At 41.4% G+C, this 144179-nt stretch overlaps 2 protein-coding genes across 17 annotated transcripts; one reads left to right on the plus strand and one right to left on the minus strand.

Annotated features, from left to right (window-relative positions):
• Positions 1-1968: 1968 nt before the first annotated feature.
• TGS1 (trimethylguanosine synthase 1) lies at positions 1969-42434 on the minus strand. 3 transcript variants are annotated; one of them, XM_040487768.1, is made up of 13 exons: positions 42100-42434; positions 36862-36926; positions 34373-34533; positions 32992-33814; positions 30540-30657; positions 28980-29066; positions 26720-26894; positions 24305-24611; positions 21836-21988; positions 20110-20253; positions 15758-15974; positions 14755-14833; positions 1969-2403 (listed from the first exon to the last, which is right to left on the minus strand). In XM_040487768.1, the coding sequence occupies exons 1-13, from the start codon at positions 42201-42203 to the stop codon at positions 2281-2283; spliced, it is 2556 nt and encodes an 851-aa protein (XP_040343702.1). In that variant the 5' UTR covers positions 42204-42434; the 3' UTR covers positions 1969-2280. The 3 variants fall into 3 exon arrangements, with proteins under 3 accessions (XP_040343702.1, XP_040343704.1, XP_040343703.1); XM_040487769.1 differs by lacking the exon at positions 1969-2403 and adding an exon at positions 12992-13620; XM_040487770.1 differs by lacking the exons at positions 1969-2403; positions 14755-14833 and adding an exon at positions 6451-6463 and having other exon boundaries at positions 15893-15974.
• Positions 42435-42477: 43 nt separating this feature from the next.
• Positions 42478-104550, plus strand: TMEM68 (transmembrane protein 68). 14 transcript variants are annotated; one of them, XR_005794264.1, is made up of 9 exons: positions 42480-42759; positions 51828-51872; positions 53166-53559; positions 63289-63456; positions 65766-65959; positions 70904-70964; positions 72872-73011; positions 73135-73330; positions 84620-84727. XR_005794264.1 is itself a non-coding variant. In XM_040487776.1 (9 exons), exons 3-9 carry the CDS (start codon positions 53315-53317, stop codon positions 84734-84736), a joined length of 834 nt encoding a protein of 277 aa, XP_040343710.1. In that variant the 5' UTR covers positions 42483-42759; positions 51828-51872; positions 53166-53314; the 3' UTR covers positions 84737-85961. The 14 variants fall into 14 exon arrangements, 10 of the variants coding, with proteins under 10 accessions (XP_040343712.1, XP_040343713.1, XP_040343711.1 ...); XM_040487776.1 differs by lacking the exon at positions 73135-73330 and having other exon boundaries at positions 42483-42759; positions 53166-53368; positions 53460-53559; positions 84620-85961; XM_040487774.1 differs by lacking the exons at positions 73135-73330; positions 84620-84727 and adding an exon at positions 103058-104550.
• The last annotated feature ends 39629 nt before the right edge of the window (positions 104551-144179 follow it).

Below are 144179 nucleotides of genomic sequence, written 5' to 3' on the forward strand. Positions count from 1 at the left end.
TAAGGGACACAAACTAAAAAACACTTGGTGATTTCGGAAATCTGCTTTTACTCCTCTAACTCCTACCTCAGTGGCTGAGTACGGTCATGTTCTAGTTCTAGAGGCCCCGTGGTTATGACCAAGGGTGCCATTATTTTAAAAACGATGGCAGACTTATGATACATACACTGATGTTCTGTGATGAGGAAGTATAAAAACAAAGAATGTTGACAGATTTTGATGCTGCGAATCAATAAACAATTCATCCTTCGTGACCAGCTCTATTGCCACAGGACAACTGGGAACACACTGGAAAGTTTCAAGAGACAAAAATTAGCATTGCGTCTCCATTCCCCGACAAAGTTGTTTTATTTAACAGTTATTCTCCCAGTACTTACTGGAAATTCCAGTTTATTTCAATTCCCCTAGCTCCATCCCAGCCAAAGCCATGTTTTGTCTAATGTTTAACATGTCCACATTATTAAAAGATAAAGGTCCCAGATCCCTGACAGAGTCCTACGGTCCTATCTTTTTACCTACTTGTTAAAATGACTAAACGCAGTTTTTATTTATTTTTTAAATTTTTAAAAAATGTTTTATTTTTGAAAGAGAGCGTGAGCAGGGGAGGGCAGAGAGAGAGGAAGACACAGAATCGGAAGCAGGCGCCAGGCACCGAGTGTGTCTGCACAGAGCCCGACGCGGGGCTCGAACCCATGAACCGTGAGATCGTGACCGGAGCCGAAGCCGGATGCTCAACCAACTGAGCCACCCAGGCGCCCCCTAAATACACTTTTTAGATGAATAATTACGCAACACACATTCCTCCTTTCATTGCCATTTTAATAGAAAAAGAATATAAACCCCATTTTACAAAATATACTTACTATTTTTGCAATGGAAATTTAAAACACATTAATTTTATAAAATCAGAGAATGTTAAAAAGCAAATTCTAGACAGAGCAAAGACACAAACACAGTAAAATTCTAGAAAAAAAAAAAAGCTTAGATCAATGTATGTATTTTCTGGGAATGGAAAAATGTCTTTTAAGAAAAACAAACCCAGAAGCAACAAAAAAAAAGACCGATAGGTCTGACTACATAAAAATTAAAAACTCATGTATGGCAAAAACAAAAACAAAAAAGCTACAGAACAAGCAAAGGGCAATAACAAACTGGAAAAACATATCTGCAATACCTACTGAAGGCAAAGGGCTCTTTAATTTATGAAGAAGTCATGTATATTAATAAGAAAAAGACAACAATCCCTCCCAAACTGATAAAATATAGGAACAGTAAGTTTAAAAGGGGAAAAACTATTAAGACCAAAACATATGAAAATATGCTCAAATCTCATTCATAATTAAGGAATACATACAAACAATAAGATACTATTTTTCTGACACATAAGATAACAAAATTAAAATGCTTGATGACACCTGCAACAGTTGACAGTTGCAAAAAACTGAAAACAGTCCAGGTGTCCATCAACAGGGACCAGTTAAATTAATACAACATGATGGAATATAGGATAGCCATGAAAAGGAATGAGGTAGAGCTCCATGTACGTAAGGATATGGGAAAGGTCTTCAAGATACATCAATGAAATGTACATAGTTTAAAAAAACATACGTTACATAAAAAACGGGGGAGTACTGAACAGTGCATCAATGAGAGGGAAAAAAGTGTATTAAAGTATACTGCAATTCCTTTTCTGTCTTCCAAAGGAATTATAAAATACTGTTAGCTGTCGTTATCTTTAGATAAATGAATAATGGATAGGGGAAGGGGTAGGAGAGTTCTACTTTTCATTTTGTACCCTTCTGTACTGTTTATGTTTCCACCCTTAAAGGCTTAATATTATTTATCTCAGCAGGGGTCTGATGGGCAGACTACAGCTCATTCACTGTTTTTTTATATCGCTGTATTAGAAGAAACACGGTGATTGTTTTTTATACCCACGTACACACAAAGATGTTAAACCAAAACATGTGCGACTCAAAAATATATATAGACACACACACATACATATATACACACTGTCTGACATCAAGCACAGGGGAAAGCCTACCTTTTCCATTTCAGATACTATCCTCATGTATACTGCACACAGTTAATATTATCCAAAGGTGTCCAAGTACCTCATTAATGTTCATGAATCTACTGTAAGCTCCTGTGTCATACGGTGATGTAAGATCGTGGGTACAAAATATTAGTGAATGCAGAAAGAAATTCAAGGGTCTCATCTGAATAACGTTCTGACCACACATGATCCATTTGTCTGTCCTTATACCACCTTCACAGTTACGATTCAGAGGCTGATCTTCGAATCAGGTCCCCAAAATAAGCAGTGATTGTCTTCAATTTATTATTAAGAAAGTTTTGTTCTATTTCCACTTGCCCTCCAGGCCCGGCTAAGGATGCCACCTAAAAAAAGGAATGGGAAAAAGCCACACATAACAGAAGCATGATTTCAAAATAAATCCTTCATTTAAATGCTTTATCAAATAATAAGACTCTGGCTTTTCAATTAAGTCTTTCAAATAACAAGGCATCTCAAATGTTCATCGTTACCTTCCAGGCAGTTATTAATGTAGTATTTGGTGGCAGAGATACTTGTTTCAAACACGTTTGATCATATGGGTAAGACCATGTGCTGTGTTTCTTGGGCAGAACCCAATCTCTCCAACGGCAGAAGCTCACGCCCTCAGAGGGAGAGAAAGTGAACGGACCCTTCCCAAATATCAGGTTTATTTATTAAATAGAAACTTAAAAAAAGAACTCCCTTCCCTGACCGCTTTCGGTCCTGTTCACCTCACCTTCTTCGACTTGCCCTTTCACACATTCAACAATATTCATCGAGCACCTGCTCCCTGGTGCTGGAATACACCAGACAGCAAGACAGAAATGATCCCATGCTCCTGTCAGAGTTCTGGTCTCTGCTGTATGCTTTTTCCTTCTCTTGTGCTGTTATCCTGACCAGGACCACTTCCTCCACCTGCTGCTCTTGTGTATTTTTTTAAGTGTTTCTTTAATTTTGAGACAAAGCACGAGCAGGGGAGGGGCAGAGAGAGTGGGGGCCAGAGGATCCAAAGTATGCTCTGCACTGAGAGCAGTGAGCCTGATGAGGGGCTCGAACGCACAGTGAGATGGTGACTTGAGCTGAAGGTGTATGCTCCACTGACTCTGAGCCACCCAGGCGCCCCTCGTGTGTATATTTTTAAGACCCCCTACTTTTTGAGGTCTATGAGGAAACAGTGACCAACCTTTTTATTAGGAAGCTAAAAAAGCATCACCTCCTCTCCACCTCCACAGAGTTAACATCAAAAGGATGGTTCAAACTAGCAATGCTGTCCCCAAAGGTCTACAGATAAAATTTTGATTCATTCCAACAACTTTTCATTCTCACGTCTATCAACTAGCAAATATATTACCTTCTAAACCCACGATTCCATTACCAGAATCTTTATCAAGATAGCAGCGAGAATGATCAGGGGGAAGGGTATTGCAAGGGGAAAGTCCTGGGGGTCTGATAACTGAAGGCACTGATATTTGGGGATACCCAAAATATCAGGGGCAGGTTCCAACGAAAGGAGACCTGTAGTTTCCGTAATCCCTTCCGTGATCCTAATCGGCAGAGTATTTTGCAGGGCTGCAGCTGGTTTCGTTTGGCATGGAGGTTGAGAGAACTAACCTCAGCGGCATTATATGTGCTACACCAGCATCTGGCAGAAGGGAAGATTTTTTGTGCATCACCAATGAGTGTGTATTTTAAAAAAGCATTTCAACTTCCTCTTAGAAAAAAAGTTACAGCTACAGAAATAGGGAAGAAACCACAGGTCATTCTAAAAGAAGCTGTCCCACTAAAAAAGTTAATATCAACATCAATGCCCACCTGCAAAAAAAACAAAACAAAAAAACAAACAGAACCCCCCCCCAAAAAAAACAACAACAAAAATACCACACACCAAAGAGATGGCTGTGTTTTTATCAGTAGGAATAGCTGACAACCCAAGTCAAACACAGTATCTGTCATAACAATAAAAAGCACATGTGTATCCCACTATTTACTAATAAAGAGTACATTAAAGTAAAACTTTAGAAATTAAAAGTAGCCGACTAGTCTTTAAGCGGCAATTATAGGAATAATTGTTTCTTTATGCCAGTCTGATTTTTCTTTATTCATTTCATTTCTTTTTTTTTTTTTTTTTAAGTAGGCTCCACACCCAACAGGGGGCTTGAACTTACTTACAACCCTGAGACCAAGAGTCACACGCTCCACCGACTGAGCCAGCCAGGTGCCCGTTAGTCTGATTTTTCATAAGGGCAAAATGACAAATTTTGTCTTTAAACAATAAAAGGAATTCTCACTAGTATATCTAAAATATAATTATTTCATGGTAAGTTTTCCAGGAGTTAGACATAATTCAGGTGCAGTATTTCTCCTGTTCCTTTAAACCAGTGATTTGCTCAAGAGGAAGTGACGAATTGGCAAGCTGAAGTTTTCTCGAGGGAGGCGGGGGTTGGAGGTGGTGACTGGGGAGGAGAGAGGAGGACAAGGCAGGGGGAGAGGAGAGGGCAGGTTAAGAGAACTAGAGTTGAGACCACAGCAAAAGTCTACTAGGAGAGGTCTAGCAGAAAACCAAGAGCAAAGTCAGAGGCAAATCTGAATACCAGTTCCACCATCAATTTATTTATTTATTTATTTTTTTATTAATTTTTTTTTCAACGTTTTTTTAATTTATTTTTGGGACAGAGAGAGACAGAGCATGAACGGGGGAGGGGCAGAGAGAGAGGGAGACACAGAATCGGAAACAGGCTCCAGGCTCTCAGCCATCAGCCCAGAGCCTGACGCGGGGCTCGAACTCACGGACCACGAGATCCTGACCTGGCTGAAGTTGGACGCTTAACCGACTGCGCCACCCAGGCGCCCCTATCAATTTAGAAGGATCTGAAAAACAGCACTACCTATGTCCCTGAAAAGTGCGTTTTGTGAGCCATAAATAGAATTATATTAAAACAAATCTCTGAGGGGCTCCTGGGTGGTTTAGTCAGTTAGGTGTCTGACTTGGGCTCAGATCATGATCTTGAGGTTCGTGAGTTCGAGCCCCGCATTGGGCTTTCTGCTGTCAGCACAGAGCTCACTTCAGATCCTGTCCCCACCCCCTCACCCTCTCTGCCGCTCCCCTGCTCGTGCTCTCTCTCAAAAATAAATAAACTTAAGAAAAACCCAACAAATCCCTGAGAAAGTGGGGTACTTTTTTCTGGATAGAAAAAAGAATGGAGATGCGCTCACCGCGTGAGAGTTTTCTCGGCTCTGTTGCAAAATGCTTAATTATTTTATTCAAAAACTATTTACTGAATGCGTGGAGGTTTCTGTTCCAGGTAGTGGAGTGTAGCAAAAACACACACACAAAATCTCAACCCTCTTGAAGGCTGGGAGAGGCAGATGACAGACAAAAAAACAAGCGTGCACTTTTCCGGATACTGAGGAAAAGGTGGGTCTATGTCAAAATATAATGAGAAAACTCTATCTATTCAGTGTTTAGAAACTTAAAGCGTTACTTTCACATGTTCTAATTAAAACCAATTTCTAACTTTAGTGTTTTTGTACATTTTCCTTGTTTTTAAAACCATATATATTTTATTTTTAAAGTTCTTTTAAATGTTTGTTTATTTAACTATTAGAGACACACACACACACACACACACACACACACAGCTGGGAAGGGGCAGAGAGAAAGGGAGAGAGAGAATTCCAAGCAGGCTCTGCACTGGCACCCCAGAGTTTGATTCAGGGGCTCAAATTCACACACCATGAGATCATGATCTGAGCCAAAAACAAGAGTCAGAGGCTTAACTGACTGAGCCACCCAGGCCCCCAACTATATAAAGGTTAGGATTCTGGAGCTGAAAAGGCTATAAAGACTGTGTAGTTCAAACCAGTAACACTTTGTTTCCATCAAACTTAATGCCATTGATTTCCGGTCGGCTTTATTTTTCACTAGCAGGTTTAACTGAAAAAGGCTACTTGATTCCTTCCTTTTTTCTTAAATTTTAATAAATTGAGAGAGAGAAAAGGAAGAAAGGAGGGAGGCAAGACAGGAAAGGGAGAGTAAAGGGCAGGTAGGTAAACAGATAAAGGTTATTACCTCTGGATTACATAGTACGTTTCTGGCATATTACCCAAGGATACTAGACTTACCGAAAGAAATCCCAATTAGTTTGGACTGAACTAGAACTAAGGCTTGTAACCCTCATCAACTAGATGTTAAAATGGTTGTTCCTTGGGGACTGGGAAAGGAGAAATGGGTAAAGATCGTGGTAAAGGTGGTAACTGTAATAAAAACGGAAGATTTAAGAGTCAACTAAACATTCAAAAGTGCATTTCCTTCCTCCCTTCCTCTCTTTCTTTCTAAGTAAACTATGCCCAATGTGGGGCTTGAACTCACGACCCAGAGAGATCAAGAGTCTCACGCTCTACCGACTGAGTTGGTGAGGCACCCCTGCATTTGTTTTTCAAAAGCAAACTGATTTGAAGTAAATAGGTACGGCAGCTGAACAGATCAAAGAAAATAACCACTAAACTGGATCCTAATGGAAAAATATATAATCAATACTAAGGGCAGGAACTTTAGTATAAGATGCAGAAAAATCAGAGCACTGGAAATAAGTCTTTTTATTACACTGCAGAAGTGATTATATCTGCAATATGCAAAAACTTGCTTAGATGCAAATTACATCTGGTGAAAACGAGGAGTATTTTTTATGAGGCCTACAGATTTCTGCCATTTATTTGTTTGTTTATTTATTTGTATGTACGTATGTATGTATGTATGTTTATTCATTTTTGAGAGACTGAGAAAGACAAGTGTGAGCAGGGGTGGGGCAGAGAGAGAGGGAGACACAGATTCCGAAGCACGTTCCAGGCTCCGAGCTGTCAGCACAGAGCCCGATGTGGGGCTCGAACTCACGAACTGTGAGATCATGACCTGAGCCCAAGTCGGCCGCTTAACCGACTGAGCCACCCAGGCGCCCCCGCGTTTCTGCCAAGTAGCGACAGGAGAAGCAAGCATCTGAAGTATTATTGGCTGTGACTGGAAACAAGTGCCTTATCTATGGTTCCTCTGCCCTTGTGTTTTGTGACAGCCAATTAATAACTGCACACAAATGAAAGTAAGCTGGATAAAATATTTCTGATGAACAGTTCTCTGGGAGATAAAAGGAAGTATTTTTTATCAGCAGAAAACCAGGGAATACTCACAACTTAAGTTGAGTTCCATTTACCTGCACATGATAAACAGGAAGGAGATTTCTATGCTGGAGTGAATGAATCTTAATTTTTTTTGCTAAAAGTTTTTCAGATAACTTAAAGATTACCTCAAGCTCCCACAAGTATCATTTCTTGTTTTTTTTTTCAAATATTGACTTGGTGATTAAAATAAATATGATTTTTAAGAGCCACCACTGTCAACAGGAGCACAGTGGTGACAGGTCAAAAAAACCCTGCTGAGCACCAAAAGCTTTCCTACATTAGTTTCTCAGAAGAAGGCTACCAAAAATCAGTTCGCTGAGCTTTGCTCCTTACCTGTTCTCAGAGCTGGATACCAGAAACCCGAAGACTGCTCTTAAATCCAGCTAGTTACATACAGCACAACGGACCAGAGAATCCAGAGGCCCCGGCTGCCTGCACAGGACTTGTTCGTAGCACCGTGTGGTATGCTTCTACTTTTTATCTACATCATTCACTGAAAAAAGTTACCCAAAGGAGCAAAAGAAACGTAAGCTTCTGTCCAGGATCTAATCTGCCTTTCCAGCTGCACTTATGGGGCCAGGTGCATGGCCCGTCTGGAGAATGAGAATATGTGCAGCACAAGAACGAACAACACTGCTCTTCTGGCCAGCAGCAAACTCCCCAGGGAAAAGCCAGCTACCGAAGCTGGTCGAACATATCTTTAACCGCACTGTATGTACTAGGCAGTGGGTTTCACTAGGGATAGAAGTGGTCTAGACGCCTGGTACCAGTTCCTAGAAGAGACAAGAGGATCCTCGCGGAGACGAAGCTCAGCAGCGAGTGCCTTTCAGTTTGCGGTGAAGTTCCAGCCCTCTTTTTTCTCACTAATCGGGAATGAAACAGAACTGACGCAGCCGAAGTTCTTTACAGCTCCCCTGCTTCTCTCGCACCAACTTCTGTTCACTGCTTCCAGTTTGAGGGTGGGCTAACTCACTGACAGCAGATGGACCTGTTCCTCTTGGTAGTGAATCCCCTGTCAGTGGGAGGCAGCAAGGCCCTGCCACTGCGAGACAGAAGGAGCAGTCAAGTCACCGAACTCCTCCAGTCCTCGCATCGCCAACTTCAGGCTGAGAACCTGACTTGCCTGCTCTGGAGCCACTGAGATAATCCAACGAAACGCGCAGGGAAAGCCTCGAGCTCTAAGGATGCCAACCGGCAAGAAACGTGTATTCAGCAGGGACATAACTAGAAGCTGTTTGTGTCGTATACAAATGCAGGATGAGGGCACTTTTGAGCGCTCGGAGTCTCAGGGGCTGGCTACTTTCAGGTTCAACGGCTTTAGAGGTTACTATTCCTACATGTAGCAGATCCAATCCAGTTCCTGATCCTCCCTCTACTCTCTCCTGCTTCTGGTTATCTACCCCCAGACTACGGGCCCTCCACCTGTCGGGACGACTTCATCATACTGACCACGTGGATTCGGTTTTGGCTATACGACCGTGCTGCCATTATGCCAGATTTCTACTACGGAAATTTCTTTTGGAAGAACCTGACACAAATTTCTTATCACAGAAACCGGCAAGGCCCTGATTTTTCATTTCTCATATAAACAGATACTATAACCGCTTGGAACTAATATTTGCAAAGAAATCGGTGGTAGGTTTTCACTGCACTCAGCTAAAAACAAACACTAAAAACGCCAATGAACTGAATTATATTTAAAATATTTAACATTATATTTAAAGTAATCTTTTTCCAAATAACATTGTCTCAAGTTTCCATATTCAGGCTCACTGTTCTTCCATGTGGTCTTAGAAATGTCACCTGTAAGTCCTCCTTTCCTGCCTGCCCGCCCACCTGACACAGTAAGCTGCTGGAAGCGTGAGGACTGCTGTTAAGCAGGAGTTCTCCCCTTCCCAGACACCATGTACTGGCTCCAGCGGGAGCCTCAAGCACTCGGCCCACTGGGAAGAAGGGCTCTCATGATTCAATCTCACAGCTTTTAGGCCTGGGGCTGCAACGTAAACAATCACAGGTTCAGTTTTACCTGTGGTACTAAGCTCACAAACCTGGTCCTGCTTCCTTGGGAAATAAAACAGTTGGGGACTGGCCTGCTTGTCACCACGGTGTGTGCGGGGGAGGTCACCGAAGGGCAGAGCACGTCTGCCAGCCCAGTGCCCGGACTGACACGAAGCACGGCTGCCTCCCGGTTCATTTTTCAACACAATCCTCAGGGATGCTGCTCAACGCTGCCCTTTCTGTACCGGTACGCACAAACTGTCAAGAAGAGTCCTTTAAAGAGAAGGCTAGACATTTCAGGAGACAAAGATAAGGAGGTGCTGTATCCCAGCAGCCAGCAGCCGCCCTTCTCAGCACCCCAACGTCTGTCCAGCAGACGGGTTCCTCCACGTTGGAGCTGCCGCCCAAAGGGACTTCATACCGACCTTCCGCTCTGCTCAGACATCTCGATCCATACTGTGTACGTGCACTTTTTAAAACAGAAGTTTCCCGTATTTGGAATGTCTGGTGGAACCAAAGCTAGTATTGGCTGAACTCTGATTGTCAAAGGAAGATTATCATCCAGTAGATAAATACATATATCCTGGGCCCTCCAAACTGAATCTAATCAGTTCCAAAGTTTCAACCGTGACTTCCCTCCAAAGAGCCTGTCGCAAAAAGACTTTCTAAATTATTCAGTTCTTGAGTTGGACAGTGAGAGTGTGGATAACAAGGGAATACGTGTCCTGGAATAACACCCACACAGAAAAGGGGAGTAAGAGACTGAGGTAATAGGAGACCTAGAAAAATGTGTTACTAGACACAGAAAACAACTAGCCTCGTCTCCCATGTGGAAAGACTACAGGACAAGCTGTATCTGTGCTGAGTCCATACTCACTTTAGTTACCCCAAATACAAATACCATGAGTACAAATCTCCCTGCATGGGAAATTAACTGTTCTTAACAGACATTTCTGTGGGAAAAATGCGGCCTGAGTTTCAAACAGCCAACTCATGAACTTGGGGAACCCAGCCCATGTGGAAGTTCAGGTTGCTGTGACATTCTAAATGTTCCTTAGCAAAAAAGTGGACTTCTCTGTAATGCTGCCCTCTCTCATTCTTGCAGAACTGTCTTGTCTCCCATTGTAAAAATACTACATATGGATAGATTTTTTTCATTTTAAAAAGTTGACTCCCTACTGTACTTTGATCCAAATTTAATACCAAACAATATAATAACACTTGAAATCTCATTTCCTTTTTGACTTTTATTATTTTTTAGTGTCGTTACTCCCTCTACAGGTAGAAAATGTCAATGAACTAATTCTGGCAGGTTTCTGAACTAAACCAAAAACGCAAGTTAAAGAGAAAAAAATTAACTTCCTCCTTGGGAAAATGTTAACTAGAAAAAACACTGTAACTTTTGCAATAAACAGTGAGTTTCCTATTGCCATTCAAGTACCCCAAGAAGCCCATCAAATATTTAATAGAAGGATCACATAACCACTTATGAGACTAGCAATATGGAGCATAATATTTATGTGAGCAAATAAGAATTATGGAATCAACAGGCTCAACTTTACTTGGGAGCACAGGATGCAGATGAGAGTCACGTGAGTAGGAGATACAGTTTAATATGAGATTTGATATTAAAAAATGCATGAAGCAAGGGGACAGTGCTTTTTCTTGTAACGGTACAGCACACAGTGTTTGGGAGGTCTAATATTCAAACACTGTGGCTCATAAACAGATGACAGGTGACAAGATCTAATTTCACCTCCTCTAACCCACAGAGTAAGAGCTCTGGCTCATTCAGATCATTTACCCTTCTGTTATCCCAGAGAATCTCAACTCCGACAGCATACTACAATCATTTGGGGACTCTTCAACTGGTAGTTTTAAAAAGCTACTTGCTAAAATCATAAAACTCTCAGAAGAAAATACAGGAAGAGTTTCATGACATTAGCTTTGGTAACAATTTCTTGACTATGACACCAAAAGCACCGGCAATACACAGGAAAAAGAGCCAAACTGAACTTCATCAAAATTACAAACTTTGTACAGCAAAGAACACTATCAAGAGTAAAAAAGGCAACCCACAGGATGGGGAAAAATACGGGCAAAGTATATACTGAGAGGGGACTAATACCCAGAAGATACACACGTGAACAGATGGTCCTCAACATCATGAGTCATTAGGGAAGTGCAAATCAAAACTACAATGAGATACCATTTCATACCCATTAGGGCGGCTATTATCATAACAAAACAACCACCAACAGCAAAAACAAGTGTTGGTGAGAATGTGGAGAAACTGAACTCCTGATGAATTGCTGGTAGGAATGTAAACTGGTTCAGCTGCCAGGGAGTAATCACAGGGGGGGGTCCTCAAAAAACTAAACAGAATTGCTCTATGATCTGGCAATTTTGCTTCTGGGTATATACCCAAAAGAACTCAAAGCAGGGAAAGATACAGGGCACCCGCAGCAGCATTACTCACATCGGCCAAAAGGTGAAAGTGGCTCAAAATGTCCACTGATGGATGGATAAACGGTATGTGGTATGTCCACACAATGGAATACCGTTCGGCCTTAAAAAGGAAGGAAGTTCCGGCACGTGCTGAAGCGTGGATGACTTCAGGACATTATACTCCGTGAAACAGGCCAGATACAAAGGGACAAATACTGTATGACTCCACTTATTTGGGGTACCCAGGTCAGTGAAATTCACGGACACAGAGAGGAGAATGGTGGCTGCCAGGGGCAGGTGGTGAGTCAGTGTTTCACAGTACAGAGTTTCAGTTTGGGAAGGTGTAAAAGTTCTGAGGCGGATGGCGGGATGGTTGCACGACAGTGCGAACGTGTCTGACGTTCACAGATGGTTTATGGTAAGTTTTGTTGTGTGCATCTTACCACAATAAAAAAACAAAAGCCACTCGGCCGATTCCAATTAGCAGCCAGAGCTGAGAGCCAGTGTTGCAAAGACCAAGGAAATACGTCATGATCCCGAGAGTGTGCCCAACTGACACAAGGGTATGTCTGTTCAGAGTGTATGTTTCTGATGAGAGGATGAGAAAAACAGGTGATCGGGGAGGTGTGTTTATAAATTACGTTCTATCATTTCACAAATACAGGAGCTTCTACTCTGTCCTCTAGGGAAAACATATCCTCTCTCCATACCGGTCCTCTTCAAGGTGTTAGGAGCATTTACATTCTCCTCACAACAACTTTGCGATAAGTCACAGACACAGGACGTTATCGAAGGTTTGTGGGCTAGAGGTACCGTGTTAAACGCGGAACCCCCAGACTCGTCTACGCCTCGGAACCGCCGCCAAACAGCTGGTGAGTGGCAGGGCCGAGACTAAACCCGGTCCGTTTGATTTGCTCCCTCTCTCTGAGCCCATTAACTGAACACTACCTACACATTCCCCCTGCTGTGTCTTTGGCGCTCTGGCCACCTTCTGCTCAACTCCCACCATCGAAGCTTCTTGGACTCCGAAGTCCAGTTTACGTGCTACCTCATCGGAGCGTTTCCTGAAGTCATCCAACCAGAGAGCCAGCGCGTTCGAGCTCCACCTTTCTCGTGAGAAGGTTGCACCGTCGTTATTTACGTCCCCGCGGCGAAAGCCCTGGGACGGTGCCGGGCTAGGAGGCCTGTTGGCTACCGCAAGCCAGCACCGGACGAAGACACTACAAAGGGAGGCCGCCAAACGAACGAGACCTCCGGAGACCCGGGACGGTCTGAACGTGTGTGCGCAGGACGGAGGGCAACGGGCCTACGGGAAGCCGGCACAGGAAGAAGGAGAACAAGAACTCGCAAGTGCCGCTCCGGCTGCTCCCTCGGCCAATTGCCCTGTATTTGGCATACTCGGCCTCACTTCCAGAAACCGGGAACTCTGGTCAACGTTCAGTCGTTAGGGCAGTCTGAAAAGAAATCCCGCGTGACGAGCTGAGAGGAACAGGTGGCCACGAGTCCCTGACAGCCACCGTCTCACTCCTCCCTCTCCACACCCGCGAGCTGATGAATGACACTCGGGGATGAAAGAGCCCGTGAATCCGCTTCGGTCCAGCCCCTCCCCAAGAGCGAGGAGTTGCCTCCTGACGTGGTGTTTGGTGACAATGAACTGCGGTCTTGTGGTTCCTGGGCTGGCAACCCCACAGCTCACCTGACACTCTGGTCCCCTGAGGTTATCACCGGGGCTAACGTAGCGGTGAGCAGCGCTAGGCTGCCCGGGCTCCACCTTAGAATGATCTGGCAGCTTTACGAACCTGGTTAGATCAGTTTCTGAGGTGGGGCTTACACAGCCACAGTTTTTCTAAGGGTCCCCAGTGACCCCAGGGCACAGCCAGAGTCGACGCTAGTTTCTAGCCTGGCCTGTCTCCTCCACGTTACTTGAGAACAGTCAATGCACGCTAAGACATTTGAGGACCGCCAGTATTTCATGGAAGAAAAACAAAATGGATTCTAAATTACATGAAATGCAGAAAGGACAGACCAGATTAAGAATTTAAACTTATAATAACAGGAAGAGATATTATTACAGTATAAAAGAAAACAAAAACAGTACAGAAATTTTAAGTATAAAGAACACGATACTTGAACTAAAAAAACACAAGGAATACACTCTCAGGAATGAACTAGTTGGAAGCCCAGATCTCCCAGAAGAAAAAGGAAGAGAAAAAGCGCCAGAAAATAGAATTATAAAAGACTAACACACGCGTAAGTGATGTCCCAGGAAAAAAAAACCAAGGTGGTGTGAAATTTAATTGAATAGGTAATGGGAGATAATTTCTCCAGAATCAGATGTCAAGGCTGAGCACGACAGGGTCAGCTCTCAGAGTATCAAATAGGAGAGAAAGGAAAACTCCAGACCCAGTTATACTAGTAAAATCAAAACATGAAAGACAAAAGATTTTCAACAGAACGCTCACCACACAGTAAATACGTAGTGTTTATAAAAAGCAAATCAACAAAAACATGAAATAAAGCCACCATCAAATCCTCACAAGGCAGTTGTACCAAATCCAATTCTACCAGAGAAAAAATAACATTACTAAAATAAGTGTTTATGGTAAGAATGGAATGAGGACATTTAACTGTTAGTCTAGCTTCCCACACTCCAAGACTATGGTTAAAACTGTTTCTGGCCAAATTAAGGTTTCATCTGTCTATGTATTTCTATGTAGGGTCCTCTTCTGAGGAATACCTAAAAACTCGATTCTCAAGGTAGGCTTCAGTAAAGACAGATCTTGCCTAGTTTCGGTATGCACATTTGAAACACAACACATCCGGTCATCCTTCCAGAACATATTAAAAGCCCCGAGTATTCTATTTATGTATATGTACGCCAGGAGCTGTGGAGATGAAGTGCATTAAACAGGCAAGGATTTAACTACCAAACACCTCCAGTTTTCTACTATTAGCATAAAAGCCAGACACTTTTCATAAATATGTTCTCAAAGAAATGCCTTGTATTTTTTTCTGCCCATTTTTCCTAATAGTTATGCCACAGGCTCAGAGAAGTTCTGCAGTAGTGGCTTACTTACCTGGTCAATATCAGCATTTCTTGGAAGGAAATAAACAATATTATTAGTGATCTTCTGGGAACGCCTGAAAATTTCAAAGGTGGACAGCAGTTAAGGAATGGTAACAAAAGGAGCAGTTCATTTCTGAGCAGAGATATGTTCTTGCATCATATCCCAAATATATTTTGATAAGTAACAATAAGACACACATTTAGATCCTCTAATGGAACCTAAAAGAGAATTAAGTAGGAGATTTTGTAATTCAGATGGGTCAAAGATTAGCAGTTAAAACTGTTCATTCGATTATCCTTGTGGAAGGCAGCCAGGGGTCAGAAATACACTGTCTTTCTACCATTTCCTAATTACTGTGAGAGTAGAAAGAAGAGGAAAGCACAATACCACCTCTTTCCAGTAAAGAATAAAAGACAAGTACATCTGGTCATTGTGGTTTACATCCTAAATTTTAATTAGCAGTTTAGAAACACGCTTCCTATTAGAGTCAAAGAGGTGATTCCTCTGGGGAGGAGAGATAAAGAAAGGGACAAATAATAAATATTACCATGAAAGAAAAATTTGCTTCGGTGTCTTGGAAAAGTGAGAGGAAACACTGGAAGAGACAAAGAGAATCAGCTCAAGCCAGTGTTAAGTTGAAGAAAAGTTAAAGGATGGTCACCCAGACTCGTAAGGACAGGTCTTGAGGAATCTCCCAATGTCCAGGACCATAATTTCAAGCAATTAATACTTCCTACTTCTTGTTTTATGATGATATAATTGGACAGTAACCAAAGGAAATGTAACTTCACATTGGCCATTACTCTTGGCAATCAACCAGCACTTAATGTTTACATACTGGCTTTTTATGCAAAATAAACCGGAACCTATCAGGTGCTACTAGTGAGTATCTCCCCCCTTCACTAACCTCTCTCTCCCTGAAACACACACACAAACACACACACTCATTCATATGTACGCCCTTCTCTCTACAACCGCTGTTTGAGTAAACTGCCAGCCTTGCAAAGGATATCCATCTGGAGACATCATGGTCCTAATGTCAAAGGTCTCTGCGGTAGCGTAGTCTGGTCCTCCCCAAGGGGGGCTAAGAAACACAACATCAGCCTTTAAGTGAGAAGCCAGCAGGAGGAAATCTCCACAGATGAACTCTATCTTGTCTGCTATTCCATAAACTTCTGCATTATTGCGAGCAAGATCGATCTTAACAGGATCAATATCAATGGCAATCACTGAAAGTGGGAAAAGAAGAGGAGTTAAATGACACCGACTGTTACATAGAACAGTTCATCTTCTGAGCAGTCTCCTTTCTTCTCTTTACAAGAACTTTTTTTAAAGACTAAGGGAGTTTGGTTCATGTACCAGGGATAAAAACTTAATTAGTATATGTGCTGCCGAAGCGAGCACGATAAAAACTTAATTAAAAAATTTAACCTAAAGTAGAAAGATGCACTTGTGTAGTACCAAGAAAATGGGACTAAATGGCCTGGCTTTCAAAGCTGTGTCACTCAGCCAGCTTTTCCAAAGCAAGTAGTGACAGGAGTCACACAGTACCTACTGAGAGGTAATGTGTTCAGCACTGTGGCCTGAACGCCCTGAGCAGCAAACACTTGGAAAGGTCGCTGACTGCATGTCAAGCCTGTAACCACACTAGGATTTCAGAAAAGACCCATTTCCTAAAATGAGACACGGCCTCCAAAGACAAATTTGACAACTTCTACAGAAGAGCAAATTGAAACACATTTGACAAACCTATAGAGCCAACTTATGAACAAGAAATGTAAAAACATCTGCTGATAACGTTTAATGAATGAGACATCTTAGGGGGGAGGGAACTGACAACGTTATGTTTTCACCGAGAGGGCTTTCATTTAATTTACTGCAATTTCATAATTAGCAATGCAAACATAAGTTGATTTGAGCTCACTCATGATGTCTTACAGCAAATAACTCAAGTGCACCTGTACGTGCACCAGTGTGCTCGTGGCAATATTTTATATTTGCAAGGTCTAAGTGGAACCCTAATGCATACACCATGGTTGTCATGGAAACACAGTTGTTTTCTACAAAGTGCTGGTTTCAAAATTTGTTAACACTTTTGAGAAATAATGCACTAAATAATCACTTGAACAATGTATACGAGCTCCAATTACATGTTGAAAATTATGCATTTACAATGCTATTTTTCTGTTCTAAATAAGCTAACGTTCGTAACAAAAACGATGAAAATGTCCTTTTTAGCTGTTCAATCTGCTCCACTTGTAGTATAGAGACAGATGGAAAGATATGCCGACAACATCAAAAACTCAATGGGGAAAAATGATTTTCAACATCAAATATACTCAGTCAATTCTCACGTTTTCATCTACATTCTCCTAGAGGCTGTTTTATTTTTAGGCCTAACAGAATGTAAGCACTCAATCTATTATGTAAATGAAATGCCGACAAACGTTGGATGACATTATATAGAACTGCACTGTCCAATAATGGTAGCCACCAGCCATATGTGGCTATTACCTTTAAATTGATTAAAATGGGGGCGCCTGGGTGGCGCAGTCGGTTGAGCGTCCGACTTCAGCCAGGTCACGATCTCGCGGTCCGTGAGTTCAGGCCCCGCGTCAGACTCTGGGCTGATGGCTCAGAGCCTGGAGCTTGTTTCCGATTCTGTGTCTCCCTCTCTCTCTGCCCCTCCCCCATTCATGCTGTGTCTCTCTCTGTCCCAAAAATAAATAAAAATGTTGAAAAAAAAATTTAATAAATTGATTAAAATGAAATAAAGAATTCAGATCCTCAGTCACCCTGCCACATTTTAAATGCTCAATAGCCACATGTGGCTAGTGGCTATCATACCTAGACAATGCAGATACAGAACACTGCCATCATCACAGAAAATTCTATTGAATAGCAAGGATACTGAAGTAGATAGAGAGGGAAAAAATCTTTTAACGGCAAAATGCAAAACCTTGTGGATTCTCTAACACTCAGGTGAGTAGATGCATAGACCACAACCATCTGAGTGGAAGGAAGCAATGGCACAAAGGGATCATGTCAGTCATACACAACGCTATTTTCTCATGTGTATGGGCACGTACACGTATGTATGTGGATTCATATATATTCAGCTGAAGAATGATTACGTGCATATGTGTGTGTGTGTGTGTGTATATATATATATATATATATATACATCAACACACATAGAGATATGTAAGCACACAATCAATTATACTTCAAATGTTTTGAATCCCCTAGCACGGAGCAGTACCTATAACTAACATTAGAGCATCTGCGAGCTGTTGCTGCTTGTTTGGGAAACAGGTCACAGGACACCACTATGCTGAACAGGCTTGAGGGGTCCTAGGCTTTCCATTCCAGATGCTGCAAAGACAGAAGCCAGGTCATGACAGTACCAGAGAGGCATGGTGTTCGCTATCTGCTTCCCTTTCCTCCCAGAAGCTGGCTACCTGTAAGCGTGAGTGATTAAAAGACCCTAAGGCGCCTTGATGAAAGCTGGATCTGGGAGAACATGCCAGAAATAGACTTCCTTTAGCGTGGGACCCACATTGGACATTTTCCTTTACCAAATGTGTACTAAGCTGCAGAAAGCCTTGGCTACGGACCTATATTCAAAGAAATACAAATCTACAATATGGACAGTTTCCATAGTATTTGAAAAAATATCCAGATCTATTTGCTGCTTTATTGGAGAGAGGGTATTTTATTTTATTTTTTTAAACGTTTATTTATTTTTGAGAGAGAGACAGAGCATGAACGGGGGAGGGGCAGAGAGAGAGGGAGACACAGAATTGGAAGCAGGCTCCAGGCTCTGAGCCATCAGCCCAGAGCCCAACGCGGGGCTCAAACTCACGGACCGTGAGATCGTGACCTGAGCTGAAGTCGGACGCTTAACCGACTGAGCCACCCTGGCGCCCCGGAGGGCGGATATTTTAATTGTCATGTTATGATGCAATATCAAAATGAAGACCAAGTTGACAACCTGAGACCAAGTTGACAATGATTTTGAAAAATCATTTTCATGCAATGTACACTGATTTGAGCTCACAGGAATGGTTTATCTGGCAAGTGAAGAGAAGAAATTGCAGAGTAAATAATGAATTCAAGGAAAACAAGAAAATAATTCCTATTCCAGTAACTCTGAAAACAACTTTCATTCAGGCTATTGGGAGACCATATAAGGTGGGTAATGCCATGCCCTGGAGCATGATTAAATAAGGGTCACAGTTCATCAGCATGGGTCTTAAAATCAATGTTAAGTTTTCCTTCATGATTTTTAGCTTCTATATTAGGCTTCCAGAATCATGCTTTCCTAGTCAACATTAAGAACTTCATATAAATTAATGAGACTTAACCTTAATTCACTGAAATGGAAACTGCATGTATCATAGAAAGATGTCGGGGAAAAAAGAGCATCTTCAGAGTATGACTCAACAATTGATGTCTTTGATACTACGCTTTCAAAAGAATTTAGAAAGAACAGGGATACCAGAAAAAAAACCTTGGCTTCATGACTCAGCTATGCCAATTTGGGCAGATTGTTCAATTTTATAAAGCTTTCTTTTCCCTGGGAAACAGCACACGTACTACCTACTTGACAAATTTCTTGGTAGATATACAGCAATAGAGGTTTTCTTTCCCGGGATTCCAAAGTCAAACATGAGGAGGACCTAACACTTGAAAGATTTTTAGAGTCTTATGATGTTAAAGCTGAAAGGTACTACAGACGTTATCTCAATTTAAGGTCTCCTTTAAACTGAGGTTAAATGATGTCCAAAGTCACAGAGGTGGCAAAGCAGGTACTCTCTGTCCACTCTTCTTCTAAAGAAGGCCTTCCCATTTCAGAATTGTTGGTTTTCTATAATGTTATTAATCTTGGCTTCACCAAGCTGTGTCTGTGTAATCCTGGGCAAATTATTTCATCTCTATTTTTCTGTTTATCTGTGAAACACAGATAGTAAAAGATATACCTCACAAGACTGCTGACTAACAAATGTATACATATTAAGCACTTATACTAGTCCGTGATACAGGGTGTATGGCTTGATATATGCTGTTGTTATTATTATTATTATTATTATGTATTTTTAAAAAATGTTTATTTACTTATTCTGTGCTGTTAGCACAGAGCCCAATGAGGGGCTCGATTTCATTGTGAGACCCTGACCTGAGCCGAACTAAAGAGTCAGATGCTTAACTGACTGAGCCACCCAGGCGCCCTGCTATTATTATTTTGGATATTTGGGGTTATGTTACTAATTATATACAACATACATAGGCTAAAGCAAAATGAAACTTTTTAACTCAAACAAACGGAAAATAAATCGCTTTCTTCCATTGTCGGCTAATTACCTCTCTTTCCTGTTAAGGCAAACTGAATGGTATTTCCTCCGACTCCACAAAATGCATCTACTACAATGTCACACTTGAAGGACTGGCTGACCCGGCCAGCAATGTGTTCAGCAATCTTCTCAGGGGTCACGGAAAACCAGCCCTCTGCAGAGGAAGAGCATCCGGATGAAGATGGTTCAATTTCAAGAAGCCAACCCGAGCACAAACATCACAGCAACATTACTATATATGCTATACCCGAACAAGATCTAGTTTCTCTTTTCAAGAACTTATAAATTGCTTCGTTTTTTTTACAGAAAGTTCAGTAGAGCTTGTTATAAAAAGCAGTACCATTCCCATTCCCGATTTGCACGGAAGCAACCATCTCAATTCTTGCCTGTTGCTTTTATAATATACTTCTAATAACTGAATGCAACTTTAGTTTTTCTGTTTGAAGTATTAATGACTATTAAGGAAAATGGAAAGTTGCTCTATTCAACTGGCCAACTCCCCAGACCCCACTGAGTTTCCGGATTACTTTATTTCTAACAGGGAACTATCGAGCCAGATTTGTACTTGACACTTCGGAAAAATGTGTACATTTCAAAAGGGTCAGGAAAAGCAAGAAGCTGACAGCAAAAGGATGCAAAGCTGTAGGAATAGACCCCTCTTCGTTTTCAGAAATGGGGTCCTATGCCCACTCCAGAAGAAAGAGGACACGGACTTCCTTTCCCAGTAGAAAAAATTAACATTTTTTTTCAGAAATGTATTTCTCTGGAACAAAATCATGCACCAATTTTCCTGTTCTCTTTCCTTACCAAGACTTTAAATGGCTCCTCATTGTTGGAAGAATACAAATATAAATTCCTTTTATAGAATTAGAAAGCTTTTTTATCCAGCCTCATTTCTCCAAACAAACTCCTATGTACTCTCTTTGATACACAACAAACACAACATTTTGTAAATTATTAGAAGAGGTTCACAGAACCCAAAATTCTACCCAGATCAAGTCTCCTGATTTTGACAGTCAATAAGGACCAATGTTTAGGGAGCCCCGATATGAAAATAAGCATCAATTTGCAGAAATGAATGAAGGAAGGTGTTCCAGACATAGCAGTAACACTCACAGAAGAACTCCGCTTCCAGAGTTAATTCATTAAATTACACCTTCTGCACTAGGTATTTCTTCATCAGATGTTGACTTTTTGCTATTCATCCTAAAATGCCACAAATCCAGATTAAACCTGAATGTGAAGTTTTAAAAATACATATATACTCAAACTAAGAGACACTGTAGAAAATAATTGGCCACTTTTCTTTGGAAAATGTCAGAGTCAAGAAAGACAAAAAGGCTGAGGGACTATTCCAGATGAAAGGAAAAGAAAACAACATGAAAACTAAATGCAATACGTGGTCCTCAACTGGAAGAAAAAACGCCATAAAGGACATGATTAGGGTAACAGATGAAACTGCAGTCTGGACTGCAGAATAGAATATTGCAGCAAAGTTCAATTTGTAATTTTATCACCATTACATAAAGTATCTTTGTTCTTAGAAAACACACACGCAAGTATTAAGGGGTAGGAGCGATTGGATATACAGAATGATAAAGCAAATGTGGCAAAGTGTTACCAAGCAGTCAGATATGGGTGAAGGGCATTATGAAATTTTTACTATTCCTGCCACGTTTCTGTAACTTTGAAATTATTTCAAAATAGTGTCAAAAAACCCCCCACATATATTTTACCTTTGTCCAATTTAATCCCATCATCAAAACGGGAGAAGAGCCTGTATCTCTGGGCCCAGTACTTTGCCAGCTCAGGAACAGCAGCTATCTCGGGAGGCAGGCCAATTACCTTTTTGTTCCTGTTTTTCTTTGTCTTCTTCTTTTTACTTTCAGCTAAAATAAAAGAATATAAAAAATACAGATGCTCACTAAGAAAAAAAGGAAATCGTAGATGAATTTATCTAAAAGTATACCCACATTCAATATTTACAATTTGGGAATGCACTCCAGAACATGTGTGCAACGGCACCCCTGGAGAAGCAGGAGGGCCTGATGCACATAGCACTGACTTTACATGACAGCTTCTGTTTTGCTGTTTATAACTTGCCTGGGCTTGGTAAATAAAGAAACCCAGGCTCACTAAGATCCAATTTTTAATTCCTCAAAAGGAATGAATGAATAGTATTTTATCTACTTACTTCTCAAGATTGTTAGGGGATGTGTACAGATACTACATAGGTATAAAAGTTATTACTTCTGTTAGATAAGGTACTACTTTAGTCGGTCAATTATAGAAATCCAAACATTGTTCTTCCCTTCTTTAAAATAAAACCTCCCAAGGACTGACTGAGTCCTAACTTGGTCAATCCTCTGAACACAGACATGACCTGAAGATCCTATGACCTAAAGGAAATTAAAATAGGTCATGGCTTTAATGTTAACAGAAAAGGATCTCATTCATTCAAAGATGGACTTTTTCTTTTTCTTCTTTTTTTTAAATGTTTTATTTATTTTTGGGAGAGCAAGAGACAGAGTGTGAGCAGGGGAGGAGAGGGAGACGCAGAATCTTAAGCAGGCTCCAGGCTCTGAGCTGTCAGCACAGAACACGACTGTGAGATCATGACCTGAGCCAAAGTGAGATGCTTAACCGACTGGGCCACCCAGGCACCCTGCGACGGACTTTTTTCTTAAACAATTTTTATTAATTTGGTTATCTTGTCTCAGTTCTGAGATCAGAAATAGCAACTTAGAGCATTATCACAGCTAGACATAATGAGAAAAATTGATGATGACAAATAAAACTACTGCTTCAATGATTCTCAAGGATAGAACTATGTCTTAATACGTCATCCGGTCATTGCAAATAGCATAAGGTGTCATCAACACTAACATTTTGAACGAACAATTCATTATTGTGCAAGATCATCCTATACACGACAGAAGGTTAACCCCAAGTACTAAATGCCCCTACCTCCAGGTCATTCTAACAGCCAACACCTTCCAAATGCCCCTGAGGTGGGTGGTATGGGCCCAGGTGAGAACTACCAGCACTGTGACATGAGGTAATCAGGGAAGTAGGGAAGCGGTAGGGGGGAAATGGGACTGAGGAATCAGACAACCTGGTACTGAGTCCTAGCTATGCCACCTACTAGCTGTGTGATCTCAGGCAAATTTCTTAGTTTCTCTGGGCTTTACCTTCTGTATTTATAGAATAGGGATAATTCCATCTACCTATTTTATAGATTAAATGAAAATAAGGCACATGAAATCTGCAAGTACCGTATGAACATCAGTTGTACATGACAATAAAAAAAATTTAAACTACCTTTAGTATGCTTTTTAGAAAGGCAAAGGAGTATGTGATACAAAGAATACAGCTCTCTACACACATACACACACACACACAAATCAAGATTCAAATGAGGTATTTTCCTCAATATTAAAAAAAAGATTTATTTTAATCCTTATTTAGTTTTGAGAGAGAGAGAGAGAAAGAAAGAGCGTGAGCAGGGGAGGGGCAGAGAGAGAAGGAGACACAGAATCTGAAGCAGGCTCCCGGCTCTGAGCTGTCAGCATGGAGCCTGATGCTGGGCTCAAACTCACGAACTGCGAGATCACGAACTGAGCCAAAGTTGGACGCTTAACCGACTGAGCTAGCCAGGCGCCCCAAAATAAAAAGAATTATTAAAAGGAACACCAGAGCAATACCAAATTTCAAGAGGGATAAAAGGGACTGCCAGTCACTTTTAGCCCAGGGAGCAGAGGGTAGTGGCAGAGACCAATCTTAGTGGAACAGAGACACTCAGTTTTCCCACATGTGCGCCCTTTTATCTCATCACGCTTGCTCAGCCAAGAGTGTAGTCTTCTGGTGCCAAACCATAGCCACTAGCACATTTACACTTACTGTGCATCCTCTCTACTTGAAAATGAATGGCGGTGAGAGGCGCCTGGGTGGCTCAGTTAGTTGTCTGACTCTTGATTTCGGCTCAGGTCATGATCCTAGGGTTGTGGGATCGAGCCCCACATTCTCTCTCTGCCCCTCCCCGTGTGTGCACACGTGCTCTACCCCCACCTCAAAATAAGATAAAATGAAATGAAATGAAATACAATAAAGTAAAATAGTGGTGCATCCTTACGTATAGACGGTTAACAAGTGACAGCTAGGGAAGCACATTATCCAAATTCATCAGCAAGTTGAAGCAGTCTTACCTTCAGTGTCGACCTGTAGAGAGTCTGGTGTAATCTGAGTAACACAATCTTCCTGATGTGTAATAGCTGTTACTGTGCTGTCTCCTTCATTTTTTTCTGTTTCCAGTTCACCAGCTGAAGACACGGCGTGACACCTTCCAGGTTCTTGACTGCTCGTCTCAAGTGGGTCATCGCCTTTTTTAACAGACATTTCTTGCTCCTCTGAATCACTGCTTGTGCACGTGTCTTGCACGTTGTCATGAGAAACTGACTCCTGTGATGCTTCCTCATCCATTGGTTCATTAACCCATTTTAGAAATTTTTCTACCTGAAATTGTCAGTCATCACAAGCACGAATTAATTCCAAATTGCACAGAATAGTCCTACCTGCTTTGACCATTTGGACTTCACTGAGAAGCTGAGTCATAATTATTAGCTCCAATAAGTACACTGTATCATACAAGCTAATTATGCAAAAAGTAATTCTGAGCTAACTGCACAATTTTCTTATCTTTCTTTAAAAGGAAGAAGATATCAGCTTAAACACAAGGTGGTGACTTTCCTGTAATCAATTAGCACTAAGAGGATAAAGCTGAACTGTTCCAGTAGCTTTCCATAGAGGCTTCTGACAATATAACCATACTATGTGATATTGCCATCACACACGTACCTACTTATTACTGTCATTAATGTTATCTTTTCCAATCATATAGGCTTTACTTCAATGGCTGAGGCTATAGTCTATGTTAAATTGTACTCAGCATCAAAGATAAACTCTAAAAAGATTTAGTGCCCATCTGAAGAAACGGAGTGAAGCCTGTAAAAAGGATTCCTAAAAAGTAGGTTTCTTAGAAATGTTAATAAGGTCAGGTAACTTCCTTGCAAACTTCTGTAACAAGAATATTCTTTTAAACAAAAAATTTTTTAAGCTTATTTATTTTGAGAGGGGGAGGGGCAGAGAGAGAGAGAGAGAGGGGGAGAGAGAATCCCAAGCAGGTTCTGCACTGTCAGTGCAAAGCCCAATGTAGGGCTCAAACCCACAAACCATGAGATTATGTCCTAAGCTGAAATGAAGAGTCAGATGCTTAACCAACTGAGCCACCCAGATGCCCCTACAAGAATATTCTTCATAACAGAGTTCATGACCCTCCTAAGAGTTAGGAAATTGGAAGATGAGCATAGACAAACCCAGAATCTTCAAGGGGACTGTGCCTATGTATCAAACAGATACCTAAGGACACAACAGCCGTATTTCTTTTTTTCCTTGTCAATACATAGCAGGTATGTTTCTGCTTTGTCTACAGATGGATGTATAGGGGCAATCACATCCAACAAATAAAAAGTTCTATAGGACTGACTGACCTGAAGTGGGAAATGTGTTCCAGACATAACCAGGGCCACTAAAATATTAAAATATCACTAGCAACCAACCAATCTAAAATGAAAAGGAAAACATGAAGGCAGCAACATAAGTCTGTTGCATGTTTTGGAAGAATGCTGAAGTTAGGAAGGATAGTGTAACTTAAGGGTAAAACAAAGTCATTACAGGATCTGAGATTTTGTTCTGTTGTCCAAAGGAGTTGCTGGAGAAGTGACTAATACAATGATACAAAGGTTTCACTCATGAGAAGGTGTCCTCCCTGCTCACCACCCCCCAACAGAAAAGTATCACTCATCAAACCAAGCAAAAACTATTCTAATTACTTTTGTTTTTCAGGTGCTGGCACAGCAGGTATAGCAGAGTCCAAGAGAGGGGACACGAATATTCTAGTGAACACTCCAGTTAACAGTGTAAATCACTAAATTCGCAGGAGACCATTAGGATGAACTGGTTAGTGCAATGTTTAAATTGTTTTTTTTAACATTTTTTATTTATTTTTGATAGAGGGAGAGACAGAGCACAAGTGGAGGAGGAGCAGAGAGAGAGGGAGACACAGAATCCGAAGCAGGCTCCAGGCTCCGAGCTGTCAGCCCAGAGCCCGATGTGGGGCTCGAACTCACAAACTGCAAGATCATGACCTGAGCAGAAGTTGGACGCTTGACCAACTGAGCCACCCAGGCGCCCCATAGTGCAATGTTTAACTGATCGCCTCTGGATGATCTCGTAATTAAGACTTACAATAAAAGCTGTACTAGAAATTGACTTCCAGGATCCTACTTAGCCTGAAGCAGATGAGAAAGTCTCACTGTTACTACATATACAAGGCAATTTTATCTATCTTCCCAGATACTTTATAGCTTTCAAAACGTAACATTACTACCAACTTATTCTTTTTCAAATTTAGTTCACATGCTATATGCTTTTAGGAAGCAAGGGGAAGAGAATTTTAGGCACCTTTATATCTGCTAGAAGCAGGATTTCCATTTGAATACCATTTGAGTCAAGCTCACAAAATGAGATTCTATCTGTAAATATAGAACAAAATTTATACAGACCTTAGTCAAAGCTTTGCTTTTCTTGAAAAATGTTTTATCTGACTCTTCAGTAAAGAAGATGTGTTTGTTTTTCATATTTATTTGTCTTCTCATGTCCAGGAACTTTGACTTATACTTCACATTCTTCTGCAAGTATCTGACCCGCCGATGACTGAAATTTGAAATTCCACCATATCTGTGACCAAACCAAAGGAAGATGACTCAAACCTTAAGTTCTGTGAGTTTGTTTTCTTATATGAAAAGAGAATAAAATGGACAATTTTCACTATTTTTCGATTAGCAGCCACCATTTTAATTTCTTTTCTAAATTATAAAAATTATGAAATAAAGTTCAAATGCATAGGAGTTGTATGTTAATTTTGAGTAAATCTGAAACATCAGTTGGGAGTATCAACATACCTTATATATAGCAGAAAGCAGGTATTACATAGTAAAATGTAATAAAGAAATCGCAGAAACATGTAACCCCGTTGCACACCAGGGAAATATAATCTTTTCTCATGGTGAGATGATACCAAAGCTCTTTCATACATACATACCTGGACTTCAATTATTTTAAAAGTGGTCACTGACTTCTTAACCTAAATTAATCTGAGCTTACCCAAGAAGCAAACCCATATTAACAAAATAACTAGAAAATATCTGCTGATCTAACCATCTGAATTTTTCTAGTCTTAAAAGATCAAGATCTGCTACAAAGACTTCTATGACTATATCAAGCCTTATTTAAGTACTTCTCCCACAGACTATAAGAAACTTAAAGTGTAATATACAATTTAGCACTTACAAACTCCTGAACAGTTTAGTGTTAAATATCAGGTGTTATCTTCTAGCCATATTATAAACTTTATAAAAAAGTCCATTTTATCCTTTTCTTCTTCTTCTTCTTTTTAAAGAGTGGGAGCACACAAGCAGAAGAGGGGCAGAGCAAGAGGGAGAATCTTAAGCAAGCTCCATGCCCAGCGTGAAGCCCAACGCGATCTCATGACCATGAGATCGTGACCCGATCTCAAGAGTTGGGAAATCAAGAGTTGGAACACTTAACCAATTGAGCCACTCAGGTCCCCCTTATCCTTTTCTTCTAAGTAGAACTGGGAATCCTAAACAGAAGAATAGTTAAGTTAAATCCCAGGTCACAGAATAAATCTCCAGGGATGTATCCTAGCAAGAGCCACTCAAGTAATTTCTCAATAAAATTACATGTGGGTAGAAATAAATTCTGTCAGGAATTTAAACATGGCACTATCAAGAAGACATTTTATATTACTCATCTTTGTGATCTTTAACCTTAAATAATTATACCAACGGCAACTGCCTTCAAGTACCGTAAGGGAGAGATAATTGATAATTAAAAAAATTATTTATAGTATTATGAGCATGTAATCCTTAACCGATTTGGATTCAATTTATAAGTCAACTTTGAGATCTGTGTCCTTTCCTTGCTGACTTCACAATATGTAGGTATCAGCTAAAACTGCACAACTAACAAAGTAAGTCTCAACCCTTAGAAACATCAAAGACCTTAATCTTGGTTTAAATCACTGGTGCATGTTGACATAAATGGTAGGTCTTTAATGTGCCTTAAATACTCAGTTTGGTCTTCATGGTATATGCAATAAGCCCTTCACTTTTCTCATATTTAATGCCTGGACATTTAATACCAGAGAAAACTTACACCTTCTGTATATAAATGTTCACAGCAGTTTATTTGTAATAGCCAAATACCATACATAGTCCAAATGTCCTTTAATAGATGAATGGTTAAAGAAACTATGGTACATCCATACAACGGAATACTACTCAGCAGTATGAAGGAATGAACTATTGGTACACACAATAACTTGGGAAGAACCTCAAAGGAACACGCCTAAATCTTAGGAAGAACCCAGAAGTACATACAGGGTAATCAATTAAACACACAAGGATTAGATAATTGTGTGAGCACTGATAAGTCAGGGTTGCTTAGAAGTCTCAAAACCTTGCCCTGTATCCTCTCCCTAGGAAATGATATGATCCCAACCAAGTCACTGCTTTATCTATGAAACTGTAATAACGATATTGGATTGTATGAAGTGCAACTGAGTAAACGATGTATGTGAATATAGCAAATGTGTGGTGATCTCTCCACAAGAGAGGTTAGTGTTTTAACTATATTATCTCAAATGCTATCAAATCTATAACTATCATTAGCTATCAGAGAACGTTAAGACAGCTGAAGTGTTACAATTTTGGGAAAACAACAGTATTTATACGTAATTACTTTTGTCCTGAGCCATGCTTGAATCCCAGAAGGGAACCATTGTCATCAAAGTCTGAATCTGGGTTTTCATCGACGTCCAGCTCGTGGCTAAACAAACAAAAGGTAAAACAGTGATAAACCATTATATCTAGAGGCCACCAGTTAATGAAAATATCAAAAGGTACACAGAGTCAATCTACACACACTTTCTAATCACAACAGTCAACCACAGCTCCAGCTCACAGATCCACGAAGACAGGAAAGAGTACTTTAATCAGATTTTCCAAATAAGATAAAGTACCCAGCAGTATTTGGAACACAGCAAAAAGCACTCAGATCCTAAACTTTGTCAAGTAACTCTCTCTACCCTTGAACATGGCACGAATACAGATCTCTCCATCTGCCTTTGGAAGAACACCTGTAAAAACTACAGCCTTCAACTAAGCTCCTAGAATGTTACCTTTAGAAGTTTTCCTCAAAAACAAAGAAGAAAACATTTGAGAAGTATCAATCCAACCAAAAACTTTAAAAAATATATGAAGAATAAGGTTGTGATTCAAGTGTGTTATCAAGTAACCCATGATCACTGATCTAATGGGGATACCTCCCAGTGACCCCTATGACGTACGTGACAGTACTAAGAGAAAATGGGGAGAAATAATTCTTACAAATTAAATTAAGCTCACTGAACATTTATGGTGGACCTACTACATCCCAGAAATGTAAGAACACACAGAGTCTCTGCTTCCGGGCACTTAGGGAGGAATTAACAAGCACTGCGAACCATGTAGAAGGAACACAATGGAGGCATGCTTTTATGAAAGTACTAGGTTACTGGGCCCCCAAAGTTTGCATATTATTTTTTCTAGAAGCTGTATGTTAACATAAAAGTCATATGTGGAACACTTCACATCCTGTCACAGAAATAAAATGTTTTTAGCTGACATCTAAGTTCTGTAACATCCGTCTTTTCCTTGTATCTTACAGAATTAGCATTTGACTGTATCCAACCTGTGTTACTTGTCACTCTATTTTACATATCAATAGTATACTAGAAGAGCACTGCCTCCAGAAGAGTTGGTCTGGGCATCAGCCTTGGAACTGCCATTGTTTTGCTGTGTAACTCTGGGCAAAAGCACTTACCCTCATTTTGTCTTAATATTCCCATGTACAGATTAAGAGCATTAGATACTTGAGGTCTTTTAGCATAAAATTTTGTGATAACATATACTTAGATTTTTGAAGAAAAAACCAGAACGTCCTTGAGAGAAACCATATCTACGGATACATTATTAAAAGCTGTCACCTACTGACACTCCCATCAGATATATTACATGCTAGTTCTAGTCTTCCTAACGATCTCATTAAAAAAAGCATTGGTTCCATTTTATAGACAACAAACTGTGGGATTTGACTGCTGGGATTTGACCGTGTTCCAAGGCTAGTACGTCTCATCTTTTCTCCTTTTCTCCAGGACTAACAGTAAGTACTGTAATATAACAAATGCTTTACAGCCACCCCCTCATGGACACAAGTGCTTCTGCTACCCCACTGTGGAGACGGAGGTAATGTGTTACTTGCCTCCTCTTGAGTTTGCTTGGCTTATGTTCAGGTGGATCTTCTTCACTCTCGTCTCCATCAATACTGTTGGAGTGTGGTCTTTCTCTGATTGCGTTTGCTTCGGAAGAGTCCTGTGAATCTAAAGAGGCAGAGATATTGCAGTGGAGTTCTCTCCTTGGTTTGACAATTCCTCTGCCTTTTGCAAAGGCGATCAAATACTTTACTGCCTTTCTTGCAATGACCTGTATGCGCATGTCAGGCACAGCGCCAGATCGAATCGACCTATTTTGTGTATCCACATGCAGAGTCTGAGCGTAAAATTGTAGCTATGCCTATCTATTAAAGTTTCCATGATCTAACTACTTAGAAAGCAAACGAAAACTTTTTCCTCATAGCTGTCCAAATCTACATAAATTAATCCAGTTACTTTTATGAAAGCTTTCTAATCACACACACTAACAGCTATCACATTTGACCGAATTTTAACTTACATGACTCTGAATACAGTGTTTTCAGAAAAATGATTTCTCCTTATTAAGAAGCAAATACATTGGTCTCTAATATAGCCCTTAAATTGACAATGCAAGTAACAGAAAGGTAAGCACCATCATTTAAAAAGAATGCTTTTAAACTTGTGGCAGCTCTGACTGAGGCACCTGTCTTTGTTCTGTATTTCTTCAGACTGGCACAGAGTGAGTAGGGGGAACTAGAAATGGAGAGTTGTCTGTAGTGTAGGCAATGGGATACTTTGATTGTGTAGGCACAGACTATTTCATATTTCAGGAGAATACGCAACCACAAACAATAGAAAACATATACGCTTACATAGAAAACATGCAACATATACCTTGTGTTGTGATCTCAAGGGAGGATCCAAAACAAATTAAAACCTCAAATTCTCAGATTGATCCTGATGGCACTCACCCCGGGACTAATTAAAGAAATGGCCAACTACACACATAATTAAGGGAAAAGGTAACAAAAATGGCCAATCTATGCATGTAAACTAGGAAATAGACCACAGAAGGCAGAGACTATGAGGTTTACTATGTTTGACAAAGGGAACAAACAGGAAGATAAGGGAGGATGGTCAAAGAAGTAACATGAAGTAGTAAGACAGGGGCCAATACATTGGCCAATATACAGATTTCTAGTTTTATGGTCAAAATCAGCACAGAAAGTAATCGAGAGAGCAGAGAGGAGTGTCAAAAGACTAACATAAAGTAATCACATTAAAAAAAGGATGAAAATAACACCAAAATAGAAAAGAATGATAATATTGAGGTAAGCTCCATTGGGAGAGCACAGAGAAAAAAGAAATCAAAAAGTAGGCAGGGTCCTTTAGGAACTCTCTCTAAAGGGAACTCTCAGCTAGATGAAAATCCGCAATCCAAGGAACAAAGCAAACCCAATTGTTAAATAAAAGGCCAAAACCTTTTGTTTCATATAAGAATGAGGCCGAGAAGAAAGTCCTCTATTATAAACCAGACTTGTCTAGCACCAAACATCAAGGATGCCAAACTTATAAAAATTTCCTCCTCTCTGATTTTCCTGGTTTCCTTAGGATTCCTTAGAATCCTTTTCCCTAGCAAGAGCATTCTTAATAACCACCTCTGACTTCTTAACATACCTCTCACTGGCTTTCTTTCATCCTTTCTTTAGTTCTTTAGACATCAATTTGCATGACAGGTTTTGTTTTGTTATGTTTTCAATCACTTAAGCTGGAGTCAACGAAGTTCCCTATCCTGGATATTTAACAAGGATCCTGAGGTCAACTCTTCTAGATAGAAATTAATATCATGCCCTGTTGAGATTCCCTACAGAGCAAGACTTCATTGGTTCCAAAATAAATTTCCAGATATAACTTAAAGTAAGATTTGCCTGATATCCATTGTGTACTCTGAACCATTCTCTAATATGCCTCCTATAAATACATTTGCTTCACAGAAACTTGGAAGTTCCATGTCTATTCTAAATTTCTCAAGGGAGTTCCAAGGTGTTTTTTGTTTGTTTCGTTTCTATGCTTCATTTATTTTTGAGAGCAAGAGAGACAGAGCACAAGTGGGGGAGGGAGAGGGAGACAGAGAGGGAGACACAGTATTCGAGACAGGCTCCAGGCTCTGAGCTGTCAGCACAGAGCCCTATGCGGGGCTCAAACTCACAGACTGTAGATCATGACCTGAGCTGAAGTCGAACGCTTAACCGACTGAGGCCACCCAGGCGCCCCAGGGGAGTTTCAAGTTTTAATTGGCCACCAAGGTACAAGTGGAAAAAATGATACTTTTGAGAACCCTTTGCAAATATTTTTCTGATTTATATGAAAGGGAAATAAACAACTTGTGATATATGGAGTAAATCATTTTATACTATAAAATGCAGTTGGCATTGTGTAACTCTTGCATAAAGGATTAGTGTTATTTTGCTCAGTAGGTTCATTTTCCTGTTCAGTAGGATACATCTTGGTCAGTCTTACCCTGAGCTGGTTGGTTTGCACTTCTGTTCCCAGACACGTTGCTGTCCTTGGTTCCTCCGTGACGTGGTTCACTTTGGCCAGCAGGGCATTCTCTGCTGCTGCCGACTTCACTTAGCAACTGACATCCATCGTAACTTACTGAAGAATCTAACCGGCTCTGTTCCACTTCCTCTGAATTCAGACTTAAGTTACTAACCCCATCAAGTATTTCATTATGCTCTTTATCACTTGAACTAGAGCTTTCACTATCAATGGTTATAGATGAAGATGGAAAAGACGTTAAGTCCGCTTTTATGCAATTTTCATCTTTCTCGTCGTCAACCTCTATTTTAGGCTCACCAGTATCTGTATCACAGGTTTCTGGGGCATCAAAAGTCCAACCCTGAGCTTCCCAATACTGAAATTGTTCCAAATAATACCAATAGAGTTGACTATAATGTTGTTCCCATTCCTCCTTTGTATCAGGAACGTTCCAAGGTTCAGAACACAGTGTCTGACCTGGATGTTTCTCTTGCCAGCTTTGCCATAAGAGTCCTCCGCCATATTCATTCCAATACTTTTCCCACTTCTCTGTAATTTCTAGCTTTGGGCATAATGTATTTTCAACAGGAAGATTTTCAGTTTCAATGTCCTTTTTGGTTTGAAGTTCACATGTTTTGGTGTTCTCATACTGTTCAACTGAAGACGGATCATCGGAAGCCAAAATGTCATCTTCTTCATATTCTTGTCTCCAAGATTCTCTCATAATTTCATGCAAGTACTTCTTTTGCTGTTTTTTCTTTTTCTTTTTGACTTTAACTTTATTTCTAGTATTCATAGACACCTACATAAGATAAATAACTTGAATATCAAGTGCACCTCATAAAGTATAAGAGAAAATAGAATCCAAGTCTCTTTTACCATTAAATTAAATAATAGATCCTCAAACCCTCATCCTGGGGTTTAGTTACACACACAGATTAATTTTACTCTCTATGTTTACAGGAGGAGGAAAAAATCAAACATAGACATATATCAAAACTTGCAGTTTTGGTTAATTTATAAATATGTACGTTTAAAAAGAAGTGGGGTGCTCTAATGTATGAATGTGTTAGATTTGGGATAAAATAATTCCATTTGGTATTTCATGAAGAAAATGAAGAAACAAATAAAAGTAACTTATACTTTTGTAAAAATTCTTTTTAAAAAAAAATATTTACTTATTTAAAACACAAGTGGGAGAGGGGCAGAGAAAGAGACACAGAGGATCCCAAGCAGGCTCCACACCACTAGCACAGAGTCTGATGTAGGGCTTGAACTCACAAACTACAATATCATGACCTGAGCTGAAATCAAGAGTCAGACGCTTAACCGACTGAGGCACCCAGGCGCCCCTACTTACCTCAAAAGTCTTATGTGCAGATACACCACCAAACTGGAGTGGTAGTCCCATACTTCTCATGAGTTCAGCCTCAGAATCAAGTTCACTTTCATCTAGGCCTAAGCCTTTGCTGTCATGTGACTCTGCCGTGCCACCTTCCTCCTCTTCTGTTGCTTGGTCTCCTACAGACAGCATTTGTTAGCTTCATTTTAGAGAGAATGTAGATGTAAGTTTTATCATCCTCATTTTAAAGAGGAACCTGAGATCCAGAATCATGCAAGTGTTACGATTTTTAAGGAGTTAAAAAGACTAGTAAAAAATGGCCAACTGAGAATCAAGAGACAACTTCTAGTCTAGCTCTGCCAGCTACCAGCTGCCCATTCAAGTTACACGTACTGAGTACCTCCTCTGTGCTGGGCACAGAGCCCTTTGCACCGTGCAGAGTACTGAGGATACGAGGGGGGACATGGTGGAGTAATCACAGGGAAAACACATTTTCGCCATAGGCAGTATTACTCAACTAGATCAGTGAAGTTAAAATGATGATTTGTGGAGTTACTTTAGGAGCTAGTAATAAGAGAGGTGAAAGGCATGTCTTTAGTCGCCTCGAGGGTACTTTATTTTATTTATTTATTTATTTATTTATTTAGTTTGAGGGTACTTTAATCACAACTAGGATTTATATTCTGTGACTCTGGGAGAGATGATTGAATGAAAGGGTTCTGCTATTGAAAGTGAAATCTACTGAGCTGGAAGATTCTTTCAAACTCCTGATTCTAGGTCTTACAAAAAAACCTGTTGTATTGTAACAAAGTAAGTTTTGCTTTATACTAATATGGTTAGATTAAAAAAAAGTGTATCACACCATTAACAGGACAAATGCCATTCTAATGCTCCATTAGCCATTTGAAATGTGAGATAAATGTCACTTTACACATTAGCATACTCAATTAGGGCTGAGCTGCACTCCAGCTAAATGACTGTAGGCAACAGAATGGTGAGTCTTACAAAGCAAAAATGGAGACTATAAAGAAATCTTTTGTGTACAAATCCTACTAAAACAAAGAGGGAAAAAAACATCTCTGCCTAAGTAATAAGGGGGATTCCATTTACCATTCCACTCAATGAACTTATGAAAGTCCAAGAGAGAGCAAATAGGAAAAACAAATGTGCTAAGTTTTATGTTCCTTTCATAGTATGTGTTTTATTCATTGATTGATTGATTGATTTATGAAAAAGAGAGAGAGAGAGAGCATGCACACACAAGCAAGTGAGAGGAGTAGAGGGAGAGGAGAGAATCCCTAGCAGGCTCCACGACGACACGGGGCTCAATCTCACAACCATAAGATCATGAGCCACCCAGGTGCCCCATGGTGTGTATATTTTACGTTTAGCAGGAGCTTGGGGTCTGAAGAAACCTTATTTGTACATTACATTGAAACACAAACCAAACACTTTATCCAGCAATCAACTGAAGAAACACTGACTCGTTCCATTATTGTGAGAGTTAAAGGACTTTTAAGGGCAACACGACACCCTTTACTTGTGCTGGCTTTAGCCTAGAACTCATGCTAGTTTTGCCTGTATCTAGAGAAACAAAAAAGATCTGTGTGGAAAGAACAAACGCGGTCTCAAAGGGAAGTCTGAGAGAGAGCAAGATGGTTTTTGGAAACTAGATAAGGCTCAAAGTATACAACAAATTCTATTTGTTATTTGGGAACGTGAACCCAGATGATGGGCTCTTCACTTCAGTCAGAAGACTATGGATGTTCACTTGGCACTTATCCTGAATACCTTATTCATACGATTGGTAAAGTATATAAACAAGGAGGTCATTAGACTGAGGTGGCTCTAAGGCCTTTGTTGTCAATGGAAGCAAACCAAAAACCTAAGCCAGAATCCAAGTGCTCAAATCAAAGAAAATAAAACTTAAGAACAACCAATCACAAATAGCCAGTATGCTTCCCCAAACGAGCCCACTGCTTAAGCCATAGCCAATCAAGTAATTTCCTTGCTTTGCTTCTACACCGTCTCTATAAAAAACCCCTCCTCTAACTCCTGTTGTGGAGTGGTGCTCCTATCCAGGGAGCCGGCACTGCCTGACTTGGAGAGGTGTCTACTCGAATAAACTCTTGAAAATTTTAACATGCCTCTGTTTATCTTCCAACACAATAAATTTTGCTGGGGGGGAAAATATGCTCTCTACTTTTCAAAGCTGCAAATTTCAGGCTCCTCTTATCTAATGGCAACAACTCAGGAAGGAACGTTACATAGAGCAAAAGAGGCTACCTCAAGTCCATAGAGGAGCTAGCAGGAAAAGAAAAGATGTGCTTTGAAAAGGATTCTAGAACCATGTCATAATAAAAAATAAGGACTATAATTACTGGTTGTCATTTATAATATTTTATGCAACAAATCAATATGGTATTATAACAAATTATATTTAAAATCAATACAGTATTATAGTTACTTTGAGTGAAAAGGGACCATATGGTTTTATACTGTATTACCTGCATTGTCACCATTGCCTTTGACATAGTAGCCTTTTAATCCCAAATTGCACAATTTTCGGTCTCTGCAAAGCAAATTAAACAGTCAAAAATGAAATACATTATAAATCTGGGGAAAAAACTCAAGGCAGCATAGATTTAAAATGTTAAGGAACAGAAAAGCAATGTGCTAATATATCTTCCTCATCTGTAATACAGAGGAAAGAACACATATCTCATGAGGTTATTACAAGCACAGTACATCTAAGACAGGGAATATATACCACATAGGAATCATTTATAATTACAATTACTAATTAGTATAATTAAAGGATAGTTCTGGCATTGTGGGAAGAATTGATCTTATATAATACATAAACAAGAAAGTGTTCTCGAAACTTGCTGTAAGAAGTGAGCATAAAAGTGGAAAGATTTAGGGGCGCTGGGTGGCTCAGTCTGTTAAGAGTCCAACTTCGGCTCAGGTCCTGATTTCATGGTTCATGGGTTTGAGCCCCACATCGGGTTCTGTGCTGATAGCTTAGAGCCTGGAGACTGTTTAGGATTCTTGTGTGTCTCTCTCTCTGCCCTTCCCCGCTCATGCTTGGTCTCTCGCTGTCTCTCAAAAATAAACATGTAAAAAAAAGGTGGAAAGATTTACCTCACACACACATAAATCCACATGTAGACCCTACTCCATTTGCAAATCAGCCAAGTTATCATTGCTTAGTAGACAAGATAGTCACAGTCCAAGCAAAGGTTGTTTTGGGGACTAACAGACAATGAAGTTCTTATTTAGATATTTTATCAAACTGAAACAGAAATCAAAACAAAACATTCAGTCTCAACAATTTTTAATTGAATAATTATTTAAGTAAGCTCGGTGCCTAATGTGGGGCTCAAACTCATGACCCCAAGATCAAGAGCTGCATGCTCCCCTGGCTGAGCCAGCCAATACCCTAGTCTCAACAATTTTTAACAACAGCGAATGATTCAACTTTTCTTTACATACCCACTTCAAGAGTTGTTTTCTATCTGCTAAGATCAGAGATTACTTAACACAAATAAACTTGACAGGACACTTTGAGAAAGGAGAAAATTGTGCCATTTTCTTCCTACCATTAAATTGAGCTGTAACGAACTCCATCAGAACTGCCGGAATAAAGCCATCTGCAAGTAATACCTGATACTATTTTTCCAGTGTAACCACAATAAATTCAACCAAATAAAATTTTTGTATACTTGATATATTTCACTATCCTCCTGTTCATGTTTTGATACTTTATAAAAGATAAAGTGATGACTCACAGTAGGACAGCAAACATGCCAGGGGATGCAGTGCAAATGTGCTCTGGCACAATGCCCACTGGCCCCCAAGAACACTGGACAACGGAGAGGGCTCTGGGGGTGGGGGAGAGCAGCGGCTACACAGAGGGCATCAACGGCGTGCCTGTCAGCACCCGAGGATACGGGGCACTAGGTGTCAGATGGAGGAAAAGGCTAGTAAGATTGCAAGATTGGTTACACTGAGCACGTAAGTAAATGTACTGAGGATACCGACAGCCAAGATATTCCTACACACCTACATGTATTTATGTATGTATGCAAAATGCAGATACACCCTGCCTGATTCTATCTGCTGAGAGAGCGTAGGGGAAATGAAAACCCAAGAGCAGGGAACACAACGAGCACCCAAGTCTTGGTTTCTGAACACTACACTCTGCTAAAAGGAACCAAGGTACCTTCAGAAATGGCAGTTCCAGGTTGTAGCATGGACTACAAAAGATTATGCTTGGGTCACCTTCTGTGCCAGAAGGTTAGGAGGAGGTCTAACAATGCCAGGGACACATCAAAATGATATACAAGCCACCTCAGGAGGCCCCCACCAGCTAAAGCTGAGACAATATGAACATCAAAATAAATGACAGTAATAAAATATAACTTATCAATAAACGAACAATCCAGAGTTCACGTTAATGTAAATAAAGGAGTAAACAAATATGTGGAGAGAGGGGAAAGTGCTCCATACAGAATGCCAACTAATAAAAGTAGAACGATACAGGCAGAGAATCACTCTTTGGCAATCTTCAAGAGGCAGCAGATTCAGGCAACAACAGGGTATTGGTATAGCACTGGAGTACTTTCCTACAACATACTAATGAATGCAAAGGGAATCACTGTGACTTTACAGTGAAGAAAACTGGGAGACCCCAATGATTGGGCAATGGAGGTTAACGTCACCAGTGGTGGGCTGGATCTCCAGAAAGTCATTGCTGAAGCGATGCAGGGCCAACCACAGGATCACTTCTGTGGCATTCCTGCCAAGAAGGCACGGCCTTCTTGAGAGAGACAAAGCATGAGCAGGGAGGGGCAGAGACACACACACACACACACACACACACACACACACACACACACACAGAATCCTGAGCAGGCTCCAGGCTCTGAGCTGTCAGCACAGAGCCCAATGTGGGGCTTGAACTCACCAACTGCGAGATCATGACCTGAGCCAAAGTCAGACACTCAACTGACTGCGCCACCCAGGTGCCCTGACAGTATGTTAATATAATGTCCTCAGAAAATAAAAATTAGTTACAATATGAGGTTCTATTTTCTGCCTTCTAGGAGAGGTGTACAATAACCTTTAGTTTAGTTTAGTATGAGAGTCAACTCAATACTAAGAAGGTATTAGGCACCTATGCTAATGCTCGTTTTCTGTTTCTGCTCCAAAGTATGGTACTGTATTTTTCAGTTTAATAATCTATTCTAGAATTTTGCTAACAGTCAATCTGTTATTTTAAGATGGTGAAACAGACCTTTTCTCTACCTGGAAAGTCCGAGTTACACTATTAAGCCTCTGAACTGCCAGCATGTCTCCAAGTCCCCAGGACTTCTCCTGGAAATAATTTCAAGATCATATTTCCAAGTTGTTTTTGTTCTAAGGAGTTATAATTTGAGCATTAAGTGATCTAAAGGAAAAAGCCATTCTTTTCTCTTTACCTATTTTGAACTCAGAATGTGGCTTCTAAAAGGAAAGTAGAGGGGTGCCTGGGTGGCGCAGTCGGTTAAGCGTCCGACTCAGCCAGGTCACGATCTCGCGGTTCGTGAGTTCGAGCCCCGCATCGGGCTCTGGGCTGATGGCTCAGAGCCTGGAGCCTGTTTCCGATTCTGTGTCTCCCTCCCTCTCTGCCCCTCCCCCATTCATGCTCTGTCTCTCTCTGTCCCAAAAATAAATAAACGTTGAAAAAAAAATTAAAAAAAAAAATAAAAGGAAAGTAGAGCTTCTAAGTTTTAATATGTATGAAATTACACAAAGTTTAAAAAATGAACATTTTGGTTCAAAAAGACTAAATTCAAAGTAGTCGGTGATTTATATGGCAATTAAATTGTGTTTTATTCATTTATTTTTATTTTGAGAGAGAAAGAGAGTTCGTGTATACCAGGGGGAAGAGGTGTGTGTGTGGGGGGGGGGGGTGGAGGGAAGGGAGAGAGAGAAAATATTAAGCAGTTTTCATGCTCCGTGCCAGCCCATCACCAGCCCATCAGGTTCCATCCCATGACCATGAGATCATGACTTGAGTTGAAATCGAGTTGGAAGCTCAACGGACTGAGCCACCCAGGAACCCCCTAAATTGTGTTCTAAATAAAGTTGCTTTAATTGAAATCTAGTAGCATATTGCTTTGTAGGGGTATGGCATGACAGTTTTTTCTCAAATTTTTACATTTTTTAAAAAAACTCTCTTTAATGTTTATTATTTACTTTTGAGACAGACAGAACACGAGCGGGGGAGGGGCAGAGAGGGAGGGAGACAGAATCCAAAGCAGGCTCCAGGCTCTGAGCTGTCAGCACAGAGCCCGACGCGGGGCTTGAACTCACAAACTGTGAGATCCCGACCTGAGCTGAAGTCGGGACCCTTCACTGACTGAGTCACGCTTAACTGACTGAGCCACCCAGGTGCCCCATCAACTTCATTCATTCATAACTCACATTCCCTTTCTTTCTTTCCTTTTTTTTTTTTTTTTTAATTTGGAAAGGAGACTTCATGAAGATAGCCCCGAGCCTTATCTGGCTGCAGGCTAAGAAGCAGGTATGTAGACTTGGCTTTCTTCTACTTTTTACAGAGTTCTGCTCGTCGCTCTCTCTCTCACTCAAACACACCCCAGTTTCCTTCCACTCTCTAGACCTCTTTTCAAAAGCTACTTTTCTCAAAGAAATCTCTGTGATCTTTGGAGAAAGGTTAGGTTTTTGCTATGACAGCCCCTGTACTCCTCTCCTATAGCACCTACGACTGTAATTCGCTAAATAATTATGTAACAGTTGTCTTACTAGGGTGTAGCGACAGGCTGTGTCTTATACCCCAGGGCCTACCAGGGTACCTAATACAAAGAACCACAGAAAGCATTTGCACATGCATGCACGTATGCAAAGATGGCAATATTTTAAAAGTTAAACATCGTGTTTAACTTCTTTTTGGATCAATTTTCCGATTACTCCACACAAATACAGTAACTGTAAGCATTTCTTCAAACTTCAATTCCCCCACATTAAACTACATTAAAAGTACAGCCCATGAAATTTACTTCCACAGGCTGAATCTAACAATAAGCCTGCGAAATCACTGGAAATCATTGTGAAAACATACCTGTTTTAGGGACGGAAAAAAGATTGAAGCGTCTTAATTCACACACCCGATATGCAAACAGTCATCCCTATAATCCGATTCCTTAGTTCCTTGTTTCCCACCCACTGGTTATCTTCCTTCCATGGAGGGCAATTTTTACCCCAAATATTTCCCAAAAATACAGCTGAACAACTGATGGAATTATAGTTAAATCTTTTATTTCGGGTAACTAGAAGCTCTATGTCTGCGCATATGCGCTTGAATAAATCTCAAGGTTTTCAAAAAATGTTAACCAACAAAAGGTACTCATCTTAAAGTCTTCACCTTGAGCTGTCACACCCCTGAAGGGGCGTTTACATTTCACTTCCCCCGATTTTTAAACGTCCCCTCGGTTTATAGAAACGAAATCAATCAGCTGCCGCGTTTTTTCACAGCAGCCGACAAAGTCGATTTCCCCCTTCCCTTAACGGTAATAGGCGACCTTCCGTGAACTCTGAGGACTTTTCTTTCCTGAAACCACCTTGCCCACGGGTCTTCGACTTGAGCCACGGCTTCGGGGATCAATCACACGTAGCTTGCGAGGCCTACATTTCTGGGCAAGAACCGGGCTAGAAATGAAGAGGGACGCGTTTTTACTTACTCCACAAATGCCCTGGAGCACAGGCAAAGGATCTTACAATCCTCCTCCAGGTCTTCAACGAAGAGAAACATTTCGGCCACGCGGCTCCACTTGTCGCAGCACATTTTCCCACTTCGGAGCAGGAAGCCCTGCGACCAGCGGCACGGGACCGGCCTTCCCGGCCTCTGCTCGGTTCCCGGACACCGAAAAGAGGTCTCGCCGGCGCGCCCGGTGGGGGGGGGGGGGGGGGGGGGAACGTCAGGAGTTTACAATCGGGCCCGGGGTTGCTCGAGCCGGGAGCGAGCAGAGGGGCCGCCACCGGAAACGGCTCCTGGCGGCCCCGGAAGGGGCGGGGCGGCAGGCGGTGCACGGCTCAACGCGGTCCGGGCTGGCGCCGGTGTTTGTCTTTTTCTTCACAGGTTGCTCGTGGGGGGAGAACGCTGGCCGCTGAAATTTCTCCGCTTCCCTGGGTCGCTGAGCCACCGAAGGGCTCCCGCCGCTGCTCGAGGGTGAGGGCGAGCCGCCTCTGCACCTCCCGCCAGAGGCGCGTCGGTCCTCCTCTTGTCCTCCGTTTCCGGCGCGCGGCTCCGCATCAGTCTCGCGGGGCTCTGAGCCGCCAGGACCGCGAGTCTCGTCTCGGTGAGGCAGTCCCGGAGTCCCCGGCGGTTCCCGCAGTACTCGGTATAAGCTCGGGCACCGGAGTGGCGGGGAGGGGTGGCCCTGCCTGGGTCACAACGAGCCCTTTCACTCCGCCGCGCATCACTCCTCCCCCCCCCCCCCCCAACCCCCGCGCTTAAAAACCTCGTTTCATCTCAACTTAGGCGGCGGGGCGAGGTGTCAGAACCTCGCTATAGGCCTCTGGGGCTTGCCCGGCGACCTCTGGTTCCGGGATCCGAATCGAGCCTTCTGGGGTGATCACGGGCGTGTACGGGAGAGGCCGCAGGAATAAGTGGTTAAGAAGGCTTCCGGACGAGTCAGGCTTGGAATCCTTGTTTGATGCCCCTTTGCTGCCTCTGTGATCCGGGCAAGCGAAGTAACCCTTCTGAGCCTCTTTGTGATCATCTGTAAAATAGGAACGGTGAGGGGCGCCTGGGTGGCTCAGTCGGTTAAGCGTCCGACTTCAACCAGGTCAGATCTCGCGGTCCGTGAGTTCGAGCCCCGCGTCAGGCTCTGGGCGGATGGCTCAGAGCCTGGAGCCTGTTTCCGATTCTGTGTCTCCCTCTCTCTCTGCCCCTCCCCAGTTCATGCTCTGTCTCTCTCTGTCCCAAAAATAAATAAACGTTGAAAAAAAAAATAGGAACGGTGAATAATAGTACCTGCCTCCTCAGGCGGCTGGAAGGACTAAACGAAACTGTGTATCCGATCGCTCGTGTGCTATTAATAGTTTGAGTGGGTACCTGCTTTGTGCGCGCAGGCACTGCGTTGGTCCCTGGGGTTTGCAGCCTGTGGAACAGATTTCTGCCCTCAGGCTGCTGATGCGTAAGAAAAATGCGTGTGCACATAACCAGGACGCCGAAAACTGGAACACCACTGCTAGATTTGAAAAAGGAAGTTAGTATTTGGTGTGTGGTATTCGTTGAGACTGCCCAGGCAGCTTCCTTAAAGAAGCAAGTTCAGACTTGGGGGTGGTTGGAGCATTTCAGGACTTGGTTGTGCTGTTAATGCTGAAATGGCATTGTTACTTCTTTAGTCTGTGTTAAAGCTGAGATAAAATCCGGATGTTTAACACAGTCCTTAATGTTTTGGTCGCATTTACTATTGGATAGAAATAGAAGATTAATTTTCGAATGAAATGTTTATTTCCACCTGGTGTCCGAGATAGGCTCGTAAGAGTGCTGCCCAGTTACAGATACACCCGTATAGATGTGCAACATTTGGGGGGTGAGGATACGTTAAGGAAAAAAAAGGTAGAACAGTAATTATCAGAATGCAAGATTCTAGCTACAAGTTGAAGGACATTCTAGGGTTAAAAAAAAAAAAACCCAAACCTTGGAAGGTAGTTCATATCAGAACCTAGAGTTTGAAACTTGAAATCTAAAAGGTAATTGTTTTTATTTATTTTTTATTTTATTTATTTTGAAATTTTTTAAATTTTCTTTAAGTTTGTTTTTGAGACAGAGTATGAGCAGGGGAGGGTCAGAGAGAGAGGAAGACAGAATCTGAAGCAGGCTCCAGGCTCCCAGCTGTCAGCACAGAGCCCGACGCAGGGCTCAAACTCATGGACTGTGAGATCATGACCTGAGCTGCAGTCGGATGCCTAACCGACTGAGCCACCCAGGTGCCCCTGGTTTTTACTTTTTTAATGTTTATTTTTGAGAGAGGGTGAGAGAAGAGAGCTCGCACGCAAGTGAGCTTGGGGAGGGGTGAGAGAGAGGGAGACAGAATCAAAGCAGGCTCCAGGCTCCGGGCTCTCAGCACAGAGCCTGATGCTGGGCTCGAACCTACAAACCGTGAGATCATGACCTGAGCTGAAGTCGGACACTTAAACCGACTGAGCCACCCAGGCGCCCCTAAAAGGTATTGTTTTAAAGATAAAATTACTAGGTTTGCCAGATGTTTTAATGGAGATATTAGATAAACTTCAGTTTTATTGATGGTTTGAAGTAGATGCTTATTCGCTAGAACTGAGTCCTATCCCCCTGTTAAACAACTATTAAAAATGCAGAAAGGAAAAGGGAAAATTAATTTTATTTCAGCGAGTATTTAATTTAATTGGCATTTTCAATGTATCCTTAATGTGGCTTATATACTGAAAGTAAAAAATTGATCTGCTGCCATCCATGGTGCTAAAAGTACTGATAATGGGTGTTTAAAAAATAGATCTATTTCCGGGTGCCTGGGTGGCTCAGTCAGTTGAGCGTCCGACTTCTGCTCAGGTCATGATCTCACACCTCGTGAGTTCGAGCCCTGTGTTGGGCTCTGTGCTGACAGCTCAGTGCCTAGAGCCTGCTTCAGATTCTGTGTCTCCCTCTCTGTCTGTCCCTTCCCTCCTCATGCTCTGTCTCTCTGTCTCTCAAAAATAAAATAAAAATATTAAAAAATTTTTTTTCTTTTTACTTTCTATAACTTACTTATTTTTTATAGTTTACATCCAAGTTAGCACATGGTGCAACAATGATTTCAAGAGTAGATTCTTTAATGCCCCTTACCCATTTAGCCCTTCCCCCTCCCACAATCCCTCCAGCAACCCTGTTTGTTCTTTGTATTTAAGAATTTCTTATGTTTTGTCCCCCTCCCTGTTTTTATATTATTTTTGCTTTCCTTGCTTTATGTTCATCTTTTTGGATCTTAAAGTCCTCCTATAAGTGAAGTCATATATTTGTCTTTCTCTGACTAATTTCGCTCAGCATAATACCCTCTAGTTCCATCCACGTAGTTGCAAATGGCAAGATTTCTTCTTTTTGATCGCCGAGTAATAAATACTCCATTGTATATATAGACCACATCTTCTTTATCCATTCATCCATCAGTGGACACTTGGGCTCTTTCCACACTTTGGCTATTGTTGATAGTGCTACCATAAGCATTGGGGTACATGTGCCCCTTCGAAACAGCACACCTGTATCCCTTGGATGAATACTTAGTAGTGGAATTGCTGGGTCGTAGGGTAGTTCTAGTTTTAACTTTTTGAGGAACCTCCATGCTGTTTTCCAGAGTGGCTGTACCAGTTTGCATTCCCCCCAAAATTTTTTTAAACAGATTTATTAAGTTTTTACAGAAAACAAGAAATCCTCTGTTCTGATTTATTAGTTTTTGAAATGTTGTTATTTTAAAGTGTGTAAAGTCAATTACAATAAATGTTCTTCACTATCAATGTCAACATTACGATATTTTTTTTTAATTTTTTTTTTCAACGTTTATTTATTTTTGGGACAGAGAGAGACAGAGCATGAACGGGGGAGGGGCAGAGAGAGAGGGAGACACAGAATCGGAAACAGGCTCCAGGCTCTGAGCCATCAGCCCAGAGCCTGACGTGGGGCTCGAACTCACGGACCGCGAGATCGTGACCTGGCTGAAGTCGGACGCTTAACCGACTGCGCCACCCAGGCGCCCCTGCATTACGATACTTTTTTAATATGTGATGCGAGGACTGTGTTTGATTGTAGATTTTTTTTTTTTTTTTGGTTGGAAATAACCTGTTATTTTGGTAATTAAAATACTGTATCTGCCCCCAAACCACTTTTAACCACTATAGTTTTTAATTGGATCAAAACAAAGTGGTAAGGAGTCCAATATAGCCCGTGGTAAATTGGAGGGGGACAAGGGCCAGGCAGAAGTAGTGGGAAGACAGAAATTGCAATCTTAATATTTTCAGCTTTCTGTTAGAGAGAGGGGGACAGAGATATTACAGAGAATGTAGTGAAAACCAGAGTAGGAAGTAGGAACTGGATTTTAATTTTGGTCCTTGGTTCTTCACTGAATTAATTTAGTAACTTTAGGCAAGTGAACTTGGCTTTCTCTTTTTAACTGGTTTCTGCAAAATTAAGAGGTTGCATTCATTGACTTCTAAAGCCAATTTTCATATGGAAAGTAAGTATTTATCCACTCAAAGGCTTGTTATTCAGACTCCTCTGGTAGTTCTTTAGTGGCAGGTTTTAGGGCACTGTCTTGGTCCACATTTTTTGTCACGGATTTGAAGGAACACAGGTAAGGTCTATATTTAGCTGGTATTTGTTAGGTGCCTACTATGTGCCAGACATATTATTGTAAGTGCTTTACATATGTTTTCTCATATGGGTTTTTTTAATTTTTTTTTTTTACATTTATTTATTTTTGAGAGAGAGAGAGAGAGAGAGAGAGAGCACAAGTGGGGAAGGGGCAGAGAGAGAAGGGGACACAGAATCCGAAGCACGTTCCAGGCTCTGAGCTGTCAGCACAGGGCCCGAAGGCAGGGCTTGAACTCACAAACTGTGAGATCACGATCTGAGCCGAAGTCGGACGCTCAACTGACTGAGCCACCCAGGCGCCCCATTCTCATATGATTTTTTAATATTTATTTATTTTTGAAGGAGGGAGAGATAGAACGTGAGCAGGAGAGGGGCAGAGAGAGAGAGAGATACAGAATCCAAAACAGGTTCTGGGCTCCAAGCTGTCAGCACAGAGCCCGACATGGGGCTCGAACCCACGAGCTGTGAGATCATGACCTGAGCTGAAGTCGGACGCTTAACCAACTGAACCACACAGGCACCCTGATTTTCTCATATGATTTTGTTTACTGATGTATCCTCAAGTGTTTAGAATAGTGTGGAGCACGAACTACTTGCTTAGTAAGTATATGTTGAGTAAATGAATTAATAACCCAATGGCATAGTCTTCTCTGGGCCATCCCCTGTCTTATACGCTGTATTTGTCCCCTGTGGTCTAGTCAAGGACCGGTCCCAACATTATTCCTCTCCTGCATCATCTCTTTCTTACTCTCCCATTGACCCATTACCATTGGTATTAAAGCTTGCTGTTTTCTTTCATCTTAAAACAACAACAAACTTGACCCACATTCCCTTCTAGATACTCACCCTATTTTTCTGTTCCTTTTTGTGTCAGCATTTCTCTGCAGAGTTGTCCATATTTGCTGTTTCCAGTTCATTGCTCTTTTTTTTCATGAATTTACTCCACCTGACTTTCATCCTCACTGTATCAAAATATTTCTTAATTATCAGGGTTTGTCAATGTCTCTGTTGTAAAACGCAGTGATCAATGATTATTTCTTAGGCCTCTCAGTATCATTTGAAACAGCTGAGTACTCTTTCCTTACTTTGACACACAGGGTGCCATTCCTGGAAGGAGAGTGTTGGTTCCTCATGGTTTTCCCAACTTCTAAAATGTTGAGGGCTGCAAGGCTCAGTCCTGGGGACTCTTTTTCATTCTAGATTCCCCCCCCCCCCTCCCGGGAGGAATATATGTCTGTATTCCTCTAGTCTTGATTTTCCTGCTGACCTGTATGTCCAGCTGCCTGTTAAAGGTCTTCACTTGGATGTCTACTAGAATCTTAACATGTTCTAAATTGAATTTCTGATGTCGAGACCACTCCCAAACCGGTTCTTCCTGTAACTCCGTCTTTTCTCAAGCTAGCTAATAACAGTGGTGATCATAGCAATATTAGGTCTGCCTAGGTCACACGGGAAGTGACAGAGTCCCCTGGAATACAAGCCCACATTGCCAAAACTGCAGTCCTCCCAGACTTCTCTCTTTCACTCACATTCTGCAGACGTTCATCAGCAATTCCAGTGGCTTTATCTTTACGATAGATCCAGAAACTGATGGTCTCTTACAGACCTTCACTCTGTTAGCCTTGTCTGAGCCATTTTCAGCATTTCACTTACTGCCTTAACTTCTCTTTTGCTCCCTATGCAGTGTATTCTCAACACAGTGGTCACTTAAAGCTGCAGTCAGGTTGTCTGTCTCTTCTGGTGCCCTCTCCAGCTCACTTAAGATGAAAGCTGGCCTAGCGAGTTCCACAGTGCTACCTCTCTGCCCATTTCTGACCCCTCTCCCTTCACGCTTCTCAGCCTGCTACCCTGCTGCTCCTCACCTTACCAAGTACACACCCTCTGCGTCTGCTTTTATTTTAGCCAGGAATTCTCCAAATTCCCACATCATTTGCTTCCTCACTTCCTCAGGTCTCCGCTCAAATGTACCTTTCAGGAGTCCTTCTTGGGCTATGATATTAAAACATCGCAACCCCCTCCTACCCTCTTGCCTGCTGTGGAGCTCCATATTCCGATTACCCCGCTGTAGATTTTTCTCCACAGCATCATGACCTAGCGTCATCTAACGTAGTGTATCTATTACCGTATCCCAGTTTTACAGATTTTAGCAAGTTGAGGCACAGGTGGGTTACTGTACCTGTTGCTCTCAATATCAAACTGGAGTCCGTCACAGGGAGTGACCGGAGTGGTGAGAGGTTATGACTGTAGGGTCTGAGGAGTGGTTGAAAGAACTGAGATTTTTTTTTTTTTAACGTTTATTTATTTTTGAGAGCGCACGCAAGGGGGCCAAGGGGTGCAGAGAGACTGGGAGACAGAGACTCCCCGGCAGGCTGTGCACTGATTGCTCAGGGCCTTGACGCAGGGCTCCATCTTAAGAACTGTGAGGTCATGACCTGAGCCCAAATCAAAAGTTGGACGCTTAAGCAACTGAGCCACCCAGGCGCCCCAAAAGAATTCAGGATTCTGACTAGAAAACGGGATTTCACAGCTTATCATAGCTGTGCCGTGTCTCACAGAAGAAGTTCTATGGTGTAGAACTAGGTCCGGCAGGGAAAAGTTACAGTCAGGTAAGTATATGGACGATATTTTGTGGATTGATGGATGGTTTTGAAGATGGAATTGGACAACTTTTGAGTTTCCGGTTCTGAAAGGGCTTAAATCAAAATCGAGGATGACCATTTTGGAGGAGGCCCTTTCCTGCAGCACGGGGGCACAGTTCAGGGACTGTGCATGAAGATATCCACATAACTTCTCTCCCTGGATGTGCGCCTGTGCGCTGTCCCTCTTCGTTGTATGTGTTTGTTAAGTATGTGTGATAACTGAAAATGTAATTGAACATTAGAGGTATAGTTCTATTACCAATTTTGAGCGGGGGAGGTACTAAAGAAGGTTTTAAAATCACAAGAGTTTATGATCCTATTAAAATCAGAAATGAGACTAGTTTAGAGGGGGCAATTGTATTAAGCAGTAAGGGTCGGATCATCAAAATGATTGGTTTTCAGGCCTAGGAGAAGCTCCTTTTAACATATTTGAGAAGCCATCATAAACTTTAACTTATGAACATTTTTTAAAAGCTCTTTTTGTGGAGGTGTAATTCACCATAACATGGACCATTTTGAAATGTACAACTTGATGGTTTTTGGCATATTCACAAGGTTGTACGGCCATTACCACTATCTAATTCTGGAACCTTTTCATTCTTCCCAAAAGACACTTCCACTTCCATTAGCAGTCACTTCTCATTGCCCTCTCCTCCAGCCCCTGGAAGCCACTTGCCTCTCTGTCTCTACTGATTATCTTCTTCTGGGAATCTCATATAAATGGAATCATGTAAAAGGCGGCCTTTCGTGTCTGACTTTTTTTTACCTCGTATGTTTTTAAGGTTCATGCCTGTTGTAACATGAGCCAGTACCTCTTTGTATGACTGAATAATATTCTATTGTTTGGGTGTAGTACATTTCGTTTATCCATTCATTAGTTGATGGGCATTTGTATTGTTTCCACTTTTTGGTCCTTAGGAGTAATTCTGCCATCAGCATTCATATACGAATTTTTGTGTGAATGTGTGTTTTCAGTTTTCTGGGATACATACCTAGCAGTAGAATTGTTGGGTCATAAGGTAACTCTGCGTGTAGCTTTTTGAGGAATTGCCGAACTGATTTATTTCCACACTGGCTGCATCATTTTTACTCCCACCGACAACATATGAAGGTACTAATTTCTCCACATCGTCATCAACACTTACTTTCCATTTTCGTAGTTCTAGCCATGTTACTGGGGGAAAGCTCTAATTTTAAAAAGTAGTAAGTTTTGCTATGTTTATATTGCCTTCTAAATGACCACATCCTGATACGTTATAGGGGTTCAAGTCTTCAGATGGGTTGATGAGAATATGATGTAATTGAAGCCCACGTCACTGTATGGTAACAAATGGCAGCTACATTTGTGGTGAACTCAGCAAAACATTCAGAGTTTTTGAATCACTATGTTGAACACCTGAAACTAACATAGCATCGTGTGTCAAATATACTTCAGTGAAAAAAATAAAGCCCAGCTTGTGGGCTTAGCATGTGCCGTGTTTAGCTTCTCTTATCATCACAGGCCCACATTTCTCACAATCACTGCCGTTGGTGACAAGGAAATTAGACTAAATCCTCCACCCCTGGAAGAGCAAGTCAGGTTGCAGGCCCTGCCAATAAGTCAGGGAGCAAGATAATCTTGGCATAAAGACAACGAACGTATAACTGCTGTTGTGTATCTGTCTCTACCTCTTCCTCCACCCCTTTCTTTAACTATGTCTTCTTGTCTCATCTACAAAGGGTTTGAGATGATTTTTGTAAAGACTATGTCGTATGCAGTGATGACAAAATGTCTCTAAGAATAGAATCAGAACCTAAGAAAACAGGATTGAAAGAAGGAAATCTTGTGTAGAGAACATGATCATAAGAGCTAATGTAATTATATCATTGAATATCATATTTGACCATCAACTTATTATTTGGCAAAGTTACTAAAAAGAGACATGTTCAGTTATACATTTTACTTTCATACTTTTTCTCCAAAGAAGCAAAAATTTTTTATAGCTCTGAATTTTTTTTAGTGCTTATTTGTTTTTGAGAGAGATAGACACGGTGTGAAGTAGGGGAGGGGCAGAGAGAGAAGGAGACACAGAATCAGAAACAGGCTCCAGGCTCTGAGCTGTCAGCACAGAGCCCGACGTGGAGCTCGAACTCCCAAACCATGAGATCGTGACCAGAGCCTAAGTCCGGTGCTTAACCTACTGAGCCATCCAGGCACACCTAGCTCTGAATTTTAAAAGAAAGTCTTAGGTGGGGCTTTATATACTGGAAATAAGCGTATAGCGTTGTCCTCACTAAAGCATTGGTCACGAGAATGATTTAACTGATATACTAGTGTGGGGTTATAATATTTGTCACACATATGTGAATGTCTTTTGCTATTTATTTTATGGAAATTCTAACTCTAGATATTAATGATTATATATTTTTAAGCGTATTTTTCTTTGTATACTGTGTTTTCCAGAACATATACACTGAAGATTGGGACAAGATATTTGCCTAATTTCTGGTAAGTTAAGTGACTGGTTTAGAGATAAGTGGCATGAAATAATTGTATGGCTATAGTTTCAGTCATTGAAGCCTTAAGAGAAATTTTAGTGACTATAAGATAAAAATGACACTGATAAATTTTTATTATTGCATAATGTCAAAAGAATAGAGAAATTTTTTGTAAACCTGCTTGTAAAGGACAGTACACACAAATGTATGTCATCATTTCCTAAAGAATTGGGTTACTTTTATTGATTCAAATATTGATGCTTTCTTTTGTGAAGAGCAGTTATCTCAACATAGCCTAATTTAAGATACAAACATTCAGTGTGATCCACTTAAGATGTAAGTCAAATTGTTAAGATCAATCCGAAATCTCATTCTTCATCAGGTTTATTTTCCTTCTCAATTATAGCTTGTGAGTTATTTCAAAAGCTAAACCTGACATGCTTCATGAGCATGCAAATGAAGCCTTATAATTTTCACATTTAAGTCTGCAACAAAGTTAACCATGAACAATGTACTCCTTTTTGGTATTAAGAGATGATTCTATAGGGGCACCTGGGTGACTCAGTTGGTTAAGCATCTGACTTCATCTCAGGTCATGATCTCACGGTTTGTAAGCTGGAGCCCCATGTGGGGCTCTGTGCTGACTGACAGCTCAGAGCCGGGATCCTGTCTGGGATTCTGTGTCTCCCTCTTTCTCTGCCACTCCCCTGGGGGTGATCTCTCTCTCTCTCTTTCAAAAATAAACAAACATTAAAAAAAAAAATGAAATAAGCGCTTGGGTGGCTCAGTTTTTTAAGCATCCGACTTCAGCTCAGGTCATGATCTCACAGTTCGTGGGTTTGAGCCCCATGTCAGGTTCTGTGCTAACAGCTCAGAGCCTAGAGCCTGCTTCGGATTCTGTGTCTCCCTGTCTCTCTGTCCCTCCCCTGCTTGCTCTCTGTTTCTCTCTCAAAATAAATTAACATTAAAAAATTAAAAAAAAAAAAAGGTGGCACCTGGGTGGCTCAGTTGGTTGAGCGTCCAACTTTGGCTCAGGTCATGATCTCGTGGTCTGTGAGTTCGAGCCCCGCGTCGGGCTCTGTGCTGACAGCTCGGAGCCTGGAGCCTGTGTCTCCCTCTCCCTCTCCCTGTGTCTCCCTCTCTCTCTGCCCCTCCCCTGCTCATGCTCTGTCTCTCTCTCTCTCTCTGTCAAAAATAAACATTAAAAGAAAAATTTTAAAAAATGATTCTGTATAGTATTTATGTAGACTGAAACACTTCTCAGTTGTGAAGAGAATAACATTGGATTATTTTTCCCTTCTAGTGGCAAAATTAAAGACCTACCATGACAATGAAGAAAGAGACTGAATTTGTCATTTTCACCTAAAGAAAGATGATAGACAGAAATCAAACCTGCGGTATAGGACAGGATTCTGTGCCCTATATGACTTGTCTGATTCACATCCTCGAAGGATGGTTTGGTGTGGAGCAGTTGGAGGACTATTTGAATTTTGCAAACTATCTCTTGTGGGTTTTTACACCACTAATACTTTTAATACTTCCTTACTTTACTATCTTTCTTCTCTATCTTACTATTATTTTCTTACACATTTATAAGAGGAAGAATGTATTAAAAGAAGCCTACTCTCATAATTTATGGGACGGTGCAAGGAAGACGGTGGCGACTCTCTGGGACGGACACGCAGCAGTTTGGCACGGTAAGCAAGAGTCCCCTGCTGTCTGTGTTGCCGTTGACGTGTGTGGCACTGAAACTGTCTATCGTTCTTGATACTGAAAAGTACAAGGGATATTTCCCTATTTCCTTTCATCTGTCTGCATGCTTTGTGCGTTTACTGTCTTTTTTAAAATGATTGGGTTTTTTTTGTTTTGTTTGTTTTGTTTTAATTTTAGTGTTTGTTTATTTTTGAGACAGAGAGGCAGAGTGCGAGCAGGGGAGGGTCAGAGAGAGGGAGACACAGAATCTGGAACCAGCTCCAGACCGAGCGGTCAGCACAGAGCCTGATGCGGGGCTCGAACCCACGAGCTGTGAGATCATGACCTGAGCTGAAGTCGGAGGCCCAACCGACTGAGCCACCCAGGAGCCCCTAAATGATTGTTTTCAAACATGTTACTTTTTCTTAAAGAACCATACAACAGTGTAGGCTGTTACGATAACGTAAAATATAAAAGTGCATATGTGAGACATCTAAGAGTAAGAAACTAATTAAAACGGTTTAGAAACCTATTTTGAAAATAGGTTTAATTATTTAAATGCTTTAATTATTTAGTGTTTAATTCCATCTTGTTCAAAGTAAGTTTGAACTTTCCTAGTCAAATTAGATTTTTTTTGAAAAAGAATTATTAACTAATAATGTTAAATATAGTTTGTATACCAAAATTTATCCATTTTCTGTTTGCTTCATTTCAGAGGTTATTATGTCTCTTGAAGAAATGAGATAGTAATAAGTTTCTCTCCAGGATATTCATTCTTTTCTTTATCATTTGAGAGATTGTGATGTTTTACATTTAATGATTGGTGGTTCTTTGGCCATCATGAGAATTGCCCTCCTGTGGCCTGTTATCAAGGACTTGGTGTTTTTCTCTACCAATTTTTATCTTATTCATCATTTTTGCTTAAGGACTATACAAAAATTCAGTAGGCGTTTAACAAAGATGTGCTTTCTATTTCATGTTAAGCATCAAAATCGTTTCACAGAAATACACAGAAGGAAGCACAGATTTTGAAATAGGTACTGGAGGAAATATATATCATGGAAGTATAAGGCTGCTGTTAGCACAGATTACCAGTAACACGCTTATTAGGCCAATGTGTCATCATTTTAATATGACCTACATTCTTATAAGTCTTTTGAGCATTTAGTATGCCATACACTGTTGAATGCTTGATGTACATTAATTCTTTTAAATCTTAGAATAGATAGAGTCTACATATTATCTCCATTTTGCAGTTTTCCTGTGAGGAAATTGAGGAACAGAGAGGTTGTTATTTGCCCAAGGCACGCTAGGAAGCTAGGAAGACGAGCCAGGATACAATCTCCGATATCAGGCTCTAAAGCCTGTGCTCTTGCGATCTGTGCTCTGTGGAAAGTTTGTCCCAGGTTGGGGATTCAAGGTCACATGTCATGGTGAATACCTGAATAGCAGGTGCAACCAGGAGCCGTATACCTTTGATGTACTGAATTCGGAATATTTACTCGTGAATTAACTAGTGCTCCTACCGGTCATTACAAGTCTCACACCCTCTAATGGTGGTTTTACGTGAGACAAGATAATACTTCCGCTTTCCACGTGTGCCCTTCTGCACAGACTGCGTCGGTGTCGGCTCCTGTCGTTTGTTGTCTTTAAAACAGGCCCACGAAACTTCTTTGGCATTGTTGACAGTACTTACTGGGAATATGTATCCCCCCTCTTACATATACGCCCCCCCATTTCAGGATAATATATAGCGTGAGGAATTTGAATTTATTCATATTTCAGGAGACATGATTTAATTTAGGTAACTTTAAGCACTAAGCTCATTTTGTAATAGAATGTATACTTTTGGGGTGTTTTTATTTTTCTGAGGTACTTTTAAAGATACATTTATGGCTCAGAGGAAGTAAAAGACATAGTTCTTAGCCTCTTTTAATGTTTTTTTATGGTAACTTGGCATTGTATTTTATTAGGATGTGATACTCTTTTAAAAGTGAGTTTTCCTTATTCAGTCATTAAAAACAAGGAAATCCTGCCATTTACAACAATATGGATGGACCTTGAAGACATTATGCTAAGTGGAATAAGTCAGACAGAGAAATATAAATACTGTATTTATGGCACCAAAAATTGAAAATTGATTTTCTCTATACCCTTACCAGCACTTGTTATTTATTGGTTTTTTTGATAATCGCTATTGTAACAGATGTGAAGTGATACCTCAGTGTGAACACCCTGATGGTTAGTGATACTTAACATTTTTCATGTACCTGTTGGCCGCCTCTATATCTGGGAAAATGTCTATTTAGATCCTCTCTCTGTCCATTTTTTTTTTTTTTTAATTTTTTTTTTCAAGGTTTATTTATTTTTGGGACAGAGAGAGACAGAGCATGAACGGGGGAGGGGCAGAGAGAGAGGAAGACACAGAATCGGAAACAGGCTCCAGGCTCTGAGCCGTCAGCCCAGAGCCCGACGCAGGGCTCGAACTCACGGACCGCGAGATCGTGACCTGGCTGAAGTCGGACGCTTAACCGACTGCGCCACCCAGGCGCCCCTCTCTGTCCATTTTTTATGGTTGTCCATTTCTCCTCTTTTTTTTTTTTTTTTTTTTTTTTTTTTGCTATTTTTGAGTTGTATGACTTTGTGGGTTGCATATTAATTGCTTATCAGATATATGGTTTTTGCAAATATCTTCTATTCAGTATGTTGCCTTTTCATTTTGTTGATGGTTTCTTTTGCTGTACAGAAGCTTTTAGTTTGATACAGCCCCACTTGTATATTTCTTTTTGTTGCCTTTGATTTTGGAACCTGGTTTAAAAAATCATTGCCAAAAAAAAAATAAATAAATAAAAAATAAAAAATCATTGCCAAGTCTGATATCAGGGAGCTTACTTCCTAGGCAGTCTTCTAGGAATTCTGTGGTTTCAGGTCTTAACCTTCAAATCTTTAATCCATTTTGAATTAATTTTTGTACGTGGAAGATAGTACATTCTTTTCTTTATCAGTTTTATTCTTTTGAACGTGACCGTCCAGTTTTCCCAAACACTGATTATTGAAGAGACTGTTCTTTCCCCATTGCATATTCTTGGCCCTTTTGTCAAAAATTGACCGTATATGTGTAGGTTCATTTCTGGGCTCTCTATTCTGTTCTACTGATCTGTGTGTCTGTTTTTATTTCAATATCATGCTGTTTTGATAACTAGACTGTTTAGTTTTTCAACAGTTTTTCAAACTGTTGCGTAGTTTGAAATCTGGGAACATGATGCCTCCAGCTTTGTTCTTTCTCATGATTGCATTGGCTCTTTGGGATCTTTTGTGGTTTCATACAAATGATTTAGGATTATTTGTTCTATTTCTGTGGAAAATGCCATTGAAATTTTGACAGGGATTACATTGAATCTGTAGACTGCTTTCGCAGGTATGGGCATTTTAACAATGTTAATTCTTCTAATCCGTGAGTATGGGATATCATTCCATTTGTGTTTCAGGTTTCTTTCATTAATATCCTATAGTCTTCAGGGTATAGGTCTTTTTACCTTCTTGGTTAAATTTATTGCTAGATATTTTATTCTTTTCCATGCAATTATAAATGAAATTGTTTTCTTATTTTCTCTTGTTGTTAGTGTACAGAAACACTAATTTCTGTAAATTTCTGTATATTGATTTTGATCCTGCAACTTTACTGAATTTATTAGTTCTAACAGTTTTTTGATGGAGTCTTTTTTAATTTAATTTTACTAGTTGTTATTATTATTTTTCAATTTAAATCCAAATTAGTTAATATATAGTGTAATAATGAATTCAGGAATAGGATTTAGTGATTAATCACTTAGGTATAACTCCCAGTGCTCATCCCAGCAAGTGTCCTCCTTAATGCCCCTTGCCTGTTTAGCCTACCCTTCCCACTCCCCACTCATCACCCCACCAGGAACCCTCAGTTTGTTCTCTGTATTTAAGAGTCTCTTATGGTTTGTCTTCCTCTCTGTTTTGATATTATTTTTGCTTCCCTTCCCTTAAGTTCACCTGTTTTGTGTCTTAAAACCCACGTATGAGTGAAGTCATAGACTTTCTCTGACTGACTTATTTCACTTAGCATAATACACTCTAGTTCCATCCACGTTGTTGCAAGTAGCAAGATTTCATCCTTTTTGATCGCTGAAAAATATTCCATTGCATGGTTTTGTGTGTGTGTGTGTATACAACTTCTTTTGTGTATATATACATATATATCTTTCATTGTGTGTGTCTATATGTGTGTGTGTATATATATATATATACACACATATGTGTGTGTATATATATATATATATATACACACACACAGATATTTATATATGCATATAGACACACACAACTATCCATTCATCAGCCTATGGATGTTTGGGCTCTTTCTGTACTTTGGCTATTGTTGATAGTGTTGCTATAAACATTGGGGTGCATGTGCCCCTTCGAATCAGCACTCCTGTATCCTTTGGATGAATACCTCTGTATCCTTTGGATAAATACCTAGTAGTGCAGTTGCTGGGTTGTAGGGTAGTTCTATTTTTAATTTTTTGAGGAACCTCTTTACTGTTTTCCAGAGTGGCTGCACCAGTTGGCATTCCCACCAGCAGAGCAGAAGTGTTCCTCTTTCTCTGCTTTTTGGTGGAGTCTTTAGGGTTTTTTGTATGCAATATGTCATCTGTAAATAGTGACAGTTTTACTCCTCCCTTTCCATTTTGGATGCCTTTTACTTCTTTTTCTTGCCTAATTGCTCTGGCTAGGACTTCCAGTACTATGTTGAATACAGGTGGTGAGAGTGGGCATCCTTGTCATGTTTCTGATCTTAGAGGAAAAACTGTCAGCTTTTTATCATTGAATGTGATGTTAGCTGTGAGCTTGTCCAAATGGCCTTTGTTATGTGGAGATACATTGCCTGTATACTCACTTTGTTGAGAATTTTTATCTTAAATGGATATTGGACTTTGTCAGATGCTTTTTCTGCATCCATTGAGATGATCATATGATTTTTATTCATTTTGTTACTGTTGTGTATCATGTTGATTGATTTGCAAATGTTGAACCATTTCTCTATCCGTATAATAAATTCTACTTGATTGTGGTGTATGATCCTTTTAATCCATTGCTGAATTTGGTTTGCTAATGTTTTGTTGAGGGTTTTTACATCTGTGTTCATCAAGGGTATTGATCAGCCTATAATTTTCTTTTCTTTTTTTAAAAAATGTTTATTTATTTATTTTGAAAGAGCGTGCGAGCAGGGGAGGGGCAGAGAGAGAGAATCCCAAGCAGGCTCCACACTGTCAGGGCAGAGCCCAACGCGGGGCTGGAACCCATGAACCATAAGATCATGACCTGGGCCGAATCAGGGGTCAGATGCCTAACTGACAGAGTCATCCAGGCACCCCTATAATTTTTTTTTCTTGTAATGCCCTTGTCTGGTTTTGGTATTAAGGTAAAACTGGCCTCATAAAATGAGTTTGGGAGAGTTCGCTCCTCTATTTCTTGGAAGAATTTGAGGATTGGTATCAGTGTCTCTTTGAATGTTTGGTAGGATTTACCAGTGAAGCCGTCTTCTGGACTTTTGTTTGTTGGGAGGTTTTTGATTACTGCTTCAGTCTCCTTACTTGTAATTGGTCTGTTCAGATTTTCTATTTCTTCATGATTCAGTCTTGGAAGGTTGTATGTTTCTCAGAATTTATTCATTTCATGTAGGTTGTCCAGTTTCTTGGCATGTATTGTTCATAGGACTCTCTTACCCTTTGTCTTTCTGTGGTATCAGTAGTAAAGTCCCCTCTTTGATTTCTGATTTCATTTTTTGAGTGCTGTCTTTTTCTTGGTGAGTCTAGCTAAAGGCTTGTCAATTTGGTTTATCTGTTCAAAGAAACTGCCCTTGGTTTCATTGATATATTGTTTTTTTATTTCCTCTCTAATCTTTGGCATTCCCTTCCTTTTACTCCCTTTGTTCTTTTCATAGTTTCTTGAGGTGTAGTTACGTTGTTTATCTGAGATTTTTCTTGTTTTCTTGAGATAGGCATTTATCATTATGAACTTCCCTCTTAGAACTGCTCTTGCTGTATCCCGCAAGTTTCATTATGGTTTATTTCCATTTTCGTCTATCTCAAGGTATTTTTAAATCTCTCTCTCTTTTTTTTAATGTTTGTTTATTTTTTTTTGAGAGAGACAGAGTGTGAGTGGGGGAGGGCCAGAGACAGAGGGAGACACAGAATCGGAAGCAGGCTCCAGGCTGTGAGCTGTCAGCACGGAGCCTGATGCGGGGCTCAAACCACGAGCCGTGAGAACATGACCAGAGCCAAAGTCAGATGCTTAACTGACTGAGCCTACCCAGGCGCCCCGAATCTCTTTTGCTTTCTTCATTTCTTCATTGTTCAGTGGACTTTTTCTTTTTGCTGGGACCAGCTGAGGCTGAGGTCAGTAATGACACCTGACAGCAGTGAGATGGGAAGGAGGAACAGATCTTATGACTAGAACCATGATCACATTTCATCGGCTCCTCAGAGTGTTAAGTTCCAAGTCTTGTGATAAAATATGCAGGGTATTTTCCTTTGAAGCATTGGTGGAGCTTACTGAAATCTGTTGTATCCCCCACCTCCGCCAAGAGGACAGGGTTGCCATGAGAGATGTGCTGGTGGTTGGTAGCAGTCTAAAGGGCAGTAGACGGGTTCATCTCTTTAGCGTCGGAGGAGAAAACAAGTATACTCAGGAAGCCAGCCTTGAACTGAAGCACGTTAGAAGGAAGCCTCCAGAGATCGTCCCCCTCCCCATTTCCACCAGCCTTTCATCCTGTCATTTACTCGCTCCTCCTTACAGTGACTTTGTGGGGTTTACAGTGTGGCAGGAAGGAAAGACGGGGGGTGGCACGGGTCTTTAATTTCACTTGTACTGCAGGAGATTTCTGCAGTCTCTGCAACATATCAAAAAATATGTCTGTGAATGAAATCAAAGTTTGCAACGTGGTTAAGTTACCCATTTGTATGTAACAGTTTAAACGGATGTTTTATTTTGCACTGAGTCAAGAGTTTAAGAGTTTTCTTATTTTTATCAATGAATTATTTTCGTATATGTGCTGCTGAAGCAAGCGCTCAATGAATTATTTTATGACTCACTGTTAAATTTTACTCTAGATTGTGTTATCTCAGGGAAGCTATAAGTTAATTGACGTCTCCTACCTTGGCCCTCTTCACTACTCCCCTTGATCTGCTCATTACCCCTTTTACAATCTGCTTGTAACAAGACGAATCTCCTCCCCTAGAACTACTCTGTATTAAGCTTACACAGAAGGGTCCAGATTGTGTTTTAAAAGCCAGTGGATTCAATAAAGTGTACTTGATGTTTTAGAGATGTGTAACTCCTTGGGTAGCCTTGATTAACAACCAAAGATAGTCTTAAGTTTTAATATGTCTGTTAGATTGGAACCCAAAGGTTCTTTTTTATCTTATAAATTTTATGATTCTAAGATCTTACATGGTTTTTCCATAGAGAGCAATAACGATTGTTGCTTTTATTCATAGACTTTTTAAAAATTAATACTCCAAGTATTATACAAAGAACTTATTTTCCTAAATCATTTGACTAGAAGTGCCTACGTTACCCTCTCTTTAATGCTTTTAGTGCATATTTCCTACAAACAAGGAAGTTCTTCTATTTAACATTAATAAAACCATTAAAATCAGGAAATTAACATGGAACTATTACTGCTCTTTAGATCTCATTCAAGTATTTTGCTTTCCATTTGATTCATTGTTTTTTATAACTTCATTCTATCTGCTGAAATTTCTAATCTGATTGTGTATGTGTTCCTTTTTCCACTAAATCCTTTAACATATTAACCATGGTTAATTTAAAGTTACCGTCCGATGATTTAAACTTTTGGGTCTGGTTCTCTTGATTAAACAATCTCTTGACAGTGGATTTTTTCCTTGCTGCTTTGTATGTTTCGTAATTTCTTTTTTTATTGAATTCTGGGCATTGCTTGTAAAAGAAAGTAGAAAATGAGGTAAATAGTATTTATAACTGAAAATTGACCTTTTTCTGTCAGGCCGTTAGTGAGTGGGGTGGCGTTTAATTCAGCCTACCCTGTAGGTGGACTGGAGTTGTGTTTTGTTGTAGCTGTAGGTACCTTCCGTTCAGCACAGAATGCAAACTCCTGTAGCTGCCTTGTGCACAGTGGTGTTTCCCAGCACCCCTCCTGCGTCCTCAGTCCAGTACATCTGCCACTGCCGGGCACATCGTTGCCTTTATAACTCCACATGAGGCCGGCGGTGGGGTGGGGGTGTCAGGGACACTCTTCGGTTTTCCTGGTCTGGCTGGGACCGCACTCAGGCCCGGTCCCTGAATGCCTGAGGCCCAGGTGGGAGGCTTTCTCAGCGTCCTTTTTCCTCTTCCCAGTGGCAGGCAAACTCTGCCCTACCTAGGTGGGAGTTTGGGGTTGGCAGCAAGTTTCTTGCCCTTCCTTCCAGGGGGAGTCGATCTCTCCTTGATGTCATTTCAGAACCCGGGCCTACTGTCTACCTCCCAGGGGCAGATGCTTTGGCTTCTGCGTTCCCCTAGCAGTAGTGGACTTTTCCCTGAGAGTGCGATGGCGGGGTGACGCAAGGGTGAGAGGAGGGGACTGAGCTCTGTCCTTTCCAGCATCAGGTGCCCGTTCCCTGGAAAGGGTGGAAGAGTTTCTTGCACTTCTCCCAGTGTCAGGTGTCGATTTTCCAAGAGAAGCTTCCAAGAAGCAAGTGGGGTTTTGTTCTCGATACCATTTGCAAGGGCTCTTTTCCGTCTCTTGCCTACTGCGCCCCCACTTTTTCTTGTAAGCACCCACTGAGGCCTCTGGAGGACTGTTGCTGAGTGAGTGTGGACTCTTGCTTATGTCTGGGCTTCCCAGGGATTCTGCACTCAATGGCCACCAGCGCTTGGCCTTTAAATTTGTTAACATCTCAGTTACTTTCTTCTTGCTTACTTTTAGGGCACCAGTGTCTTCTCCATACTTAAGTTTAAACTTCCCTCTCATTAGAGGCGCTTACACCCATTGGAGCTCTTGGTTCAGCTGATGGAGAGAGCGACCTCAGCTTTCTGACACACCGCTTATTCTTGCTTTTAGGGCGGGAATGAGGTTCTCTTACAGCTAGACCTTATTCTAGTTTTCTCCTTTTCTGTTTTTGTAGCCACCTTCTCCAGCAGTGAGAAGCCTGGCTCACGTTATCCTTAATGTGTAGGCTCATTAGACCAGTCCTCCTGTATTTAATCAAGCTCTCATCACTGCCATTCCCGTGCTACTCAAGGATACCATCTGACCCCACTTGGGCTGACACCCCATACTAGGCCCCTGAAGTGTCTGAACGCTGTCCTCTACCCCTGTGTTTGTCCCCACTCCTGGCTTCCCTCCCTTTCCCACCCAGGCCCCAGCACCCTGTTCTAGGCTGTTGCCCTCTGGGGTTGTACTCACAACTCTGCTTGGGCTCTGATTCCCCACTCTGGACCACCTCATGGGGATGCCCTCCCTCCTCAACCTGCCTGAGCTGGAGCATGTCTTGCTGCTCCCCGCCCCGACTTTGCTGTGGCCCACCTAATCGCTGTGGGACCGATTTATGTGAAGAGGGAAAGAGAAAGAGGAAGGCTCATGCACTTCAATGACAAAAGACCGAGTTTCTGAGTTAGTAACCATCCTTTAGTGTAAATAGACTAATAAATATATTTTAAGCATCTGTATTTTGTCTTTCTAACAGGTTATGAAGTTCACGGGATGGAAAAAATACCAGAAGAAGGACCAGCACTTATAATTTTTTATCATGGAGCTATTCCCATAGATTTTTACTACTTCATGGCTAAAATTTTTATCCATAAAGGCAGGACTTGCCGAGTAGTAGCCGATCACTTTGTCTTTAAAATCCCAGGTAAACTTTGACATGTTAACATGATCAAATTATGTTAAAGTCTGTGTCCTTGAGCTCTCTAGGATCATTTGGAAAAGCTTTTTGCCTTTTTAGGGTAACACGCTTAGAACTCTAATTTGGGAGTATCTAATTATCCGATTTATGTAATATATCTAAATATAAAAACATGGTCAAAAATGTCACCTAATTTTTTTCTTTATTAACAGCTATTTTGTTATTATTTGTCTAAGTTAAATCCTGAACTTCCACTTAAAAAAATAAATTGTAACTTTTACCAAGTAATTAATTTATATTTTGCCATAGAAAGTAGTTGATTTTTCATATGATGAATTTTTCCATGAGATACTGATTTTTGGAGTTTAACTTCACAGTAATTAGAGTTTGATTACTGTTGGTATTCTAGCAAATCAAACTTACTTAAAACATCAGTGAGGGTATATTTTGTCTTCATATAACAACATTGCCTCGGAAATCCTATCCTTACGAGTCTGTCTTTTTCGTACTTGACTTGCCTGCTAGACTTACAACTCTTAAAGTTAAGGACTATATTCTTCTTAAACTGTTCATAAAGGGTTATGCTTTTTAAAAAGATTAATGAACCAAATGATTTCAAACTGTTTTTAAAAAGCCATTCTAAAATAAACTCCTTGGTAGTAAGTCTTATTTTCTTTTGTCACTGAATCACCAGAAATGAGCCAACAAAGTTTATCATTTGTTCTCTGGCATAATAAAAGCCAAAGCCACCCATCAACCAGAAAGACAAACACCAAGCAGTGAATTAAGTAACAGTGCCTTTCATAGGCATGGTTAATCTTTTGAGTGTCCTTGTGTACTAAAAAGCCATTTGTACTCTGATTAAATTGTCCAGGAAAGGTTTTTCTTTAGAAAGTAATTGTGATCACTTTATAATAAATTTGAAAACTAGAGAAAAGGAGAGCATCATTATAATCTTACCACCCTAACATAACCAGTTATCGTTTTGATTTATTGTACTTCATTTTTCATTTGCATAATTTTGCATGTTATGCAATCACTTTTGTGTTCTTCTTTATAAAATTGTGATGTTAGCATTACCATTGTACCATGCTTTATAAAGAATAGTTTTAATGTAGGGCTAAAATATTTACTTGACTAGTTTTCTCTTATAGAACATTAGGTTGCTTGCATTGTTTTTCTTTTTATATGTAATGTGCATATTTTTATTTAGCATTTGGCTTGAAATTTCCCCTTTATCATTTATGAATTTATCATTTATCAATTTATGAAACCCATTATGAAAATGTATCTAATTAAATCAGTGAGCTTTTAATATAATGGGGGTGAATAGTCTTTCAATCTTAATAATATGCATAATCTTGCTTTAGATCCTTAAACCTGTGAGGAGTTTGGTTAGTCTGCACAGTCTTCACTACCCAATTTTCCATTCTCAAGAATAATGTATACGCTAACATCAGCCCTCCAGAGTTCCAGTGTAGGATTTGGTTAAAATATTTAGTTACTAACAGGATTATTTCTTTCATCCATAAATAGTTGTGCTTTGAAAAACTGTATAATAGTAAGACCTGGAATTGGCTGTTACTGAATTAAATACTCACTTTACTAAAAACTCTTAAAAAAACCAAATCTCGTAATGATTTTGCTATTATTATTGATTTTAAAAATTTAATTGTGAGAGTAACATCATCTAACTTGGAATTTCAGTTGATTTGATTACGGCTTGCCAATTTTGATAGGGCTAAGCATAGTCAGATTTACATTCTCCTGAGTGATTCTCTTTCTTATAGGGCTAAAGGAAGATTAGATTTGTGATTGCTGATGGGGTATCATTTCTGATTGCTCTAGTAAATACTATAGACAGTGTTTGGCCCTGAGATGCAGTGGAAGGGGCTTTGGAGTAGACATACCTGGACCGGAATGTCTGCCCTGCCATTTGCTAGATGTGTCACTTCGAGCAAGAGACTCATTGAGCCAACTTTCTTTGTCTGTAAAATGGGGGCCAGAATCCCTCTTTTCCATGGTTTTTGTGAGTTTTAATTAAGAGTTTGAATATGTCCAGTAGCCCGAATAGCAGGTGATCCGTGAGGAGGTGATCAGTAGGAAGTGATGAGTAAGTCATAGTAGCCGTTACTTTACCAGCAGTATTAATTGTACGTAAACCTTAAGAGTTCTTGTTGATCTAAAAAGAAGTAAAAAAAGGAATTTACTAATTTAAGTGTAGATATTAAGTTCTGTGGGTTGCAAATGTTTTTGTTTTGAAGAATTGGACAAGAAGTACTTAAGACATATCTTCATGCTAATGTTTCTTACAGGGTTTAGTTTATTACTTGATGTATTTTGTGCTCTACATGGACCAAGAGAAAAATGTGTTGAAATTCTGAGGAGTGGTCACTTGTTAGCTATTTCACCAGGTGGAGTTCGAGAAGCCCTAATTAGCGATGAAACCTACAACATCATTTGGGGTAATCGTAAAGGCTTCGCTCAGGTTGCAATTGATGCAAAAGTGGTGAGTTGTATAAAACCAATTATTAAAGTAAAGCTAGGTTGAATTTAAAATAAATGCTTACATAGTGAGCCAGAGTATATGAGAATTTAGATCCTTTCATTGCACTACTTAAAAATCAGTGTACGTGTAACTCTTTGTAAGGTAGCGGTGGAGAAGTTGTGCATGGGATGTCACCTCCACATCAGTCTGGAAATTTGGCAGATAGCCACCAAAGTTTTATTTCACATTTCAAAATCTGACTTTTAATCAGATTTGTAAAATGTTTTGTATTCCTTCAGTCATACCTTGTTCAAAAGTGTCATCAGTTCAGTTCTATGTATTTTAGTCCTTTGGTATGATTGAATTGGCATATTTTCAGTGACGGTCGTTGGTTGGTTTCACTGCAATTCTTTTATCTGTGACCAATTTACCTAATCCTAGGAATCGAATAATGCGTAGCCCCTATTACTTTTTTATCAGCAAATGTGGTCAGCTCTCTGTATTGAAGATGAGAAACAAATATTACTGTAACTTAGATCCTTTAAAAAGACTTTGATGAAAGAACTAGTCAATAAAATTAAGTGTTCCTCTGAGATCCACTGTAATTATTCTGTTTAGTAGACTGGAGAATGTGAATGCCATTTTGTCCTTTTCTTTTGCTTTGGAAAGTATTTCTCAACTTTTTGGTTTCCATATTGTACTTTATCCTGTGAAACGCTTACTGATCACTTGTGGAATGTTCCTGTGTTTTCTGTTTTCATTTTAGATTGTCTGTCGGGAAAAGAAATGGTAGTGCCTTTGACCAGGATGGTGTTCTTTTTCTGGGCCAGTTAGTTAGAGACTGCTGACAGTACTTCCCTGCGTCAGTGTTTTTTGTGTGCCCATTGCTGCTACATAGAGACCGGTGTGCACGCTTAACTTGCCTGTTCAGCTCGCAGATACAGGCTCTTGATTAAAAACAAAGAGATCACAGATGACTCATTTTGACCCAAGACAAATATTTGAGGAAGAACGGGATTTTTCTTTTTTTTTAACTGCAGAATTAAAATAAAATCCATTGAGTTTTAGTTTGTCCTGTACACATGTACATGTGACTACCAGAAGTTACTGCTGTGGTGCACTAGTAATGTGATCCCAGAATAAGAGTTACTGCACTTGCCCAAGTGTTTAATGATAGACAACATACACATTTAAACACTATTGTCCTACTGTAGATTATAAGCTCCCTGAGGACGAGATCATCTACAGTGATTGGCATTTGGTAGTCTTTGAATTGAATTGAACTGAACTGATTTTTTAAATACAACGTTAAGCACTACTAGAAAAACGTTAAGCAGTACTAGAAAGGGACGTTTGAAGTTGAACTTTATGTTAATAGTATTAGTGATACAGAAAATTAATTTATAGCACATTTTATTTCCCAAAGAGGCTTTTTTTTTTTTTAAAAGCCATATAGCTTTTTTTTCCTTAAGTTTATTATTGGAGAGAGAGAGAGAGAGCACGAGTGAGGGAGGAGCAGAGAGAAAGGGAGAGAGAGAGGATCCTGAGCAGGCTCTGTGCTGTGAGCACAGAGCCCCACGACGGGCTTGAACTCTCACGTACTGTGAGATCATGACCTCAGTGGAAACCAAGAGTCAGATGCTTAACTGACTGAGCCACCCAGGCACCCCTATTTCTCAAAGAGTCTTAAGCACTGATGTATCAAACAAAATTTTAGAATATATGAATAATGTAAAACAAAAGGATATATGCACCATTGTACAAAAATTAATGGTAATGAATGTAATATCTGTTAAAGCAATGATAAAAGCTAAAAACCTAATCAAAGATAGTTTAGTTTTCAGTTTATGTTTTGAAAGAATTATTTCTCATAAAGTTTTAAGATAAAAATGACAAAAATAGATTTGGAATTAAGTTGATCACGAGACTCTAATTTCTCATCCTTAACTTCACAGATTTAAGGAACATTGCCTGGACGAGGTCCTGAAAGAAAGAAATTACAGAGAGAAAGGAACTATTTTTTTGAATCTTTGGTAGAGTTTCTAGATAATTAAGTAAGATAATCCAGATCATTTAATTAAAGTTCCTGTATAAAACTTGGGAAAATTTTATAAACCGCCTTTTTTAAGTTTAAAAACAAAAATCTTTACCATTGTTGATTTACAAAATAGCATTAAATGTTTGGTAGATACTATATCACCCCAACCTTTTGTAGTGCTTCTAAAGGCTTTACGTTGGTACTCCTGTATAGTAAGTAGGTGACGTGTGTAATTCTTCCAGTGTCGCAGACGAGGGAAGTCAGGCACAGATGAAGGGACGGAGGGGTCGGGTCATACGGCAGAAGCAAAGCAGAGCTTACGTGCGGGACTCCCGCCTGCATTTCACCGTGAGTCTGCTGACCTGGAGGTTAGGGGGACCCTCCGGATACGTGACGGAGCTCTTTCAATCATATATGGATCTAGTTGCGAATGCTACAAATATCCCATCTGGAAAACCCCTTCACAGTCCTCACAGAACTATCATAAACTTCCAGTAAAAATTTAAGACTGTTGCAGGAATAACTGCATTTAAATTGTGACATTATAACAAATTGAAGTGAAAAAAATCTAGATGGTCAGTGCAAGTTTACAAAATATTGGTAAAAAATATTTAAGGTTTATCTGAAAGTTACAGGCTTTTTAATATGATCTAAATCACTCATTTTGTGAAATTTCCTGAGAGTTATCGCTTTGATAGGAATGTTTAGGTGACTTCATATCTAAATAGGTTGGGAAAATATTAGCCCATTTATTCAAGTTAGAAAACAAATAACTGATGTAAAAGAACATAACAGTTGTTTTAATAAAATTGTTAATATGTATTATCTCAATCCACAAAATAGCCTTTGAGATAGGATAATTATTATTATTTCCATTTTGGTGATTTGTCCAGCGGTGCTCGTTTACTTTTAGTGGCAAAGTTTAGACTCTCAGACCACATTCACCTGATTCCCCAAGACTAGTTTTAACAAAATACACATTCTCTTTCTCTTGCACACCCTTACACAGAGATACGTGTATACTGCAAACAGTTTCATCCTAGGTTACTTATGCAAGTCCCTCGTAGACAAAAGGTGCATGAGGAAAGGGAGGAATAATTGTACTACAGTATCAGGTTGTAATAAAGTAATGCTTATGGTCTTAAGGCTTTAAGCTTGAATGCAAATCTAAGCAACCATATGCCCAGACTATAGCCTGGAATACTGAGCCTGCTAGGGTAAGCATTTTCCTGTTTAGGAAGTTCTAGAAATATCTAGCTTCTGGAGAGTAAGCTTTTTAAACGATGATATGTAACCTCAAGAATCTTCATAAAGTGCACGCTTCAGCATAAACTTAGGGGTTCCTGCCACTCAGTAGACATAAATCCAGCAATACTGGTCAGAGAAGACAAAGGGTGTGTGTCTATGTGAGCTGAAAGGTTTCTGTTCCTCTTTGGGCATTTTATGTTCTCAACTCTAAAGACATTTTATAACTCTTTAAAATGTTAGACTGTCAGCCAATTACTTTATTTCACCAAACCAGGGGTGGTTTCCTTGATCATAATCTGAATTTTTTACCAAAGAGTCCGTGTACTTTGTTTCATGTTTCAGCTTTGTGGATTAACGCCACGAAACTTTAAATTCTTCCACCGGAGTGCTTTTCTTTACCTGACTTTTTTTCCTAACTGGCTTTAAGATTGCTGCTGCCTGTTTCTGACATTTTGTATTCAGAGAATACAAACTAATCCATTACAGGCATTGTGTCTGTTCTGTGTACTCATTCCTTCTGTGATTCCTTCATCGCACTTCGTTTTAGCACCTAGTCTAGTCCAGGCACTGTTCTGGGTGCTGGGGACGCAGCTGTGAGCACAACAACGTCTCCGCTGTTAGGGGTCTTCCTTCCACTGCGGGGAGAGATCAGTAAATAAATGGTCAGTGGTTCTATGTGAGCTAGTAAGTCTTATGAAGAAAGCTATGCTTTTAGTCCCTTTCCTTCAGTCCACCATAGTTTACTGTTCCCCACAGCTGAGTAAGAATGGCTTTGTAAAATGTCAGCTTATTTAAATATCTCAAGCCCTGCTCACCGAGGCAGGGAACACTGTATTTGGCACAGACTGATGGTAGACTGGAAGTAATGTGATACTCAGCTTTTTTTTTTTTCTGAAACATCGTTTAATTCGTTGGATTTTGTGTGCATATTAAGGTGTTTCTATTCAATTTTTTTTGTCTACTTCAGTTTCACCATGGTAGAACCTCCTTATGTGATCCTTTGCTATTTCATCATTGTTAAGGTCTCTGTTTAAACAATCATGCTTAATCAGTGATATTCATAGGATAATAAAAACCATGAACTTGTGAGCAGAAATGCTCTAAAATTAATGATAAAAGGAATTGTTTTCTGTATATGCTTTTCCTTTTTTTTTGTTTTTTGCAGTGAGTCTTATACTTTTCATTAATGTTGAACATTTTTAGATTTCATAAGCTCACACAAAAAAGTGTTTCAGTAATTCTGTGACAGCATCTTGCCAAAACCTGTCATTTAAATTCATATGTATTTCCCCATACAGGGACCTCTGCCTTGTAACTTTTCTCCAGTCAGCATACTCTTCAGTGGACCGCTAAGATCAATTTACCATATTCATTTTATTCCGTGAAATTAATGATTTTGGTTATCCTCATTTTGAGTTTCAAGGGTTTATGTGGAATGATAGGAAAGTTGGCAAATGAAATACATATCGCCACTAGAGGGTAGTAGTTCCAATTTTTATTTTTACAAATGATCAAGTTAAATGTAGTCTGATAAATCACACTAGTGATAAAAGTATACCTTTATTTTTAAAATACCTCATTTCATAATCTTAAGCAGGCCCCCAAAAGTTTGCATTATTGACTCAATGGTGATATTGAATGGATCAATATATTTACTTTTTAATTCAAATTCTCTCTAGCCCATTATTCCTATGTTTACACAAAATATTCGAGAAGGATTTAGATCACTTGGAGGAACAAGTAAGTTCTGATTCATATGGTTTTTCTAATTGTAATGTAATATTTAGATTATAGTAGTTTAAATATTTGGGCTTTTGAACCCTATAAGAAATCCTTTTGAGTTATTACTTTAGATAATGAATTTATTATTTAGATGCTTTTCTATTTAAAGTCTAAACGATAACTCATTCTAAGTAATGGCAGTTCTTAGATGTTAGGTTTTTGTTGAGAATCTCATCTACATACTGAAGCTTATTTGTTGTGGGCTTAAAATTACAGTGAGTTATCTAATTTCCTGGGTTGAACCACGTTGTTGAGGTTTAGAACAAATGTACCCATGACTCAGACTGCCTTCCTAACTCACTGCTGCATGAGTTTCAGCTTTAAAAATGGATGACAATATGATATTGAATTAAGATTAACGAGACAAGGATGTATCATCTGCTTTGGTTCATATCTGTTACTTCTTATTTTTTGCTTTTTAAAATATTTTGAACCATGATACATTTATATTATAAAGTTCTTTTTGCCTAACTTTAATTTATGGGTAACAAAATAAGCTTTGAGTGTAGTTAGAGGAGAGATAACATTTAGATGTGCTTTTTCTTTGCAGTTTCTCTGTTGTTTTCTTTTTATTTTGAGATTTTCATGGTTTGTTTTTATATCCTGTGTTTTATATATTATATTCGATTGATTATATTTTGTATCCCTAGCAATATATTGTTCCTATCCCCATGCAGATCTCCTCTTGAAGAACTTTAAATTTCTGTTGTCTGTTTTATGTCTGATGTTGGTATATCGTTGATATTCGATTACATTTTTTAGGTATTACTCCCCCCCCCCCTTTTTTTCAAATGTAAAGTGGAAAGTGATGTGATATTTAACTGTTGGGGATTATTTCTTACAGTAGAATTATTTCTTCTAATTTTCTCTCAGGTCATTTCTTCAGAATTTAAGTTGCATACCAAAAATTATTCCTAATTTTGTTTCTTTAATTATAAAGTGGTTTAAAAATTACTGTTGACTGCTTTTTGACTTTCTTTTTTACTTAGTTCATCAGTTTGTTTTACATTATTGCCACTTGCAATCCTGCTAAATTTTGTACTTGGTCACTAACATTAGTAATTCTTTGCTACTCTGCAGTTTTCTTAATTTACAATATTTTTTCTTTACCTGGTTTATTGGTGCATTGTAGTTTCATGTTTACGTGAATTTATCTTACCCTTTTCTTTTTTTTCTTTTATTCATACAAGCCTGTTTTTGTGAGTCTCTAGACATTTTAGCTTCTAGCTTTGGGTTATAGTCTTTACCCTTTGTTTTGTAATAATAGTAATTGATTTGCCTTTTTAAAATTCTCTTATTTATTTTTTTTTTTAATTTTTTTTTTCAACGTTTATTTATTTTTGGGACAGAGAGAGACAGAGCATGAACGGGGGAGGGGCAGAGAGAGAGGGAGACACAGAATCGGAAACAGGCTCCAGGCTCTGAGCCATCAGCCCAGAGCCTGACGCGGGGCTCGAACTCACGGACCGCGAGATCGTGACCTGGCTGAAGTTGGATGCTTAACCGACTGCGCCACCCAGGCGCCCCTAAAATTCTCTTATTTTTGAAAGCTCATTTAAAAAAAAATGAACAAACCTATTTTGGGGGGCATTTTTAGGTTCCCAGAAAAATTGAGCAGAAAATGCAGAGTACTGATACAGCTTCTCACCACCCCTCAGTTTCTCTTATTATTAACATCTTACGTTAGTATGCTCCATTAGTTACAAGTGATGAAAAGCTCGTCTTAAAAAAACATATATTGTACTAATTGCCCGGGGGTGATATTGTTTGCCACCTTCCTCTAAGTCTTACATATTAATTTGAAAGTTACAATTATGTGCTCAGAATATTTAACCCATTAAAATAATTTGTTTACTTTAAAACAGGGTTATTTAGATGGCTTTATGAAAAATTCCGCTATCCATTTGCTCCGATGTATGGAGGTTTTCCTGTGAAATTACGCACCTATTTAGGTGAGCCTATTCCTTATGATCCAAAGATAACAGCAGAAGAATTAGCTGAAAAGGTAAATTATTGTTTCTTTCTTAATCTTTGAACAGAGTTTTCCTTTTAAGTACTGTATTAAAAATGACTTCACTACTTTATCCTACAAACATGTTCTAGATCAGTTGTGATTTCCTCCCCGCAGGGGACATTTGGCAGGATCTGGAGACTGTTTTTATTGTCATGACAGGCAGGACCCGGGAGGTGGTGGTGCTACTGGCATTTAGTGGGTAGAGGCCAGGGATGCTGGTAAACATCGTACGATGCCTAAGTAAGCCCCCCACCGCAGAGCTACTCGGTTTAAAATGTCAAACGTGCCGAAGTCGGGGCTCTTGGCACTGGTAAGTAAAAGGTTTCATGAGTGATGTTCAGAAGAACAAAGATTTGACCTCCATAAAAAGACAAGTATTGTTCTTGTTTGATAGAAGTATCTTGGGAGGAGAATGGAACAGTGTTGAAGGGTGTGGGTGATGAAATCAGATTGCTCCCAGCTCCACCACTTGCTGTGTGACCTCAGGGAGTCCACAGCTCACTCTGTTAGTGTGCAGAACCGGGAAGAGAATAGTACCCGCTCATAGTTGTCCCCGAGCATTACATGAGGTTACGCAAGTTCGTTGTTTAGAACAGTGAGTGGCAGATAGTAAGCGCTTCATGAATGCTGGATATTAATACTGCTAACACCAGGGAGTCCTGTTGTCCTAGGAACTTACAGTCTAGTGAGGGAGCTAAACAACTAAATCAGTGCTTATATGGTGACGTGTTACCACGGTGGTGTGCTTACGGCAAGGTTCTTTAACCTGGGTACTGTGGCGTTTTGCTGTGGGGTGCTGTCCTGTGCACTGTGGGATGTTTACCACCACCATCTCTGGCCTCTATTCACTAGATGCCAGTAGCGCTCCCCATCCTCACCCCTCACTCATTGTGATCGTAGAAAATGCCTCTAGACCTTTCCGTATGATCCCCAACGGGGCGAAATCTGATCTGATTGAGAACTTCTGTCTTAGGACATCATGGAAGCACAAAGGGAAGCTATCTAACTTAGATTAGGGATGCCTCCTTGAGAGAGGTGATGCTTGAATTCGGCTTTGAAAGACAAGGAATTAGCTGGACAGAGGGTCCTGAGGTAGAGGAAACAACGTATAAAGGGATGGTGTTACGAAATAGCACAAAATCTTAGGGGAGTTGAGAGTGGTCTTGTATAGCTACAGGGATATCATAGGCGATGGGGCTAGAAACACAGGAATGGTCTGGACTAGGATGGCCTATAATTGATTTTGTTTCCTGAAAGCAGGTTGGGGGGTGCTCTGGAACATAGGTGAATGGTGTAATAGGTTTGCGTTTGGCAAGATCACTGGAAGCGATACGGAGGCTGAATTTGAGGGAGACCAGTAGAAGCTCAGAGGGGAAAAAGACTGCTTTGTGAAGGAAAAAATAGGAAAAGCTTCCTGGAGTGAGGGCATTTGTGGTGGGTCTTGAAAGAAGGGCGTGGCTTGGTCCTGTGGACTTGGGGCTGGAGGAAGAGTATGAACAAAGATGCGGTGGTTGGAGAGTTGACCATATACCAGCAGTGTTGGTTAGAACGGCAAGGTTGGAAAAGACTGCCTAATAAATTCTCCAGGGATTTTGCAAACGCATTAAAGGCTCCAAGAAGCTCTGCAATGAAGTCTATTTAACTGTTTCAAAGGGCATTTCCCAGTCTTAGCTGACCAAAACCTCCTTGTTTTTCCTGGATTAGCAGCTGTGGAATAAACTTGGGGAATCAGTAGCTTGGTGGGTAGGGTTTGGTTGAGATGCTGCTGGATAAGTAAGTAGCTACATTTTTTGGGCCCTTAACTATCAGACTAGGGAATTTGTCTACCAGATAACATTTCAGTGAGGATAGGTCTCTGCTTGGGAGTGGCTCATATCAGTTTCATTCACATTTAGGAGGCCCAAACAAGCAGATGTATAATCTGTTTCTCTACAATGGTTTGTGAAGATGACTAGCAATTGTGATCACTTAGATACATATGATTATAAGTGCACTCTTTAAGAGCAGGGCTCATGCTGTTGAATTCTTGAGTCTCCAGTTCCCAGCACCATGTTAGGGATTTAATTAGATCTCAGTAAATGTTTGATGAATGAATGAATCACATAGTGGTCTCTATCTACTTGAAGAAGAGCAAGGGACAGATTGGAGAGATTTTATAGAGATAGAACGTACCAGACTTGAAAATTGATTCTATAGCTACCTGCAGGATATGTCCATATGTATTATATGCGTAGGTTTTTAAAAATACTTGATGATGAAAATTTAGAAGTTATCCGCACGAGACAGTTACTGAAGTCATGAGCTTCATTCACAAAGCAGGTTAGAGACAGAAGACTGAGGACAGACGGGAGGACAGGGAAGAACACACGAGGGGCATGCGGAGGACGTCAGCCAAAGCTGTGGAGACGTGGAGAGAAGTCAATTTGTGTGAGAGAAGCCAGCTGGCGAGGATGTTTACACAATAGGAATGACCGGTAATATTCATTCCTGCAAAGAGATCAGGGAAGATGAGGATGAGAAAAGCCCAGTCAGCCTGCAGTTACATCTTCAGAAAGTAAAAAACTACGTGAAAGCCATGAGTTGAATGGCTTCTATTGAATCACCTGGAACATGGTGTGAGTGTGTTTTGATTATGACTTTTATAGCAGCCGTAGGTACGTGTAGTGTGATTTCTTTCAAGTTTTTTAAATTGTAGTCAAAACCACAACATTTATTAGCCGTTTTTAAGTGTATGCTTTAGTAGTGCCAAATGTATTCACGTGTGCGGCCAATCTCCAGTCTCTATACCCCCTGAAAACCTGCTGCCCATTCTTTCTTTTTTCTTTTTCATACATACCCGTCAGCTTTTTCTTCTGGTTCCTTCACGGGCCACGCGAGATTCTTGTTTTTCCCCCAGCTTTGTCGAGATACAAGCGACCAATCACATTGTAAAAGTTTAATGTGCAACGTGAAGATGCGATACATGTGTATATTGTGAAATGATGGCCACGGTAAGGTTAGGTGCTTCCATCACCTAGTTGCCATTTTGTGTGCCCGTGGTGACAGTATTTAAGGCCTTTTCATTAGCAACTTTCTGATATATAATACGGTATTCGTAACTGTAGTCACTGTGCTGTCCCTTAGATCCTCAGAACTTGCTCATCGTGTAACCGGAAGTTTGTACCCTTGACCAACATCTCCCTCTTCCTCCACACCCTGGTAACGCCCCTGTTCTGCTCTGCGTTTCCATGAATTCACCTCTTTTAGATTCCACATATGCGTAGAAATCATACACCACTCATCGCTTCTTCCTCCCCACAGCCCCTGGTGACCACCATTCTGCCCTCTATGACTATTGAGTTTGACCGTGGTAGAAAAGGGGAATCATACAACGTTTGTCTTCTTGTGACTGGCTTGTTTCAGTTAGCATAAGGTCTTCAAGGTTCATCCATACTACAGCACGTGACAGAATTTCCTTCTGGTTTTTAAAGCTGAATAACACTCCGTTGTGTGTACCACATGTCGTATATTCATTCGTTCACCGATGCACGTTAGGGTTGCTTCCATTTCCTCTGCTGTTGGGAACAGTGCCGTGGTGGATATGGGTGTACAAATATGTCTTCAAGACCCTGCTTTGAATTCTCTTGGATATATACTCAGAAGTCAGATTGCCGGATCACAGGTGGAAAGAAAAGACTCGCTTTTCCCTCCCGGAGGGAAAAACCTAGTTCTTCCATACTGTGTCTTTCTTTCACTTGCACATCTCCTTTACTTTTACACAGAACATGACTTGCGACACTTCTGGTCACCTAATGTGTGGAGGGAGGCTTTGCCCCCACCAAGCAATTTTCTGACACCAGTTAGACATCCTGTCGCTTAACTCATTTCGGACACTGTCTACCTGGAAATAGTATAGATTCCCACCGGTTAAGGAATCAGTCCCACAAGACTGCTCCCACCCCACTCCAGATGCGAATCACGAGTAGTGGGTCCCCAGGTAACCTGCAACTTCTGTTCAATTTGGCTACAAATTGGAGGTTCCCAGGACCCCTCCCAGGTTCAATTATTTTGATGTATTGGCTCACAGAACCCAGGAATACACTTACTTACTTTACCAGTTTATTAAAGGATGTGATAAAGGATACAGACGACCAGCCAGATAAAGAGATACGTAGGGCAAGGAATGGGAGGGCCTCAACTGCAGGGCCCCTGTGGAGTTAGGGCGTGCCACCCTTCCTGGTGTGGATGTGTTCACCCGCCTGGAATGGAAGCTCCCTGAACTCTGTACTGTTGGGATTCTATGGAGGCTTCCTCACATAGGCGCGATCGATTGTTAACTCCGTTTCCAGCTCCTCTCCCCTCTCTGGGGCATGATGGAGTAGAGCTGAAAATTCCAAGTTTCTCATCATAGTTTGGTCTTTCTGGTGACCTGCCCTTATTCAGAAGACATCCAGGAATCCAGGAGAACAAAAGACACTTTTATCACCCAGGAAATTATAAGGATTTCAGGAGCACTGTGTCCTGACTGGAGTCAGAGACCAAATATTAAGAGACCAAATAGTAAGAGTTTTAGGAGCTCTGTGCCAGGAACCAGGGGTAGAGACAAATATACATTTTCTGTTACCTCGCAGTGCGATCATTCTTTTTTAATTTTGGGGGGGACCCTCATCCATACAGTTTTCTGTAGTTGGCCATGCCATTTTACATCCCTACCAATAGGGCACAAGGGTTCCAGGTTCTCTGCATCCTCACCAACACTTGTTACTTTCTGTTTTTTGTTTTGTTTGTGATAGCAGCCAACCTAACGGGTGTGAGGTAATATGTCATTATAGTTTTCATATGCATTTCCCTGACTAGTGGTGTTGAGCATCTTTTCATATGCCTTGAAGAAATGTGTGTTCAAGGTGTTGGCTCATTTTTAAAGTCATGTTACTTGGATTTTTTTGTTGTTGTGGAATTGTAGAAGTTCTTTATTCTGGATGTCTTCTTTACTATGTATATGATGTGCAAATGTTTTCCCTCATCCTGTAGGTTCCTTTTCACCCGGTTGATTGTTCCTTTTTATATACAGAAGTTTTGAGTTTGATGGAGCCCTGTTTGTCTATTTTTGCTTTTGTTGCCTGTGCTTTTGGTGTCATATTCAAGAAATGGTTGCCAAGTCCAATGTTATGAAGCTTTCCGTCCTATATTTTCTCCTACAAGGTTTATAGTTTTAAGTCTTATGTTTAGGTCTTTAATCCATTTCGAGATAATTTTTGCTTATGATGTAAGGTAAGGTTCAACTTTATTCCTTCTACTGTGGGTGTCTAGATTCCCCACCACTGTTTGTTGAAGAGACTGCCTTCCCCTCAATGTATGGTCTTCGCACCCTTGTCAAGGATCATTTGCCATACGTGCAAATGTTTATTTTTGTGTCGTCTGTTTTATTCCATTGGTCTATATGTTTGTCTTTATACCAGCACCACACTGTTTTCATTACTGTAGCTTTGTAGTATGTTCTGAAATGGGGAAGTATGAAGCCTACAACTTTGTTCTTCTTTTGGCTACTTAGGGTCCTTTGAAATTGCAAATGAATGCTGCTGGGATTTTGATAGGGATTGCCTTGAATCTGTAGATCACCTTGGATAATATGGACATCTTAACAATATTAAATCTTTTAATCCATGAACACAGGAGGTCTTTCTATGTATTTGTCTCTTTAATTTCTTTCAGCAGTGTTTTATAATTTTCAATGTGTAAGACTTTCTCTTCCTCAGTTAAGTTTATTTCTAAGTATTTTACTCTTTTTGATGCATTTATAAACAGGATTGGTTTTTTTTTTTTCAGATTGTTCATTGGTAGTGTATACAATTTTTGTGTTGTGTGTGGATTTTATATCATGCAATTTTGCTGAATTTGTTTATTAGTTGTGTTTGTGAAATCTTTAGGGTTTCCTATATATAAAATCATGTCATCTGTGAACAGAGGTAATTTTACTTTTCCTTCTATGCATAAGTCTGATTTAATCCTATAGAGCAGGACTTATTACTGCCTTTTACACATAAGAAAACTGGATAATTTAGTTAGTTTTGCTAGGGTGTGCTGTGCTAACAACCAGCCAATCTCAGAGGCTAAGACAGGAAAGCTTACTTCTTATTTATGTTATATTTCCCCTGAGGTCCCTGTCCTCCTTCTTCTGGATTCAGGAGGATTCAGGTGGGATGTTGCCATGGGAAAAAGAAAATGTCAGGCACCGAGGTGGCTCAGTCGGTTAAGCATCTTGATTTCAGCTCAAATCAAGGTCTGATGGTTTTGTGAGATTGAGGCCAGCCTCATGGCTCCATGCTGACAGAGTGGACCTTGCTCGGGATTCTCTCGCTCTCTCTCTCTCTCTCTCCCTCTCTCTCCCCCTACCCCCTCTCTCTCAATAAACAAACTTAAAAAAAAAATGTCAGCAGTGAAACTTTTTAAAGCTTCTGTTTGCAGGTGGCTCACTTACTCCCACTGACATTTTATTTTATTTCTATTTTTATTTATTTATTTTTAAATGTTGATTTAGTTTTGAGAGCGAGAGAGCGAGCAGGGCAAGGGCAGAGAGAGAGGCAGACAGAGGATCTGAAGCAGGTTCTGCGATGACAGCAGAGAGCCTGATGCGGGGCCCACACTCACAAACCGCAAGATCATGACCTGAGCCAAAATCAAGAGTCAGACACTTAACCGACCGAGCCACCCAGCTGCCCACTGACGTTTTATTGGCCAGTGCTGTCACATGGCCACCGTGGACTTCACGGGGACAGGATCTGTATTCCTCCCATAGGATGGTCCAAAAGAGAGAGGCCTGGTAGGCAGAGAGAGTGAGTAACTATAATCTGCTCCACCATATTGGGACTCAGCCAGACCAGACCACTTAGAAAAGAATGTACAGTTGAAACAACGATAATGTTACATTAGATGAGACCGTTTAAATCAAGCAGCTGACATGTAGGAAGTTTCACAAAGGTTAACAGTAAAGAAACATTATGCGGCCTTGTCTTTGCTTACGTGTCTCTGAACTTCATTCTTAGAAAACTTACCTCTGGGGCGCCTGGGTGGCTCCGTCGGTTAAGCGTCCGACTTCAGCTCAGGTCGTGATCTCACAGTTCGTGGGTTCGAGCCCCACGTCGGGCTCTGTGCTGACAGCTCGGAGCCTGGAGCCTGCTTCGGATGCTGCGTCTCCTTCTCTCTCTGCCCCTCCCCTTTCTCTCAAAAATAAATAAACGTTAAAAAAAAATTAAACAAAACACAGAAAACTTACCTTCAGTTACACTGCGGCCTCATTAAATATACTCAGCACTTACTACCCTCCTTCATCCTGAAGACAAAGCTCCGTGACACTGGCTTTTAGAATCAGCACATGCTGTCCGTGCGACATGATTCTTGTCTCATCCTGCGGCGATGCCTTACTGATGAGGCTCTGGGAGCCTGACGCCAGGGTGAGGCCTTACCCAGTGACATTGTTTCTGCCCACGTGCACTTTATCGTTAACACATTTCTGTGGTGCCCCCGACCTGTGTGTTCTCCTGTAGGATATGTGAGTTCTGTTTTGTTCTTTTACAACTTTTTCCTCCCTATGTATTCAGATTTAAGTGGCTCAGAGCCAGTTAGGAGCCCCTTTTACAAATACCATGTATTTTTATGCACAAAATAGAAGGTAACAGAAAAAGAGCAGGAAAAGCCTGGCGTGGAAGATTAGGGACCTGGGTTATGATCGTCACCCGTGTTACTCATCACCAATCCTACCACTAGGCAGCAGCATCACTGTAGAGAAATACGTTCTTCCCCAGACCCCGATTTCCTTATTTGTAGAGCAGAGAAATTGAACTAAATGCTGTTCGGCATTTCTTTTAGGTCTCAAATTAAGTGAACCCTGTTCCCTTATTTTCCTCAGTTAAGGAAAGTATATTCTGATAGTTAAACTCCAGTGCCTTGATTTTTCATATGAGAGCAGGATTTACTCACATTCGTGTCACTGGTAGGGTTAGGTATTTTATATAGTAAAACAGATAAATATAGTAAAAACATACCAGTTTAAGTAAGGAAGAAAAGGCCTTTCTGAATCATCGAAATACCTCAGTTATCATCTCCAGTTACTTTATGCGCTTTATTTTCAGTGCCTAAAGTAACAAGTAGTCTACCAAGGCATCGTAGAATTTCTTGGGGGAATTTACTTAAGTACATAGTTGCTGTATTCATATTTTGGATTGTAAGTTGTCATTGAACTAAAGTATACTGGAAATAAAGAACACTTAAAATTTTCCTTTTGTAATACATTGTCATGATTTTCCAGTTTTCGTTGTTAATAATATAAGCATAAACTATAGGGTAATCATCCCTGAATCATCACAAATTCAAAGTTACTAGCATCCAAATTAATGTAGAAATGAAACCTCATTTAAAAAATGGGTGATAGATTGTTCCGGCATTTGATTGCGGAGAACCATTTTGTAAGCACTGTCTAAATCTAAATTAAAATATACTATGCTAATGCTGAAGAGGGCACTTGGGATATTTCCCGAAAGTTCTCTCAGTCTTAATCTCTCTATTGTTCTGTTTCTGTGTTTACAGTGTCTGTTTCTGTCTGTCTCTTTAACTCTCTCTCTCTAGTCTCTTGCGCACATCCACACATAGAAATATGGGTTTATTTATATCTACACGCATATATCGTATACATGTGTCATAAAGGTTTAAAGAAGACGGAGGGAAGTGGATAATGTGAGTGGTATTTGGGAGGTAAAAATAAATGGATGGATTGGCTATTGGGAGTGAGAAGCAAGAGTTGTGAAGGATGGCTTCTAGGTTTGGGCTTACTTGGCTAGGTTTATGGTAGTGTCGTTTGCTGAAACAGGGAAGGAACTAAGGGAAGGACAAAGTATGAGGTGCCTTGCAAACACTCAAGACCATTCCTGTCTGAAGCTGAGCGGGCTGGAGGTAAATGTTTGGGAGTCATCAGCAAATGAAAGGTAATTAAAGTTGTGGAAAGGGGAAAGATTACTGAACCTTTGAAGAATAAGTCAGTGGCAGATTTGGGGACTATAAATCTGCAAGGAAGATTGAAAAGGAGCAGCCTGAAAGTTAGAAGAAAACCTAGGTTTTCCTCCACTATGAGAATTCCAGAAGCAAGATCAGGGGAGATTGAGAGGTCAAGTGAGATTAAAAGAATGTCGCTGACTGGAGCACCGTGGTGGCTCAGTCAGTTAAGCATCCGACTCTTTTTTGGCTCCGGCCGTGATCTCACCTGAGTCGGGCTCCGCACTGACAGTGCAGAGCCTGCTTGGGATTCTCGCTCTCTCCCGCTCTCTCTCTGCCCCTTCCCCCCACTGGCACGCACACTCACACTCTCTCGAAATAAATAAATAAACTTAAAAAAAAAATGTCATCGGGTTTGGTGACAGAAGAGTATCATTGGTGATTTTGCAAGAGTTGTATTTTCTTAATGCATTGCCCTGATATTTCTCCACCCCAAACCCTTCCTTGACGCTTCAGTTCATATTAAACAAAGTCTCTACTTTCTCACTTGGTGTTTGACAGCCTCATGATTTAATTGAATTATAATTTTAGAGCCTTCTACCACCCGGCTTCAGAACACATACCTGAAAGTCCAGCCAAGCTCCCTAACCCTTAGCCAGTTGTTTTCCTGTGGTCTTTTGCTTCCTGCTCTTGTCTCCACTGTCACTGAAATCTCACTGGTCCTTGGAGACCCAGGCCAAACAGTACCTTGTTCGTGTGTCCTTCCCTGTCACTGCCCAGCAAATAAACGGGCTGTCGTCTGAACTTCTAGATACTTTCTTTTCACATCTCAGGTGGTAGATACAGCTTACAAATGATCTTTGTTGTTTTTTTTTTTTTTTAATCTTTTTTTTTTTTTAATGTTTTATTTTTGAGAAACAGAGAGAGACAGAGTGTGAGTGGGGCAGGTCAGACAGAGAGGGAGACACAGAATTCGAAGCAGGCTCCAGGCTCTGAGCTGTCAGCACAGAACCCGAGGAGGGGCTTGAACCCACCAACTGTGAGCTCATGACCTGAGCCGAAGTCGGACACTTAACTGACTGAGCCACCCAGGCACCCCCAAATGATCTAAGGTTTTTATTACTTTGTACTTGACCCACTTACTAAGTTACAAGCTTGAGGTTAGAGACTTGTTTCACTAATGTGATAGCTTCCAAAGCATCTACTGTTTTCTAAATAAATGAATAAATTTTAAAGAACATACTTCACAAGAGACAACCTTTATTAGTTACTTTTAGTCACTGCCAAGTACCTGAAGACATGGTTGAAATTTCATTTAACCCTTATAATAAGTGTATGAAACAGTTCTGCTTTTACAGATATGCAAACTTGTGGTTCAGAAGCATATTTTTAAAATACATCTTTTGGGGGGACGCCTGGGTGGCTATGTCAGTTAAGCGTCCAACTTCGGCTCAGGTCATGATCTCACGGTTCGTGGGTTCGAGGCCCACGTCAGGCTCTGTGCTGACAGCTCAGAGCCTGGAGCCTGCTTCGGATTCTGTGTCTTCCTCTCTCTCTGCCCCTCCCCCACTCGCGCCCTGTCTTCTTCTGTCTCAAAAATAAACAAACATTAAAAAAATTTTTTTAAGTACATCTTTGGGCTAGAGCTTCTTAATTATATTTAAAGGAGCTGAAGCTCAGACTCTTAACTCTAGAGAACAAACTGATGGTTACCAGAAGGGAGCTGGGTTGGGGGGGAACAGGTGAAACTGGTGATGGGGATTAAGGAGGGCGCTTGTGATGATGAACAGCAGCGTGTAATGTATGGAAGTGGTGAATCACTATATTGTACACCTGAAACTAATATTCCACTGTATGTTAACTGGAATTAAAAAAAAAAACCTTTTTTACAAAAATAAAAGGGATGAAGGTCCAAGATTTATAAAAAGAAGGCTTATTAAAAGGTTGCCATCTAAAATAATGTACGTGTGTACATGCATGCATGATGTGCACACAGATTTTTTTTAGATAGCCACAAAGTGATATAAAAGAAAAGATTATTGAAATTTGTCATGAATTTAATGGGAAGCAAATCGTTTTCGGAGACACCTTGTTATATCCTAATTGGCTTTTCCATTGCTGTGACTTAGTCCTCAAACTGTCTAGAAAGTAAGGCAGTGAACTAAAAGTGTATCAGCTCATTCATAGTTCTCACTTTTTCCTCTTGCGTTGCCTGATGTAATTGTATGTGATGAAAGAAACGTGCACACAAATTTATTCATGGATAGGAAGGAGTAAAACTTCCTCCCCCATCTGCCCACTAGAAAAATGTCCTACGACTTTTGTCGTTCCTCTTAGTGTTTATTGTATGCAAAACATTGCTGTGCTCAGTGTTGGAGAAAGACGAAGCTGTGTCTTAAGGAGCTTACAGTGTGGTATAGAAAATAGCCGTGTAACATTAACTGTGCTTCCAGCCTGGCAAGTGTGAGAACCACACGACGGGTGTGCTGAGAAGGAAAGCATTAATTTTGGGGAGAGAGGGATGCTCAGTTAGGGAGGGCTTTTTGCAAGTAGTAGTATATTAAAATCTTGACGAAATGAATGATCTATTTTGAGAACTAAAAGAATAATGGCTTTTCTTTTGTTTTCTTAATAGACAAAGAATGCTGTTCAAGCTTTGATTGATAAGCACCAAAGAATACCAGGAAACATTATGAGTGCTTTGTTAGAACGTTTTCATAAAAAACAAAAGATCAACTCGAAGACGATTTAATACATTTATATTAGTATGTTTGTGTCTCTAGTACTGTCTTCTAAATTTTGTAGGTTCTATAATTAGTATTTTTTAAAAAAAATGTTAATAAGCATCTTTTGCTGAACTTGTTTGTTTAAAATTGTATCGATTTTGCTTTTGCAATCAATTGTGTCAAAATTAAGCAGTAACTCATTACCTGCCTGATAATTCAGAGAATGATGTTTCTTTTTATAAATTCCTGATAATGTATGATAAATGTATAGATTTTAAAAACTAGGTTTATTAATAACAGCAATTTAGGCTAAACACACATTCCCAAATAACGCGTCTAATTTCTGTATCTGTTGCATTGGGCTAATTTTGCAAGATGGTGGAATTCAGTACAGACGCTTTAAATTGGAGAAGAAATACTCCTTTATCTGCCCTTCATTCCTTTCCTGACCTTGGGCAAATCACGTAATGTTCTTGTGCCTCAGCAGTTCACTTTTTAAAAACATAATAATGCTATGTTGAGGAGTGTTGTTTTAAATTCTTTATATTTGCTGTGACTGAGAACTGTAGAACTGAAATTATAAATGAATTAAACAATACCAAGAATTTTTAGAAGCTTATGTATGTATTTGATCCCTAGGATCTTTAAATGATTCCTTTAGGTATGATGTCAAGTTGCCAAGCACAATGGAAGAGGTATACTGTTTTCCAAATTGAATAAAAAAGAAATTCGGAGAAGTAAAATTTCTAATAATTATTCTTTTTTAGTGTTATTTTTTAACAAGAATCTGTGGACAGACAATAGAGGGTGTACCGTGCTGTAACATGGCGTTTAATAGTGGCAGGTGGGAATCGCGGTTGTGTTCCGCGTTTCATGTAAGGGGCTGATTCTGTAAAACCAGAGCCAGAAAGCTCCACTCCTACTCGGTACCATGGCTTATTCAGTGTGATTTTGCAGTCAGTCACGTGGTGTATTATTGTTCCATAAGAGTATACTTGAATGATGAATTTATGTGAACACAAAGCTTTCTGAAAAATTAATGGCTTTCAATTTGTTGTCTCCTTGAAATCTGAATTTTAGAAGTATTTAAACAGAAGAGTACCAGAAATCAAATGCAGTATCTCCCGCTCCCTTTTTTAGATACTAAATTACCTGGATTTTTGTATAGATTTTTGTATAACAAGTATATATGTATGATATGTGTGATGTATATAAAAGTAAGCGACATAAAATAAAAGTAAAGCTGAATTATAGTTCATTTTCTTGTGAAATTACATATGCGACATTTTCTTATTTTAAAGTAATTTTTTTGTTTTACTGTTCATACATTTTTCACCCACAATCCTATGTTGACAATCATCTATGTCAGCCACAATGAGTAAACCTTACTTTCTAGTGTAAGAAATATATTTTAATTTCAGTTCCAATGAAAAGAGTCAGTTAATGATTATTTGCAGCTTTTTTTCCCTCTGGCAGTGAGCAGTGTTTGTTTGAAAATCGATAAGTATTTCCAGGATGAATGAATAAATGATTATAAAACAAATGAGAATAATGTTTCGGGGCCACCATTGGGTTTTAAAAATGGAGGAAAGAACGATATTCATTGCTACTGTAGCAAAAGCTATTATTGTTTATACTATTTAAGTTTTACTACTTCAAGCCGTGTTCTCTACCCGGAAGCTGTCCTGTCTTGCTCAGGACAAGATCTTTATCTTTGCTGTTTGAATTTAGATGCCATTTAGAAGAATGAGGGGGTAGGAGTGAGTACAGAAACACAAATAATAATGGAAAGGGGGTGTTGTTCACTCTTTGAAGGGAGTTTTTCATAAGCCTGATGAAAGCTAGGAACTCTCCAGAAGCAGGAACACGGCATACTTCTATGGGAGATTTTTCATATCCTTTTTAAAAAAACTTAGAAACAATATCAAATTTACAGAAAAGTTGCAATAGTAGCACATAGTACTCCCACATACTCTTCACCCAGATTGGCCAATTGTTACGTTACATTGGTTTTATTCTCTTCACCCACTCCTCCTCCTATCTCTCTCCCCCATCCCATGTATATATTGTATAGATATTATATACATTATATATCTATATAGGTAGATGTTTTCTTTCTTTCCATTTTTTCTTCTCGATTATAAGTCTGTCCATTTATAGCATCATAGAGCAATGACTAGAAATTTATCATTGATATCTGGTATTACCTGATCTGAAGACTGGATTCACATTTCACCAGTTGTCTCCATATTCTTTATATCAGTTTCTCTTCTGGATGCATGGTTCATAGCAGGGTCACGTATTGCATTTAGTTTTACTATCTCTTGAGTTGCCTTTAGTCTGGAATGATTCCCCAGCCCTCCTTGGTCTCTGACGATACTGACATTTTTGGAGAAGACAGACTGTTTGCTTTGTAGATACCCTTTACTCTGTTTTTCTCTGATATTTTTGTCATGATTTGAATCAGGTTATGCATTATTCCAGAAATACTACATAAATGATGCTGTGCTTTTTCAAGCGTTTCACATCACGAGGCACATAATGTCAGTTTGGTTCATTAGCGATGGTAGTAACTTTGATCACTTGGTTAAAATGGCACCCACCAGGTTTCTTCCCTGTAAAATTTTCCTTTGTATCGAGTTTACGGAGAGATACTTTGAGACCATGTAAATATATGTGTCTCATCAAACTTTCACCCACCGATTTTGGCATTCTTGAATTGACTCTTTCCTGAAATAAGTACTACTGTGAGGTTTTCAAAAGGGTGATCTTCTAACTATTATTCTACATTTGTTAGTTGGCATTCTACCCTTATAGAATTTTCCAGTTTCTGCTCTCCCCACAGACTTGATATTATCACTGTGGACTCTGAGATTCGTATTCTGTTTAAAGGATTCTACATATACTTCTAAGTGATTTAAATATGAGACCCTCTGAAGTTTATAGCATTAGGAACCTTTGAAATAATAGATGTTTACAAGGGTAAGAGATATGTTTTTGTATTTGTATACGATTACTGTTTTTAAAATATATTTTTGTTACCTTTTTTGGAAAAATGTATGTAACAAAATTTGTCATTTTAGCCCATTTTAAGTGTATAATTCATTCACCTTAAACACATTTACAATATTGTGGAATCATCACTACCGTTCATTTCCAGAACGATTTCATCATCCCACACGGAAATTCTATATCCATTAAATAATAACTCTCCATTCCCTGCTTTGCTCAGCCCTTGGTAACATCTGTTCTTTCTGTCTCTCTGAATTTGCCTAATCTAGGTAGCTTCTATACGTGGAATCACAATATTCACCCTTTTGTGTCTGGCTTATTTCACTTAGCAAAATCAGTTGAGGTCTTTTCTGCCACCAGATGACGTAGTTCCAATGCCAGTTCTTTCTTCTCTGGCATCAGCTGGATTTCCTACAACTCCATTCAATTCTGACACTATTGGAGTTAACATAGACCCTCCAAGGTAAGGGCTCGGTCTCGTAAGACTGGCCCCACTTCAGATGCCAGCAGCAAATAGGGCCTCCAGGCTACCCCCACTTCTGCCTGGCCTACTACAAATTTGGAGGTTTCCATGACCTCCTCCCCTTCCATTCCCCCTCCTCAGGTTGGGTTAATTAGTAGAACAACTCATAGAACTTAGGAAAATGCCATACTTATTATTTTATTATAAAGGATACGATTCAGGAACCACCGAATGGGAGATGGCAAGGTATCGGAGTGGGGGGAGGGGGGGCGGGGTTGTCAGAGCCTCCATGTTCTCCCTGGGTGCCCCCCTTGATAGCATATGATCTGTTCACCAGCCCAGAAGCTCCCCCAAGCCTCATCATGGCATCATTCATTGACTTGTTGGCCACTGGTTGGCCTCTCACCTCCCTAGAGGTTGGGGACGGGACTGAAAGTTCTAAGCCTCTAATCACATAGTTTTTCTGGTAACTAGCCTCATCCTGAAGCTATCTAGCCTTCCCTCATCACACCCAACTAGGAGTCAGCATAAAACAGTTAATTCTATCACTCAGAAAATTACCAGGATTTTAGGAACTCAGTGCCAGGAGCTAGGAACAAAGACCAAATTTGTGTGTGTGTGTGTGTGTGTGTGTGTGTGTGTGTGTGTGTGTGTGTGCAAAATCTAGCTATCTATATATATAGGATAGATGTGTAAATATATATTACTACACCACAGTGTTTTCAAGGTTCATATAGATGTATCAAGGTTTCACTCCTTTTTATGGCTTAAAGATATTCCATTGTATGTATATAGCACATTTTGTTTATGCAAAGTAGTGTTGTTTCTACCCTTTGGCTACTGTGAATAGTGTTGCTATGAACATTGCTGTACAAGTAAGTTTCTGTTTGGTTCCCTGCTTTCAGTTTTTTTGTTATGTATACCTAGGAGTGGAGTTGCTGGATCATATTGTAATTCTATGTTTCACTTTTTGAGGAGCCACCAAACTGATTACCACAGAGACTACCATTTTAAATTCCCAATAGCAATGCACCAGGATGCCTTTTTCTCCATATTCTCGCCAACACTTGTTGTTTTCAGTTTTTTCACTTATTTTCAGTAAGTGGTATCTTACTGTGGTTTTGATTTGCATTTCCCTAATGACATGATTTTGAACATTTGTTCATGTGCTTATTGGCCATTTGCATTTCTTTGGAGAAATGTCTATTCAAGTCCTGTTGTTTTTAGAGTTCTTTATATTCTGGATATTAATCCCTTATCAGTTATATGATTTGCAAATATTTGATCCCATTCTCTGTGTTGTGTCTTTACTCTCTTGATACGATCCTTTGTCGAACAAAAGTTTTTAATTTTGTTGAGATCTAATTTATTTTTTCTTTTGTTGCTTGTGCTTTTGGTGTCGTGTCCAAGAAGTCACTGCCAAATCCAATATGAAGCTTTCCCCCTTTCTTGTAAGAGTTTTATAATTTTAGTTTTTAAGTTTAGATCTTTGATCCATTTTAAATTAGTTTTTGTGTCTGGTATAAACGTTATACTTTTGCATGTGGAAGTCCAGTTTCCCTGAACCGTTGGTTGAAAAGACTGTCCTTGGGGCGCCTGGGTGGCGCAGTCGGTTAAGCGTCCGACTTCAGCCAGGTCACGATCTCGCGGTCCGTGAGTTCGAGCCCTGCGTCAGGCTCTGGGCTGATGGCTCAGAGCCTGGAGCCTGTTTCTGATTCTGTGTCTCCCTTTCTCTCTGCCCCTCCCCCGTTCATGCTCTGTCTCTCTCTGTCCCAAAAATAAATAAACGTTGAAAAAAAAATTAAAAAAAAAAAAAAAAAGAAAAGACTGTCCTTTCCATTGTGTGGTCTTGGCACCCTTCTCAAAAATCAAATGGTCATATATGCAAGCATTTATTTCCGGACTCTCTGTTCTGTTCCATTGTTCTGTATGTCTGTCCATTTGCCATATCACTGTTTTGGTTACTGCAACTTTGTGGTAAGTTTTGAAATCTACAAGTATGAGCTCTCTTTGTTCTTTTTAAAGATTGTTTTCATTATTTGGAGTCCCTAGAGATTCCATATGAACTTTAGGATGGGTTTTCCTATTTATGAACAAAAACTTGGGATTTTGATAAAGATTGTATTCAATCTGTAGATTGCTTTGGATAGTATTGTCATCTTCACAGTATTAGAACAGGAGATATTTTCCATTTATTTATATCATCTTAGATTTCTCTGAGCAATGTTTTATAATTTTGCATTTTGTTCTGTTTTATTTTTTTTATTTATTTATTTTTTTAATTTTTTTTTTAATTTTTTTTCAACGTTTTTTATTTATTTTTGGGACAGAGAGAGACAGAGCATGAACAGGGGAGGGGCAGAGAGAGAGGGAGACACAGAATTGGAAACAGGCTCCAGGCTCCGAGCCATCAGCCCAGAGCCTGACGCGGGGCTCGAACTCACGTACCGCGAGATCGTGACCTGGCTGAAGTCGGACGCTTAACCGACTGCGCCACCCAGGCGCCCCCATTTTGTTCTGTTTTAAACAGTTGCTTTCATAATTTACTTTTCAGTTACTCATTGTTAATGTATAGAAATACAAGTGACTTGTGTGTTAATTTTGTTTCGTCATCTTTGCTGAATTCATATATATTTTTTAAATGTTTTATTTATTTTTGAGAGAGAGCACAAGCAGGGGAGAGATGGAGAGAGGGGAACAGAGGATCCAAAAGAGGCTCTGCGCTGACAGCAGCGAGCCCGATGCGGGGCTCAGACTCACAAACGGTGAGATCATGACCTGAGCCAAAGTCCAGTGCTCAGCCGAGCCACCTAGGCACCCCATGCTGAATTCATATATTATCCCTAACAGGGTTTTTTTGGTGGAATCTTAGAGTTTCCTGTATATAAATTCATGTCATCTGCAAACAGATAATTTTACATCCGCCTTCCCAATTTGACTTTCATTTATCTCTTTTTCTTGCCTAATTGCTCTGGTTAGAACTTTTGACAATATGCTGACTAGAAATGGTGAAAGTATGCATTTTTGTCTTTATATGATTATTTTTCATGTTCAAAGATGAAAGAATAGATGTGGATCTTAGTATCTCTTCCATGTTGTGTGTTGACTTCTAAACATCAGGCTGGTTTGTGGTATGAGGGTTATTTTGAATTCTAGGTGGCTTTATGGTATTGTTTTAGATCATAATTCAACATCTATGAAACATTTTTTTTTTTCTGTCTTGGTCATCCCATTTAATTTCCCCCACTTGTCCTGTTCTTACCTCTTCTTTAATATGTGCCATCACCCAGCAGTATTGAAAGCCAAGTACTCATGATTCACTCAAAATCTTTAAACCCTACATTTAACATTATTTCCCTATTTCAGTCTGTTGTTTTATAGGTAAAAGAACGCTTTCATCAACTGGTAGGCAAAATCAAATTCCCAGCAGGAACTCTCACTTTTAAAGGTAGGCTTGGGGGCACCTGGGTGGCTCAGTCAGTTAAGTGTCCAACTCTTTTTTTCAACGTTTTTTATTTATTTTTGGGACAGAGAGAGACAAAGCATGAACGGGGGAGGGGCAGAGAGAGAGGGAGACACAGAATCGGAAACAGGCTCCAGGCTCTGAGCCATCAGCCCAGAGCCCGACGCGGGGCTCGAACTTACGGACCGCGAGATCGTGACCTGGCTGAAGTCGGACGCTCAACCAACTGCGCCACCCAGGTGCCCCTAAGTGTCCAACTCTTGATGTCAGTTCAGGTCATGATCTCAAGGTTGTGGGATCAAGCTCCACATTGGGCTCCGCGCTGGGTGGAGCAAATATGTTTACAGCTCAGCCATACAGTGTACCATGTTGAAATGCAACATCTGGAGTTGATACCATGGTCCCAATATGACCAGAAGTGAGTACGATAAGACTGTTTCTTCTTTTAACCTCGTCACTCTCAACAATGAGTTCCAGATTCACCATCTGATCCTTTTGGCTCATACTGAATTTATGATCAGTACAAAAATCACAGCTTTTTTTTTTTTTTTCACAAGAACTGTTTTAAAGCCACAGATCGTGTGCAAAAGGAGGGTGAGATGAAAATGTCCTTCTCTGAACGAGACATTGTTGACCGTCTACCCAGGATCCATTATTTCCTTCCTTCCTTCTTCCGAAAAGAATCCTGACTTTGTTCAGGTATCCTTCCCTCCTCCAGGAAGTTTGTGTATCTCAGGGGATGCTGTCTCCACTTGCAATTCCAAGGATGGCCCAGTTTGTCTAAGAATAATCTCATGTCCTTGATCTGTTAATAATTTTGACCTGGGAGATGGAAGTAGGAGTGAGCCCAGGGCCTTTGGGGAAATTCTTTTTCGTTTTTCTGGGTGAGCTCCCGGAAGTGAACTTTTCTCTCTTTGTTTGGATTTATTGCACATGGATGTGAGTCCTGGATCTGCTGTGAGCTTGTGACTTTCAGCCTGTGAAGAAGCCAACTTCACTGGAGGCCAAGTAGAAAGATTTGCCATTAGATTAAGTCAACCCCCAAAGCCATTCTACCTCTGAACTTCTACTTACGTGAACCAATTACTTTCTCTCGTGTGTAAATCTGCTTAAATTGAATTTTTTATTACTCGCAACTTCCATATCCTGGCGGATATGGGGATCAAATGATATAGCGTGTGATTGGTTATAGGCTAGCTTCTTCTCTAACAATGGGGAGTAGCATGGTGTGATGGTCACATGTAAGGGCTGTGTGTTTCAAGTTCCTCAGTACCTTGGGCCTTCCTCCTCCCAGTTAGATGACCTTGCAGGGAATTATTTACCCTCCCAAACCAAAGTTCACCTCTGTGAAAAGCAAGAATAATACAAGCTCCTGTCTTACAGGTTCGCTGAGAGGATTAGTGGAAATCATTTCTGTAAGGCGTTTAGTACTTTGTGGCATCTGGTTGCATGATTATAAAGCACAAAGTGTAAGTAAGGCCTGGCTCATGATAGCTGCTTGGTACTCAGTAAATATTTGCCATTATTATTTACTTTCCTGGTATGTATGTGCGTATATGTGCAGTCTAACTGTTGGACCTTTGTTAAATGCTTCATATGTATGCCTGTTAAATATTATATTCTCTATTTTACCCTATCATTCCAAGTTGTAATGATCTCTCTGACTCTATTGGCAACATACTGACATCTCTCGCTTTCTTTCGTTAGGCCTTTTAATTCTCCCCCTAAGTGTTGTCTAAATACGGGGAAAACAGTATCTCAGAGAAGTGAAGTAACTTGCCAGCAGACTGCTGATGTGTCTACCGAAGGCCTTGACTTTTCCTCAACTACCGTTGCCGCCTCCGGCCTCAGCCCTGCCCGTGGTCCAGGAGGGCTAGAGGCGATCTTGCTCCGGGCTGTGGAGACCCAGCATCAGGCCGAGGCTCGTGGGTCCTGTGGTGCATCGCCATCCTCCTACAGGACAGACGTGCTTTTCCTCCGGCTGCTAAAGACAGAGCTGCGTGTCTCCCTTGGCATTGCCCTCTGCTGAAAGGGCTGCAGCGTCACCTGAGGGCACGCCCCTCCCCAACGGTAGCTCACCGCCAGTGACGAATCCAAGGGTGGGGAGTAACATAGGCCTCGTCCCTGTCTCAATTCATCCTGTCTCTCAAGGGCCGCCCCAGCTCCAGACCTCCCCTGTGGAGTTGGCCCTCACGGTCCAGAGACCGTAGCCCTCTTCGTGCTAACATCCATCTCAGAAACCAACTGCCCAGCTTCTCTGGCTCTGTGCATATACTCTAGTTCCAGCTCTGACCAGGTTCCTCAGACCCTAGTTCTGATCATGGACATCTCAACCCTGATATATATATATATTTGTGTGTGTGTGTGTCAGTTCTTATCTTCAACCCCTGACACCTGTGGGTCTTATGCCCACCCATCCGCTGGAGCCCTGAATGTTGCCTGCCTCTATAGGTTCCTGGATTTAATATATGGTTCTCCCAGATCTCTTGTTACATTAACTTTCTCCAAAAAAGAATCAAAATCAGGGTTGTATGACTTGTTTTTAGCAAGTCAACACTGGTGTTAGCCGTTTATCTTTTTTTTCTAAGTGCTTATGAGCCACCTGCTTCATCAGCAGAGCTAGAATTATCTTAAGCAGGGTGTCTGTGAGTTAAAACGATGCACATCGCTTTCAGTATCGTCATTTTCTTTCTTTATGGGGCCGGTGTTCTCAGAATCCACCTCTGCCCCTTCTTGAAAATTAAGACATTCATTCAAGGTCCCCCGGAAAATTTTGGTCTCTGTACTACTGTCTAAAATTCCTTGGCTGTTCGTAATTATAAATTCTAATTCATCTGGCCCTGGAGATTTGAAAAATCAAAAGCAATTAGAAATTACCATGTTTTGACCAACGTATTTTAAGCATCAGTTCTTTTAAAGAAAGCTTATTTATACTTCTCTAGTTTTAAGGTTTTTTTTTTTTTTTTTTTTTTTTTTATTTTGTGAGAGAGCACGAGCAGGGAAGGGGCAGAGAGAGAGACAGAGGGAGACACAGAATCTGATGCAGGCTCCAGGCTCTGAGCTGTCAGCACAGAGCCCGATGTGGGGCTCGATCCCACAAGCCACAAGATCATGACCTGAGCCAAAGTCAGTCGCCCAACCGACAGAGCCACCCAGGCACCCCTAAGGTATTTTCTGATGAAGAAAACCAAATCTAAGTTAAAAGTGAGTGGTTTTGCTGTGCTATTAAATGTTTTTATTACCTAACATTCTGTTAGGAAACAGTTTAATACTCACTTCCTGGTTACCTGCCATTTACTAAACCCTTTACAGACATGACTTCATTCTGCCAATCCTATGAGGTAGAAATCATGATCCCTTATTACAAAATATACGAAATGGTCCCGTTTCTACCGAGAAATAGAAACGTAGGCCCCAGAGATGAAGAAACTTGCCCGTGGTGGTCATGTCACGGTTGGGAACAGAGGGGAGAATCCCGCCCCCGCTCTCCCTGTCTGTCTCAGAGCCTGCCCCTTTCCTCTTCCACATACTGCTCCTCACTGGGCCCCAGCCCCACACATGGGTCTGTCCTTCTCTTCGTGCTATTTAAAAGGCTCTCTCACTGTCTGTGATGGTTAATTGTGTGTGTGTCAACTTGACTGGGCCTCAAGGTTGCCCAGATATTTGGCAACATTATTCTGGGTGTGTCTGGACGAGATTAATGTTGGAAATGGTAGACCGAATAGAGCAGATGGCCTTCCCTAATGTGAGTGGGTCTTACCCAATTTGTTGGAGGCCTGAATAGGAAGAATGAAAGGTGAGGGAAGCAAGAATTAGCTCTCTCTGCCTGTTTTTGTGCTGGGCCAAAGGTCTTCTGCCATAGGACTGAAACTTAACACCACACACTGGCTTTCCTGGTTCTCCAGCTGGCCGATGGCAGATCATGGGGTTTCCCCACCCTCCATAATCGTCAGAACCAATTTCTAATAATAAATCTCCTTCTCTACCCCTACATCTCCTGTTGGTTCTCTCTCTCTGGAGAACCCTAATATATTATTCTCATTTGCTGCTTCTGCCTGTAATGCCATTCTAGAGTTTCAGGTTCTGCCATTTTGGAACTTGTTCTCAGACATTTGCCATTTCTTCCACCTTTCATAAATATCTATTAAAACTTGAGATTTGATGTGTGCCTTCTATTTCTTTTTCTTTCTTTTTATTTTTAACATTTATTTATTTTTGAGAGAGAAAGAGACAGAGCATGAGCAGGGGTAGGGGCAGAGAGAGAGAGGGAGACACAGAATCCGAAGCGGGCTCCAGGCTCGAAGCTCTCAGCATGGAGCCCGACGCGGGGCTCGAACTCATGAACTGTGAGGTCATGACCTGAGCTGAAGTCGGACGCCCAACCCACTGATCCACCCAGGTGCCCCGTGTGCCTTCTATTTCTTCGCGCATCGCATTGATATTGTGAGGACTTTCATTTTTGGTCCCTGCTACTTCTGAAGTCATCTTCCTTTTTTAGAATCTCCAGATACAGAAATGTGGCTATTTTTATACAAAGTCAAGAGTGTCTGTGTTCAGAATTCCTTTGCTTCGCTTTTAAGGCATCATGGCCTTTTACCTTTCCAACCAGTTCTGTTGTCACCACTGAGTTAGGACAAGTTTTCATATTCTTCTCTCTACTGAATGTGGGACGTGCTTAACTTCAAGGCAAGTCAAGATTTATGAACTGCGTTTTGTTTGTTTCTTCTTGGTCAAATGAGATCCTCCGCAAAGGAGATGAAAAACTTTTGAGAGCCTCAAAGTTTTCATATTTTGCTGATTCCTGTCCATTTTGGAAGGGAGGTTTTTTGTTGTTATTCTCTTCCTTTCCTTGAAGCTGCCTGCTCTATAAAATCTCTTTTATTCTCTATTACTTTTGAGCCCTTTGTTTTTTTTTAATACTGCAAAGTGTAACTTTTGTTTAAAAAAAAAAAGCTGTAAATGCACAGGAGAAGTATAACGTCAGGAGCAAATTTTTGACACCACATTTCCTTCAACTTGTCAAAATGACGTGTTTGTGTTCTACTTTGTATTTAGCTCCTTTAGCATGAGGGGCAGGAACCATTTCTTCTAAGAAATGTATCCGCTCTTAGCATATCTCACACAGATCCTTCAAATAAAGATGGTTGATTGATGGTATTAAATGAAAATGAAAGGTACCCTCTTCCTCAATGATCTGTCTGAGGTAAAACAAGGCCCACCTTGATGAGTGTTTTGAGTGACGTTCCTGGTTACCTCGTGCCCTAGTGCCCAGTTCCAGAATGATGATTTGTCACACTATTTTTAGTTCTTGTTTTTGTTTTAATTATTTCAAAATGTGTCTGCAGTTCACTCTTTCTGATGTCTACAGTTCTGTGGGCTTTGAAGGCGTCAGTATGTACCGACCGTGAAAATCGAGATGTAGAACTATTGTGTCATCCACCCCCGAATTGCCCCGTGTGCCTTTCTGGAGTCACTCTTCTCCAGCTTATCATCCCTGAAGATTTGCCTTTTCCAGAAAGTCATATCAATGGAATCATACACAATATATAGCACTTGGGGTTTGTCTTCGTTCACTTACCATAATAAGTGGATTCACCCATGGCGTTACATGTGTTGCCAGTTGGTTCCTTTTTCTTGCTGAGCATTATTCCATTGTATGGACGTACCATAATGTGTTTCATCATTCCTGAGCAAAGGGACATTGGGGTTTTTTCAGCTTCTGGCTATTGCAGATAAAGCTGCTATAAATATTTTTGTGCAAGTCTTACACGAACATAGGTTTTCATTTTCCTTGGATAAATACCTAGGAAGGGGATTGCTGTATGTCTTGGTTTCCTGGGATTTCTGTAAAGATAACCACAAACGTGGTGGCTTAAAACAACAGAAATTGATTCTCTCACAGTTCTAAAGGCCAGAAGTCCAAAGTCAAGGTGTCAGCAAAGCCACACAAGGGAAGAGTCGGTTCCTTGCCTCTTCTGGTTTTTGATGGTTGCCAGCTTCCTTGGCTTGTGGCCACATGGCTCCAATCTCCATCGCTATCTTCAAGATGCACATCTTCTTTGCATGATTGTCTTCCAGAGTGTTGGCCTTTAACTCCAGGTGACGAGAAACACATTTAGTCTGCAGACAGCTCTCCTCTGAGGCTTATTGATGGAGTTGAAGATGTATGGGGAATCTAGGTGTCATACCAGGGACATTTTTTTTTTCTTTTTATGAGTGTTTCTTGAGTCTTGCTACTTCCTCTGGGCACTCTCTCTCTCTCTCTCTCTCTCTCTCTCTCTCTCTCTCTCCCTCTCTTTGTTCTGAACCACTCAGGGTTCTTGCTTGCAAACAACAGAAACTAATTCTGGTTAACTTAAGCAAAAGAACACTTTTAGTAAGGATATCCATCCGATACTTTGCGTGATCAATGGAACAGCTCCATTTCTGGCCTTCAAAAACACGCAGTCACCGATGGAACCTACTTATGACGCTTTTGCACCTGGGATCCTGCTCTGTGTCCCAGGTGTCTTGTCTCTGCCACTCATGTCAGGAATAATCTCTGCCTCATCACTTTTATGTTCCCTCTCAAGATTCAAAGTCCTAGGTGGAAGCATCTAACTGGCTAAGTCAGGACCCAATGACCATGCCTTAGCCATGAAGGAATTGGGAAGAAATTACAACTCTTCGCATTAGCCGCCTTCCTGGGAGCATCCTATGCCCAACAAATTTGGTTTTCTTCAAAATAAGAAATGTGTTTAGCTTCTAGGTAGCCAAAACAAAACGAGAATCACAAACGTTTGCTGCAGAAACACACAGTTCCTTTAGTAATTTTTTTTTTTTTAGGTTCGCTAGGGATGACTATATTTCTCCTACTTCTAGTCCCACAGAGGATGAGTGTGTCTTATTTTTAACCTCTACTGCTGCTTGTTTTGGAGCCCAGGAGGATGCATAAAGCTTGACCTCCCAGCATTATCTTGACCAAATTTTCTCACACTGCCCAGGTATCTTAGCTAATGCCTATCGCTCGGTGAGCCCTTGTTCCTTTTGTTGACTGTATCAGAAATGTCATAACCAAAATTACTTCATAATTTTTAAACACACACACACACACACACACACACACACACACACACACACAGTGGGCCAGTGGCAAAGATATCTTTTAAGCATACCCAGTTAGCATGTGACTCTGTAACAGGTTTGAAACCGTGCCCTCCCTCGTAGACCCACTCAACCACCTCTTTCTTGCCTCTTTGGCTGGCCCACTGCCTGAACCCTGTTGCTCTCCCACTCTTGGGCCTCGTTAAAACTTTACACAGAAGAGTATGGTATCTGCGTTTCTGTGCGGCCTCCAGTGGGCTGGATGATGCTACCTGGGCACGTGGGAGAGGTATCTGCCCTTGAAGTGAATACCAGCAAAGGGGTGGGGGGGCTGGTGGCAAGTGATGAGTGGAAGTTAGACATGATCATTCTCCTCCTTTCTCTCTGCCGTGAACTACTCTGAGATGCAGTTCCTCTTAACAACTCTTCTGGAAAATCCTATGTGGTGAATGAATATACTGCAGAGCAACCTGCTGGTTTTTTGTTGTCATTGAGTGAAAACCAGCTCGAGCGGCAATGCTAACATCTCCCAATACTCTGTGTCACAATTCTTGCTTCTTGCACCTCTTTTTACTTTACCATCACTGTCCTGGCCTTGCTAACCATTAGCATCTTAATCCTTGCCTCTGGCTCTGCCTTCTAGAGGATCTGGGCTAAAGACACGGGGTTTAAGACAACAGCTTTCAGTGGACTTACCCTGTCCACAACTACCGAGCATGACTGGTATAAGGCTCATTTCCATATCCATCCCATTCCGAAAATCCAGGGAAGAAGGAGAGTTTTTCTCTTACTCCTAACAGAGATTCTAAATGATTCCAATCTTCCAGAGCATCATAGTTTTGATGCCGTAAATTTATGTTTTTACATTTATTTATTTCTTTTGAGAGAAACAGAGTGAGCAGGAACAGGTGAGGGGCAGAAAGTGAGTGAGAGAGAGAGAGAGAGAGAGAGAGAGAGAGAGAGAGAGAGAACCCTAAGCAGGCTCTGCACTGTCTGTGCAGAGCCCGACGTGAGACTGGAACTCACGAACCACAAGATCGTGACCTGAGCTGACATCAGAAGTTGGACACTTAACGGACTGAGCCACCCATGTGCCCCTGATGGCTAGAAATTTATAAATCTGAGCTGCCATGATTTATAAAGCTATGCTTCTGTACAGAAAGGTCAGGGGCAGGACGAAAGTTGGGGTTTTAGTAATATCAAGCAGATCAAGAACAATATCAATGACGGTGACCTGGCAGTCCAAGGTGGGCACCAGCAGTGGAGCCCAAGAAGGCTGTGCTTTTCCAGTCCCCCTCACATTCCTGTTGAGAAACGGAAGCATGTTATCAGACTCACAAGGACTAACCAAAAAAAAAAAAAAAAGACACCTTCTGTACAATAACCATCTTGAGTCACCTCTCCTCGCATGAACAATAGTTCTGCGTTCTGCTAATGATTTATTATTCCGGCATTTCTCGGTTTATTTCAAAAGCCTAACCTAAAGTGCCAAATGAGGAATAATGGATCTCTAGAGAAATCATTTAACTCATTTAACAACAACATTTTACAACAGAACTCATAGGCGCTCCTCACTGAAAGAAATCCATTCTTACAAAACGGAGCCTACTGTCTGTCATTCTCCCAGACTTCCATTCCTCTCCTCTCCTCTTGGACTTTCAACCACTGTCACATAAATTAATTAAAGACGAAGCCAGCTTTCCCCGCCCTCTCGTCGTCTCCTTAGTTTGATCTTAGCTGCCTAGGTAGAATATAAACCTCTTCAGGACTGTGACTCTTTCTACTTTCTTTGTGTCCTTCGGGGCATAGGGCAATGCTTGGCCACATAATAGATGCTTCACATCTACCTGCTAATTAAAAACGTGCACAGTGAGTAAATAAGCAATCAATCACTGCAGAATTTGAAACCTCGGTATATGGGTTTTAGGATGCGTTGTCTGCATGTGACAGAACTTCCAGACGTTGGGAATTTATTTCTCTTCCGCTCAAAGGAGATCCACGTCCTGGACCCTTCTGTCATGATCTCCTGCTGCCCCTGAGTCAACTCATAGTCCGTGACGGGGCTCAAGATCCAGGCTCGTCTTGCAGTTTAGGCCATGGAGGGGAGGAGATGGCTTCGTGTAAACTAAGGCACATAATCTGGCGCAGCTCTGACCTGGGTTCAACTGAGCCAGGCGGGAATCAAAGCCCAATTCTCAAGTCAGGACCCAGATGCTTGGAGGCAGTCAACGTTAACGATCAATAGCCACTGAGAGATGCGGGGTGAGTGACGAGGCAGCCATCAGGGGAAGGGGAGCCAGGGAAAGAAAGACCTAACAAAGCAGGCCCTGGAAAGGAGGCCCTGCCCTCGGAGCTGGAGACACCCGATAGGAGGCCAGGCCATGTTAGGCCACTTTTCAAGAATCAGGAAATACACACACAGCAACAGACGGTTTAGAGTCCGGCCCCTCCTTTCTGAGATGATTTTTCACCTTATAGTGGAGGTGTAATGGCCAAATAGAAGTCTCTAGGGAAACTTTTTTTTATTTTGGGTTGGAGCAATTTTTCCTGTTTAAATCCTATTTAATAGATTTCTGAACTACAAAAGTAAAGCATGTTCTTTGTAATGACTGAATTCGTCCAAAGGCATATAAAGAAATTAAAAGGATCCCCCTCATGCCTCCCCCTCTGGGAGCCTCTGAGGTGTGTGTTGTCAGCTTCCTCTTGTGCAGTGAACACCTTCCCCTCCTTCCTCATAGATGCCCAGACATATTCAAATGGATGTGCACTAGATGGGAATGTTGTCCTCTGGGGTGTGTGTGTGTGTGTGTGTGTGTGTGTGTGTGTGTGTTGTTTTTGCAAAAATAAAATCCAATTATACACATGGTCTTGAAACCTGCTTTAAAAAGAAAAAAACAGGGGCTCCGGGGGGGCTCAGTCGGTTAAGCGTCCAACTTCAGCTCAGGTGACGATCTCGCAGTTTGTGAGTTCGAGCCCCACGTCGGGCTCTGTGCTGATAGCTCAGAGCCTGGAGGCCGCTTCGGATTCTGTGTCTCCCTCTCTCTCTGCCCCTCACCACTCACTCTCCTCTCTCTCTCTCAAAAATAAATAAACATTTTTTAAAAACCTTAAAAAAAAAAGCAAAAACATACCTTGAACACCACTCCAAATGAACAGATATAGACCTAACTCATCCTTTCTGATATAAGCATAATATTCCACAACAAATACACCCTTTACGTTGTTAAACCATCTTTTTACTGCTGGATATTCGGGAACCCATGGGATAGTCGCCTATGTTAGAATATCTCCACACCTAAGTTAGTGTTGCAGAACCTGGGAAACATCAACATTCTTCACGTCTCCCTTAGTTGGGGTGCATAGTGGCATCCAGAATTGCATTGAGGACCTGAGGTGAGAAGATTACCACCAAGCCTTCCGAGGGTAAGTATTCATTATGTGACAGTGCACGACTGTTTAGAAATTGTGAACCATAAGAACCTCACCAAATCCCGGAAGCAGGATGGCTGGAGTGAGTCTGTCTCCCCAGGGAACGAAGCATTAAGTTAATTAAGATGACAACTGTGGGCTTGGGGTCTGTGTGGAGCTCTGTGTGTCAGTCGGGAGGAGGAAAGGCATCTAAAAGCGATAACCTCCAGGACTGAGGTGAAGCAGAGGCAGTAAAAATTGCTAGTCTTATCATTTATAACCAGCTAACGAGACCTGTCAAGTGCCATCATAGCGTTAAGCTCTTCGTCACGGATCCCCCGCAGCGTGGCCTGGGCTCCAGGCATGTCAACCTCCCCTAATGAGACTCATTCATAACTGGCCCCCTTCAGTTCAGCGAGCACCGCCTTACCCAGCAGCTGGACCTTCCCTTGTCATGCCAGGCCCCCTCCCAAGGCCTTGGGGAATCTTCCCTAGCAACCTGACAAGGCTCGCAAGGAGTAATTTTAAATGTGGTACATCCGTGAGGGTCCTGATTTAATAGCAGCAGCCAACACCTGTTGAACACTCCTCACAAGCCAGGTGCCATTCAGAGCTTGAAAATCCATTCGCCACCTCGTAAAGTCGGCCCATTAGGGGAACGGTGTCAATATACCAGGAAAGCATCACGCTATCACTTTAATTTTGGCGTAACAGGTGTCTCTTAGAAGCAAGTGCCTTCAAGGACTTGCCTCTTGCAAGCGAAGGCCTTGACTCTGAGCCGCAAAGCCTGGTTCCTTGGGTGGACTCTTCTGTCCTAGATGCCACTGCCGGGAGCTGGGCCCCAACCTGCCAACCAGTTGTCCGAGTGTGTGTATAAAGCAGGGGGTATCCACTTATGATAAGGTCTGTGCCTTTCAGATGGCTGGAGATCCGAGGATCCCCACCTTACGCCAATGATTTTGCAAAACCAGCCAAAACATCTCTTCACCGTGAAGGACCCTGATCAAGAAGCGGAAGTCGTCGTCATTTGAAATCATTTTCTTCGAAACGTAGTCCGGTAACCCAAGTCCTGTATCATTCTAATTTACGAAAAATGGGAGAAAACTAAATGTATTCGTATTCGACTGATAAGAAATTGAACTGTTCTGTGAAAACTACGGGCAAATACGCACAAAAATGGAAGACTAGAGAAAGCCACGCTGAGGTGCTAAGATGAGGTGCCTCTGCATTTAGATAAAGTCCTGTGTTGTTGACAGGGATCTGTCTCCACCCACCACTTGTTTGTAGCCATACAAGGTTTTTTGTTTCTTTTAGTTTCTCTGCACCTTGCCCCCCCTTTCTCCTCTGCTTAACTGTACAATGCCCTCAATTCTTCTTGCTTTCCTTGGACGACTCTTGTCCAGCTAAAATGGCACATCCGTTTTGGTCTTCTCTGTCCCCTTGCAAGTTGGGCTGCCGTAGGTTTCCTTTGTCACATTTGTAGTTTCTTAACGTATATGATCTACCAGAAGCATTAGAGCACTGTAGTTAAGCGCTTGGGTTCCAGAGGCAACCAAACTGGGTTTGAATGTTGCCTCTTTCGCTTCTTGTCTATGATAGCTTGGGCAACTCACGTGACCTCTTTGAGAAAAACAAAAACAAAAACAAAAACAACCCCAGAAAACACACAAACAGAAAACCCAGATGTAGCTCACTTGGCACAGTCCTGGTATACGCAACTGGATACATGTCATGTATTGTTAGTCAGCAATGGTTTGTATCATTGACCACTGTGTCCTTGGTTCCTTCCAGAACTCTTGCCATGTGATACATAGTTACTGAATAAACCACAAAGTGTATGAAAAGATAAAAACATTTTCTTGCGATGAAGTCGCTAGAGTTCATAGAATAGAAGGGGTTTAATTGATGTATAAAAATGCGCCGATGTATTTAAATCCCAAGCAACAAGTCCCACTAGCTAGGAAATTAGAATCTGTTCAAAAATGTTTTTCTCTACTGGTAAATCAAAAGAATTTGATTCCCCTAAAGATCAGCTTTCAGGACAACACTATGCCTAGAATGTAGACATAACAAAGAGATCCCTTCTGTAAAATGTATTGTATTGAGTTTTCTGCAAATTGAATCTAGGAATTGTTCATTTTTATTGATCACTGCCAGCATGAGATGCTACAATGAGGTCTCTTAAGTGTTCCATGACACAATTAAATAGATTTTGTGAAATCTGTGTGCAATAACTTTTGGAAATGAACAGTTGTATTTCCTGTGTGTTTAAGACTGAAAAAGACTAATTGGTCTTACATGTAGGCAAGCATGGTATTAAGTTTCTTGAGATTTGGGGTTATAAAGCACTATACTAGGCTAGACAGGGACGTTGTGAATCCCAGCGAATGTCTTGTTTTTTGTTTTTTTTTTTACATAAAAGAAGAAAAAAAGGTAATAGTACATACAAGACATCGTCCATCCATTTTCTTCTGGAAAAACTAACTTATTTTCCCTTGCCCATCCAAGTCGCATTATTTGAGTATGTACTGTCTCATTTGCCTTTCCTATGCACTAACCTTGAAGATGTTAGTTTTTACAAAAAAGGGGGGTTAGAGGATTCTTTTTATACACCTCGTGTTGCTGTGCCTGGTACCACTTTCGTACCCTTATTTGTCCATTTTAACCAAACAAAAGGAGCCTCTTTTTGGTCCGTATCTTCTGCTCATAGCATCATTCATGTGTCTTTCCTGCTGCTGCTTACCGACCTCCAGATTTACAGTTTCCTCCCCCAAAACGTAACCCCCATGGTGACCCTTGGTCCCCTACCTGATGGATGAATTGTCTACTATTCTTTTTTTTTTTTTTAAGTTTATTTATTATTTTTGAGAGAGAGAAAGAGAGCAAGCAGGGGAGGGGCAGAGACAGGAGAGGGAGAATCCCAAGCAGGCTCCATCCAGGCTCTGACCTGTCAGCACAGAGCCCAACATAGGGCTTAATCTCACAAACTGTGAAATGATGACCTGAGCCGAAATCAAGAGTCAGACGCTCAACTGGCTGAGCCATCCAGGTGCCCCAATCATCTGACATTCTAAGTTGCAGCTGGCCTTGACCCTGGATGTCCACTGTTCATCCTGAAATAGCCATTCCCGTGTCTTCCTTGCTGAAGACCCCCACTTTGGTTTGGTGGCCACCCTTCCACACATGGAACCCACAGATTTGCTGAATAGTCCAGGGAACCCCTTTCCCCTTGACAGAGATTTGTTGGGGGTTTGCATGTGACCCAGTTTGGGCTAAAGACCCAGGAGGGTAACTATGTTGGGCTCCTCTGATAAAAAATGATAAATATGTGAAGAGAGAGCTCCTTGTCTCCATTGCCTGTTGCTGTTTCTGGAACCACAGCCACTCTTGCCAGGCCTAGGGGAGCTAAACAGGCAAAGGATGGCAGAATGAAAAATGTCAAGAGACAAAAACAAATTTAAAAATGCTAGATTACCTAAGCCAGGGGCCATTCTACCTCCCGGCGAAAGAAAAATGTTCCTTGTTGTGAGCCAGTTGAAGTGGGAATTTCCTTTTTCATTGTGATGGTTTTTATCTTGATATTTCGTCGTCATTAAATTTAGGCTATGCATTTTTGTCAGGAGCACGGCTGAAATGAAGTTCTGTTGTGTTCTTCTCGGTGCAGCTGTCAGGAGGCCCAGAGGGTCCATTACTCCCAATAATGGTGAAATGAACCTGACCACTTGGTTAAGATGCCGTCTGCCTGGTTTTTCCACTCTAAAGTCACTGTTTTCCTTCTAAATTCCTTGAAGGGAGGTATTTTTGATACTCTAAATTTCCTGTTCTTCCACACTCACACCCACTAGTGTGAGTATCCATTGGTGCCTAAATCATTTATTACCACGATGGTTGCCAAATAGTGTATCCATGACTTTTTTTAAGTTTTTAAACAAAAATTGTGGTAAAGTATATAGAAAATGTACCATTTTAACCTTTCTGGAGTCTATAATTCAGTGGCATTAAGCACATTTGCATGGTTGGGCAACCACCCCCATTACCCACCGTACCACTCAAATCTCAAAGTTCTTCACTTTTCTACCTTCTGCTGTCAGCTTCTTTCTGTTTAGGCATTTCCCCATCTAGCCCATCATTCAATATCTCTACCTATGTCTCCAGCCTGCTGAACATCAAAAGCTCCATGTAAATTGGGGTTATAGTCTCTAACATCATTAAGACCCTAAGCATTGGCCGAAGATCTTTTATATAAGTTCTTAGTGGCTAACCCAAGATGATCCCGAACTTTCCCTGATTTCTTAGCCCCGCTACGATGCTCTCAGCCTCCTAACTTGTGAGCTCCATGAACTTTACTGAGAAAATAAAAATCATAACCTTCATTCTAGAACTTCAGCTCTCCACCCACCATCCACCAACATCTCCCATCTCTCCTCAGACAGCTTTCTCTCCTCATAGTCCGGTAAAGGAGGGTCCATTCCTTCTGTCAAGGAGAACCCACCACCATTTGTCCCTGAGGATAAGGATGAATCCTACCTGCTCTCTGCTCTGGGAAGCCAAGCCCTTGCCCTCTGGCTTCCGGTGGAGTTTTGGCCAATAGATTCTGGAAGGAGACTGGGGCGTGAAAGGAGAGGGAGTGATTGAGCCCCCTGGCCCCTTCCATGACCAGCCTTGAGTGTCTCTGTCAAGCCACAGCTCCTGTTGGGCAGTCCCGTCTTAGAGCTGGGACACTTTCCCCTCCAGCCCCTTCAGGCCACAGGTGGCAGTGGCTTCTCCTACCAGCTCAGGAGTGCTCTGCTCTTCCCCTTTGGTTACTACTCCAGCCCGCACCAGGGGTTCCCGAGATCCCCTCCTCGGGTTTGATGAATCCTCTAGCATGGCTCACAAAAGTCAGGGAAACACTTACTTAATGGTCACCAGTTTATTAAAGCGTATGATAAAGAACACAGATGACCAACCGGCTAAAGAGATATGTGTGTGTGGGGGGGGGGGGGTCTGGGAGGGACCCGAGTGCAGGAGGCTCTGTCCTCGTGAAGTTGGGATGTGTCACCCTCCACGTGGGGATATGTTCTCCATTCTGGAAGCTCTCTGAAGCCCATACTGAGATTTTATGGAGGCTTCCTCATGTATGCATAATCCATTTATTAACTCCATCTCCAGCCCCCCTCCCTCTCTGAAGGATGGGGGACAGGACTGAAAATACCAAGCTCCTAATCATGGCGTGGTCTTTCCAGTGACCAGCCGCCATTCAGGAACCATCCAGGGGCCCACCCAAAGTCACCTCATTAGAACAAAAGATACTCCCGGCGCTTTTATCACTTAGGAAATTACAAGGGTTTTAGGAGCTCTGTGCCGGGATCCAGGAGCAGAGGCCAATATACATATTTTCTATTATCTCAGGTTCTCTTTCTTAGAAAATGAATGATGCTCCAAAGTCTCTTTCGGAGCCTCTGCCAAATGCTGTAACTTCTCACGTAGGAAGAATGATGAGTGGGGTTCTGCTGGTGAGAAGGAATGAAGCAGAAACATTATTTTTTTCTTAATTTTCTTTTCAAGATGTTGGGGATAATTAGACCAGGCAAAATGTAAGTGAAGAGAACGTAATTCTCATTCCTGCCTTGACTTCCTGAGCTTTGGCCAGTGCTTGGACATTGAACACACATCTAGTAGCTGTGATTCAAATGCGTCCTTTCTAAATACTCACCCATGAAATCCAATGGTTGCCTCCTGAATCGAAGTGTCTCAGAGACAGCACGAGGGGAGTCCAGATAGATGCGTAATTTAGATTCTGCCACAGAATATCTTCCAAGTTTCTATCTTTTGCTATTCTGGGGAGAGGGGCAGCACGCGTGAGACAGATCTGAGAGTTCAGGAGCCCATTCTGAGCGGCACACCTCTGGCTTCCTCTCCTCTTGCCCTGGTCTACCTTCTGGTCTGGCCACCTCAGAGGGACCTCGTGAGCAAAAGGCAACCGGCTGAAGAGTCTGGCCCTCCAGCCCTCCACGTCTCAGGAGCCCAGGGGCCCAGAATTCCTCTAGGTACCAGAGCTACGTGGCTTCCTATTCGACTTTTGTTAGGTCTCCACTTCCTCTTCTCCATGTCGACTCTTTGGCCTTGGGGTTTATCTCTATCTAAGAATGAGGGAAGGAAGGAGAAACGTGGCTCGATCATTGTGGACGGCTCTTCCATTTATTTGCCGTCTACGGTGTGAATATGTGTGCCTTGTCATGTTCACTGATCTTAAATCTTTTGAACCTCACGGGAGCTTGGTCGAAGGGAATGTCCTGGGGAGTCATCATTAAAGAATTTTTCTTTTAATTTTTTTTTTTTCCCAAAAAGGACTCAGGGAGCATGGAGCGATTCTGAAGGAAGACTTTCCCAAGAAATGAGTTTCTAACTTACTCCTCATCCATTTCAAAGCATTTGAAAACAACTTTCCCATGAGACCATAGGAGTGTTGCTTTCTTCCTTAGCTTCTTAGATTTCTGAAGTTGAGGGAAGAAAGTCTGAAAAGGAGAAGGCCAGCGGACTTTGAGTAGCAGCAAGAAGGAAGCCATTTTCTTCATGCCAGAGGGCAGCAGTCTGGTGAGTAGCAACTCCTTCCCTGTCACACTGCTATTCTGGGTGCAGCTGGCTCTAGTAGCCTTAAATTATGCACTTGAATAGTGAATTAAATAAGTAAAATAAAATAAGATAAAATAAAATAAAACAAAAATTTTCCCTCCTGTGTCATTCTATGTCAGTGTTGTTTAACCTCTGCAGGAGTAACTTCTTAAAGTCTAAATACTTTCCTGTATTAGGTTTCTTGATAGAAATATTGCTGATGGCTTTTTTTTAAGGGACTGTCCTAACTAGAAGTATGCCAAGCCTTTTACTATATGTACCTTGTAAAAAGTACGATTCTTTGTTAGAAGGTTTTGTTTTGAAATTTTAGTGTTTATTTTTGAGAGAGAGAGAGAGAGAGAGTGCAAGCAGGGGAGGGGCAGAGAGAGAAAGGGAGACACAGAATCTGAAACAGGCTCCAGGCTCTGAGCTGTCAGCACAGGGCCTGATGCGGGGCTCGAACTCGAGAGCTGTGAGATCGTGGTCTGAGCCGAAGTCCGGCGCTTAACGGACTGAGCCACCCAAGTGCCCCGCTTTTGTTTGTTTTGAAGCCCAGAAGGTCTTCTATCACTTTTACCAGAATCACCTGGGATATACTTGTTAAAAATTCAGATTCCTGGTGCCCACCCCAAACCTACCGAATCGGAATGTCTGCGTTGAAGCCAAGGAGTCTGCATTTCCAGCGTGTTCCCCATGTCTGAGAACATTTGTTCTGGATCACACAGATGCTGAGTCCAGAGCACAAAATTCTCAATCTGGGCCTAAACCATTATTTCTCAGCCCAGGTTACATATTAGAATCACCTGGAATGTTTAAACCATAAGACGTCTGGGTGTAGTGGTGTTAGGGATGATTATGATTATGATTATGATTATTAGCTTCTAAGTGTTTCTAGTGTGGACCCATGATTAGAATTTCTGGTCTAACCCTAGAGGCCAAAGAATCGCCTTCAGGATGTTGGTTACTAAATTCGCTGAAATTGCATGATATACAAAAACCGGGCGGACTGCCCAGTTCATGGTGAGTTCCTCTTCTTGAGAAGCATCTTGATTCACAGTAGAGAAATCCAGAGCCCGCTGAGTCAACTAAGATGTCAACCCAAGCCGAGTTCATCAGTATCTTTGCCTGGGAAGTATTTTTGTTCTTCGGTTCTTTTCGTTTTTTATTTTCCCTTTACTGGACTGTTTCTCAAAATAAACATCATTTTATTGTTTTCCTTGTAATAAAAACAACGCATTAATAGAAATGAATCTAGGCAATACAAAAGGTGTAAAGCAAAAATGAAAATTATCTCCGTCCAGAGAGAAATCTTATTAACATGTTGATGAGTGCCTTTCCACATTGTTTCCATGCATAATATAAAAAAATGTGATCATATGCATGCTGTTTTGTAAATCTTTTTTATTAAACGTAACATATCGTGGGCATTTTTCTTTGTAATGAATATTGATCTTCCTGATTATTTTAAAATCCACATAGCAGCATCCCATGTAATGAATTCTCTGTTGAAAATTGAGGAAAGACACTTTCCATTTTTTCACTAATACAAATAGTGTCGCGATGAATGTAGTTAGGCAATACAACTTTGAATGCCTTTCCAGTTATTTCCTTAGGACAAGTTCACAGAAGTAAGATTGGTGGCTAAAAGCTATGCATATTTTTATTTCTTTAAATTTCTTTTTAAATTTTTTTTTATTTTTGGGAGAGTGCAAACAGGGGAGGGGCAGAGAGGGAGGGACAGAGCAAACCGGGAGATCCTGACCTGAGCCTAGTTGGACGCTCAACCGACTGAGCCACCCAGGTGTCCCTAAAGGGTATGCATATCAAAAACTGATCACATTACCAAATTACCCCCTAGGGCAGCTGATCTCACTTCCTCTGCTACCATCGCAGCCTGAGAACGTGCCGTTACACGTATTACCAATGCTGGCATTGGTAATCTTCAAATTTTGCCAAAGTATTAGGCAAAAATTATACTTATTATCATTTAGTGACTTTGATTGCTTGGTAGGGAGAGCACTGGTCCAATTCTGAGAGAGAAAATTTCACTTGAGCCACGGATGTCACGAGGGCTCGGTCCCACATTAGGAAGGTAACAAGGGACTGAGTCTGAGAAAGGCTTGGATGGCACCCTGCTTTATGATTACTTTTTTTGGAGGTGTCTGCTTTTGAGGCCCCTACTGTTAAATTACCGTTTGTTCTGATTTTCAGTTCCCCTTTTGGTCCCAAAGATCCAAAGTAACTTGAGAAGGACTTGGAACGATCTCGAAGAAGTTGCTCGCTGCATTAACCTCCCCATCACCTCAGTGTGAAATAGTGTGAAACAGGTCTGGCACTTAGTTCACTACTGTAACTGTGCCACTTTATGTCCTCAGACTTCGGCCTCAAGTTTTTTGTTGTTGTTGTTCCTCAAAAACATTCTCTTACTTATCCAGCAGTGGTTTCATTCCTTTCTGCCCCCACTCCACCGTGTTTTGTTCGTTTGTTTTAATTGAGGTAATATTTACATAACACAAATGTGACCCTCAGCTATTTTATTTTATTTCATATTTTTTATTTTGTTTTTATTTTACGTAGGCTCCACGCCCAACGTGGGGCTTGAACTCCCAACCCTGAGATTAAGAGTCGCATGCTCCACTGGGGCGCCTGGGTGTCTCAGTCAGTTGAGCGACCGACTTCGGCTCAAGTCAGTGAGTTCGAGCCCCTTGTCGGGCTCTGTGCTGACAGCTCGGAGCCTGGAGCCTGCTTCGGATTCTGTGTCTCTGTCTCTCTCTGTCCCTCCCCTACTCACTGTCTGTCTCTCTTTCCCTCTCTCCCCAAAATAAATAAAAACGTTAAAAATTTTTTTTAAAAATCAGCGAAATTCAGACACATGCTGCAGCATGAATGAATCTTGAAGCCATGCTAAGGAAAATAAATCAATCACAGAAAGACAAATACTATATAATTCAACTTCTACCAGGCGCTTAGAGTAGTCAAACCAGAGACAGGAAGAGTGGTGGTTGTCAGGGGCTGGGAGGGGAGGCGAGTGTGGGGATCATTGTCCAATGGGGAGAGGCTTTCAGTTTGGGAAAATGGAGAGTTCTGGAGGCTGGGGGTGGGGGGGGGGTTGTGGTTGCCTGACCCTCTGAATGTTCTTACTGGTACTGAACTGTACAGTTAAAAATGGTGAAAATGGTAAATTTGGTGTTATTATGCTTTACCACAATTAAAAAAAATACTAGGGTCATCTGCAAAGGACACAGGAGGCATCGACAGAGGGCGACTTGACCATCAAAGAGAATAATGATTGTAGTAAAAAAAAATCTCAGTCACTTTTGGATACTGCTGGGGCACCGATGAGCTCAGTATTCTGAAAACTGGTAAATAGAGTAGAAGAAGTATGAGAAAAAAAAAAGATATGGGTAGAGAGGAATAATATGTGCAGCCAATTTGAAGGATCTGTCTTTTCGGCCCTCTTGTTTTTGTGTCTATTGTCGCTGAAAACTGGTCATGACCTTGTGGGGAGGCCCCTTGCCAGCCTGACAGGGAAGCTTAGGTATGGGCATTTAAAAGAAAAATGATCGAATGTCAAATGTGTTTCTTGTGGGGCCTGAATCTCAGCCAGGAATGCAACAATGTCCTTTTTCCTTTATCTGTACCTCTAGTTGTAGAGACAATATTGTATTAGTCTCTCCTCAGAGCTGGATTAAATCTGGTCTGTTGCCAATGGAAGTTAGGACACTAAAGTTAGAAATCTCTTAAGTTGGAATTATGGAAATATGCACAAAACACCATTTCCTCCTGGGTTTGGTCCACGTTTGCCAGAGAACTTTATAAAATTGTTGACCAGATTCTTCTCCAGGGACAAAAACACCTCAAACAGTAAACAACACTAGCAGCTGTTTATAGTATATTTAATGTCCATTTTATTTTATTTTATTTTTTTTTAAATTTTTTTTCAACGTTTTTTATTTATTTTTGGGACAGAGATAGACAGAGCATGAACGGGGGAGGGGCAGAGAGAGAGGGAGACACAGAATCGGAAACAGGCTCCAGGCTCCGAACCATCAGCCCAGAGCCTGACGCGGGGCTCGAACTCACAGACCGTGAGATCGTGACCTGGCTGAAGTCGGACGCTTAACCGACTGCGCCACCCAGGCGCCCCTTAATGTCCATTTTATTAATAATATCATTTATTTAAACGACATTCCCTCGAACATTAAACATAAATGATTAATATTCCTCCGAGTAGTTACATGCTACCTAAGATGAATATATCGCAATTTAACAAATTAAAATACCCAAAGGCTTACGCATTGATTGCGAACGTATTTAACCAAACTCTTCTAAACATTAAATGAAATCGTGAATGTCCTCTGTCTAGTGGTTCAGATAACTAGAAGGAAAAGAATGCACAGAAGCATAATGATAATTACCAAATGGATTACACTTAACTAATACGAGTTATGAATATGCTAATGCCATGGGTTGATTAATTGACTGATTGATTTCTTATACTTTTTTCCTGGGGTTGCCTTCCTAGAGTTTCAGAGAGTTGTATACGGCCTGAGAGGAAAACACCCAGACTAGCTGGGGTTGCGGGATCTGGTCAAGCTCCTGATTCCTGCTCAAGACCCAGCGTCCGTTGCAGCTAAAGACTTTTAACTGTGAGCCACTGTGAAAAGGCTGATCTCTTTTTATATCTCTCTTTCTCCTTTACATCAATGAGGCTTTTAAGTCCATGTTCTTCAGGAGGCTTTTAGTTCTTGGAAATGTGTGGATTTCCAAGAAACGATACATTCTTTAACCTTTACATGGTTTGCATTACCAAGCGTATCCTGCCATTAAGGCCTGATTTTGTAGAATTACCGGAAATTGATGGGTTGTATGCATTATATGTAATCAGGCCATTCAGAGTTTTGGCTGCAAGTGAATGAGGGTTAATTCCATCTTTGGGACATTGGCTAACTGATCTGGGAACAATTACGTCTGACCACTGGTACTGATGACCTGATACATCTCAGTTCCCTGAGGTTCTGTTCACTTACTAAAGTATCTTTTTTTTCTCTCTGTTTTTCATATTGGATACTTTCTATTCTTATCTTTATAAAAATCTGACGTCTTGAATTTGATCTTAAGCTCATCCAATGAATTAAAAAAATTTTTTTTTAACATTTATTTATTTTTAAGAGACAGAGAGAGAGAGAGAGAGAGAGAGAACAGGGGAGAGGCAGAGAGAGAGAGAAGACACAGAATCCGAAGCAGGCTCAAGGCTCTGAGCTGTCAGCACGGAGCCCGATGTGGGGCTCAAACTCATGGATCACGAGATCATGACCTGAGCCGAAGTCAGATGCTTAACTGACTGAGCTACCCAGGCGCCCCCATCAATCCAATGAATTTTTAATTTCAAGTATTATACTTTCCAGTCACAGAATTTCCATTTGGTTCTTTTTTTAATGATATCTGTTTCTCTGCAGAGATTTTCTCTCTTTCCATTAATTACGAGCATATTTTCTTTTATGGCTAGAACATAATCATAGTAGCTGCTTAAAAACCTTTGTCGACTAATTCCAACCTCCAGATCATCTCACAGTATCTGCTGGTCATCTTTTAAGTACAGGTCATATTTCCCTGTTTCTTTGTATGTCAGATAATTTTGGAATGTGTCCTGATTATTGTGAGTGATAACACTGCATAGATTCTGGACTCTGCTATGTTATTGCAAAAAGCACTGATGTTTTGTTTGAGCAGGAAGTCAGACTGCAGACCTTGTCGCCCCTGGTCCCCGTCTCACTCTGGCCTGGAGCTGGGCTGTGCATGTGATTCAGAGGTTGAGGGCTCCGGGCCATGTTCATACACAGAGCTTGGTTCTTGGCTCCTGTCGCTTCTAAGAGGACCCTTTTCATTTCCTAGCTGTTCCTTCTGCCCGATCTCTGTTCTCTTCTTTTCCAAGCCATTAAGACTTAAAAAACAAAACAAAACAAAATAAAAAAAACAAACAAACAGACAAATCCCAGGGTTATCCCCATGGTACAGACCGGGACCTCCCCTCACATCAAAAACCAGAAAAAAAAAAAAAAAAAAAAAAAAAGAGGGCAACTCACCCAGTGCCTTCCCTTCTTCCTCATGCCCGTCTCCTTCTAGTATCTTCCTGCTTTTGTTTGTTTCTTAGTATATTTAGGTACTTGTTTTAACTCTTCATCCAGAATTTATAATTGTTATTTGTGGGAAGATTTGTCCAACCGGCACTACCCAGCCATTGTTCTCCATCTTTTTAAGGTCGAGGGTTCAGCCTAAATTTTCCAATTTACCATAATATATGTTGCTCTCCTCACTCTTTTCTTTTTTTGTTTTACAATATGAAGTCTCATCAGTGATGGACTGTTTTACTGCATCACAGAAATGATTACAAGGGAAAGGTTTCCTCTAAACAGGGAGGACTGAAACGGTTAGCTAAGTCCTGTATAAATGCAATCCTGTATGAGTTTATGATGGAATGATCTATGTAGATTCTGATTCCACCTGATGTCAACTGTATGGTAGGAGCAAGACTTTGAATGTCTCAGTTTGGTTTTTTTTTTATTTAATAAAACGAACACTGCGATTCACTGTCCTCTCTATAATACCTCAAAGCCGATATTGGAATTAAGTGATATGCTACGCTTAAAAGTATTTTAGAATGAAAGCAATTATCATTTTCTTTACCTAGTGTCACCAAATATTCTGAGTGTTAAAACGGGAAATGAGAACATAATGGCTTTGGCTCAACCCTTCAATTCCCATCCTTCTTGTGTTGCAATTAGCAGACTGGGAGAGGGTTGTCCTGCCAGAGAAGGTAGGCAAGGCCTCACCACATGGCAGGGTCATACAATGGTGTTCCAGAGTCTGACCCTCGATCTTACGTATATATATGTTTGACATTTTTTATTATTTTTTTTTAACATTTATTTATTTTTCAGAGAGAGACAGAGCATGAGCAGGGAAGGGGCAGACAGAGCGGGAGACGCAGAGTCCGAAGCAGGCTCCAGGCTCTGAGCCATCAGCACAGACCCCCCCCGCGGGGCTCGGACTCACACACCGTGAGATCATGACCTGAATCAAAGTTGGGTGCTTAACCAACTGAGCCACCCAGGGACCCACTCGATCTTACATATATTTAAGTTTAGTATCACTGGTGTCCCAGAACTCATCAGACTGATTTATCTAACCAAATTCACAGAAGTCTGGGGTGCACAACAGAAAGCTAACTTACTCATTGGCTACAGAGACCAGAGTACTTGTGTCTGATGTACAGGGTATGCTGCCTTCCAGTGCTGGTGTTTCCGTAAGCTGAATTACTAACCCACAGGTTGTTTCTTGATATAGGGGACAGGACAAAACGACTGAGTACTAACTATAGTAACAATGGAAATACCTGTCAGTTGCTGAGTGCTTTATGTATATTTTTATTATTTCTTCAACCTTGCAAATAAGATATTATAGTTTCTATGTTTTCAGTTTTGAAGACACCAAAACTCAGAGAATTTAAACGTTTGTAAGGTCAAATCCTGGAGGTGTTGGCACCCTTTTTCTGGCTGGGGTGAGATCAGATGAACCATCTGGGCCCTGTAAGAGAAAAACAAAGCTCTCTAGTGATCGGGACATTTATTGCCACACGTTGAATGTCCAGACAGTTGATGGTAACAGGTAAAGACCAGCGAATTCCTTTATCAAATTATTACCTAGATTCCATGCTCACTGTCCCTCTTTTGTATCCTGTTGCTTTCCTGACCACGACCAGTATGATTAGTCTGTTAGTTACTCCAACATTCTAGTCCAGCCTTTGGACTCGATATTATGTCCAAACGCTTTGCTCGGTTGGATTAGTGAATGTCCCCAGGACTCTTGGGTAAAACGGTCACATGCATTCACTGGGCTGAGAACATGAGACCCGCAAAGGGCGATGCTGTTTCTCCCCTCAATCTGATATTCTTTCTGTCTTATCCAACCTTTATTAACCAAGTGCAGGAGACACTTTTTCTATTCCTTAAAACGATGTCTTTTTTATGTTCAAAATAAGATAATGAATTTCCGATGTCAGCTGACATTTTAGCTTATTTGGAGTTATCTCTTGTTTCACTGTGTTGCTTTCGCTCATCACTCGACAGTGAAAATGACCCAACTCACCGGGAGTCGAAGTAAATTTCATTGCAGTAACGGTCCTTATGGTGATGGCAACATTTTCTGAGCTCCACCAGTGCCTGTCACTGCTCTCTGTGTCTTTTTTATTCTCGCAAACCAAGTGCGTACTATTGTCTTCATTTTTACAGATAAGGAAAATGAGGCACTGAGAGGGTGAGAAATCTGCCCCAGGTCACACAGCTTGTAAATGGCGGAAGCTGGAACCAAACCCAGGCCTTCTGGCAATGTACCGAACGGCCTCTTGGTTAAAATTACTATACGAAGCTTTACAGGCTGAACTGTGTCTCCTTGAAATTCATGCGTTGAACTCTAACCTCCAGGACCTCAGAAAGGGACCGTGTTTGGAGATCGGGCCTTTAAAGAGTAAGTCAGTTAACATGAGGCCATTAAAGTGGGCCCTCCCCCAATCTGACTGGGTCCCTAGGAGAGGAACACACACAGGGATGCACGCACAGCGAGAAGACCGGGTGAGATATGGCGAGGCGGGGGGTGTCTTCTGTACCCGGAAGAGGGAGGCCTAGGAAGAAACCACCTCTGCCTCTGTCGACATCATCATCTAGGATCTGGAGCCTCTCGAATGCGGAGAAAATACATTCTGTTGTTTAAACCACCGAATCCATGGTATTTTGTTACAGCAAGGACCCGCCAAGCTAACACATTAATCTTGTTCAAGGTAAGTTTTCAAGTTCTTTCCCACTCCTTTCATCTACTACTTGTTCTTCCTTTTTTTTTTTTGTCCTTCCCTCCCTCTTTCCTTTCTCTCACTTCCTCTCTACTTTCTTTTTCTCTTCTTCCTTCTCCTTTTTCTTCTCCTCCTCCTCCTCCTCCTTTTCCCATCCCTGTCTCTGTCTTTTTCCAGTCCCTTCTTAATCATCATGCGAGAGGCCTTAAATGTATATAGAAAAAGAAATCACTGCTCCTGGTTGGCAGCACTAGATGATGCATCATTGATCGACAGCATTCCTGAGGACTTTTTTTTTTTTTTATAGATTTTTTTTAATGTTTTATTTTTATTTTCGAGAAAGAGAGAGAGACAGAGTGCAAGTGGGGTAGGGTCAGAGAGAGAGAGGGAGACACAGGATCCGAAGCAGGCTCCAGGCTCCCGACTGTCAGCACGGAGCCAGATGCAGGCCGTGAGATCATGACCTGAGCCGAAGTCGGACGCTTAAACCGACTGAGCCACCCAGGCGCCCAGCTTTCCTGAGGTCTTTGCTGACTTTTGGCCTCTCTTAGCTGGTCAGCCTCAGGGTCTCCCCATGACCGTGGCCGCCCTGCCTGGGGAGCCTCATCGGGGATGAACTCGGTCTCGGCTCTACTCCAGGGTTCTGTCTTCTTTGGAGGACGTGAGGAAGGTTCATATTCTGCCACCTGGGGCCCCTGAGGTGGCCCAGACTACACTGGCGGCTTAGTCTAGCGATGCCGTCATGCCCTCTAGAAATGAGTTCACAGTAGTCGACTGGCTGGCTGCTTAATGTGGCCGTGATTAAAAATGTCCTGAGGAGCGATCTTTTTCTCATTTTAATCCTCAGTGCCCGGCTGTTTTAACATGGGCTTCGCTATTCAGGTGTGGTGAGGCCAACAGACCAGATGATTGCCATTGGAAAGATGGTGTGTGACTCCAAGTCCGAAGAGACAAGGATACCTCGTTTTATGCAGGGCCATACAGGGAAGCACCAGGCTGGTCAGCAGGGGCAGGAGGGAAACTGTGGGCAAGAGCCTTTATTGTGGTTTCTGTGGGGACGAACAGGGCAGGCAGGGCACATAGGTTTAGGATGGGTTAATTTGAATCATTCCAGTGGGTTCTGGGGTCTAGGGGCTGCCCCTGCTTCTCCCGCACAGCCCCAGGCCGGGGTGGGGAGGGGGGTGGATTGGGGCATGTGAAGAATGGCTCAGAGTGTGAGAGCCCCATAAAGGAGGCTCTGAGTTGTTTGGTTTGCATTTGAAATGTACATCGGAAGGCAAGGAATCTCTAGGAACTGGGCAACCCTGGGAGGGACAGCCCCTCCAGGGTCAGCAAGGCCCCAGAGGATCAGAACACAGACGATGAAAGGCAGCACGATGTTACGCTCACTGATGGCACTGGGGGCGCCTCCTGCGGCCACGGTGCTGAGAAGAAGCAAGCAGGACACAGGTTCTTGGAAAGTGGAGCTGACAGAGCACCTGAGTCCTTTGTGCTTCCTTTACTACAGATCTCGAAATCGCTACTATTTTCAGCAGAGGCTTTTGGGGATCAGTGCATGACAGAGAGGTGGCCAGGGATCATTTCCTCGTGGCTTCCAGCCCCCATGTGCCTATCCAGAGGACACCCTGTGCCCTGGGCTCCCCCACAGGGCGGGCCACGGGGGTCTTTGCGCCATCTGACGCGAGGGGACCATGTGCGTGCCAGGCACGTTGCTATGTGCTTTAACACACCTGCGGTCACGGAGCCCTCACATCGCCCCCGGAGGGGGCACCGTATTTGTGCCAGCTCCTCAGATGTGGAAATGCGGACACCGAGAGAGGAACAGCATGCCCGGGGTCGCACAACTCACGGGGCAGGTAGACTCTGAATCCAACTTGTGTGAGTGCCAAGCCGTGGGCTTAGCTGCCGTGCAAAGATGCAGTGTCATTTCTGGGTGTGACGCCTGCCTGAGCTCCGAAAAAGCAAAGACTTCGACTTCCTAAATGGCTTGACGCCTTCTGATCTTCTCCACCCCGCCCCTCTGTGAACCCATTGGATAGCATTTCGGGATCTTTCTCGGTTTGAAGCATCCTGCTGCCGGTATGGCTTATGGTGGGATAGCAGAGAGTGAAGGGAAATCTCATGAAGGCTTTCCAACGAGCATTCGTCACCCCAGATCTCTGTTTGTGAACTTAGGAAGAAAAGGAAACAGCGGCATCGTATTCCCTAGGGCCTCGACACCACTGTGATTTTAGGTGGGAGGGGATTAAGTCAGGCAGGAAACAGCAGCTGCCCTAGAAGGGAGCCCTGTGGTGCCAACCTTCGGGTGGTTCAGCCCGGCCTTTCTTTCTGATGCTGACCGGTAAATCAAGGGGTCGGGTCTAAAGTAAGCCGTAAGTGAGGATGATCACGGTGTCTGTTCCGGCTGTCGCTTTCTGCTTTTCCAGGTTTTAGGGAAGTCCCTCGGAAGAGATGGGAAAAGAGGTGATTAAACCTCCTCCTTTATTGCCGTGGCTGTTTTTACGGAGACCTGGGCGTAGTTGAGAGGGTCAGTGCCAAGAGAAAGAAATTAGAGCGTCTCGGCAGGGGTCCCAAACAGGTCTATTTCTTTCAGGCCCCATCAGGCTTATTCTTAAGGCGAGACGTGATCCCAGTTGTAACGCTGCGTCAGCAGCTCTGTGCTCGGAGAGCACAGATGAATATTCAGAGCTTCCACACTTCTCTTTGCTGCTGCTGCCTGGAAATCCGGAAACCTGATGTCAGTGCTATGTCAGTGCTTGAAAGCGTGATATTCTGACTTGTCAGGAGAAAGATTTTAATAAGAAAAGCGAGGCAGTTGAAAAGTCAAATCCCCTCTCCCGGGGGACTAGAAAGTCAGATCCAGGAGGAGGCTTTCTGCAGGCTGCCTCTGCTGTGGTTGTGCGTGCGTGCGTGTGTGTGTCCCGCAATGCCTGTGCTTCCCTGTCTGTTCTTCTTGCTGAGGGTTCCTCCATGAGGTCGGCTTGCCCCCTGCCCATACCCTCCCTGCTTCCCTGTAAGGTCTTAGCGCTGGAAGGTCTAGGATGTGTTTTCGAAATCTGCGTTTTCAACAGGCAGAAAACGCGCAGATGGATGGCTAAGCGCCTGCCACAGGTAGGGGGCGCTGTCTTTACATTTGGCTGGGGACGACCGTATTAATTGTATATCAGGTTTTCTGTGTTCTTGCTGTTCTGGCATCTGGGTCTCACTGACCACGCAGAGAGACTGCCCCTCCCGGGGCAAGCTAATTCCCAGGGCCAGCAAAGCACTTGGCATGCAAACCAACCAATCCTGAATCCATACACCTACTGACTTCCTTTTGTCAAGTTCCTACCATTCTGGACACTATCCTCCTGCCCTAAATCACTTGAGGGTCAGGTTCCAGGCAACGAGGGACCACCCCGATAGCCCGGAGCCTGCTGAAAGTATTCAAGGTGTGCAATTCTAAACCTGCTGAGCTATTTATCTCTCCGTACTCATCCCTTCAAGCAAAAACCACAATAAACGCCTTTGCCCACACTTCCCCCCCACCCCCCCCATGCCTCTGCCACCTGACTGACCCTGGTCCTTCACCATGTGGCCCTACGTGGTATGGCATATCCCATCCTCTTTGGAACTGTGTGTAACAAACAGATTTTTCAAAGATCTGGTGGCTTGAATAAGAATAAAACCTACCTGTTAAAATAGAAATGTGGGCGGGCTTATCTCCCTTTAAATGGAGTCATAACTTGCCCCCCCCCCAAACTATTTGTTAATGATAACCATATTAGGAAGAATCTATGATTCACCCCGATCATGTCAATATTTTTACTACCAATTGGCTAAAAAATGTAGAAAGCCTACCAAAAGTTTGGAGGAAAAAGATTGGAGTAGCTGGTAGGTTAGATGGCAATCTCGAGTTTTAAAAATATCTTGACACGATAAATATGTCACTAGTGCAAATCAAGGAAAGTTGAACAGCGCGATGAAGAAATCAGTTGCTTAATGATAGTTTAAATACAGTTCATGTGAAAACATCTTAGGGGTTGTAGGATGTAACACGGCGGCTATAAAAACTACAATAGTGTCCGAGTCAAAGGATCTGATAGTTCTATACCATACGCTATGTATCACGCGAAAAAGTTTATATCCAGGGCGATCGTTACTTTTTGAAAGAGTATTTCGTAAACTGGAATGTCTCCATAAAAGGATGAATGGAATTATAATAGGGGGAATGCCATCAACTGAGATAATGTTAAGGGTTATATACATAAAAGGTTTGGATTTATTCTCTGTAGACCCAAGGCATAGAGCTGAGACCCATAGAGAGATTAACCGGAGAAATGGATTTTACCTTTACATGAGAAAGAACTTTCTATTAATCAGTATGGTTCAAAGGTGGAATGAAGTTTCTTTGAGCACAGAAAGTATTCAGAGAATAAATAATCCCTAGTCGGACATGTTGTCAATGAAATTTCTGCATTAAGTGGACAGTTAGACTTGCCACTTCAAAGATACCTTCTCATTTAAAATGCAAAACAAATTTTCGATTTTTTTGGTCCTAAGTTTTCTCATATATAAGATCGTATATACCCCATAGGATTTTTTTAGTATATCGTTATTCCTTCTACGACAAAAGTATAAAGGACTAGATTATTTTTCTTAAATCCCACTGATAACATTTCTTTGGGAAAAAAGCATAAATCTGTGTGAGGGCACAGGGTATATCTGGTGTCCACCCTGAAGCTAATGTTAAAGTACAAAATGGTTAGCCTCTTCCTACTTATTCCCAGTCTTCAGACGGGTAGCTTGGCCTGAATGGTTAATATCGTCCCATCAGCTAGCTCTCTGTCCTGTAAACATGACCAGTGAGATTAGGGGTTGTGCAGAGGGAGGGAGACGAGGCTTTTCAGCTTTATTGCCGACTTTGCTGTTTTGAAGATCTGGACACTGAACCTCAATTTCTTTGATAAGCTTCTCTTCCTCTTTTCAACAAATTGTGGACAAATTAAACTGGCTTTATGAATTTTATAGCCGCAGAAAACTGTAAAGCTTGCCCCTCCGAATTTTTGGCTTGACATCGACTCTGTTAGCTTGAACATAAAGAAACAAGAGACAGACAGAACAAAGCCCTAAACTGACCAGGTTTTGAGTCGTCGTATGAAATAGAATTTGGAAGGAGTCATCACCGGTTTTATTTAAATCTATCACTTCTCCCAAACCAAGTACAATAAATTCCGTCTGAGAGGCTCTAAGTTTGGGCATCTGAAATGGATTGATGGCAGAACGGTGGGCAAAGTTACCTGTGTATAAATTTTGTGGATGGGACTAGAGAAGCATAGAACTTTTTATTGACGGTCTAGAGTCTTCCTCTCCCTGGTTTCATAACCCGGGGAACAAAGTGCCCTGAACTTTGTGCACACATCCTTCATTTGGTCTGACAGTGCATCCTCATTAAGATAACTAATTAGGCACTAAAGTTAATTAAAATACCCGATGAATACTTCCTGCCACCTTGAGTTCCTTATGGTCTTTTTTAATTGATGGTTATTTTGTTTGTTCATAATAACTGTTGGAGTGTCCTCTCCGGTTGGGCTTAGGGTAATTTTTCCAGGTTATATTTAAATGTTTTACAGGACAACTTTCTTTCCCGGGTGAATCTCACGTGGAAGAATGGCCAAAGAAAGCAGATGAAACAAGTGTTGTGCTGACTAGACCCCAACTTTCCGGCCTTTCTCTTTCATATGATTCCACTTAGGAGCACACTGGTCTCTCCCATATCTAAGCAGGAAAATTCTTTTTTTTTTTTTTTAATTTAATGTTCATATGGTTTTCAGAGAGAGAGAGAGAGAGAGAGAGAGGGACAGAGTATAAGTGGGGGAGGAGCAGAGAGAGAGAGGGAGACACAGAATCAGAAGGAGGCTCCAGGCTCCAAGCTGTCAGCACAGAGCCCGACGTGGGGCTCGAACTCACAGACCATGAGATCATGACCTGAGCCGAAGTCGGACACTTAACCGACTGAGCCACCCAGGTGCCCCGTGGAAAATTCTTTACTGCCCTAAATTACTGACTCCTTCAGGACCTTCCATCCAGAGATAGCATTTTTTCCTTGACACGTGCCCGCTTCATTTCTCAGGTTAATCAGCAGGTTTTGAGAACCTATTCCGTTTGTGATTCTTGTTGTAGAGAAATAGGTAAAGGACTAGGTTCATAATCTTTGTCGCCTTTGATTTTGGACAGGAACTCGTCGGAATTAAGTCACACAAACTGCCTATACATTTCAGTGACTGATGTGTCCACATAAACTGGAAAATTAACACTATTGTGAGATTCAGAACTGGGAGGAAGGCGAGTCCACTGAGGAGCTAGATCAGTATAAGTAGTTCAGAAGAGGAATATATTTTGCTTTCCTTTTACATCCCTTACGAAAAATGTACGTTCATGATTTCCACCACTTTTGGATGCATTAGGATCATACCCCTAAGGTCCTGTGTGTCAGTGAAACGGGGTTATAGTCATAAGTAGAAATAGTCTCAAGAGTGGTCCTGCTCTAAAAATACTGTCAGAAAGAATGGTTTAAGATCAACCATCAATACAGGATGTGGCGTTCAAAATTTAATTGGCTTATCATCAACAATCATTCGTAGTTGGAAACCTCGTGTAGATACTCCAGAGTACACTTTTTTCAACGAATTTTGCCCTGAGGCTTTACCAGGACTCTGCTTAAAATGAATTGTGTCACCGGTGACTCATTAAGACAATTTGAATAGCGAAGTCGAGAAGTTTATAAGTGCTTTGTATTTTTTCCAGGCCAAAATGGAATTTGGGGACCCAGCCTTGAAACAAGCACAGAACTCTGTTTTGAAGAAATGTTGGCCCTAACTTGGGAGTTGTCCTACTTGTCCATCTTCTAGTGTGACCTATGTCTGATGTTCTTAACTTTTACAAGATGATTCTCATCTCTTAAAAATATATAGCTTTTGGGGCACCTGGGTTGCACTGTCTGTTAAGCAACTGACTCGATTTTGGCTCAGGTCATAATCTCATGATCTCAAGGTTTGTGGGTTTGAGCCCGAGTGGGGCTCTGCACTGACAGTGTGGAGCCTGCTTGAGATTCTCTCTCTCTCTCTCTCTCTCTCTCTCTGCCCCTCCCCTGCTCACACTCAGGCACACGAGCTCTCTCAAAATAAATAAACATTAAAAAAAAAACCATATATATATATAGGGGCACCTGGGTGGCTCAGTCGGTTAAGCATCTGACTTGGGCTCAGGTCATGATCTCTCAGTTCACGAGTTTGAGCCCCGCATCGGGCTCTGTGCTGACAGCTCAGAGCCTGGAGCCTGCTTCGGATTCTGTGTCTCCCTCTCTCTCTGCCCCTCCCCTACTCACGCTCTGTCTCTGTCTTTCTTAAAAATAAATAAACATTAAAAACATTTTTGAAATATATATATACATATATATATACACATAGCTCTTCTTTTTTTAATTTTTAAAAATGTTTAGTTATTTTTGAGAGAGAGACAGAGCACGAGCAGGGGAAGGGGCAGAGAGAGAGGGAGACAAAGAATCTGAAGCAGCCTCTAGGCTCTGAGCTGTCAGCCCAGAACCCAACACGGGGCTCGAACTCACAAACCGGGAGGTCATGACCTGACTGAAGCTGGCCGCTTAACTAACTGAGCCACCCAGGTGCCCCTACACCTAACTCTTCTTAAAGCCTGCAGCGAGAGCGTGTACTCTGGGCTCTCATTTGCAAATGTAACCTCAAACGTAAGCTGTTTCCATCTATAGCTCTGTTTCAGGCAGAAAGAGTGATTCTCTAAAGGGTATATGGTTCATCTATCCTTCTTAGATTTGCATTTCACAAAGCGCAAGGGAATCACTGAAGAGCCCCCTAAAAGTGGTAAGGTCCTGGCCCGCTGTGCATCTCTGAAATCTGAATCTCCGGTATGGGCTGGAAAAACCTGCTGTAAACCAGCAGCATGGCACCCTGCATTGAGACCCTACGCCCTCCATGGCTAAATCTGCCTGGGCCCGAGCCAGATCACAGGAGCATTTTTACCAAATCGTGGACTGCTATGAGGGCCTCAGAGACCTTGGAAGAAGCAGTCGTGTAGAGAAAGCATCCAGCTTTCAAGTCATGGCTCAAGTCATGTACCGCTATTGTCCAAGCGCTCTGTCCTCCACCATTAGTGACAGGCCCCTCGCAGGAGTGGGAGCGCTGGGAACTCTTAGCTCCCCTCTTTGGCCGAGATTCCTCATTGGATCCCAGAAGTCTGCCGTCTCTCTTTTGTGTTAATCATTAAATAGAAATGCATTATTGCTGTAGTTACTGTAGGAATATTCTTCAGGATGCTGTCCACTGTCGCTCAAGGCCTAGTGTCCCCTGGGATAATTATCCTTAGGTCTGGCTGCTACCGAGAACTGTAACCTCTCAGGTAATTAATACTTGTTTTATCTTCTGGGCAACGCGAACGTTGCAACTGCTCGTGTTTTCGGCTTTGCTTTGGCAACTGGACAATATAGCATTAAACACACGGTTCACTTTAATAACTGTGTAGGCCATTATGGCATATGTTTCCGTATGCTGGCTTTCCTTGTTTTTGTCTCATGATGTCTCCCCACTTCTCCCTTTGCCGTGATTTTTTAACCTTTGGGGTAAACTCTTTCAGTTGTTCAATATACATGTGTTGATTCCTTAAATCCTTTAGGACTGAAGATATCAATTCAATAATAAAGGAAGACCATTTAGTAGTCCCACCTTATCCACAGGGGATAAATTCCAAGACCCCCTAGCAGATTCCGGAAACTGCAAATAGTACTGAACTCTATATATACTATGTTTTGTTTTTTTTTCCTATGCATACATATCTATGATAAAGCTTAATTTATAAGTGAGGCACAGTCAGAGATGAACAGTCTCTCTCTGTCTCAGAATATCTTGTACCATATTCACCCTTCTTGGGAGGATGTGAGATGCTAACATGCCTACATGAGTAGATGAAGTGAGGTGAATGATCTGGCATCGTGATAGAGTGTTAGGCTACTCTTGACCTTCTGATGATATGTCAGAAGGATCATCTGCTCCTAGACCACGACTGGCCACAAGTACCTGAAACTGTAGATAAAGAGGAACTAATATGGAATACAAGACATTAAATTTTTGTTTTTGTTTTTCTACACATAAAATGCATTTAATAAAAATCTGCTAGCAGAATGAGTGGTGAATTCTATTAGGTGTGTAAAGAAAATCTGGGCTTAGGCTATTTTAGCAGAAGATGTAAGAATAAAATCAATGAATAATAGGAAGAATAGCCAATGGCAATTGTGAGCTATGTGCTGTGGACCTGACCTTACTTAATCTTCACAAGAAATAAACGAGCTATGTATAACTAACACAGGTAAGGACAATGAGCCGTAGACAGGGCAATGACTTCCCCAGGTCACCAGAGCAGGAATTTTTAAGGCAGCCTTCGATTTAGTGAGTACAGGACTTTGGCTGGCTTCTGTCCTCTTTGTTGCCGGTGTTAATTTGTCCCAAGTAACTTAAATTTTAGCTGAGGTTGTCCTGTTCTCTGAGATCAAGACAAGATTGATAGAAACTCTTGCTTCATATCCTGGATGAAATCCAGTGTCTCCCCCCAAATCTCTGTAGCTTCCTGGAGGCTTTTAGTCCCACAGTCAATTTCTGGCTCAAAGTTCCTGCTTTGATGGAGTACTTGAACTTCCCCCCATCTCTCCCCTTCAGCTATTCTCTTCTCTCTGCTCTGGGCTGACCCAACGTGGAATTCGGGTCCTTTGGCTGGTTTTCATAAGCCCTCTCTTCTGATATAATTGTGTGTAGCAGATTTTAGGAAGGTTTGGGGAGACAAATATACTATTTAGAGACTTGGGGTTGGGGGAGACCAATACTACTTACAGATTCCAGAATCCTAAAGCATTTAATGCTGATCATTTGGACACTCCCTCCTTTAATGTTCTTTGGCTATCTTGCTGTGGGGAATTGCTCGTTGGCCAATTTCTCCAACAGGTGCCAGGCTCGTGACTCAGTGCCTCTCCCTTCTCCCCACTCAGTGGCTACCCAGCCCCAACAGTTGGGGGGGCTTGAGGTGTGGGGGTGCAGAAGGTGTTCTATGGTGTGTGAGCAAGGAGAGCTTTGAGGTGGCCCGTCTCTAGACCATCAACTTACAGACCAATTGATCGGCCTGAAAAGACCCCTGCGGTCTAGATATTTTTCCTCCTCTCTCCCTTCTCCCCTTCCCTCGTGACCCCCTTTCCTGCTTTACAGAGGAATAGCATACCTCTCACCCATCCCAAATTTCACTATAGCACGTTGCTTTGGAGTGTTAAAACCTCTTCACGAAAGAATCATTTGAAATATTGATGTGTGTCTAAGAACGTGATAGACTCGAGCGAGTGGGTAGCTATTCCTTTTTAGGTCTGTTGGCTTACGACGAAATTGAAGGAGAACTTGATTGAGTTGTCAGCTGATAGATCATTTAAAAATACATTTTGCAGATACATAACTATGCTAATTTGGGGAAATATAACTCAGGGAGAACCCAACAGTTGAGTGATGTTGCTGAACTAAAATGCCTTCATTACCACCTACTTATTTAGGTGAGTCAGGCGTTTTCAGCATTTTCATCTATAAAAAAGACAAGTCAGGGTGGCATTAATGCTATGTCCTGTGTCATTTTGGCACTAAGGATATAGGAACTCAGAAAAAGAACTGTGCAAAATCTATTAAGAGAAACATTTCCAAGTTTTCTCTTACTTTTCATGTAACATACAGGCATACCCCGTATTACTGCATTTTGCTTTATTGCTCTTTGCAGATATTGTGGTCTTTGCAAATTAAAGGTTTGTGGCAACCATGCGTTAAGCAGATCTGTTGGCACCATTTTTCCAACCGCATTTGCTCACACCATGTCTCTGTGTCACGTTTGGGTAATTCTCGCGGTGTTTCAAACTTTTCAGGATTATTAGATTTTTGATGATGATTAGTGATTATGACGAGCTGAAAGCTCAGAGCGTGGTTAGCTTTTTTTAGCAATAAAGTGTTTTTATTTAAAAATTTTTTTTTAAAGTTTTTATTTCTTTTGAGAGAGAAAGCGTGCAGGTCAATGGGGGAGGGGGAAGGGGAGGGGGAGAAAGAGAATCCCAAGCAGGCTGTGCGCTGTCAGCCTACAGCTTTACTCAGGGCTTGATCTCCCAAACCGTGAGATCGCGACCTGAGCCGAAGTCAAGAGTTGGGCATTTAACTGATGGCCACCTTGTCAAATATTGCACCCCAGCAATAAAGTATTTTTTAAATGAATATATGTACATTTTTTTTAAATTTTTTTTCAACATTTATTTATTTTTGGGACAGAGAGAGACAGAGCATGAATGGGGGAGGGGCAGAGAGAGAGGGAGACACAGAATCGGAAACAGGCTCCAGGCTCTGAGCCATCAGCCCAGAGCCTGACGCGGGGCTCGAACTCACGGACCGCGAGATCGTGACCTGGCTGAAGTCGGACGCTTAACCGACTGCGCCACCCAGGCGCCCCTACATTTTTTAAAGATGTAACGTTACTGCACACTTAATAGGCTACAGTTTGCTATAAACATAATTTTTATATGCACTGGGACACCGCAAAATTTACTTGGCTCACTTTATTGCTATACGTGTTTGTTTTTTTGTTAAATATATATAGAGAGAGTGTAAGCAGAGGAGAGGGGCAGAGGGAGAGAGAGGGAGAGCAGAGAGAGAGAGAGAATCTTTAGCATGCTCCACACTTAGTGTGGAGCCCAACGTGGGTTCAATCCCACAACCCCGGGATCATGACCTGAGCCGAAATCAAGAGTCAGACGCTTAACCGACTGAGCCACATGGTATGTGTTTTATTGTGGTGTTATGATCAAACCTGTGTCGTCTCCAAGGTTTGAGATCTTTTTCTTCAATGGTGTCCTACTAATAACTGTCATGATGATTCAACCCGCACATTTATAACGATTTAGAACTTTAGATTCCTAGGGAATAAGCAAACCGACTTCAGATTTTAATAGGGTGATCCATAAGGCTTTCAAACATGAAATATGAATAAAATGCTATGGCAGAAGCGGAATAGCAATCCGAGCTGAAGGATAAAACATAAACGAAAGCAAAGGATAAGAGAAACAGAAGCGTAGGGAGAAATAATTCTAGTATGTTCTTCCTATAACTCAGTAGATCCTTTTGCACAGGTCCCAGTGCAAATGTGCCCAGACCACTTTGGAGGGTCCCTCTGTAATTCAGGGGGCAGGGCGCTTCTCCTGTGTGCAAGAGGATGGGAGGCAGGGGGAGGATGATTAATGATTCTACTCCTGCACGAGTCATTGCCACGGGTTAGGTCCTCCGTGGACACTGACCTGAGAGTTATTAGTTTGTTCTTTTTTCAGTATAGTTACTTTTCACTGAAAAACAAAAATGCTTTACAAATACGAACCCGTAAAACCAATCTTATCTCTTCTTCCCAGATGGTGCAATAAAGACCTAAAAATATCAAGGAAGGTTTCTGAAATATTACGAGCAGTGGAAGAAAGAGGAAGAGGGTCCTTGGGTCCTCATTCTAGGATTGGTAGACGCCATTTGTGGCTGCGGTGTGAGGTGAGTTACATATCTTGAGGATTTTAGCACCGTGGGGGCTTATCGTGAGTTGTTAACACAGACTGCCGAGTCACAAGCTCTTTCTTTTGACATTTTCCAGAATTGCCTTTTGAAACAAGCCTGCTGAAGTCTGTCCCCGCCAGGCCTCCTGTACCCTTCACCTAGTGACCCCATACGTGTCAGATATGTCAAAAATAGAGGGGATTTTCATCGATTGTGTTGGCTCCTTCCTTCACCTCCTGGAACTCATGTGAGGTGAGCATGTCAGCGCCACGGAGGAAGCCAGAGGAGAACCGCGGGCTGTGGCAGGAGAGGTGAGGAGAGCAATGGCGGCCCCCCGTCAGGGAAGGCACTGCCATGGGGACATGTTTTGCTGACTCAGATAACGCCCTGGACTTTGTCTAGGACCCTCATGATATCTCCAGGATACAAACGCTTGTAAATTTGGGGGCCGGCACCTGTTATCTCCAAGAGGGATAGTTAACCTCCATCCATGGCGGCCCCTTTGAGACAGGAAGGAATCCTTGACTTTGAGAAGGCTGGAATGAGGGTCTGGGCAACCAATGCCATCTCTGGTTTTTCCCCTTGGAATGGAATCCACATACCAAAAATTCACTCTTTTGAAGTATACAACTCAGTGGGTTTTAGTGTATTCTGAGTTGCGCGACCATCACCACGGTCTAATTCCAGAACATTTCCATCACCTTGGAAAGAAACCTCACGCCCATTAGCAGTCATTCCCCAGTCCTCCCTCCAGGCCCTGGCCACCATTTCTGTCTCTACAGATTTGTCTACTCTCTTACGGGCATTCCAAATAAATGAAATCATGCGCCATATGACTTTTTGTGACTGGCATCTTTCCTTCAGCAAAACTATGTTCCCAAGGTTCTTCCATGTTGGAGCGTGTATTAATACTTTCTTCTTTTTAATGGCAAAATAATATTCCACTGTGTGCATATGCTACAGTTTGTTCATCCATTCATCAGTTGATGGACATGTGGATCATTTCCATGTTTTGGCTACCACAAATAATGCAGCTATGAACACTGGTGGAAAAGTTAATATTTTTTTAAAGTGCACGTACTTGAGAGCTCATTTTAGTCGAACAATGCAGATAGGCTAGTCAAGATTCGTTGATGCTAGAACTTACATTGGTACGGCTAGTCCAAAAGCCATTGTGCGTTGGGAGTAAGTTATAACAGAATCTCTGTTTACTCTTTCATGCATCAAGGACGTGAAGAGAAAATATTTATTTGCCTGTCTCGTCTCCATTTTTTTTTTTTTTTCGTCTCCATATTTTTAAAGCATGTTTACCAATTCAGTTCAAAAGTGTTGCTGGCTGATTATATCTTCCGTGTCACGGACATGTGACATTCGTATTTCAGAGATGTCTCTTGACACACAAAACCTTCTTTGGTTTGATTTCGACCGATTCACCAGCCCGGTGGTTCCCAAACTGAGTATTGAGGGCCTTTGGGTCCTGCAAGAAAATTACAGGGGTGGTGCGGGAATATTTTAAAGTGTTGAGTTCAAGGTACTCAAAACTAGGAGGATAGGCTACTCGTTTGAACAGTAGGTAGTGATTCTGTTGAAGAACTATCTGTGTGAGAAGTGGGGATTTTGGCGGGAGCTCTGATAAAATGCCAGGACCGCATGAAATCAGTGTGGAACAGGAAGCAGAAATGTGTGTGTCAGAGGCTTTCTAGTGGCCAACTGACACACACATTCTCCAAATAAGTAATTGTGGTGCTTTAAGAATGGAAAAAATGATGTTTTTTTTCCTTTGTTTCAACTTCAATGTTATTTGAACCTAACTGTGTAATAAACTTTTAGATGTTTCTTTTGGTCTCGGGTTGCCACAAAAAACTTACTGAGATATGTGGGTTGCAATGAACCGAGATGTTTGGGAACCTTTGTTCCAGTCTTTCCCCCTAGTTTTTCATCTTTGCTCCATTGAACTCTCAGCAGGACATAGCCTGCTCCTTCATGGTCGAGGTCCTTGCACGTGTCTCTTTGCCTTGGAGTTCACCCCTTTGTCCATTCTCCTTCTTCCTGGAAAACTTTTTTTTTTTAATTTTTTTTTTTAATGTTTATTTATTTTTGAGACAGAGAGAGACAGAGCATGAATGGGGGAGGGTCAGAGAGAGAGGGAGACACAGAATCTGAAACAGGCTCCAGGCTCTGAGCCGTCAGCACAGAGCCCGACGCGGGGCTGGAACTCACGGACCGCGAGATCATGACCCGAGCCGAAGTCGGCCGCTTAACCGACTGAGCCACCCAGGCGCCCCCTGGAAAACTTTTTTAACCCTTCAAGACTCTTTGCAGACCCTTCAAGCCCCTCCTCCGGGAAGCCTTCCTGGAATTCTCCAGGTGTGCTCATTTGCTGAATTTTCAGTGCTCCCAGGATCGCTGGTTTATTCTTCCGCTTCGTGCGTCTCCACCCCTCACGGTGCTAAACTTTGTCTAGATCACTGGACTTTCTTTCTCATTCTGAGTTCCACAACCACAGAAACCACCTGTTAGCAGCCTGTATCCCCAGCACAGCACTGAATGCACTGTGACTGGTTAACTGCATGAATGGACCGAATGCTAACACAAGATATCTATCAAGCTACTTACCCTTTCTCCTTCGGAATTCATGTTTTTTTGTTTTTGTTTTTGTTTTTTTTTTCTCCATGGGAAGCAACCTACTATGGTAGTCCTGGAGAGTGCTGTAAATAATCATGATTGCAGTCCCAATAAAGCCTGATCATCAGTCCGAGGGACCATGCGAATAACAAACCGTGACCATTTCAAAGGCAATTTCCTGACCACCAACCCAAAGCACGCGTCAGACACAAAAGTTGTGCCAATCGAAGAGCTCCAATTTAAAGGATAGGGTTCCTTGCAAGGTCAGCCTGAATTGGGCTTAAATGAAACGAAATTGATGGCAGATGAAAGCTTGACAGGTTCCAGAATCATTGTATACTTGTTACGGTGTTCTCACTAACACCCGAGCACCAGCTCAGTGGACCTCAGCTTCCGGAGCTGCTTCTGGGGTCACTGGCAGGCACATCTGTTTGGTGCGAATCTGCCTATTTGCTCATTTGCCAAAAATGTAAAGTCGAGCCCTGAATTAGTTTCAGTTCACTGCCTCCCTTCCAAGCTGACGAATCAGCTGCACGGATTACGGTGCTCCCCCCCCCTCCTCCCCTCGACCTGCTAAATTACACCCACAAGTGAACATTCACAAAAGGCAGCTTGAAAGCAGGCTGTCTGGAAGGACGATGCACGGAGACGCCTGCATCCTGTGGATGAACACATATTACGCTCGTTTATCTAGCTCAGGTCCCAGCGCTCGCACCAAAGCCGAGGGCTGATACAGAGACATTCTTTAGAAGCTCTTATTTTCAAGACGAGGGTGATACTTGTATTTTCTGAAAGGAAGGCCCCTCCCGCTCATATCGGGACAATGTGTGCATGAATAGATAAGTATTTGCCTCATGGTCTCAAAAGTCGCGCTTCTCACAGAATTCAAGTTCAACCTTCGTTCATCTCAGGGGTGTTCTCTCTAAAAATCACCGGCCACGGTACTTTAATGTCATGTGTGTTTTATTGCATCATGGTTCCTCAAATTACAGTCATCCTCCAACCCTTAGATTCAGCACAAAGCAATGTCATCTTTATATTGTACTCGGCAGACTGGGGCTATCTTTGAATGTCCTGCAAAAATAAAACTATCCGTCCACAGAGAAGTGACCGTGGAGATGAGATGCCTTAGAAAGAAAGGGCTTCTCCTTCCTCTTTAGCACATCACTTGACAAAATGTCCCGCTTTGCTCCTCTTGGTGGATATTTATGGAACGTGTATTTCAGAGCGTAAGGAGCAGTATACTACTGAGACGGAGATTCCTTTATGGGATACGTCTTCAGCCCACAGCACCAGCTCCACCACACTGCTTGGCAAGGAGACTGAACACCCCTGCCTGTTTCCTCCAACTTTCCTCCAACTGGTCCGGACCCCTCCTTGAGCCGGACACTTTCTGCCTGCTCAGCAGCGAGGAAGACAGATGATCTCATGGGAGACACACAGAGCAAACGCAACATAACCAGTAAAAATCAAGATCATTGTTGGGGGCGCCTGGGTGGCTCGGTCGGTCGAGCGTCCGACTTCAGCTCAGGTCACGCTCTTGCGGTTCGGTTCGTGAGTTTGGGCCCCATGTTGGGTTCTGTGCAGACAGCTCAGAGCTTGAAGCCTGCTTCGGATTCTGTGTCTCCCTTTCTCTCTGCCCTCCCCCGCTTGCACTCCGTGTCTCTCTCTCTCTCTTTCAAAAATGAATAAACATTTCAAAAAAAATTTTAAATCAAGATCATTATTAAGCAGTGCTAATCACAGGGTGATGGGGAAAGAATATAGGGGTAGTGGCTATAGTCAGGGAAGGCTTTTTGAGGAGGCACCATTGAAGACAAAACCAAGGATAAGAAGGAGTGCACCTTGAAGGGACCCAGGGGAAGAGCGCCACAGGTAGAGGGAACAGTAAGCGCAAGGACCCTAGGGACTGAAAAATGAAAGTGTCCCTCCCCTCCATCCTGCCTCTCACCAGCCACCCTGTGCTTTGTGTCCCATTCATCCTTCCTATATGTAAAGTGACCAGAGATTCCATCTGGTCAACACGCCTTGCCTCCCCCCTGCTGCTCCCCCTCCCCCTCTCCCCGCCTCCCCCCACCCCAACCACGGATCAAAAGGATCTGGGTGTTCCTAAGAGCCATACCTAGATGGCAGGGGTCTTGATCAATTGCATACACTAATTTTTGGATCCATGAAAAGTAAAAGTATGAAGCTTCTCTAGAAGCTAACATCACGGGAGCGGGATTTGCATTTTCACAATGAACTCAGTGAAACGTACAGACCTCTAAGACACGCCCTGGTCTAACATTCTGTGAGGTCTACTTAAATAACAATAAGTTCTGTACAAAGATGGAGAGTTGCTATTTCGCCTGCTTCGTCTCTGAGATGTTGCTAGCCTCTTGCGTTCTTTCTAGGTGTGGGCGCCTGGATACAAAGCAGACATAGCATAATGGCTGTGTTCTTAGCCTGTGGCCTGCAAGGGATCCCTGTGGCTGTGGAGACCCACAGGCCTGTCATTGTAGCTGTCACCTGCACTCGTCACATCCTTCATTCTTCCTACTCCAAGGGGATATTCCCATCAAGAGGAGGTATGCACGTGGACAACACGTTGCCATCTGCCTGGGGTAAGAAACAAAAGGGCGCAAAGATGGGATCACGTTGCCTGGGGGAGCGGCGCTGGGTAAAGGCTAGTACTGTTCTTCCAAATGCCTGAAAACTTCCCACTGTTGTTCAAGACCCAGCCCCGGTGACTTTCTATGCAATGTTGCCTGATCACACCTTATTCCCAGCCCCAGGGCACAGAGAGTCTCTGCTCGCCCACAGATACGTGTCCTTGCCCGCCTCAGTGAATTGAAGTGCATCTGACTCTAAGCCTAGATCCCTACTGGCGCTGTGAGCAACCCTGTGCTTTGCTCATTTAGCTCTCTCACAGTGCCTGCCCCAAAGATGTTTGCTGTATACGAATAGATACATGCAGGGTACGTAGTGACTACAGCTCCTCCAAAGCCATATCATAAGTGGTGGCTGCGAACCAGGAATGGTGGCAGAACCCGGCACTCTGGGATAACGGGGGGGGGGGGGCCGGGGGCAGAGAAGAGCCTTCCTCAGCAGAGGCCCCATCCGCATGAGATAAGGACCACCACCACTTAGGACCGCTCATCTTCCATCCACCTAGACATTTCTTTTTTCTCTGCCTTAGAAAACAATAGACAGAAGGTAGGGAGACTGAGATGTTTTGATGAAAGTATAACATTACTTAATGGGTTAGCCTGCACACTCTTTTTGTTGCTGTAAAGTCTGTCTGAAGTGTGTGTTTTGGCCTCTCTGTCTTAGCAACTTAGTAAGTGCAATATCCTGAGCAAAATGGAATCTCTTTTTTGTTTGTTTGTTTGAAGGTTGAGACTATTGTAATGCCTTGCAGCCATCATAATATCCAGACCCCTGCCCTGGTTTCTTCTGGAAACTGCATAGGAAATACAGGCAAGTCTTCGCTAACCCCAGGGCATGATGGCATGGTAATTTTTTGAATAAATCTTAAAATAATCTGGTTTCCTTATGACCCATGCTTTCCGCCCCAAAGTCATAAGCTATAAAAAATTCGGCTGGGTTTATGTTTCTGCTTAATCAAAGTTTACTGTCTGCCTTAAACTTGGTGCCAAGTGACATCCGGTAATCATTCTTTGTTTGGAGCATCCCAGCAGCCGAGAAGTCAAATCCATCATCAAGTGACAGTTGCACTCAAATTCCAGAAGGGAGACAATTCATAAACCTCTCATCTTTATTTATTTTTCCCTTACCCCCATCAGGGAATCCTCTAGCCTGATGCTATTAGTAGATAGGGCATGACCTCCCCGTACTACTGTAATATTTCTTCACTTGGCGTGCTTGGCGAGAAGACTCTGGAAAAATGGATATGGAGAGAACAGGATATATAATTCCTGCCTTCCTAGAATATGTCACAGTGATAAGTGGATGACGAATGCTGATGAGTATCGACTACTTCCTCAATCAAGCCCTGTGTTCTGGAGTGTGTGTGTGTGTGTGTGTGTGTCTGTTGCAGCTGCTGTCTGTAGTCTATTACTAAACCATCAAAATGATCACAAACAATCCAAGAAGAAACTGAAACGGCATTAGAGGCATTGTTTTATCCATCTACAGTATTAACAGTGCGGTTTAGCAAAACCACTCCTGGAATACATTTTGCCTTAATAATGTATGAGTGGCAGTAGCTGCAAAGAATTTCTGGAATCAGAGTCACAGATGTGGACATGTTTTTATGAGTTGAATTATAACAAAATAATTGTTGACTGAAGGGTAGATAGTGGAAGTGGGCTTCACTCGATAAGCATTCTTTTTGCTATCATCCAAATCTGAAGACAAAAGGACCTGAATCAAACACTTACTGCCTGGGTACTTTGGTCAGGTTGTTAACCCTCCTAATACCTTGAAACCTGCCTTAAGGGATTTGGGGATAATAAAGCTGGAGAGGAAAGGTGTGACAGGAGGAGAACACAGGCCTTGGAGTCTGACCCCCCAGTGTCACTTATTGACCAAGTACCATTGGATAAACTGCCAAACTTCTCTGAGTCCCGTTTCCTCGTTTAATGGATGTGGATAACAATATACTCCTCACAGATTGTTATGAGGAATTAGCTGAAGATATTGCAAGGAGGATGGTTGGAATACAGTAGGTGCTCCTGGGCTGTAAAGTCTCTTTACATTCTCCTTATAAGCCTGAAGAAATTGTTCTTCATACAAGCCTCGGATCAAATGACCCAAATCCAATTGCTCGGCTCAATGGATATTGAGTAATAAAAACTGTTGTGAAAGTACTGTGTCAATATTAGTTATTATTAATGACAAAATTTAATGATCAAGAGACTGACTCTCCCACTGTAAAATCTCTAAAATTGTAAATCTCTCACTCTGAATTTCTAAGACACATGAAGCAAATCTTCTCAGGCATTGGACAATGGGCAGCACTGCCTGGTGTCCAATGTCTGAAAACTTGTTTCATGTATTTTGTTTGGTTTTCAGTTGTTCCAGATGGGGTGATAAGTCCAGTCCATGTTGTCCCATTATGGCTAGAAGTGGAGGCCTGACAATGGTCTGTAATGAACTGAAGATATACCTAGTAAGAAAATAAGAAGAGGCATAGCTGAAAAGCCCGTATAAGAAACAAAATGGAATATTAAAAATTATTTGATTAGCACAAAGGAAAGCAGAAAAGGAGGAATAGAAACAACAAAATCATACGGACTGTTAGAAAATAAATAACAAGATGATAGGTTAAAACCAACTACATCAATAATTACATTAAATGTAAATGGACCAAACATTCCACTTAATGAGAATGGATGAAAGTCAAAATTATGGTAGATATGAAGTTGCTCTACCAGACCCTCTTCAAAGAAGAACTTGCCCAGGCTGTCAGAAGTGAGCCTTTATCTGCTAAGTCCTTCACGTTTGCCACATATGCAGAGAACTGCCTCACTCAGAGCATGACCTTCTTAATGTGGTTCACACCTGACTACTATTGAGGCAGAGACATAAAGACCTGGCCCTTTCAGCCCAATGTGGGACAACTCGGACAAGTCGTATATACACCAGTGTTCCAGGTCAAGTGGGCTGAGGCTCTGTCAAGACTTCAGTGCAGTTTGACTTTTCCCTCTGTTCCATCCTGCCTACTCCCCCTCCTTTCCACAGTTGCTGATTCCAATATATACTCTGCACAGAAACCTCCGGCTCTGCATCGCTTTTGGAGAACCCAACCTATGACAAAGGCCCAATTATATGCCATACATAGAGATTTTCAATGTAAAGACAGACTGAATAAAAGAATAAGAAAAAATATATACTGTGCAAACAGTAGACTTAAGAAAACTGATGTTACTAAAGAAAAAGAGAGCTGTTTTAAATGATTACAGTATAAATTCAATAGGAAATCACAAAAATCCTAAATGTGTAGGTACCTAATAATAAAATTTCAAAATATATGAAGAAAACTGATGTAAATAAAGGAAGATATAGATATATCCATAGTCATAACTGGAGGGTTTATATGACCTTCTGGAAGTAGAAAAAAATCAGTAGGAAATTAAAAGCTTTGAAAGGAATATCAAATGACCCAATTTTCATTTACAGAATACTATAAGCAACGATGAGAAAATGCATATTTTTTTCCCCCAGGTGAACATGGTGTATTCACCAAGATATCTTATGCAGAGTATTAAATGTCTTAAAATAATGAAATATTATACAGTATATTTTCTGACTACAACAGAATTAAATTAGAAGGCAATAGCAATAGGATATCTAGAAAACCCCCAATTTGAAAATGGTTTGGAAATTAAACACCACATTTTAAAATAATTCATGGGTAAAGAAGTCACAGTGGAAATTAGAAAAATATTCTCAGTTAAATAATAATGAAAACACACACAGCAAAATTTATGGGTGCATCGAAAGCAGCAATTAGAGTGAAATTTGTAGCTTTAAAGGCTTGTATATAAAAGAAGAAATACCTAAAGTCAAATATTTCCAGAAAACAAAACAAAACAAAACAGAAATAGAGAAAATTGACAAGCCAAAATCAGTTCTTTGATAATATTAATAAAATGGATAAGCTCTAATCAAGACTTATAAGGAAAAGAGAGAAGTAACATAAATCAATGATGTTAAGAATGAGTGAGGAAAAATCACTACAGATCCTATAGACCTTTGAATTAAATAATAATATTAAGAAAACTTTATGCCAATAAATTTAGTAATTATATAAAATGAACAAATTCCTTGAAAAGCACAAACTACCAAAGCTCACTCAAGAAGAAATAGAAACTTTAGCTCTGTAGTTATTAAGTAAGTTGAATTCAAAACCACATACCTTCCTGCAAAGAAAATTTCAGGCCCTGTGCTTTAGCTGATGAAATCTATCAGTTAATAAAGAAGAAAAAATAAAATAATGCAAATATACAAAGCTCCTTTAGAAAATAGAGGAAGAAGTACATCCTAATTCATTTCATGAGACCTCAAAAGCCTGGCATATTAATGCAAAGAAAATTAGAGACCAATATTCTCCATGAACTTGGATACAAAAATCCTTGACAAAATTTTAACAAGTGTATTGTAACAATATATAAAAGTGACAATATATCATGAAATGAGGTTTATACCAGGAATAAAAAGGTGTTTCAAAATTCAAAAATATCAATCACCTTAATTCATCATACTAATAGAATGAAGGAGAAACACCATATGACCATCTCAATAGATGTAGAAAAAATTCTCCATAAAATTCAGTACACATTCATGATAAAAATTCTCAGCCATGTGGGATCAGAATAGATGTTTCTCAACTTGATACGGCTAACATCTTAATGGTAATATACTGAACACTTCCCTCTAAGACAAGGAAAAAGGCAAGGATACCTACTCTCATCATCTCAACACTGTTTTCTAGCCAATGAAATAAGGCAAGAAAAAAAAGACAAATAAATTGGAAAGCAAAAAGCAAAATTATCTTTATTTACAGATGACATGATTGCATATATATATAATATCATTAGGAATCTACCACAATAAGAAAATCCTTTCAAAATTGACAAGTGAATTTAACAAGGTCACAGGATATATACAAAATTATCAATATACAAATCAATACACAAAAATTAGTTGGATTTCTGTACACCAGCACCAAATAATCGGAAAATGAAATAACCAACTGCGTTTACACTAGCATTGAAAATCATTAAATACTTAGGAATCAATGAGCAAAAAATGTACTTCCATTTGGGAAATTATCTTCAGCCTACCCCAGTGCTAACAGAACAGAAGGGCTCACAGGCTAAGTTAAAAATATTAAATTAAAACCCAAATCACAAAACTTGGGACTTCTGGTTTCCAGTTCTGCGTGGAGAGAGATAGGAGGCGCCCCTCAGTCCTAATGAGAAGTAAAAAGCCTGAAAAATTAGCAATCTGAAAAGGCTACAAACTGTATGATTCCAAGTATATGACATTCTGGCAAAGGCAAAACTATGGAGACAGTAAAACATTCAGTGATCGTCAGGGGCTGGTTCGGGGGAAGGAATGATTAGGTGGGTGGGGCACAGACGATTTCTAGGGTAACGAAATTCCTATAAACGATGGATACACGTCATCACGCCTTTGTCCAAACCCATAAAATGTACACCACCAGAAGAGAATCGTAGTGTTTCTGGACTTTGGGTGATTATGATGTGTCAGTGTAGGTTCATCAATTGTAATGAAGGTACCACGCTGTTGGGGGAAGGGGGATATAGGAAATCTTTGTACCTTCCCAATTTTGCTAGAAACCTAAAACTGCTCTAAATTTTTTTCTCAATTAAAAACAAGAAAAAAGAAACCCCCCCACAAATCACATGGTTTATATAACCGATTCACAACACAAACTAGAAAAAAAATGAGAAAAAGGACAAGGGGTGTTTTAACATACTTTGGAGTGTATGCAGGCAGGTGGAAAAGCCACGCTATCTGAATCCCGGGCCATGCTATGCTCACTTGTCCCGTCCCTCTGCCTCATCAGCCTTTCCCACTGATGACGTGATTATACGGACAGGAAATTAGGCTCGAGCAAGAGAACTCAGGCAAAAGGTATCCTGGGCCAGTGACACACTGTTGCTGCATCGAGAAGACAAACGCACAGTAAAACCTGGCTATAGGTGTAGCTGGCTATTAGCTTGTCGAACAGCCATAAGTTTTGTTTTTCTTAAGGCCATCATGGATGTCACTGCTGGGTGGTGAATTAAGGCCACTCGAATATTAGGTGCTCATGAATATTTAGCGTATCCAGAATATTTTGAGCTTCTTGTATATTTACCACTGTATATGCCTCATGCATGTTTAATATATGATGAATATTTAGTACCTCTAGTGTATTTAGTGTACTATGAATATTTAGTAGTCAGGTGCTGCATGAATATTAGGTATCTTTTTGTTTTCGCCATCATTTTTGCCTATCTTTAGCATGTACATGCTTTACTTTGTAACTACTTATCTTTACCTAACACGTTTTATGAATTCTAACATTTTGTGAATTGTCTGTTCTAACAAAGATTTTACTTACTAAGTTACCTATACTTGAAACACTTTACAAGTTTTGGCCATGTTTTACAAATTATAAACATTTTCATCTTTTATAATGGAATTGAACATTTTAAAAATTTAATAACGTACCTTTCATGTGTAAGAGCACTATGCTGAAATTATAAAATATTGCTGGGAGGGATTTAAACAGGCCTACATAAATGGGGAGATATACCATGTTCATAATTTGGAAAACTCAGTATTGATAAGATATCAAATCTCCCCCAATTGGTTCATGGATTCAACAATCCCAATAAAATGAATTCCAATAGCTTTCTTTGGAGAGGGGGGTGGGGAGAAATCCACAGTCTGATTATAAAATCTATATGGAAATGCAAAATAATTTTGAAGAAGGAAAACATATTGATAAGGTGTCAAATCTCCCCAAATTGGTTCATTGATTCAACAATCCCAATAAAACAAATTCTAGTAGCTTTCTTTGGCGGGGGGGTGGGTAGAAATCCATGGTCTGATGATAAAATCTATACGGAAGGGCAAAATAATTTGAAGAAGGAAAACAAAGTTGTAGGACCTAAACTACCTGATTTTAAAACTTACCTCAAGACAGTGAGGTATTGGATACATGTATAGAATAGAGTCTAGAAATTGATTCCCATATATGTGGCCAAATGATTTTCAAAATGGCGTCAAAGTAATTCAATGTGGAAAAAAGATAATCTTTTCGGTAACTGGAGCTGGTTTAACTGGGTAAAGAAAATGAACTGCAACCCATACCTCACACTCTATATAAAATTTAATTGGACATATTCACCCTAAAAGTAGAAGCTAACAAGGAGAAAAAAAATAGGAGAAAATCTTCATGACCTTGGAGTAGATAAATATTTCTTAGACACAAAAGACCAGCCATAATAGAAAGGAAATCAAACTGGAGTCTATGGAAATTAAAAATTTCTGCTCCTCAAGGACCCTGGGAAGACCATGAAAAGGCAAGCCACAGACTGGGGGAAAATATCCACAATCTGTGTTATCTGACAAATGTCTTATATCCAGAGCTCAATAATAAAATACTTCTTTTAAAAAGTGGGTGTGGGGCGCCTGGGTGGCGCAGTCGGTTAAGCGTCCGACTTCAGCCAGGTCACGATCTCACGGTCTGTGAGTTCCAGCCCCGCGTCAGGCTCTGGGCTGATGGCTCGGAGCCTAGAGCCTGTTTCCGATTCTGTGTCTCCCTCTCTCTCTGCCCCTCCCCCGTTCATGCTCTGTCTCTCTCTGTCCCAAAAATAAATAAATGTTGAAAAAAAAATTTAAAAAAAAAAAGTGGGTGAAAGTCTCGAACAGATACGTTAAAAAAAAAAAAAAAAAGACTACAAAGCCCAAGAAGCGACAACAGGATGCTCAACGTCACTGGTGATCAGGAAAATGCAAATTAAAGCCCCAACAAGGTACCACTTTGCTAAAATGAAAAACCTGACAATCCCAAGTGTTGATAAAGAGGTTAGAGCCATTAGAACTTGCATAGTGTCCTATGGGAGGATACAATCAAGCGGCTCCTTTGGAAAGCCTTGTGCCAATTTCTTACAAGATGAGATGTACCACTCTCTACGATCCCACAATTACACTGCTAGATAGGCACTCAAGGCAAATGAAAACAGAGGTCTGCAAAAAGGCATGTATTTGAATTTTCATAGCGGTTTTATTCATAACGACCCCAAATCAAAAGGAACCTAAAGTTCTGTAAGCAAGATAACGTCGGAACAATGAATACAAACCATCAACGATATAAGGATACACACTGCGTATGTCTTCAGAAGCGTCTGCATCCCCTTGTGGCCTCCTGTCTCTGCTCACTTCTGATGTGATTGGTGATAAACACCGCCTTGTGGACTTCCGAGTGCAGAGACATCCCAAAAGGCAGAGCCATATAGACAGAAAATGGTTGCCAAGGATTGTGGGGAGGAGGAGGCTATGGGAACTGACGGCTAAGAGACGCGGGATTTCTTTTGGGGGTGAAGATGTTCTGAAAGTTAGACTGTGGGGATGATTGCATAACATGGTGAATGTAGTAAAAAAATCACCGAATTGCAAGCTTTGAGACGATGCATTCGATGATAGATGGATTACATCTCAACACGCATCCAACGCATACTTCTCAATCCTTATCTTACTCTACCTCTCTGGAGCAATTCTTAGCAATGCTTTCTTTCTTAATTCACTTTTGTTTTCCTCTTGATATTATATTCGTCCGACTTTACTTCTGTTTCTCAGATTGTTCCTTTTGGCTTTCCACTGGGTTACTCACTCCTTAAAGAAA

The sequence above is a fragment of the Herpailurus yagouaroundi genome, unplaced genomic scaffold (assembly GCF_014898765.1).
Source record: "Herpailurus yagouaroundi ecotype Mexico unplaced genomic scaffold, PumYag 165, whole genome shotgun sequence".
In the NCBI taxonomy this organism is placed as follows: Eukaryota; Metazoa; Chordata; class Mammalia; order Carnivora; family Felidae; genus Herpailurus; species Herpailurus yagouaroundi.

Bases quoted from the DNA above. Each gene is read 5' to 3' on its own strand.
- TGS1 (XM_040487768.1), bottom strand. From the start codon at position 42,203: ATGTGCTGCGACAAGTGGAGCCGCGTGGCCGAAATGTTTCTCTTCGTT. The intron at 34,534-36,861 runs GTAATACAGTAT...TGCTGTCTGTAG, and splicing joins AGGCAATGGTGACAATGCAG to GAGACCAAGCAACAGAAGAG. The intron at 14,834-15,757 runs ATATCCTTTGCA...ACTGCTGTCCAC, and splicing joins ACCATGATGTCTCCAGATGG to CTTTGAAATTTTCAGGCGTT.
- TMEM68 (XM_040487772.1), top strand. From the start codon at position 53,235: ATGATAGACAGAAATCAAACCTGCGGTATAGGACAGGATTCTGTGCCC. The intron at 63,457-65,765 runs GTAAACTTTGAC...TGTTTCTTACAG, and splicing joins CTTTGTCTTTAAAATCCCAG to GGTTTAGTTTATTACTTGAT. The intron at 65,960-70,903 runs GTGAGTTGTATA...AATTCTCTCTAG, and splicing joins TTGCAATTGATGCAAAAGTG to CCCATTATTCCTATGTTTAC.